The sequence below is a fragment of the Excalfactoria chinensis genome, chromosome 1, assembly GCF_039878825.1.
Source record: "Excalfactoria chinensis isolate bCotChi1 chromosome 1, bCotChi1.hap2, whole genome shotgun sequence".
NCBI lineage: Eukaryota > Metazoa > Chordata > Aves > Galliformes > Phasianidae > Excalfactoria > Excalfactoria chinensis.
In genome coordinates this window covers 33687539-33831717 of record NC_092825.1, presented here as the reverse complement: position 1 = coordinate 33831717, position 144179 = coordinate 33687539, and the positions used below count along the sequence as shown (strand labels likewise).

At 41.3% G+C, this 144179-nt stretch overlaps 2 protein-coding genes and 1 long non-coding RNA gene across 4 annotated transcripts; all 3 read right to left on the bottom strand.

Annotated features, from left to right (window-relative positions):
- Positions 1-1332: 1332 nt before the first annotated feature.
- Positions 1333-3870, bottom strand: LOC140247107 (uncharacterized). The gene is made up of 3 exons (XR_011902597.1): positions 3771-3870; positions 2541-2626; positions 1333-2215 (listed from the first exon to the last, which is right to left on the bottom strand). It is a non-coding gene; the product is annotated as an uncharacterized lncRNA (long non-coding RNA).
- A 68930-nt stretch (positions 3871-72800) lies between these two features.
- MYRFL (myelin regulatory factor like) lies at positions 72801-111220 on the bottom strand. Its single transcript, XM_072357350.1, has 25 exons — positions 111175-111220; positions 105350-105440; positions 101762-101829; positions 101409-101667; positions 99890-99981; positions 98127-98274; positions 96027-96222; positions 94856-94932; positions 93234-93344; positions 92952-93042; positions 89437-89637; positions 88924-89032; positions 88315-88424; positions 86701-86864; positions 86046-86109; positions 84865-84950; positions 84031-84102; positions 83873-83919; positions 83615-83776; positions 79842-79904; positions 77764-77851; positions 77444-77518; positions 75509-75617; positions 72985-73059; positions 72801-72887 (listed from the first exon to the last, which is right to left on the bottom strand). Exons 1-25 carry the CDS (start codon positions 111218-111220, stop codon positions 72801-72803), a joined length of 2691 nt encoding a protein of 896 aa, XP_072213451.1.
- A 2692-nt stretch (positions 111221-113912) lies between these two features.
- Positions 113913-143509, bottom strand: RAB3IP (RAB3A interacting protein). Of its 2 annotated transcripts, XM_072334349.1 has the most exons (11): positions 143378-143509; positions 136418-136693; positions 135963-136224; positions 128707-128802; positions 126099-126176; positions 125541-125744; positions 121959-122087; positions 119568-119680; positions 116398-116497; positions 116235-116304; positions 113913-114286 (listed from the first exon to the last, which is right to left on the bottom strand). In XM_072334349.1, the coding sequence occupies exons 2-11, from the start codon at positions 136666-136668 to the stop codon at positions 114204-114206; spliced, it is 1386 nt and encodes a 461-aa protein (XP_072190450.1). In that variant the 5' UTR covers positions 136669-136693; positions 143378-143509; the 3' UTR covers positions 113913-114203. The 2 variants fall into 2 exon arrangements, with proteins under 2 accessions (XP_072190450.1, XP_072190458.1); XM_072334357.1 differs by lacking the exon at positions 128707-128802.
- Between the last annotated feature and the right edge of the window lie 670 nt (positions 143510-144179).

Here is a 144179-nt window from a genome sequence, read left to right as displayed (position 1 = left end):
AAAGATGCGTTTCTCTAGATGTTTTGGTTTGAAGGCACAAAAACCCCCAAGAACCTGATGAAAATTCAGATAACACTCATGGATCAGTATGAAGAATCCAAACAGTGTTTCTAATCTCATGGCTCAGAAATGCAAAAAACAACAGCCTGAAACCCCCCAAAAAGACAAAACCCCACCCAAAAAGACAAAAGCAATGAGTCTTCAAAATACTGATGTCCTCTTTGTTCATTGTAAAATCAAATCCAACCATTTAACCCACTCTGTCACTACACTTGTACTTGACGTTTCAGGATAATCTGCTTGTGGCCCACACTGACACAAACATGATCCTCTAAACCTTCGGCACCACAAAATGCCTAAAATGCTTTTGCAAGCCTCCCTTCTAATTGAATATAAATTCTTTTAAATCTTAACATCTTTTTTAGTGAGACACATAAAATACACTTGTAAGAGAGCTGTGCTGGATGGCGCTTAAGGTGTATCTATGTATTTTTGATGTGAGTAAAATTCACCTTTTCCAGACTTATTCACCTTACACTGATGGACAATCCCCCATGTCTGTGCTTGCCTTCTCAAAGTGTTCTCTGTAGTTAACTTGGAAATAACTTGCAAAATAGGTATGAAATTGAAAACTTTAGATTGAGGTTTGATTGGCTCAGGAGAAGGATAATGGCCAACTTGTCAGATAATTTATTTGCAATGAATAATTTAGTCTTAATTATAATCAGCCAAAGTTTTAATCCCTTATATCTTTCACTAATCAACCTCACTTAGCATATGGGGAATCAAGATAAATTCACTCTTTTAATTAGAAAATCAGAAGCCTTTATCTGCTTGTTGGTTGATGATAGGTCTCATAGAAGCACACCACGGGACTGCTGATGTTTCAGGAATGCAGCCTCATACAATGTGCCTTCTTGATTGCAGGAGGTGTTTTTAATCATGCGATTTTAACTCTGCAAGTATGCCTGATGCCAGAACTACAGCACTTCTGATCGTGCTCTTTGACCTCAGCCCTCTTTCAGCTCCTGTTCAGTGGCACCATAATGTGGTTTGAAATGAGAAGGCAAAGGCTCCATGGCACCTTGCAAAGGCAGGCTGATAATTAAAAACATTTGCATGGGGCAGCAAGTGAGAGTTCCGGTTCTCAGGTGGTGAAAATCAAGAGTTGCATCTTTTTTCCAGAATATATAAATAAATTAATATAAATCTGTAAATATATATTTTGTATGAATTATATCAACATAAAAACAAAAACAAAAAACAAGGCATTTCTTAGTAAAGTGGACAATTTTAAGTGTTCCCTTGTGCTGCAGAAATCACGGTGGAAAGATCCATCAGGATGCAGCAGTCACAGAGGACCTCCTGGGAATCTTAAAGAGGAGGTTGCAAGCAGTCAGTCAGCACCCACAGCTGTTGCTGCAGGAGGAGTGCACCTCTCCACTTCTGCTGCTTGCCGTCTTGTCTGCTTGCCCCATCTGCAGCTGCAATAAGACAAGGAGCCTTTCCCTGGCTCTGAGGCCAACCAGCTCCGTACAGCCTGTGTTAACCAAATGGAATTTTCTTCTCCTACAAAGCCACAGAGCAAGCACACCTGGTGTGCATTGCAGGGACATGATGCCCCAGAGCATGCCAAGGCATTTCTCGGAGAGCACCAAGCACAATACACCTCCAATTGTAAGGGAGGTCAAGAAGGAAGTGGGTTTTGTAGATGATCTCTTTTCCCATTGGAATGGCCCTTGTAGAGTAAAGGTTTGTCTTCCCTCTTTCTCCATTTCTCTTCTTTTTCTATTCTAAATCAAGAGGAGTATGACAAAGGTCGCACTACAGCCACATACCTCTCCCCCCTAGTCTGCACAGCAACCCCCATTCCTTTTCCCAGCCCAATGAAGGCACCAGTAATACAGAACAATCCACCTGTTGTCCTAGACCCACACAGAGAGAGAAATCTTCCCTTCATTAAAACTCAGAAACCTTTATGCAAATCAGAAATACTTATTTGGGAAATGAAAACAAGCTGTACGATCTCTTGCTGTATTAGATCTTCCCCAAAAGATGTGACTTTTTTTTCAGCTGCTGTTTCTTTCGATGGACTCACCTTCTTCATTTCCAGTTGTCTTTGTAAGTGAACTGCTTCTTTTCTGTAGTATTATCTTCATATTTTAATATATTGAAAATCAAGAAGAAAGTGGCCCGTGATTTTCCAATTTTCCTCCTGTCATAGATACACAGTGTGAAATAACGCAGTGTTCGGAAATTGATTGTTATGATAATGGCACCAGTGTAGTATAAATACGACACTGGCTTTTCAATTCTTGAAAACTGACGCTGTACCTTAAGCAGCTGCCTGTTCTTATAAATAAACAGAAATGAAGAGTGCAAAGGTTTTCGAGGTCACACTGCAGAGCGGGAGCTGAACTGTCTCCACTATACTTTTGCCTCATAGTGATGATATCTGCTGCTTTCACTTTCTTAGAGGTGACTGTCAGCTCTCAGCTGGGAGACCAGAGGTGCTGGAGGTAGCGATGCTGATGACTCACCATGTGACACATTTCCTTCTGAATCACAGCTGAATCACGGTCCCTTCTGGATGCTGAGAAGCAATGGTAGAGGATGTCTCCGTCTCCTAAAACCAACAAGAAATCATTTGTTAAGAGTGAGTTTCTTCAGCACTTATTGGTTTATGTGGAGAGAAGTCAGAGAGACATCTGAATTTCTTTTCTTTTGATGGTAGCATTGCTCTTGTAATGAGCTGCATTTATTCTTCAGTCTGCGCTCAGGTTCTCATAGATCTTTGACCTTGGCAGCTCCTGTCAGGGTCCTGTGGTTGCCACCTGACCAGAAGTCCCGGTCTGGGATCCTGATCTTGTGTAGTACTTTGTGATTAAACTGCAGACATCTTCCAACCGGATGAAAACCTGGTGTGTGCTGAAGTTAATCTGAGATTTTTCAGTATCTGATAGTAATTATGTTATGTCACAGATGTTTAGATCACACCACCTTGTTCAAGAAGAAAATGTTAATTCACTGGGGGCTGTCACTTTAATTTTCATAAACAAGAAGGATCTACACAGGTTTAAGGGGGAAAAAATGATGTATGTTTAATTGATAGTGAACTAAACTTAATTAATAATGAGAAAAATATCAATATTAATATTTAGAGCCTATGAAGTCAAGCAATTAAAAATCAGTGTTATGAAAAATACTTGCCATAGTAATGCTGCACATATGATGTTCCAAAATCCAGAATGAACGGCAGCTGTAGAAAGAGGTAATGCTTTTGCTAGAACAGCTGCTAAAACCAAAGGAACTTCTGAGTGCACAGCATCCCTATTAGGTCTGACAAAGAAGTGTCAAAACCCCAAGGTTAGAAACATTTCATGTTGATATAATTTCATTAGACTGGGGCAGGAATTGTTTGTCTGAAAGTGTGTTAATTTAATTTAAATATATAATCTGATTTAATAAAAATACTATGCCTGACAACATATTTTATAGAGAGAAGAGAAATATAAGTCATGTCTCATTGTTCATGTTATTTTAATGGTAGAAATCATAGAATCACAGAATTGTTAAGGTTGGAAACACTAATAAGACCATCTAGTCCAATCACCAACTCATGCACGCAATGTCTCTAGACCATATCCCTCAGTGCCACATCTGCTCTTTTCTTGAACACCTCCAGGAACAGTGACTCCACCACCTCCCTGAGCAGCCTGTGCCAGTGCCTCACCACCCCCTCTGAGAAGAAATTTTTCCTAATATCCAACCTGAACTTCCTCTGGCACAACTGAAGGCCATGCCCCCTTGTCCTGTTGCTTTTAACTGGGAGAAAAGTACAACATCCACCTCATCACCACCTCCTTACAGGCAGCTGTAGAGAGTGATAAGGTTACCCCTGAGCCTCCTCTTCTGCAGACTGAACAATCCCAGCTCCCTCAGCTGCTCCCCATAAGACTTTTGATTCAGGCCCTTCACAGCTTGGTTGCCCTTCTCTGAACACACAATGTTAGATCTCATTGCTTATGTTGTAAAATTTAGTTTCCTTGGCATTCTTCACCTCTGTGACATCTTCATTATGAAGCTACTTTTAGAAAAGAAAACCAACTCTATTATATTTAAAATCAAAATGAGCACAAGTACCCCATCTTCACAATTTAGCAATGACATGATGATGCTCTGCCAATGCTTCTCTTTGTAAGCGAGTGTCTGACAATAATCCTCGCCCAAGCAGGTTGTGGATGCCCCATCCCTGGAGACATTCAAGGCCAGGCTGGATGTGGCTCTGAGCAGCCTGGTTGGTGACCCTGCACATAGGAGGGGGATTGGAACTCAGTGATCATTGTGGTCCTTTTCAACCCAGGCCACTCGATGATTCTAAGAAAATAAACGGTAAGAACTGCACTTTAAACTTATAACTTAGGAAATATCACAAATAAAAAGGAGCACATCAGGTTATGCAGCCTGTTAATGTGAGAGCGTTTATGCATTTTAAGGGTACATTGCATCACACTGTGTTAGAACTCTCAAACTCAGCAGACAATGGCCCAGGCATTACCCCAGAAAAGCAGACATGTTACAGCAATTGCTTTTAGTCATTCAGGTGAGGATGTTTGTTTGTACTGATGTTTCACATCCTGCATCCATGAACAGCATCCAATAGTGCTGAGATGTACCATGGATTGAATGTACTGAGGTACCAATCCCATTGAACATGTTCTACAGATGACATTTCTCCTGGTAAAGGTACCTGAGGTGAGCACCGTGGCACACCTCACACGTGCAGTCTGCGGGGATGTTGAACCCCAATTGGGGGCCACTAGTGGCAGCTGTGTGCAGCCAGCAGCACTGAGCCCTCTAGTGGCTCTCTCTGTGCTTCACCAGCCACCGGGGCAGTGCCGTGTATCCTTATATTGGGCTGGGGGACCAAACTTACGTTTTCTCCTTGTTCCATGGTGCAAGAGCAGACAGCATGGACATGGAATGTGCATCCCCGCTGCCTCAAGTCTCGCCCCTCCCAGGACCTGGGAGCAGGTGTGTTGGCTCAGAGGTGGGCTGCTGCCATCAATGCCAGCCATCTGCTGTGGGTTCTTATCAGTTCAGTTCCTGTGGGCATTCTCTTCTTCCTGTTAAAGCGCACATCTGTGCACAGCAGCATTCAGGAGGCCTCCTGCCTTTGCTCGTGGGTTTCCCTCACAGGAGGAAGCAAGCAGGGCCTGCACTGGTGAAGGAGAGGGGTGAGGCTGGAGGCACAAGCTGAGAGCAGGGCTGACTTTGGGCCCTCCAGCTTAGTTCAATGTCTGAAAACACGTAACCACTGCTTCTGGCTGCTAAGGCACATCAGCTGCCTCAGAACAACAAATTGGCCCATCCTTAATCATTAATACCCAACTGATCAGTTCCTTTTCGAGTTCTTGAAACCAGAAACACCCCCAGTGCTTTCCTCTGTGTATGTAAAACAAGCCCTGCCACTCCCCACCAGCTGGCTATACATAACCCTGCTCCCCTGCCATCAGCACTTTATAGTGGAATGTGTTACTGAGATAATTTCAGGCACGCAGGCAGCACTTAGCAGCACTTTACGTCTCTGTCTTGTCACACACACCCCTTCTGGTATCTCCTCTTGAATGCTGCAACCACAAAATAGGTGCTTGCTCTTCTAATTCCGTGCCAGTGCCACACAGACACACTCCTCAGTGTGCACACCAGGTAACCACAGCTACATGTGGCTGTTCCTGACCAGCCTACAGGTTGCAGAGCTCAGTGGCACAACCACAGTGCTGTCACAAAGACCTTTGACAAGCCCACGTTCGGGACATCAGTGAAGGTTCAGCAAAGATGGAGCAAAGCTCAGAAGTATGAAAATGGAAAATGTCATCTGTCATGTCAGATTTAAGGGTCCGCTTGCCAAGTGAGAGCACACAGCACGGCTGACTGAGCGGCAGTGTGACAACTCGCAAGGATGCAAGCAGAAAACCCCGGGTGCTGCCCTCCCTGCTTGCTACTGCCCAACCCCGCAGCTCCCAGCACACACTGAGCAGGAGGCAGCCTGCCGTGCTGGGTCCTGGGACACAATGTGCATCCATTTCTGGCCCACAGTGTTCTTCCTGATCCCAAAACAGAGGCCGACCCTCTGGAGTTCAACACTGGCATGGCACAGCTGTGGCCAAGATCTGCATGTCCTTTCTAGTTCTGCACATCGACCTGAAGGATTTTTCCCCCTATTAGAGTTTGTTAAAGCAAAGAGTACAAGCAGTTCCTGATAGTGCAGACAGTGTTTCCATCAGAAAGTATATAGCTAAGTTCCTTGCCTTCCCACAATCTTTTGCAAAGAGAAAAAGAAAGAAAACAGATCTATTTCTCTCTTCCTTTCCATTTTAACTTCCAGTTAATACAATAATACGATGAAATTTAAGAGTGGCGATGTTCCCATAGTCGTGTGGTTTACATTAATCGGTTCATCCCACAAACAAAAAGAAAACAGTTGCAAACGCTAATGCAGTGAAATAGACATGACGTACAGTGACATATTTTCCTGACAAACTAAAAGACCTTTGAAATACCTGATAAACAATTGTAGGATATTGGTGAAAGCTTCTCACACATACGCAAAAAGCACATTAATGGCAAAGAAAGAGGTGGATAAAAACATGCATACCTTCAAAACATCATTACGTTGTTTTTTCAGTTATGTTGTTAACATAACTTGTAAGCTGAAGAAATCATTTGACTAAGTCACATAACACTTAAGCAAGTTTAAAAATCCAGAGCATCAGTCAAGGGGTTTTATTTCATCATGCCTTGCTTGGCTTCAAAATGATTTTCTACTTCAGTGGACTTTGTGGAAGGAAGAGTTTTATGGTGCATATCTGTATCTTCATTTTGAATTTAACACTAAACACTGCAATTATATACTGTGATATAAATATTCATAAACTGCTGTCTCCATGGCAAAAACATTCATCTTAAAGTAAACTTCCCTAAGAACTGACTTGATAAAACTCTTGTACATCATAACTGCCTTTCAGGGGTGCCCGAAGCAGCATGTTATTGATTGACACTAATGGGATTATATTAAAACTAATACAAATTTCCTGCTGGATTTCATTGCAGAAGAAAGCGGTGGGGCAGTGACGGAGCTTGGCTGAATGAAGAGACAGGAGCACGGAATCCTACCAAACAGCCTTCAAAATCATGTAAGCAGCTGTGACTCGGTGATTTCACCTGCAAAAATCAACGCAGATGCTACACATTTATTGTCATTAATTTGACCTGCTGAACACATTATGCAAGAAACCCCTTGCTAACATTTTCTACTTTATAGATTTCTTAAACATACATTTCAGCTGATTCATAAAGACTAATGATAGTCTTTAAAAGTTTTCTAAGCACGTGATGAGTATTGCTTTCGAGGGGAAAAAAGAAGTGCAAATATTGCATCTTTACTTTAGAAGTGGCTAACTGTACAAATACGTTGGATGTAATAACCTCTAGACTGGGATGGAAGAAAACAACCCTCACAAAATACAAAAAATATAAAATTCCCTCTAAATGATGCATTCAGATCACACCACAGTACAGACAGTTCTTGCATGTTTAATGAAAATAAAAATTTCAGCAAGTTCCAGATACTGCTGGTGAATAAAATATGAGTATTTCCATCTACTCTCTACATTCATGAAGGCTATAGGCTACATGTATAGAGCACATACAGCTGGGCTGTGGTTGTAAGTCTAAGGTGACTACAGCAGAGTCACGCTTCTCCAACTCATTACATGCAGTACACAGTGTCTTGTATTGAAGATACTCATTTGAAAAGAAGTATGTTAACTGAAGTGATCTGACTGGAGAACAGCAGTACTGAATTGGTTCTCTGTATCTGTGGTCAGCTGTGTAGCAGCGGTGTAGATGTGAAGCTTTGCCACAACGAAGATAGCCTTGATACTTCCACAATGCTGTAGGGAGATGACAAGGCTGGTCACCGCAGACTTCCTTTTTTCCCCTTGTTTTCTTTTTTCTTTTTCTTTTTTCTTCTGCTGGAGAGGAACATGCTCTGTCAGAAGGCAATTGGTCAGATAAATTGACCTCCATGGGTGTTTACCTCACAGCAGGGAGTCAGCCAACTGCCTTAGATAGAACACCTAATTTTTAGGTCACTACAGCCAGGTGAAATGGATCCCACCTTCAGTTTTTCAAAGAAAGATCAACACAGTCAGGCCATTCCTAACCCTCCAAAAGCCACCTTGAATGTTAAGCTGGCTGTCTAGGATTACTTCACATGGGAAAAGGAGATGCCCAAGACCTCTATAACAATAGGGCTGAAGCACTGTCAGGGGTCTGAGTCACTCCCTGTCACCCAAGCAGCAAATGTAAACTACTGCAGGTTTCTCAGGCTGAAGAGCTAAAGCAAGAGGACATCTGCACATAGTGTTTTAGAACATATAAAACAAACACTAGGGGGTAGCCAGCAGGTCACTTGTATTTGCCAATTGAGGCAGTATTTGGCTACCTGTGGCAAGGATTTGTGAGGGCTTATCTGCATCCCCACAGCTCATTTCCCGTGGAGGTGGTTGCCTCCAGGTTTAACTCAAAATGTTTTGTTACAGACCATTTTCTACCCTGCAATCACTTAGGCCTGACCCAAATCCCATTGTATGGGAGATTGGTAATCACAGCCTGAACCTCTGATTAATCAGCTGAGACAAGTGTGGGGTCAGCTGTGGGAGCACAGGTGAGAGTGATGTAGCTGTGCTCCCGGAAGGGGTGGAGCTCGACTCCACCTCCTCTGAGACCTCATTTAAGGGCTGACTCCCACTGAGGCAGCATCTCTTGGAGATTGCTCTCCAGTGAGGGTTGCCCCAGCTTCTTCAGCCAAGGCACCACCACTGGTGAGTTTTCCTTTACTTATTCCTTCTGTACATTTGCTACCATCTGTATATTAACAACCAATACAGCCATGAAGTAAAATCTGGCAACTCTAAGTCTAGCATTTGCATTTTCTATTTGCAACATTCTCAAGTATGGCAATGTAGAGCAGGCAAAGGAGGGATCGATCTTCACGATAGCAAGAGGGTATTTAATTTACATCTCATTTATTCTCTTGCACTCGTAAAATCTCACATATTTTCCTCTTTTATTAGTACAATAGTCCAATCTTCCTTGGCTACACACTGAAATGTGGCATAAAAAACATCTCAGTAACAAAGTGCTCATTTTGAAGCCATAAAGTTCTTCTTAATTCCACAGATGAGGTCGTACTCTTCTGTACTAATCCTTTTTTATTTGGATAACTTCTCAGTTGTTGGATATTTCACATATTTATTCTAGAACTCCCATAAAAAGAGCAAAAGAAGTAGCTTCTAAAAATCTTCCACAAATTGTCATTTCAAGATTATCGTATTAGCCCAGTAGATTAGCTTGATAGATGTAATATAATGCTCTCTCATTTTAGTTAATGCTGCTTTACTAAAGGAGCTAACAAACTTAATTCTACTGAGGGCAGGATTACCTGACAGAGTAATTGAGTAATTTTGTGTACTTACAGATAGGATGAATGTTATAACTCATCAGATCAACTCATTTCTTTGCTCTATTTGCATTGCTTTGTTGGAAATTATTTATCCCTGAGTGTGCTCCAAAGGCTCGCATTGGTGTTGGGACCAAGCTATGGTGAATTCCTACTGCCCAGAGAGTTTTATCACTGGATCTGGCAGCTGAAGCTCCAGCCTCTGTCAAAACACATATTTTAACCAGACCTCTGGCTACAGGCCCCTCTGCTAATGCTCTCTGTCCCTTTGCAGATCATGGTAGAGGAGGCAAGAGGCCCTGCATGAGAAGGGCTTGCATCAGCTTGCCTAGAACACAGAAACCTCAGTCTCCCCACTTCTGAGCCTATCCATGGCCTGTGGGCAGGTTTAGATCTCAGCTGCCATCCTGAATGATGGCAGATTCCTGGGGAAGGACCAAATCTGCTTCTCAGTTTGTGCCATCTCTGCTGCGCTTCAGCACAGCTTCACAGCCCAGACATCCCAGGGTAAGTCTGGGAAGCATCACTCTACATAGATTACCTCACACTTTCTACACAGAGGTATCGCAGGCTAGAGATTGTGCTGGGGCATAAAACCCTGATCCCTCTGGGAAGCAATGGCAACTCAGTTACTGGTTGAGGAACGAGGCAATACTTGGCCCAACCTGTAGTAAAGCAGAAGCCAGCATGTGGGCCTTTGAAAAGATAAACAAACTCCAGACCTTGTCATCTCTTTAATTGTATGGTCTCTGCCAACAGCTTCAACAAACAGTTCTCATTTCTTTATTTTATTTTATGCTCATCATTACTGTGACCATGCTGTGGAGCCTCATGTATTTCAAAGGTTTTCTCTGCTAGCAGAGACTTGGGCAGCTATAGCAATGCTGCTTTGAAGAGAAAATGCCAGCAGTGAAAATCTTATGTGGCTTGCTGCTGGCTTCAGACCATCTCCACAGTGTTAAAAATCAAGAGGGAACATGAAAGAGGGAAGATTTAAGCCATAAGAAGAAACTTAATAGGAGATCAAATTACTTATCCTAAGAAAGTACTGTGTCGGAGGTCAAGCATAAGTGAAGAAGGGAATCTCATTCTCAGGGAGTTTAAACTGTTAAAGCTCTTGTAAAGAATCCATTACAAAGTCTAGTCTTCTCTGAAATGTAGTGAAAAACATGTCAAATATGAGAAAGAGCTGAAGAGCAAAATAATGGTGATAAGCTACATGGTGGCACAGCAATGCCACTGAAAAGGAGGAAAATTCTTTATTGAGAGCTAAGTCTTACAACAGCAAACCTTGCTCTGTGGTACTTTTTCCCCTGTGCATTTTAAGTCAATTTACTAAGGAGCCCAAGTTCACCCATTTTACCATGGATGGGGAGGAGAGAAATTAGAGGCAAGCCTTAGAAGTGTGATCATTAGTTCTATTCAACCAGTTTGACATCTCTACAGACTGCTTCTTATAAAAGGTGGAGGAGGCCACAGATTTCATCTGATTAATTTCTTTTGGAAGAGCCTGAGCCTGACTGGCATGACCAAGTTCACCAACAGTAACATGAGAAGAGTGTGAAATAACAAATGTATTTCACAGTTCAGCTTGGCATTCCTCACTAGGGAAATGTGTGAGACATTAGTTCTAGTCAAGTCGTTTTCACAAAAACAAGGGCTAACACATGTAATAGGAAAAATAAAAATCTAAATAAATGTTGAAATCCAATTCTGGTAGTCCATCTGTCTTAAAATAGCCTGTCCTACAATAACAATGCTGCTATGTTTATCTCACTGACAGCAGGAACATCGATCAGATTTGCAATACAACCATTTTTGAGACTAATAATTGTTCATATGCTTTGACTGCTGGCCTTTTTCAAGCAGCTTCTCTGCTCTTTAGGAATTGGATGTGCAACGTGAGTAAGTAACACTTAGGTAGTGCCTTGGAGCATTCAGCGAGGGTGTTTGTTGGATCCCTGGTACTAGACCAAAATCACACAATCTGTAAGCATGAGCCCTATATAACACACTTGCTAGGCTGGCCTTCACACTGCAGCAGCAGTGTTGGGTGCAGCTGTGCACTGTCTCTCTGTGCCACGTATAGTTTGTCAGATCTGGTATCCTTCTCCAGCCAGGGGATAGGCCTGCACCAGATCAGAGTTGCTCCTCTCCAGGCCTCAGCACTGACCCAGTGTTAATAAGAGAGGAATTCCAGACTCATTGACTTATGCAGGACAGTGGAAAGGACTCAGCCATAGTGAAACTGTTGTCTCCAATCCTGAGAGGTCCTGTCTGTCAGCCTTTGATTTGAGGTAAACATACATAACGTACTTCCTTTCCCAAATGACATTTTGCTCTTGTGAAGGCTGTTGTACTGACAACCAGCTTTGATCAGCAATAAGCTCTTTGTGAAGAGTGCAAAATACGCTGTCCTGGCAGCCTGCCCAAAGCCAGTTTTGCTGAAATTTGCCTTAGAGAGAAGATATGGAAGTCTCCGCACCCTTCATGGCAAGTCTGTGATAGAAACATTCCAGGCAAAGAGATCAAGGTCTGTTCAGGAGTAGGGCAGATGCATGGGTAGGGAGCCCCGTGCCTGGATGCAGGTGGTAGACTCTGGGACTAGACTTACAGGATCAGCTGGAGGCTGAAAAATGTGCGGTGTCTGGCACCCTATGGCAGACCCCAAAAAGATTAGGTGAGTCCTAATGACTTTTTGGATGGTCCTATGTAGATCCAAGTGCTGGACTTGATGATCTCTATGGGACCCTTCCAACTCAGGATTTTCTATGATTCTAAGTCTACAAAAGCAGAGAGTGGAGGGTTCATCTGGAAGCAGAGTTGACATACACAGAGCACTCTCTCTTTTTGTTGAATGTGTGAAAAACAAGAAGTTAATACAATTTTCATCAGCCCAGGCTATCTGCAGATCACGCATGTCAAAGAGTTCTACTTCATATTTACAATGTAAAACAAAACTAAACAGATGCTTTGTTTTTCAGGGTTTTAATCTCTAGGTTGCTGTCAGTGACTATACTGATTTTTCCTTCTGGAAGAAACCACCTCAGCTCCTGAGGGTTTGTCCTCATGAGTCTCCCTTTAAAAGAGTAAAAAGAAAGCTTTCTTTCACAATTATTTTCTTACTTTATGTGTGGAGGCTTATTGCAAGGTAATCACTGAAAACTTTATGGTACCTTTAATAAATGGAATAGTTTCTATGCCGTTATTCACGTGCATCGGTTTATTCTCTTGCAGTCTTACTTTTTGCAGGGAGTTCCCAGAATCAAAGTCCAGTAAGTACGAAAACATTATCTGATCAGCTCCACGCTAATACTGATTGAAACAGAAGTTTAATATTACAGGAAAAGAATACAGGCTTTATAGCAGAAATTACTATTTCATAATCCTGTCCAACACATTTGGCATTTTAAATGCTGGTTAACGTAACCATCATATTTTAGTTAATTCCAGTTGCTGCAAGTAACCTGATACGTCGTGGTCAGAAGCAGCTCCAAGAATAATGCAAATATTGCCAGATTCTGGAATTCCATATTAGGGGAAGGATTGTTCTGCCCTTCAGCATCAGCTGGTTTTATGCCTCTTCCTTCTAAGAGAATTCTTTCTTATCCATTCATAAAACAAGCTGTTGTGGGTTTCTGATTCACTTGTCAGTGGATCTACTCTGGATATTCTTCACTTTTTGGGAAGAATGTGAGCTTCACTTTTAATATTGCTTTGAGGGTAAAGAAAAAAAAAAGAGACAGCTGACCTCCACAAATGGCACTATTAAGTTTTATGAACTTGGCTTATTCTATAAGCAGTAAGTGAAAGAAATATTATGTGCAGCACTCAGTCAGGAACTTTTGAAGGTTGCAAAATGAAACTCTGCCAGTCAGGACATCCATAAAACAACTGGCTCAGTTGTAAAAATCAACTTCACTTTAAACCCGAGTCTGGCTTATTTAGAGATGTTAAGTTAGTGTGGATCTGTTCTCTTCTGGACTGCCAAACATAACCCACCCCAGAGAGGAAATGGCAGGAGACACTTGAAAGAAGGTGACGGGAAGTCAGCAGTGGAGACTGCAGTCCACACAAAACTCACTATATATTGACAGCGTGCCAGTCATGGAAGAGGACAGGAAGCAGAGACATCAGTTCCTGAGCTTGTAACTAACATTCAGATGTGAAAATGAGGCGCATCACCTCTCCAGCTGCATCCTGACAGCTCTTCTGCTGGGCGTGCGGACTTCTCAAGCTACCAGGGCCACCAAGGCCACGCTCCTCCCAAACACTGACAATTTCCTCCTTGGAACAAAAGGATGCTTTCCTTTCCCAAAGCTTCCTTTTGCAGAGCTCATGTTCAAAAATGACATGGAGTCAGAGAGGTGCTTCAGTGCAATTGCTTGCAAAATACTGATCTGACAAACGGGTAAACTGAGCACCAGGGTACTTCATCCATGTATTGTCTAAGTCCTATTTACCAAGTAAATAAGCAGATATTTCTGCCAGCAGTATCATCCTTTGCATGTTATCTACTTTCCATGCAAGGTTTTGGCACAAGCTGAATTTCTTTTATTTCTGTAGGCTTTTCTCTTTCCTGACAGTCAGGTTCTAGTGAAAAACACCACTTTGATGATGGTGATCTTTGATGTGATGCTGAAATCAGGCCTTGAAAGAGCACGTTTGAGGTTTTCATATCACAATCTTGTTCCCGGCTTTGCCCTCCAATATAAAATGACATGCATTTTGCCCTTTACAAATCACAAAAGTTTGTAACTTTTAATTTAGATTTATAAGAAGGGAGTAAAAAAGAATAATCCATATACCAGTCTGTTTCCAATGCCACTGGAGTGGGGAGCAACATAAAGAAAAACAAATACTAGTTTTAATTTATTGTCTCTTTTCACATGAGGCGCTGAATTTTCAATTGCTTTATTAAATATTCTGTGAATGAATTTGTTGAATGTATGAATATTCTGGAAGTGGACAGTTCAAAATATTAAAGCCTTATGTCAACAGCATAGACTCTTCTCACCTATTTTGGGATCTGGTCATCCATAAGGGACATAGACATCTTTCAGTTAGCTAATTAGTCCACTGAAATCTCTCTCTGTTGACTGGTAAGGAAATCAGGGCAAATAGATGCTTCACATAATTAGATGCTTCATTTCAGCAAGAAACTGTAGGTGCCAGCTAGCTTGAAATTATAAACCTGAGAGCAGAATTTGGCTTGCTTATGGTACTAGACCATGAGAGAGGCATCCAAATTCATTCAGCAGAAAACCTCACATTACTTAAAGTGTTAATTAAATTGCATGTCGAAGTAACATATCTTTACCACTACAAGGGAAAGGTTTCCATTATTCTATCAGTACTGGTAGGATCATTCACTAAGGCCTAAGTATAGAAAGTGTTATAGATGAGATTCATTAACAACCATAAGCAGCAAATTACACTAAAAAGCAGTGACTTTAAACTTAGTGAAACTATCAAACCACTGACTGTACCGAAATCCCGTATCTTACTGCAGCAGCAGTATGTTTGGATACAGATCAAACAGCTCTGCAAGTAACACGGTTAGAAGCTTTAATTTATAAGTCACAGCTCGCAAGAAGTCATAATTACAACCAGTCCTTATCAGCAATCTGTCCCATTCTTGCTTAAAATTAAAATAATCTTTTGTGCACCTGATTAAGTTCTGAATGAAGAACTACAGATTACTGATCTCTGTACTGCTATTGCTTCTTTTCTTGTTCTAATTTCCTTACCCTTGCTCTCGTGTGGAGATCCATAATGATCTCTTCACCTTATCTCCTGGAGTGCATTAATAAAGCCAGTAGGATCACCTTTCCTACTTGAAAAATATACAAGAATCTGACTTCCAAATTATACAAGATATGTACATAAGGTCAGTTTTGATGTAACCATGATTTGTAGACTCCTGCTAATAGAGCTATTAATTACATTCCACAACTGTACTAGTAGATCAGAGGGATTAACACATGGCAATCATGAAAATTCTTATTTTGATAAATATCATATGCATTAATTTAATTCTTCGTACATCTCAGTAGTCCACTGAAACAAGGAATTAGTGGCTTACCAAGGACTTATAAAGTAACAGCAGTGTCAAGGAGGATCTTTCCCTCCAAATTCTTGACATCTTTTCTTCTTCTTACTATTTTTCTTTGCCAAGTGTATTTTTGGTTCAAGAACAGGATTTCAAACCTTCAGCTGTGAAAACTAAAGCAGTGTTTAAGCAAGCAAAGAGGTGGCAAGACCTCAGTTGTAGATACAGCACCTGAACTGAGAATCCATGCAATTTTCTACCACATTGCTCCTTACTTGCAAGAACTCCAAAAGGAATAGGATGGCCCAAACTATATGTCCATTTACTACTTAGTCTTTCAGATGGGATTACCAGCAAGGATACAATTTTGGACCATTTTCATGATGCATCCAAATGTTCCTGGGGATTTACGATGTCAGGAGCAAAGAGTCACTTTTCAACATCATTTAATAAAGACCCAGGTGAATTTTGGCCAATTGCTTGCAGAGAGCTGAAAGATTCTGCAAGCACCAGAAATTGTCCGAGACATTGTTTGAAATATAACGAAAAGATTCCAAGTAGTTAAGCTTATGGAATGTATACTTCTGTTCCTTACTGTCTCAGTTTTAGCACAAGCTATCATTAGTGATAGTTGAGACTCCAGGCTCTGATATTCTTGTGAGAAAACTCCTCATTTTTCTACAAAACCAGCTCCCAGTCTTCTAAGTACAGTAACATTGCTATTTAGCAATAGCAGGTGCCATTGCTTCCTGGATGAGAGTGTTTTCATAGGATGTAACCAAGGCCTGGTCCTCCTTTCCTCCATAAGCATGATATAGATGAGGAGAAGTGTCAGTGAAATGAATAAACTTGCAAGGGCAGAACAGATGCCAGTCAGAGAGGAAACCAAGGCTTTGCAAAAGGGTCATTTGTAGTGCTAATTGTGACAGATGTGAACCTGAATATGGCCTCCTGTTGCCGTGCATCACCAAGCAGGCCTGGGCAGGGGCCCTGCTGCGGTGGCAGCAGATGTTTCAGTCACAACTTCACTAAGTCTTAGTCTCCTTAAAGACAACTGATCCTTAAGGAAGGAATGCTGAACTTCTTTAGAGATTATTGTTAATTTGCCAGTTCTCCCATTTTTCCCAAATTCTTCAAATCCAAAAACATTCTGTCCTGGAAAATACAGCACTTCATAATGTGGGACGGTCCCAGGGAGAGTCAAAGCTAAATTCAGAGATGTGGACAAACTTCAGGCTATTTGGAAGTAAGTGTAAGGGGCACCAGAAGGGATAATCCCTCAATTCTCCACATGGCCCCAGAAGGCTCCTTTGGCAGGGCTCCCACAGGACTGGGCAGGCTGTCTGTGGCCAGCACACGTGACGTATTAGGGAAACAATTCATCTTCATTCCAAATTATCTGCTACTAGTCATCGCGGATGTGTGCTTGGAAATTCATCCTCTCTCTTACTGGAGTGCTGGTTCGTTGTGATATAGCATATATTTCTCTGTTTGCCTTTGTTTGGGATGGGCTTTCTCCCAGTCACCATTTCCTTCTCTCCTGATTCAACATGCAAGAGTGGTAGTGAAAATTTAAACACTGCCCAAGAGGTAACTGGATAAAGTCAATTTACAATTACATAACGTCAAAAATTGTTAAAGACAACAGTGTGGTTTGTTCCTCTGTTCCACGATACGATGATACTTTGGACAGAAAGATCAACAATGCAGGAAGCCTTCGTCACAAACTAAGCCCATAAAAATCCTATGGAGTTAGAGATCAAAATAGATTTATCTCACTTGTACTATTTTCAAGTCAAAATTTAAGGTTTTGTTTCCACACATTTTCAATCCACGCCATTCCAGTTATTTCATTCTAAATACTTTTTTTGTTGTTGTTGTTCAATATCTGCAATATTTTTTATTTCTTTTTGATCTTTAAAAAATTATTAGAACTAATGCTTGATTGGAGTGAGATACTTACCTGTGTGCTAATTATTTATGTACTCGTTACCTCAGTTCAAACCATGGTTGTCAAAAATGTATCAGTCTCTGTCAAAATCAGCACGAGTCAGTAAATCCTGTGTGCAGGACACAATTAGCACAACATAACCATTAGAGCAAAGAGTCTTGCAAACATCACGGTTGGGTTGCTGGAGGTATCCAGAATACAGAGGTCCACACAATTAGAGAGTTCAGATTTTCCTCTAAAACTCTCCAAAGTATTTGTATAATTAGGCAAAGTGGCTGTAATATTAAGGAACGCCACCTGGGGAGAGATCTCTCTGAAATTACTCTTCATGCCACATGATGCCATTGTGTACACAGCGGCTTGGATTCAGCCAGCCCAAAGAACAGCTTTGTGCTAATGTCCGCCCCTATTGCCTGGTTAATTATAAAGCTAATATGGAGGAATGCAGACGTGACCATGGGGTCTGGAATGGCCCTGGGATGTATTTTACAGTTCAACTGTTAAGGGAATCAAACACTGCAGTTTTGTATTTCCCAGGCTTCTTTTCCCAGAACATACATCCTGAAAACTTCCATCTTCTCTTATCTCTAAATACTGTCTTATACTCAGGCTAAATAATGATTCTAGATTAACTGCCATTAAGCCTTGGAGCCTAACCATTCTCCCTGTGTTATTATGCAAGCATAAAACTGTGAGCCAAATTCATCTGTCCTCAGAAATTTTTATAAAATGCTTTCAGCTTTGCCAGAATGGGAAAACAGTTTGAAACATCTTAAAAACGAACACATTTACGCCGGTTTTCCTTGCATTTTTTATTGCATTTGCCAATAAACTGAAAATTCAACCTGTCGTATAACGTTTGCTGTAAGTCATTAATGAAGGAATAATCTGAGTAGATGCTAAGCATACAACTTGAGGGAGAAAAGTGAAACATTTAGAACACTGAAAGAAAGTCAGTACGCTTAGTGTTCTATTTGACTGTAGTTCAATCAAGCGGAATTATTTAGAGCAATGCTGGAGATGCCCAGATAGCTGGGTTTCAGCTGGTATGGGATTTAGCAGGAAACTCCTCTGTGCTTCTCTCCCTGCCTGAGAGATGATCACTGTAAACATCCAGAGATTATGGGTAAAATATTGTTTAAACTGAGCTGCCTTTGTAGGGCAATACAAACAACTGCACAAAGTGAGAGAGGATGTGAACAGCCAAGCATAAGGCAGCTCCTGTGTTTGAAGCCTGCAGATCATATGGTGCATGACCCAATTCACCACCCTTGGTCTCAGATCTGCTCCACTGGCACTAAAAAGTCTTTGGCTGTGTTACCATTGTTTTCTCCTGGCTGGAGTGTAAAAGGAAAGCATTTTATTGCAAGATTAAATTGGCTCCAGATGGCTAAGATGGTTTTGCAGACAAAACTCCTGTTTGGGCTCCCATCATCTCCAGTCTCAGGCAACAGGCAAATCCAGGCTGACGCAAAGCAGTACTGCAGAGCACTTTTGCTGGTCTCCTGCCCAGCACAGATGCTTGTCCCCTCTAGAGCAGATCTCTGTGGCCATTCCCCTTCTCTATTACTTCTGCCCCCACCTACCATTAGGTATCAGGAGGGGACCTTCTCCCTCCTCTTAACCCATGAATTAAATCTCTGTCAATCATCTCTTGCTAATTTTTAAGCCAACTCTTCCAATTATACTTCACTGCATGGAGGATGTTTCCCATAACTACCTCCAGAGCCACTGTGCTGTCCTGCTGTGGTCCCTTTCTTGGCCCCATCTTGTGCTGGCAATGAGAACTGGTGGCTGCCTGGTTGCAGGCATGCAGTACCCAGCTGCCTCTCAGTAGAAATATGTGCAGAGATTTTTAGAAATGCATGATTTTCCCTTGCATCTGCACCCAGATTTACAGTGCAACCAGTGCCCATGGCTCCATTCATAGTGAGGAATATCTTGCCTAAATGTACCAGCGATCAGCTCATCCCCACTGTTTCTGAAGGCAGCCAGAACACTCCCTCCCCTCTTTTGAGGTAAGCACTCCCAAGTAGTCCATCATCTTTCCTGGATAATAACTGCATCTGAATAGCGGATCACTGTGTGGGGCATGTTGATGATCTATTATTCAAATGACAGCAATACCCAAAAAAGAAAACGCTACTATTGGCTTCTGAATAACCACAGGATAGCAATCAACCTCTAGGCCCAAGGGTGGCTGCTTCCCCGGCACCACGTCTCAAAAAGAATGCCATGCTTACAACCTTTAATTAGTACTTAATAAATGGAAAAGGTGCAATTTGCACTTCTCATTTACCTCCAGGAGCAAGCTGTATTCTTCTGGCTGCCTGCCTTTGCAGACTTCAGGCCTTTCTGCTTTCCTTCTGCTGAAAGCAGCAACTGAGAGAAAATGCTATGGCATCTCTCAGCCGGGTGAGACAGTCTGGCTATTATGATTGCTAGCACTGCTCCTGCAGCAAGCTAGCAAAGCTGGTCACATGTCTTTTTTTTTTTGCATATAACACCAGACTGAATTGACTGAAGAGCTATATTTCACCAAAATGTGTGAGCAAAGGCAGTATTCTGGGATGGCGCAGGAACAGTCCCCCCACTGAAGTGATTTTCCCTTTGGCTACGTTTAAACCTATGAGAATATGATCTTTGTACAGCTCACGTGATTATTTCAGGTTGCTAAATCCTTCCAGAGAAGCATACCCTGCAGCTACAGGGAGGCAGTGCTCTGGTTGTGAGGTGGAGATTCAGGACTCAGGACTTTTAGGCTAACGTTGTTTGTCAGTCCTGCCCTTTTGGTAGCTTGAGCAGATTTCACAACATCTATGTCTCCTCTCATTGAAACAGAGGTTAAATGTACAAAACAATGGAGTTACGCACATATACATGTCCCTGCAGTTCCTCACGAACATCAAGAAAATGGATTATTTCCATCTGCTGTGTGAAGGCAGAACACGGGATGGCAGTTCCCCACTCATAGCCCCATTGTACAGTGTACACCAGTCACGGAGCAAGCGATCTTAAAAAAAACATAGTGCTTCTGCCAGCTGTAAGGTTTTCAGCTGCTCCTGTATGCCCAGCAAATGTATGAAGAGTAATGAGAGGGTTTATTATTCATGATACAGAAATGAGAAGTCACTAAATGTAATTGTGAAAGAAGGATGGAGAACAGGTTTGTAATATGAAGCATATAAAACCTTAAAAACAACACAGAAATGTTCTTTTTGTCCCAGAACACAGATCTTCTGAAAATCTGTTTCAAAACACACTTATTCTGGTGTAATAGTTTTACTTCATTCAAGAAATTAATCCACCTGCTTAGAATTCTAAGTACTGTCATACGCTCAGCCTCAGCAGTGCTCTTGAATTAACTATCATGAAGCTTTTCACTTTTGTGATTCTCCTTGTCTTACTGTGCAAGCATAAAACTGCCAGACCAACTCAGCTGACCTCGAACAACTGAGGCAGTACTGTGGATCAAGGCTGAGAAAATTGCAGCAGCAGCAGCTCTCATTGGTTTCAGCCATGCCAAGGTTTGACCCAGATGCTCTTCTCCAATACAGTGCGCTTCTGAAACTACAGAAGAACTGGATTATAGGTAGTAAAGTGTAGGTTGATGACCTTTTGCTGAGGTGCATATCTTTGCATAGTGGATTTCAGCCGACCAGCGACAGATTTGCATTTCTTAATTGCCTTATAGTTCATATATAGCCGTCGACAAAAGACTGAAAGCCGGGTGCCCTCTGGAAGGGCACTGACAGATATCCAGAGTACTGCAGGGACTGGTGCTGGGCAGTTGCAGATCCCCCCCCAGGGAAGCCTTTGAATACTGCAGAAGGTGACCGTGAACTATCCATTCTATTAACTTTGTGTTACTGCTTCCTTGTATGACATCTTCAGAAGTCAAATCGTGATTTAAGAGTTTAAATCTCTGTGGGTTTCACTCCTGAAAGTCTTAAAGCTTTTTTGGGGGGAACTGTGCACAGCTTCTTCACTGTTGTTTACAAGAATTTGGTACCTTTAATAAATATGGAAGCTGAGATTATTTGTTGTGAGCTGCCTGAGCTGATACCTACCTTTCACACACTGATGCTGATCCTTGATGTGATGTTTCCTGAACCTCAGTTCTGGCTAATGCAGATGATAGATTTTTTTTCCTGGGAACAGTTACCCTGTCACAGCCTATGAAATGTGGAAACACGGGTAACTTAAAAAGATAGAAAAAAGGGGGAAAAAATGCTAAGTTGTCTTTCAAATAGCTTAGCAGACCTCTGCAATATCCAGATGTCATATTCCGCAGTATTCCCAATGGATCCTGCTATGCCCACAGGGGCAAGTGAGTCAGCAGGGTTCCTAGGAGCCGGTGCTGGCTGAAGAATTTAGTTTTTATGTACTGTGTCTGCATGTGGGAAAGCCCTTCTGTGCTCCGGTGATCCCATACTGAGATACAATGGCTACTGCAGCAGAGGAGATGGGTCCATCTACAAAACACAACCGTCTGGCGATGACGGAAGAGAGTCCTTAATATAGACTTGCACTTCTGCTTTGATCTTTGTTTGATGGGAACGAAAGAAAAATCCAGCCCCAAGCTTCCAAACACCAACACTTAGATAAAAGAAAGAGCTTCAGGGAAGCGATAATCAATTAGCAAAATGTTTCATTATTTAAAAAAATGAATTCTCCTTCTGCTAAATTAAGCTGAATCACTAGCTCCATTTAATTTCTGTCTATTCCAGTGAAATCCATCCTTATCTTCTGACCACTCTCCTGTCCTGCAGTGGCAAGCACTCCGTGATGAGAATCTTTGCTCCAAATAATTAAGCAAATGTGAATATTTTTGGTGTTGGAGTTCTTATCCATGATTTGTATCTGTTGAATGACTTATATGGGAATGTTGATTTTGAACTCGAGGACTTTTCCTTCTTCATATAACTGAACTGATAACTTACTCTTTTTTTATTTTATTTTTATTTGATTTCACATATCCCGGGATTTTTAATGATATATTAAAGATTTTGGCTCCAGAGTTGTCTTTTAGTTAATGGACAAATCTAACAATACACGTTAGCATCATCTCAACACATTAAGCTTTCAAAAGTAATAAAGGATAAGGCTGTGGTATGAATTAAACAAATATCTGAGATATAGTTTTCAGTGTGTGCCATGATATTTATTCTAAAGAAATAACAGACCCAATTATCTACATTTTTAATGCTTCCTGTTCAAAAAAAATATTAGCGCACTAGATCAGAAAAGTAGTTACTGCTTCAGAATGTGAAAGTAATCGGGAAAGATAGATTTTAAAAGTCTTCTCGTTTACAGAAAATAACAGAAACTGTTGGTTCTCCTAAAGCTGCTTTTGGAAATTCGGCATTTCATTAAATATTCCTAGTTTTGAATGTTTAGATGCTTTATATTGGCAACATTACTTTCTCCCATATGGGATGTTTCTTACAGTAGTAACAAACAAAACAAACAGATTTCAGAACAAATCAATAAATGAAAACGAGAAGGACTTGAGTGGGCAAATGGTTGCAGCAGTAGCTCTAAATCTGGCAGATCAGCTCTCTTCCCTTCCCTTCCCTTCCCTTCCCTTCCCTTCCCTTCCCTTCCCTTCCCTTCCCTTCCCTTCCCTTCCCTTCCCTTCCCTTCCCTTCCCTTCCCTTCCCTTCCCTTCCCTTCCCTTCCCTTCCCTTCCCTTCCCTTCCCTTCCCTTCCCTTCCCTTCCCTTCCCTTCCCTTCCCTTCCCTTCCCTTCCCTTCCCTTCCCTTCCCTTCCCTTCCCTTCCTTTCCCTTCCCTTCCCTTCCCTTCCCTTCCTTTCTCTTCCTTTCCCTACAAAACCAGGGGATTTCATTAGATCCCAGAGCAGCTGAGGCTGTCCAGGCCCTCTGGGTCCATCTGCTCCACCCCCTGTCCAGCAGGGTCATTCCAGGTGGGTTCTGAAGATCTCCAGGGAGGAGACCCCAAAACCTCTCTGGGCGGCCTGTGCCAGTGCTCCTTTACCTGCACAGCACAGAAACATTGCCTGCTGCTCAGAGAGAACCTCCTGTGCTCCAATTTGTGTCTATCACCTCTATTTTCACATTAAAAGAAGTGGGGGGGGAGTGAGAGTTGGATCTGAAAATCACAGTTATGAGAAGGCATCAGGCTGTTACTTTTGTACACAACTCTCATTGCACAAGTTGGATTCAAACCTTGTCCATATCACAGTACTGGTGCATTTTGGCATCTTCAATGCACAGATCATCCCAAAGGCCCTCTGAGGGAGCTGAAGCTAACTGGTATGAGCAGGGCTCATTGCTCAGCCTTACAAGCAGAGGTGACAACATATCACCAGGATGTGTCAAGGCAGGAAAGCCCAAAGTTGACGTTGCAGCTGAGGAACGTGTAGGAGGAATTCAGCACCATCAGCCAGCCAGCACAGGCTTGCCTATGTGCCAGCATGCATGAGGGAAAACATCCGCGCGTCCACAACCGCACTGCGGCTCTCCTAGCTGGGACCAAAATAGCCTTGGTTTGGTTCATTGAGAAGCTTGCTCACGTCTGTGCACGGTAATCTGCTGGGGTTTAATGAAGTATTTTACACACTTACCTCTAGTTAATTCAGATTAATTTCCTGAGGTTATGCCTGCACATGATGTCATTTTGAAAAGGCAGCACCTGAGCATGCAGGCTGCTCCCAAAGATGCCCCAAAGCCCTGCAGCAGTGCAGGGGCTGCCTCCAGGTTCTCCCCTGCCCCGACGGGCCCATTCTTCTGCTGCACAAGAGACAGGGCTTTGATGGGAATGGGGCCGACCCACCTCAATTTGTCCTCCCACTCGCTGCAAGCCACTGACAGCCCGGCAGTGCTGCAAAACAAGTTGTTTGCCCAGGGACATCCCGGTCTCCTGCAGCTTGTAGCAGAGCTTCCATGAGATTACTTAGTTGTTGCCTTGTGAGAACCAAATGAATTCAGCATAATTAATGCATTCAGTGTGAATCCCGGTGGAAGCAATAATGATTTCCAGATTATTCATAAAGGTTGCTATTTTTCCTGACAAAAATGATGACCTAAAAATATCTGATGTATTCCTCATTACTTTAGTGAGTATAATTATATGTTTGGAAGAAACACCAATTTTCCTGTCTACTGCTTTTGACACAACAGCAATTAGTCATAAGCAAAGAAGAAAATACTTGCATTAAATAAGAAGTGGCGAGAAATGTTTCTGTATTCATAGCTGCTCCAATATTATTTGGCTACATTGCTCTGACTCATTGTGTGGGAGAAGGAATCAGAAAACATGCTCTGTAAAAATACAAACCTGTTGACAGTCGAGATGCAAAAGAACAGTATTTAACCAGGGTAGTCTCCCTAGAGGAAAAAGATGCTTCTATAGAATCCAGGTATCACATAATGTAATGAAAATAGCAATGCTGTTGTCTGGAAGCCACAGTTAGCTTCAGGATAATAAGGGCTGTCTCATATGTTTGCCTCTCCAGGTTCTAACATAATCACATCACACTACACTGTATCCTGTCACTAAGTTTGGTTGCTCTATCTATGGTTATCTAAGTAAGTATATGGAAAAAATATGCTCTTAAATGTTCTCCTTACTCATCTGCTTTATCATCTGCTTGGAAAACCAGAAGTTGTAATGAAAGCAGCCACTGACAATATTTCAGAATTAAATAAATAAAAAATAAAACAAACAAACAAAAAACCCCACAAAAAAACCCACTCCACTTCCATAGCTTTATCATACCAATTTTTACTTTCTCCTTCTTCACTCTTCCCAAGTCCTTTTCCCTCCAGATACAGCTCTTTCAGCTATTCCCTTTGCATGTGCTATCTCGCATCATTGCTTCCCAGAGATGCACTTTCATAGCATCCATCTTCATATATAATGCATGGGGGAAGGATCTACAATTTCCCTGACAATCCTTAACCACAGGGCAGGATTCTTTCCCTGGTGCCAACAGATGAGTGACACGTCTCGTCACACAGAGTAGTTCTGTCAGAGTGAGCCACATCTTTCCTTCAGCTTTTCCTAGCACCCTGGGCTCGTTGTGCTGTTATGAATTTACTGCCTGTTAAAAGTAGTTCTAATGAAGTTTTGAAGAGTAGACTCCCCAGGCCACAACCCGTAATGAAGGAGGAATGGTGGATGGCTGGGGCTGGGTGTTACGTGAAGGCCCAAACCTGTTCTGTTCCTCTGTGTGGATCCAGGGCCTTCCCACTAAGTGATGGGGCATGGCTCAGCCTAAACATGTTGCCTCACACTGTGCTAGGAGCAATCCCAAGTCTGGATGCTCCCAAACAGAACCTGTATCCAAGCATGACACATCTGAGCCCCATGCATGGGAGAACAGGTGGACATGGGCCCAGCACACACAGCTCTGCTGAAAAGAGAGGTTTGGCTCCTGTAAAAGTCAAAGGGAAGCTTATCTTTTCCACAGTATAAAAATACTTTCTAGCACAGTATATTTCTCCATTTGTTTCTTTTCCTTCTGAAGGTGGGTAGGTTCCCTCCCCCATTTCTTTATTTCTTGCTATTTCTGGTAGACTGAGGAATCTCCTTATGGTGATATTTTTATATATTGAGCACAGAAGAAAGTGTTTCCCTTTAATTACTGCTCACACTGCAGAATTTGTGTTTCCACCGTGCATTTTGTCCTACAGTTTCCAGTTGCACACAAAACCACACAATTGAAATGTGGAATAGCTTGCACTACTTGCACTTTTCTGAGTCCTGCTGCTTGCAGGAGCAATTTAAGTAGCATCTACTGCATCAGCTAGACATCTCAGTCTTATAATTTCATAGAGATAATGGGGATCATCTGTTATTAATGAAGCTTAACTCATTCACCTCATTTCTCCTTGTTCAGTTCAGTCAGCAGCAGAGCCCAAAACAACAAGCAAACGAGGATGCAGATGCTTTTTTAAAAGACTCAGCATTAGCATTGCCCCAGATCTTCAGCAGTTTGTGGCAAGATAAGCCTCCTTGAGTTGTTTCTTCAACAAAGCCCCTCTGAGGGTGTCTTTCCCCTGATATGAGGGAGGCTGGTGAGTCTCATCAGAGCTGGAGCCCAGTGGTTCTCTGGCATTACCCACAGAAACTCTCCCCTGATGGGAGCAGAGAGGCACTGTCAGGTGCTTCAGAGGCAGAATGAGGGAAAACCACTAGCATGAAAACTAGCCTCCACATCTCATCACTGGGATGAAAAGCTGAGCTTTTCAAAACTCATTTTGTTTTATTTGTTTCTGCTGGCCAAATGTTTTTCATGTTTTCAAATGGAGATGATAAATTTGATTATAGATCATGAAATGAGCATACATGAAAGTTTCCAGACTTCCCGAGCCCTTTGCTCAGTTTATAAAGTCCTTTGAAGTTAAAAGAAAAGCAAACCTCTAATTATCTTACAAAAACCCTTGTACACAAGGATCCTTGCCATTAGAGAGGAAGCTTCAGATATCATCCATTCTGTTCTGGCATTTCCATACAAAAATATGTATCTGCACACTTCAGTTCAACAAATATAATGTGAAAATCTTACACATATTGTTAATGTACACTTCAGCCTATAACGAAAGATGGCCTGGGTTCACACAATAAGGCAACACACCTAGCCCCAAACCCAGGCTGTACACTTAGAGAGCCAGAAGCGTTTGGGAGAGAGCTCTCTGAAAGCACTGCCAACAGCAGGCCTGATGCAAGAACTGCAAATCAGCTGTCAGGTGCTAAGTTCTCCGTGCTCAGGGATACCACTGACTAAACAGAGAAGAGCAATTCCTGTATTTCAGTGGGTGAATAAGTGATCTCAGTTCCATAAGCTGTCATGGCAGCAAATACTAATGTTACTTTTCACTAGTTTGAAAAATCAGGTCAGCTGTTTTAAGTCCTCCACTACCAGCACACCCACATTTGAAAACCATAGATATGAGTAAGAAGGAATGTGGACCCCATGGGTGTCATCATTTGTGCTTGAGAAGCCAGCTGTGTTTAAGAAAGCAACAGGAATGGACTGTCCTGCTGGAGGAGGACAGAGGTGGCACAGTAGGTAGACAGAGCTTCCCCATTCTCTCGTTTCTCCAGCAGCACTGAGCCACTGCCACCTCAAGCAAACGCCCAGGCACCAGGCACACAGGCAGAAGTAGAAGCTGTGAGTCCCCTGGGGCTTTCCCAGCACTGGAGCAATCCTCAGCGATGCAGAGAAACCGTGTTAAAGGCTGATTTGCGTGTCAGTCCTTCAGACTGCTACTTCAAAGCTAATGATCTGCTTCTTAGCATCTCCGAAAATATCTGTTGCTACCAAAAATAATAAAAGGAAATTGTGTGTATCCCGAGAAGCTAATGCCTGTAAAAAAGATCACACAGCAGAAAAGAGATTGCCAAGGAGAAAGACACACACATTCGGAGTTCTCAGCAGCAACTGAACTCCAGACTGACTTAAGTAATCTGTGCAATTAGCCTCAAAGGCAATGGAAAGCAGCTTCATACATTCCATGTCACGTGTCAAAATTTGGTTGTCTGAAACTGAAGTGGCTCGTAAATTGCAGCACAATGCAAGAACAAGCCAAGCAAAGGACTGTTAGTTGCGTGCCAGGAGAAATAACTTATTTAACATTTCAACATGTTCACATTGTTAACGTTTTAACAAGCAAGTTTACAAGGGCTACCATAACCAGAAGGAAAAAAGGAAATGCTTTGCATTTCCTGTCCTTGGAGCTCTTTGCCGTATCTGTGCTGCCCTAGGAAATCTCTGAATTTCCTTTGCAGCATAAGCTTCAAATCCCTTTAGCCATTAGAAGGCCAGTCTTGGTTTGATGGTGCAGAATCACAGAATCATTGAATGGCCCATAGGGGTTCTTAAAGATCATTCAGTTCCAATCCCCCTGCCATGGGCTGGTTGCCACCCACAAGAACAGGCTGCCCAGAGCTCTGTCCAGTCTGGTCTTGAACACTTCCAGGGATGGGGCATCCACAGTTTCTCTGGGCAACCTGTGCCGAGACCTCATGGCCCTCTGAGTGGCAATTTTTTTCCTATTGTCTCACCTAAATCTATCCTCCCTTACTTTAAAACTGTTTCCCCTTGTCCTATCACAATCAGATGTAAAATGTCCATTCCCCTCCTGCTCACGAGCTCCCTTTAAGTACTGGAAGGCTGCAGTGAGTTCTCCTTGGATCCTCCAGGCTGAACAATTTCAAATCCCCCAGCATTTCTTCATAGGAGTGCTCCAGCCCTCTGATCAGATCTGTGGCCCTTTTCTTGCTCCAACAGCTCCTTCTTATGCTGTCTTGGTGTGTGTATTATGTGCGATGGTATGATATTTGGGTTTTGCAGACTGTTAATGCTATAAGCACCTCTGTGCCGACAAAGAAGCAGGACATCTGATGTGCTGTGACCAACCTGATTGTCAAAAGCAAGGTGTTAGTGTGCTTGTGAGCTCAGTGCATCAGAGAACAATGTGTGTGTTCTCAGGCAGCAGTAAGAGCCTGCAGACATCTCATAGTGGGCTCTCTGCAGAGGGGGAGGTTTTGTGTTTCTAAAGCTTGTAAAACAAGAGTTCCCAGGAGGCAGCCAAGATGCCAGCAACCCCACAGAACCCGCAGTGCCTCAGCATGGGGTGCACTGCTTTGACCCAGCAGCACACAGCTGTGGGGACAGAGGTGCTACTGTGCATGGTGGTGCACAAGGGATGGCACTGAATCACCACCTGAGTTTCTACCACATTGCCTATTGGGGTTTTCTGGCACTGTGTGTGCAGACCAGTCAGCGGCTCCAGTCCTTCACACTGTGCTAGTGAGCACTGTGATGTTATGCTCGGAAAAAAAGAAACCTCTTTCTTCCAGCAGCCTTTAAAACTTTTTCCCTGGTCATCAAGACCCAATAAAAATGTTAACACCTCCTTCTAAATTCTATTTTCTCATACCTTCCTTCAGGGGTGCCGGGCTTCCCTGTTTAATATGTGTGGGATACATTTTAAGAGACTTGTGAATTATTTTGGGTAAAGCAATAGAAAGTAAACTCCTGGCTTCCAAGGAAGGTTAATGCGGCAGCAGCTCCACAAATGGGTATCCTGGAGCCCAGCCCAATCCTCTGTCCTTCCTATCTCCTTTCCATGGATGTATAAATTGTAGACAGGCAGTCGAGGTGAGGAGAGCTGTTTGAGGCTCATTTCTCTCCATGTTGCACTGCAAGGGTCTACTGCTGGTTATTAAGCATTGCCGGAAAGCAGGAGAAATGGAACATGAGACCAGAAAGCCACACTAGGGCTGCTGGAGCAGCTTTCTGAGAGGTGATACTGCTGTGGAGGATGTGCTGCTGAGTTCTAGCCTGGTGTCTGAAGGATCATTGATGTTCTCCCAGCCTACATGGTACAAAGATAGGGCACAACATGTAATTGAAAACGGAGAGAAAAGGAGGACGTTTAGAAACTAGGGAGATGGCAGGGCCAGCCTGCTCCCCTGTTGGTGAGGACTTCAGCTTTCATGTTCCCTCTGCTTTTCTCCTACTTTGGCCTTTTTGATAAGTAAGCCTCTCATGACTTGGAAGTAAAACAAAGATATCTCATCTGAACCAGGAGATTTACTTTCAAAAGACAGCTGATTGCGAGGGTGCCTGATACTGCAGCGTTGCGTGAGACAAGGTAATCAGGCCTTGGTACAAGCACATTTTTCTGCAGCATGGGTCAAAGTTGCCAGGCAGACATGCAGTGTTGATGAGGAGAACATCCATGGGCAGCATGGAGCAGCAGGAGAAAGACAGTCCTGCAGGTGGGAGCTCCATCAGCTTTGTCAGATGGCACACCTATATTCCTCAGGACTTGTTTCACTTCTGACATATTCTGGTTTTTGTTTTGAGCCTTTTTGCTCCAAAGGGATGAAATTAGAGAGCCAGTTCTTTTACAAAACTTATTCCAGCTCTGTATGAGTATGAGAACTTTTTCCTTTCTTTCCTTGGCACTGCAAAGACCTGCATAAATTTAATTACATCTATTTGCTTTGCATTAGCATATCCCTTGTCAAATCACCATGCACTGCTTCTTCATTTGAGGGTTTCTCATCTTTCAGAAATTAACATGGGAAGGATTGTACCTTGCCAAGAATAAAGGGCATTAGAGACACCTCAAAAAACGACTTTCTTACAGAAACATGTTTTTTTCCTTTGGAAAATCTTCTGATTGTTCAAGCTGAAATTGTTACTGAATTAAAGTTTGGGTGGTTTTCTTCTTAAAAACAAAACAAAACAAAACAAAACAAAAGGAAGAAAAATAGAAAAAAAGAGTATATTTTGACTCATTTTCCCCCAAATTTGTTGAAAACAATTGGCATAGTAATCCACCTAGGTACTTAGGTTACATCATTCCAAATGGGAATAAAATATCTCAAAGGCGGACATCTAAATAGCCTAATTGCCTTCTGACAGTGACACTTTACGGAATAAGCCATTCAGCCCACACAACTGTCTTCCTTGCCTTCAAGGAATATCGTTACAGCTGTCAGAGGCTACTAGGCCTGGTAGAAGCAAAGGGTTGTTTGAGGACAGAAGGGTCACTAAACAGACAGTTTTCTGTGAATATATCTGAGACATCAGGGTAGCTGCGATGTCTCATTTTTTGCCAGGTTGTTCCCAGCCTTAGAGGGACACATGATGGATGGGGTACAGAGCAGAGCAAGGCCAGAAGGAACTAGAGTAAAACACGAGGAAACGTGCAAGCTTAGCCAAAAAGTGCTTAAGTTTTCTCCTCTGGTGTTTAGATGGGAAGAGGCCTAAGGCATCACATCCATATAATGGATGTTGGGCCCTCAGATCCAAAGGGATAAAAGGTAGCAAGGCAGCATGCAGTCTAGGTAGGAACTGAGTGGACCTGACAGCACCAAGGAGAGATGAAAGAATAATACCAACCCACTGAAGGCATATTTAAAAATACAATACAGCTCTGAAAACCACAGCTAAATTATGTGTTGTTTTAGCTAATTATATATCAAGAACCTTATTCCCAGAGACAAATGGAGCCTAACTTAAATTAGCACACAGCCTGATAATTTAGAAATTTGCTACAGTGACAAAATAGCTACTCCAAAACAACACTGTGAGAATAACATCATGAACATCATTGGCTGCTTGTTAAGATTGTTAATTTGAGGAATTATGTCACAAATATCCTGTTAAGTCAGCGGTGATATAAAACAAGGCTTAGAAACTGCTGATGAGCAGATGTGACAGAGACTCGACTTTGTGTAAAAGCAGTGAATATTATATGCAGACTATAAAAAAATCAACATATTAATCAGTATGCTGTGCATTCTCCAGCACTTCATCTACTTTCAGTGAGCTTAAATTGATGTGTATACGATAGAGCTAGAGCAGATATTGACTCTAATAGTTTCAAATGAGAGGCATCATACAGCTAAATTCAATGTGGAGGTGGAATGGAGTCATTCACTTTCAGCAAGTCTGGTCCTATTACCATTTCCTTTCATTTCATTAACTTTGGCCTCCCATCCTGGAATATATTGACTTTTTTTTCAATCTATGAAGCCATGAGCACACCAAGCCCAAAAGGCCATTCCAGAGCTACTTTTCCTTCCTTTTTGACTTATTTCTGTACACCTTTGGGGACGGCAGATGGTCCAACAGTGCTTTCTGAGAATGTATGTCCAGATCTGCATGATGCACATTTTCTTAAATCCAGCCCCACTTCCTACTCAGATGATTTCTTCCAGCGCTGACCAGCACAAAATTGCTGTGGGAGTAAGTCCTTTCATTGATTACAATTTTCTTACTTCTTCATGTAAGCATCTTTGTGTTCTTCTATTACAAAAGAGAGTCAAAAGAACAAAATAATCAGTCTGTGTTTTACCCATCATAATCAATCAAGTTCTCACCACATCATTGTTTTCCCCAAAACAGACATTCCATCATTTTGCATTCTCCCCATTGAACTTAATTCTCATACATGTCTAACTTTGTTATTCTTTCTTGGATCTTTTCTGAGTTGTGCTCTTTCTTGAGATTAGAAAAAATAATGAGGAAATGAAGGATCTGGATTCGATGATCTCCATGGGTGTCTTTCAATTTGGGATATTCTATAATCCTATGAATCTAGGAAAACATTCCAGATGCATTACTTATATTTGTATACATACACAGATTCTGTTTGTATTACTCAATGTGGTAGTTTCTGTCTCTATTTAATGATTATTTAATTAGAATCAATGCATTAAGTTCACTACTGCTCTACACTAATGCCCACAAACTCGCCTTGCTCACTTCTCTCATTTTAAAGTTATTCAGAAAATGCTCTCTGCCAGCAGAAGGGTGTTATTTAGTGTAGAAAGCCTCATAAAAGAAATCAAAACATTGTGTATGTTTTGAGCATACACAATGCAAGAGCAGCTCCACAAACTAAATTAGATGAAACCTTAGTCCTAGCAGTCTCCTTCTTGCGAAAGGCTAGAGGCCCTTCCAAGGAGATGTATTCTGGCCATGAGGGGCTCTGCTCTGAGGAGATTCCAAATCCCAGGCATTAGCACAGAGCATGGAAACCCAAAGCTCGGGACAGAGAGGATGCTGAGGCAAGTAGTAAGAGAAGCAGGAAGACAAGACGGCAGTGGATGTTCCAGATGACAGGGTTGTTACCCTAATGGCACAGTGTCCTCAGGAAGTGTTCCTGCATGGGCAGCAGTCAGGAGGTTGCACTGCTGGGCCAGAGCTGCCCAGAGCAATGTGCCTTGTCATTTCTGTTTTCCTCAGCATGATCCATGGGCTCCATGCTGGGATTGCTTTGCTCTGAACCCTGCATGTGAGCAATTGTCTCTCTCTGCTGCTTGAGCTGTGTCCCATTCTTTCTTTTTTGCTTTTTACCTGTGATATCCCCTTCAAGTCTTTCAGATTCATTTTCTTTGAGGATCCAGGAACCTAACAATACCAAAAAATGAATGACCTTGCACTGAGAAGAGTTGTGAATCTCAGGAATCGTCACCAAGATGGATAGTGCAGAGGGTTCACTTTAGTTGAGTGACACAGCCCAGGGCTCTCAACGCAATTCCTACAGGCACATCACTCAAATATAGGTTTGCCAAACCAACTTTTTTGTGTAAACATCAACTTCATTACAATAATTACACTGTAAAATTCATATGCACTCACTCCATATTTGCAAATGAACTGCTTGCAGCAGAATTGTGCTTTTTTTTTCCTGAACTGCACATACACACATACTTAGTGGCCCATAAAAAGACGTGCATCAAAAAGAAGTTTAAATACCAACTGACCCAAGCATTACACACTTGGAGACAGATGCAATTTACTCAAGTGAATTCGTTTCTCCAAAGTATATTTAAGGGTAGGATGTAATTTCAAGGTCTAATGACTAATAAAGTCAACCTGCAGGCTGGAGAAACAAAAGGCACTATCCTGCTGCAGATCCCAGTTTGGACTCTCTCATACCCCGTGGGTGTTAGCGTTAAGCCTGCTCTGCTGCTAAGGGAGATTTCTGCACGCTACATTGTGTGTAACTGTTTTGTTTGTATGGATGTTTCAAAGGCTGAGTTTTTTGCTAGATTCTCCTGTCTTTTTAATGTATTTTGCTTAAAACACAAGTGAAAACAGTCATGAGGGCAAACATCCATTAAAAAGTGTGTTGTTTCCTCCACTAAAAGGCCTTGCAGCAGGAGCAGGGGTGTGTGAAGGCAGGGATCAGTTTCTGGATATCATCTCTGGTGCTGTCCTGCAGCCAGGACACTCCCCAAGTGACGCACAGTTGACTGCTCCGCCTGGAAAGGCCCCATCACTTGAATGTCTCACGGCAATAAAGCAGTTCCCTTTTTCCCAAGGGCACCATCTGGCTTCTTGTTGCCAAAACCTGGGTGCAGATCAGTTTAAAAGCTGAGTTCTGTTTTTTGTGTTCTTTTCTCTCATGAGAATGTCTCTCCTTGTTTGTGATGAAAGCTGGGAGCAGAGCAAACCATGAGACAAAAGGAAGGAGTTGTTTAATGTATTCTCTGGGAGAGAGCTGGAAGCGGACATTTCAGGCCGCTCTTAGCACAAACAATCTGCATTTTGCTAAGCCAAACTGCAGGAGCTTACAGAACCAAAGGCCAAAAAAAATCTCTTATCTTCACGCACTTGTCAGGAATGGGAACTTAGTTTATAAAGTGTGGTTCAGTTTGAATTAAGTAAAGAAAATAAAACAAAACCAGCACTTAAACACTGAGGAAAGCTGCCTTTCAGTTCTGAAGAGTAAACAAATATGAAAAGCCCAATCCCAAGACTAGAAAGAGACCTTGAGGTCTGTGGCACCTGAATCCCAAAGCCAGCTCCACTCAGCTGAACACCGCAGCACCTCCTATGCCACCAGGATGTTCCTTCTCTCATCATTCATTGCACTCATTAACGTGAAAGTGAGCAACTTCTAATCTGCACTCCAAAAAAGATGGGAATACAAATGCATGGAACAAAGAGAAAACAATGTACAAAAGAGGTAACTGGAAGCCGGTGTCTGCTTAGCATGATATAGCTGCTTCTACACTCAAAAGTAAAATGCTTCTGAGTAACAACTGCCCTGGCCATGGTGATGCTCAGCCCCAGGCTTAGTGGCAGTGGAGATCCTTTATATTCACTCTCTTCTGCCCAGCATCTGCCAGAAGTCTGTCTGATAGCATTCTTTGTAATGGATGGAGCATCTCCTTAATCTCCAGAAGATCCCATGCACAAACCAACCTCTGTTTTCCATGAAGTTTCTAGGAGCTATGGCCACGTACATACAGGAAGAAAAGCAACCCCAAACCTCTGCTGCTGAGTTTCACATTATGACATTGCACTACTAACAGTCTGTGGAGACAGTCTGATTATGCCATAAAAAATGTCGTTATAATGTTGGATTTAAAAGAAAAACCCTTAACCCTGGAAAAAAACGCATTAGAATGTCATTATTAGGTGGGACTGCCACAGCAGAAGGAGGTGGGCGTCTGTGTAATGGACCTTGCATTAGCACAGAAGGGCCTCCTGGTGAGGCCATTACGATGCGAGACAACAGTGGCTGAACAATTTCAGTGCAAATCTACCGAGATCCCACTGAGTTGCAGAAATGAAGAAGACTCTGCTGTGCAGAAGTACTTCTGCTGCTTACAAAAATAAAAATGAAAAGAAAAAAAAAAGCATATCATCTCTTCCTTTAATTCCACTCCAGAGATAGCCTGGGAAGCAGCCCTAATGCCTCTCAGAGCTCCTTCATGACAGCAAGCAGCGAGTGCTGCAGGGTGATGTGCAAGCAGGCCGCAGACTGGGCCGCAGTCTGCAAAGCACCCTGGGCATGGTACTGGCTCCTGCCCAGACTGTGTTGATAAAGAAATGTTTACCCTCTCCTCATTAAACTCTGAGCTACCTATAAACGTTCGTATATGGGAAACAACTTCCCAGCATTTGGCCTATGCCCTGTCCCCAAGTGAGGACACACACACACCTCATGGGCTTGAGGGAGCTCGGCGCTGCCCTGTGAGGATAGCCATTTGGATGGGGTGCAGAGCTCTGGGCCATGTCCCCTTTCCCTGCCCTGAGAGCCAGCTCTCATTGAAATGAAATAATATGTTTTGTTGGTGAGTGTGTGCAAGCACCTGGGCTCCAAAATTCCCATATCATTAGACAATAAGCAAATACTCTGGCCTGTTCCTTTTCCTCTCTGCCTTGCTCCCTGCAGATGCAGCAGCCTTTGTGCAGCCCTGCAGTGCTTGGGTTTGGGGCAGCAGCTGTTTTCCATTAACCCTGACAGTTTACATCTATTTAACAGAAAACCAGTAACCAAACCACTGTGGTAGCTGGCATGCAGTCTGGTAAATAATATCCACTTCATGACAAACAAACTGGAGTCTCCTTTGTTTTCTGTTCTAAGCCTGCTGCAGGCATCAGTATGATACTGTGCAAAAGTCTGGACAGGGTTGCTGAGCAGTTCACAACAACTTCTGAACCTACCCCATAGACCACAGTGGCATTTTCTCAACCATTTCATAGAATCACAGAATTGTAGAACGGCTTACATCAGAAAGGACCTTAAAGCCTATCCAGTCCCAACCACCTGCAGCAGGCAGGGCTGCCATCCACCAGGTCAGGCTGCCCAGTGCCCTATCCAGCCTGGCTTTGAATGCCTCCAGAGATGGGGCATCCTCATCTTCTCTGGGCAGCCTGTGCCAGTACTTCAGCACCCTCTGAGTAAATAATCTTCATGAAATGTAACCTAAATTTCCAAACCCCACTGACACGTTCACAGGAGAGGTCACCTTAAATCAACTGCCTACTCACCTGGGTTGCAGCCACCCTAAGCCCTGTTCCCCTGGCAGCAGCACAAGTTTAGGGGAGAGACCTTCACTTCTTGCTTTGCCTCTGTGGAAAAGAATCGCTCTGGGTTTCAGGGGTGTTTCTTGTGACCACGAACACAAACATCAGCCAAGGGAGGAATGACCTAACACCATACGAAAAGCAGGCTGTTGTTCCAGCTTTAAATATATTTATAACACTTAATGAATGGTGCAACTAAATGTGTAATTAGAGCGCAGTCAAGTAGCATAGCTTCCCAATTTAGATTTGAATACAGCCTGCAACAGCTAAATATAGGCAAGGCCTCACTGGAGGAAGAACTCCTTGCTGAGGAGGTTTGCTTGGGAGACTCAAGGCACAGCTGGCCATTTGCCAGGGCTTGTCCTCTGCTCTGGATTCATTCCCAGAGCAACCTCAGGAAACTTCCTGGCCATTCTGTGTTAAAAAAAAAAAAAAAGAAAACACCTTTTCCTATAAAAGCTCGAGACTTAAAACACCCCCCAGGGAAAAGGCTTTGGAAGCAATTGGCTCTAAAGAGCAGTGTTTGGTGGCCCAGGAGGAAAAGGACGGGATGGTGGTGAGAAATAAAACCTCCACATGCATTTCCTTGGGCCCCTTTCTTCCTGCTTACAGTAAATGAACTATTAGTGCTAAGCTGAGACAGAACGCTTGGACTTCCTCTTCAATATCTGGGTTTTTCAGTGAGGCAGGGAGCAAAGGTGCAACTTCAGCCATTCAGTTACCTAAGCCAGGTGTGGCGGACCATTGCCTGGGCCAGCTGCTCTTGGGTCCAAATGAAAATTCAGTGTTTAGAACATCTGGAGTGTAAAGCTGGCTGTGTGGACCTGAGTGCTGCATTCAGGACAAAAGTCCTGATGACTTGATGTTTTTACCACTGTTTACTCAGGAATAAAGGAGAGTGTTACCAGTGCTCTTGCTAGGTTTTAGACCTGTGCTCATTCACCAAAGAATTCCTCACCAAAGTGTGCAATAACCTGGCTAAATTGTGGTTAAACCCACAGCACCTAGGAACCTCAGTTACAGCTTCAGATCTCACCTGCAATTCTTGGCAGCATTAGCTTTTGTGGTTACTGTTAAATGTTAAGGAAAAAAAGGAGTAAATGGGAGTTACTTTCTTGCCTGTAAGAGTGCAGGTGTGGGATAGACATGATTAATACATGAAGGGGGCTTGAGATGCAAATACAGCCCTGTGTTGTAGAAGCCTGAATACCATGTGTTATACTTACTTAAAATCTTTAACTTTAAGGGTTCAGAAAATCATACTAGTCATAAATATCTCAGGGTACTTTTTTCAAAACTTGTGAGATTATTATTAACAAAATTGAATGATTGCATTTGAATTTGAAGGCTTTGATTACTCTGGAATCATATTTTGAGGGCATTCTGTGCTATTAGGAAGGTACCTGGATAGATCAATGGAAGCATGGATCACAGAGATGGAAAAGATGTCAAGGATCGTGCAATCTGCCTTTCATCCCAGTGGTGTTAACTAAACCACTCCTGCCAGATGCCAGTTTGGCCTGTTCTTAACCATCTCCAGCTGCAGAGATTCCATAAAGGCAGCTTATTCCCAAGATATTTGCAAAGATGTGACAGAAGGGCTAAAATAAGTCTGAATGGATGAAAAAGGTCAAATCTAGAAGGGACAAAAGAAACAGCAGAAGAACAGCAGGGATTAATAACCTTGCTGAGTGGGTCTTCATATCTACAAGGAGCTTCTCTGGACACCTAGACTTGGAAAACAAGAAATTACTTGAAACAAGGGAAAGCCTATGAACAGACTGAGACAGCACAATACCTAGTATAAGATTAAAACCCAGTGGCACAAAGCAGTGTGGCAATATCAGTGGCAATTGGAAGTCTGGCATATTCACATCATTCATCAGAAACTACCCAGGAAATATCCTGTCTAATCAGTTCTAAGGAGGTATCAACTTGAAGATAAATATTTCCTTTATCCTATTACTTCTGTATTCAGATTATCCATATGTTGCAAATAAAACTTTTGTTCACACATACTTAGCCTCCCTTCTTGCAAAGGTGCCTTTTCAGTTCAGGATAATTGTGCTAACCTGATGCTGCAGGTGGAAATGTGGTGCTATGGAATAGCTGCTTTCCTTGATGCCAGGCACCAATCCAGCTCTTTCTGCCAAAAATCAGTGATGGGCACTTTATTTTCTACTGCTGTGAGTAAATCTTGATGTTCAGAAAAATGCTGCTAATTGCAGATATGTTTTTCTGCATGTATGGGAGATTGGTAATCACAGCCTGAACCTCTGATTAATCAGCTGAGGCAAGTATGGGGTCAGCTGTGGGAGCACAGGTGAGAGTGATGTAGCTGTGCTCCCGGAAGGGGTGGAGCTCGACTCCATCCCCTCTGAGACCTCATTTAAGGGCTGACTCCCACTGAGGCAGCATCTCTTGGAGATTGCTCCCCAGTGAGGACTGCCCCAGCTTCTTCAGCCAAGGCACTGACACTGGTGAGTTTTCCTTTACTTATTCCTTCTGTACATTTGCTACCATCTGTATATTAACAACCAATACACTGCATTTGTGGGTTCTGTACCTCCACTGAATATTAAAGCCCACACTGGTGAATAACATCTTGGTAGCTTATTTACCGTTACTGTATTTTTACAAGCCACAAGCACTCATTCTATGAGTGCAGCAGATTTCTGCAGTTACTTAATCCATTAAGAGCTGCCAGTGGCTTGATTGCACTGCAGTCTTGTAGGTGATGATATTTCCCTTACTGCTGCATGGCACCTTGCCATGGGTTGCTCAGGCAGAGCAAGTTACTGTGAGCATGGTCACATACCCAGGTTTGCACCCCAGTGCTGCCCAGCACGTGGAATCAGGAGAGAGGTTATGGCACAACACAATGGAACCAGTGTGCAGGCCAGGGCCTTTACAGATGCAGTTGATAGAGGCAGCATGTCTGGTTTCCTCAATAGTGGGCATGCAGCTGGATCTGTGCAGAGGAGACAGTGAGGTGCTATTGGGCTGGTGTGAGGAGATGGCCAGGGTGGGCAGGGTGAGTCCTCTGAAAGGACCTCTGGGAAGGGGACACAGGGGATGTTGCATCACTTGGGAAAGAGTATCTAACCTGCACTCTGCAAAGCAAAATTGACCCCATAGGGTGGATAAGGAAATAGATGGACCAACCCTGTCACTTCTAGTCATCTTGCACATAACCTGTAACCCTCGCAGAAGAGTTTTCAGCTCTCACATTCAAAAGGATTATGGAGAATTTGTATTCCTCACAATATGTGTGGTTTTGTCCTTAGTTGTCATCTGTGGACATGGTAGATGTTTTCCCCCAGATGCCACCAGGTTATAGACTGGGAGGCCCTGGTGGGAAGTTTTCAATATTGGCTAGCATTGAGATGAATAGGAAGTCCCTCACTATGACCTTCCTTCCTCACTTTCTTTGAGGTAGGAGTCACATGTTAAAACTTTAATTTCCAGAACTGACTACACAGTCCTGAAATTTGAGCTCTAGGGAAAAAGGAATAAGCTTAACCAGAAATTGTCAAGAAGGCAGACAACTCCATTTCTCAGCAGACATAGGGAATTCACCTTCCTGCTTGTAAGCACTGATGCAGATCAGGAGTTACCTTTGTCTGTGATCCCTATCTAGATCTTGCTGCTATGTTCCCACTCCTGGTTCCCATCAACAAGCAAAACTAGCAGCAGTGGATGGTCTTGCAGAGCTCCTACAAAGGCCAAAGGCTTTTTGGTAAAGATGATTGTGTAATTTATTCCATGTTCAAATTTTAACCTCAATGCCTTCACTATAATGTTCCATATGGACTTGCCTTACATTTAATACTTAGGAAAGATTTTTTTTTTTAAGTTTGGAAAAGGAACTTAGAAAATCCAGGACTTCAGCAGCCAGGCATGAGATGAGAAGATTTGCAGTCTGTGCAGAATCTATTGCTCTTGGCCTGGCTTTTACTTCAGAAATTAGTATTAGTCTGTGAAAAGGGCTCAGCATCTCCTCCTTTTCTTTAAAGAGCAAACTTTTCTGTTCCTGCTTTAAATTGCTCCTGCACATGCTTGGCTGTCATGTCAGCTCTGCAGCTCTCAAACCAGATTCAGGTGCATAGCTGGAGTGGTCCCATGAGGGACAGCTGCATTGCACCAACTATCCAGCAGTGCTGATGAAATTCAAAGCTGGGCACTGGAAACTTTCCCTGGCCCAAGTAAGGGTAGAGAAAACTAGAGAGAAGTTAAATCAGATAAAAATTTTAATTGGAGGGGAAACATGCAGCTTCTGATGTACAGTTTAATTCTAGCAATTCATTGTTATTTTTACCTCTCAACAGGGCTTTGATCATTTTGGTGCCTGGAGATCTTTCTTTACACATCACCAGGTTGAAGCTCTGACCTTGGGGAGTTCAGGGGAGCCACCAAGCTGTGAGCTCTACGGACCATTACCAGACCTGAGGAATAGGAGGCACTTACCCCCGTGAGCAATGGGCTCTACCAGCTCCTGGTGACGAGCAGAACCTCCTGTTCCTGCAAGATGCATGGTGTCAAGGGCATCTTGAATTCTGAAGTTGAATTATGTGAGATACGTTGCAGACACACCTGACAGGAACTGATCTTGTCTGTGTGAAACCTCTGGTCTTCAAACTCACCATAGATGTTTGTTAAACCTCTAAGATGAGAAGAAACTCTGTCATTTGGATACAATTTTCTGCAGGCAATTTGCCTTTTTAGTACAGGCTCATGATGACTGCCTAACTTTGGACTTGCTGAGAGTTTGAAACGAGATGCCAAAATACCACAATCAGATGATGGCTGTTCTTGCCACACAATACAGGACCACAAATGAAAAGCAGCAAATCACCAAAATACCAGATGGGTGCTCGTCCCACCATATCCAAGCATTTCTGCAATCCATGGGAATTTGTGAACATTCTTAAAATAAGGAAAGATCCCATCCATATCTCAGGCATTAGTGGAGTTACATTCCATGGGTCACACAAAAATAACATGGCCCTGCATGTCTTAAACCAAAGTGAGATGCGCTTTTCTTCTATAATTAATACTTCTGTGTTTGCCAGCAAGACTCCAGCAGCATTGGTTCCCAATGGAAAACTCTGCATAAAATCCTAACAAACAGACCAGTTAAATTGTTATGTTTGCTGTTTTCCATCTCCAGCTTGGATACACCAGAGGATGTATCAGGCTGCACTCAGGCAGCATGCTGTTACAACATGAGAAGCATAAAAACAACACCAAATGTTTTACTCAAAGGCAGCCATTTGTACTATTCTCCTGGAGACAGACAGCTATTTTCTCATTATTTAAATAGGGCCTAAACCCTATAAGAGAAGCTGCAAGTAACTGTCTCCTTATATCTACAAAGGAGGCTTCCCTAACTGCTGGTTCTAAACAAGCTCTTATTTGACAGCCATGCCTTAATTACATCTGGGTCAGGAGGCATCAACTGACAAATTTTATTTGGAAACAATAATTGGGGAAAGAAGCAATAACCAGGCAGTGCTAATTATTTGGGATCCATTTTACACTCCCTCAAAAGCCTTTCACTGGTTAACAAAGGAATTAACATAAAAAGCATGCCCTAAGCAGTATGGGAGAGAAATAGTGCTGAAAGATTAAGCAAAATAAGAAAAATATGCAATAAGCTCTGAAATCTCAGCTAAATGCTTTGGAGTAGGGAAGTGAAGCAGTAGCTCGGAGGTTGTTTCCTTTTCCACATCTCTGGGAGACAGAGCACCAACCTAATCATCCATTTATCTTCGTCTTGGTGCAGTCGGTGCTAGTTTCTGAACTACTGATCAACAAAAGGATTATATTTCTAAAGTAGCTGATCACAAACTGCACCAAGTTTTCCAACCAATGGTTGCCATTCCCTGAAGCCACAAGATATCTGCTGAAGACAATTTTTTGGAGCTTCCAGCAGTTCAAGCAGATTCCTCAGTAAATGAGACATCAATGACTGGGCTGCAACCATGACATGTTTATGAAAGTGGAGCCAAGATGCCAGCAAGGATCAGAAGAGATGGTTATGATGGTATTACCACCTGTTCGGTTCACCTTGCTGCGTGAACCATGTTGGCCAGTCATTTCAGTGCCCAAGCTATTTCAGTGACTTGTATGACAAAATGTAAATGTAAGTAAGTTCAGACACGGAAACAAGGACTTTCAGGGAAGAGTTTCAGACTGCCAAGCATCTCACTCAGCACCTATGCTCCTCACCTCAATCCCTGCGCATACCTGCTGTGAAATGAGTGCTTCTGCCCAGCCCCCAGCTCCTATCTCTCCTTTGGCTTCAGAGACAATATGTAGTGCTGAGCAGGATGATGCCTCCTGTGTGACCTGTGGAAGAAATACACTTCCCAAAAAAGCAGCTCTGATTGCTGTGGCACCATGACTGTACCACAGGAAACAAGTGCTTCAATAGGCCATATCAAGGACAAGCCATCTGCCATCTGATACACTGCTAAAATGCCACGGCAAGCACAGTCCTGGCCCTATCCCAAGAGCAAAGCCCTTCAAATCCCAGGGTAGGAAGAGAACATATACAACAGAGATATGAGAGCTCTACCATTTCTGAGGCAGCTTATCATCAGATGTGTTTGGAGAAAGCCTTGTTTCACTGGAGGAGGTTTGTAATACCAGAGCTGAGGTGCTCTGGTATTTTGTCAGAGAGACAGACAAGACATCAGCTAATAAAAAGGAACAAGAGGTTGTTCTACTGTGCTGCAGGAATAAACAGCACGGTTTGGGTTATTGCTGGGAAATGCAGAGGGCTGGCAGCCACTCACACCAATGCCTTCCAGCCTGGAAATAGGCCAAGTTCTGTCACAGTGGTGAGTTGGTTGGGATCAGGAGTGACCACAGAGCTCTCACACTTCCAGAAGCCCAATGATCTTATGTGGCATGGGGAAGGAATAACAGGCTGATAGTCCACCAATGGTTCAAACACTTTCTAGTGTACGGATTAATCGTCGATGTCTACCCACAAACCATTCCTCTTTCTGCCACCTCCCCTGTCTGAGCAGGGCTGGCAGAGCTGGAGGTACTTACAGCAGCGCTGGCATTTGCACAACAGCAAGGCCATGAAGAACAGTTGGGGTCCTGTAGAGGGTCAGTGTCCCCTGCTCTGCATATTCAGCTGCTGATACTCTCTAGGTACAATTGCCTACATACCACCCATACGCGCACACTCAGCAGCCCACATTGTGAATATACAGTGCCTTGCAAAATCCTTCATAGAGGAGAAAAGCAGCACCTCAAACCATTAAATATCATAAAAAATAAAATCAAATAAATAAATGGTTCGCTAATTACTTGTATAGTTAGAATTATGATAAAAAATTAACCAGATAAGTCTATTTAAGATGGTAAATTACCCTGAACTGGTATTCTTATCCACTTTTCTACCAAGGTTCACGGAAGTCTGTGCTTACAGCAAGCCTCTGACAGAGGTAAAACACCTAATGCTCCTCAAGAGAGAAGAAAACTGCAGTCACCAGTGTTAGGCCAGTTCCCGACACTTTACACCCTCTTTCTCAGTTCCCAGTGTTCATTTCAAAATACTGAAGTTAATATGTTCCTAGAAAATATCAGAAGATCAACATAGAGGCTCTACAACAAACAAGTTTTTGTTCCTACATGGCTTTTCACCCCTAGGGCTACAGATCATTTAATGGAAGGATTGGTTATTTTGAAATGAAGTGTTCATTACAGTATTTTCATTGACAGTTCAGTGAAACTGTCAGCTCTTCTCTCTCTAATTGCTTTTGATCAACAAAAGAAGAACACGAGCTCTTAAAAGAAAATTATTTTGACACAGCTAGAACTGCCCCCTGTTTAAATAAGCCGATGTAGAAAAGAGCAATCAGACAATGGCAGTGAGAAGAGAAAGAAAGAAAGAAAGAAAGAAAGAAAGAAAAAGGTTATTTTCCCAAACAATCTATTGTTACTTTAGTATTTCCATAGTAAAATGGGATTACTCCAGAAGACAAATTCAGGTGTTCTTCAGCGAAGTCTGCTATAAGAATTCACATGGCTCTGCTCCTGCCTACAAAACAGGCCAACTCTTGACTGGCTGTAGTGGAGAAAGTTGTAAGCTCCTGTTGACTGAGTGAGCCTTCTCAATAGTGCCATTCAGTCATGTTAGAGTCTGACTTGGAGAGTGTGGTCAAACCTGCCACGGCATACCAGAAATTGCATTTAGGCTACAACTCCAGTCATAACACAGGTAGCAGCCATGTAATCCTAAACCACAGTGAAAAGCGTGATCTGCTAGTGCCTGCATTTAACAGATTCCTGTCAGGCACCCTGCATGAAATAACCTTGATAATTCATTAAGTATTAATATGTCACATGGAAAGCTAACTAATAATATGCTCCTTTAAAACTTAAATACAGATTCTTGCTCAATTTTAGCCCTTTTGTTTCCTCCAAAGGCTGAAATATGGAAGGGAGAGGAAAAAGAAAAAAGAATCATAGAATCACAAAGTTGGAAAGGACCTAAAGTCATCTAGTCCAACCATCCTCCCTTTACCATACCTACAGAAAACCACTAAACCATATCTCCTAGCTCCCTGTCCAGATGCTTCTTGAACACTGCCAGGGATGGCGACTCCACCGCCTCCCTGGGAGGCTATTCTAGTGCCTGACCACTCTCTGAGAGAAAAAGTTCCTTCTTAAGTCCAGTCTAAAACTGGAATTTTATATCTTAGAATCAGAATAGAAGGAAGAACTCACACATTCAAAAACAAACAAACAAACAAGAGACAAAAAGCCTCCAAACATTGAAAAACCATCAACTCATACATTCATTACATCCCAGGTTGATCTAGGCTCATGGGTCTCAGCACAGCTCAAGGAGAAGATTCAATTTAGGTCTCCCTCAACTCACCTGCCTCCTGCTCTTCTGCAGTAGTTGTTTCCTGAGCTCCAGTGCCTCCTCCCTTCTCCTCAGAATACACCATTCGCACAAATGCACTGGAAGGATCCAGCATCCACCACCAGCCCAGTCCTCCCTCCTGGCTCAGGGCTCCCTTCTCAGGGCTTGGAGCACCAGCATTGCTTCCCTCAGGGAAAGCCCCTGTGAGGAAGCAGAACTTCTACAGCAGTAATGCTGTGCTGGAAGAAGATACTACTCAACCCCAACTGGAGAAGCTAAATCTGATATATGATATCAGAAAAGAAAGTAGTAACATCTGTTGTTGAGCACATTTGGTTCAGGCAGCTGTGCCATGCTCTTTGGAAAGGAGACTGGTGTCCGGGCTATGTGTTGTTGTACTCCTTAGTCTTCACAAGAGCCATGATTTCTCAACATTTAAGATTAAAATTGATTTTGTTTGTTTTAAAAACCCAACCATTTGTAAATAGCATGCAGGGCTATTTTTTTTTTCTTTTTTAATCTCCTAGTCAAAATGGTCACACTTGGGATTTCAGGAGAATATGTGCTCAGATTTTCCAAGCACATATTCCAAGCAAATTGCTCAGACTAAAGTACCTAATTGTGGATTGAAAAACTTAAATTCTCACACACTGGTTTGAAAAATGTGGCTATGAGTATGCAGCAGCTGTGAGAAAATCAAGATAAACAGTGAATGTCCCTTAGCCAGAAAGAGCTGGTCTTGGTAGACAAAACAGAATCAGAGGAGAAAGAAGAGATCTGTGTTTAGCTGAGGTGAAGTGACCAGGTGTGAGACCAGGAGGATGGGAATATACCTTTGTCATGTTAAATCCACATGTTGTGTGAAATTCCCATCCAAATGTAACCCATTATTTCAAATAGTTGGTCCTGGGGCACACAAGTACCATTGAGGCTTAACTGCAAACTCCAGAAGAGCAGAAGGAAAGCAGGAACACCCAGCTGAGAGCCTTTCTCTGCCTCATCTAGCCCATCCATTTCACAACACATTTGAGCTGGATAAAGAATTGTTTTCATCATTCTGCAGAAAGATTGCAGTTTAGAAAATCATATCAGGCTTCACACAATCCCATCCTCTCCCTGGTCTCGAAGAATGAGGCTGCTCATGCAGATAAAGACCCACAGGTTCTGCCAGACCTTTGACACGCTGCCAGGGCACAGCCTATGACTAATCAAGTGCAAGAGCTGGAGGAGCCCATGCACCCCAAATGTGTATATCTGAATCCTTCAGTGACAGCAAGCTTCTTTTACTTTCTGATGGTTTTATTTTATCCTCCTTGATCTATAACTCCCCAAGAAACCTCCCAGCCAGATTTCTTCTAATTTCACCTTTTTGTCTCTATCTATCAGCCATTTTTACTCCAATGTTCCTAATGTAGCTTGAAATGAATGCAGCTTTTTTATTTATGTATCTGCCTCCTCGGTGATGTATGCACAGTTTGAGGAGAGAAATAATTACAGGCTGCTGCAGAAGAGCACAACAGGCTGGTGTCATTATGTCCCAGGCAAACTCCAGCTTTGTTTGCAATTCGCAGCATATGGGATTTCTTTTCAAAAGCATTTGGTCTGGATGTTGTTTCTCTAGACAACATGATAATTTAAATCAGATCAGGACGTGGGCAGTTTCAGGCTGCTCCTAAGCAAAGTACGCAGAGCCTTGTAAGGAAATCACAGGGAAAAAAACAGGCTGAGAGTGGGGCAAAGGGGATGTATCCCTGCCGCCTGCTGGACAGGACATTCCTCATCAGTGATTTCCGAGCTTAGATGGGGAGTGATTTGACTTCAGTTTTAATTAAAAGTACTCCAGATTAATACATATAAAAACAAGCAATGTAAATACAAAGTTCAGAAGAAATCCTTTGTACATTGTATTCAGAAGAAATATTCCTTTGTACAATGAGACCGCTCTTGGATGTCTATTACCAAACCACAGATAATTCTTTTTTTATTTTTATTTTTTTCCAGAAAAGCAAAAACAAAAAACTGGTGAATGTTGAATTAAGAATTAAAACTTTGCTTGAAATAATTCAGTCCTGAGGGGCTGGAATGGAGCAGTGCCAGCACTGATCCCCTAGGTACTTAGGACATCTCTGGTCTTTCTACCAAAAAAGAAGTCAGGTGGAAGCCCAGAGCAGATACATGAGGACAAAGAAGAAGAGCAGAACAACCCACAAGCTTTCAAAAAATACAATTTCTAAACAAAATGGAGTCCTATCCAGAGATGCTATGTATCTTTGCTTTAGAATCATAGAATCATAGAATCACAAGGTTGGAAAGGACCTACAAGATCATCTAGTCCAACCACCCTCCCATTACCATTGCTACCACAGTGGTAACACAATTACAGGAGTGATCAGCTTATGAAAATGAAGCATATTAATTGATTTTGAATAATATGCCATTTATATGATCTAAATAAGGCTGGTCTTTTTGTTTAACAATTTTACAAGGAAGAAGTTTTGTTAAACAAGTTCTGAGTTCCAGTCCATGTGCAAAACCAAGAACATTCAGAGCATTCTCAGGGTGAGTACTCTCTGGACAGTGAGACTTCACTGCTTCCTGGTTCAGATGCTGAGCCCCAAGCCCCTTTATAATTCCTAACAGCTTGGTGACATTAATACTTTTAACTCCTTGGGCTAACCTATGACAGTGGAGCCACCACAATGCAACTTCCAGGTTATAACATATCGCTATCAATTTTACAAATAAGCATATCAAAATAGGGAATAGAGATATTTTCATCGAAACAATTGCAATGCTTCAGCTTGGTGCCCTAGCACGAACCTGGAAGACGCTGATGTGGTACCATTCAAGTTTGTCATGATCCACAAAGTTGTGAACCAGCCAGGACAGCTGCAGGCCTACACTCCCTCCAGTGCAGAAATGCATCCTCTCTGGACCCATGGGATCTCTCTGGCTCCACGTGACCCGTGGAATCTGCTGTCACAGGAAGCCAACACTTGTCAGGCCTAGAGCAAAGCTTACTCCCCTCTTATGCCTGCAAAGTAGAAAAAAAAGGTGAAGAAATATTCCATGCTGATCAGCCACAAGCACACAAGGGCTGTCCGCCAACCCCGCTGTGCTGCCCAGGCTGATTGTCTGTACGCCCCACAGCCCCCGCACAAAGCCCCTTTGTTTCTGGAGAAGAGAGTGTTGAGTTTTGCCCACATCTCAATGCAAAACATCCTCTGCCATGTTTTGTCTCTTCTCACTTCTGAGGTAAAGGACCAGATTCTCCCAGGCTCTTATCCCAAGCTTGCTACCCAACAAATGCCCAGTAGAATGTCTGAAGAGGAAATACTGAATCATTTTGAATGCTAACCCACCCTAACTAACTCCTTACTGAAACCAGCACTCCTAGCAAACATAACTGTATTTCAGTGTGATGTCTTCAAAATGGTAATGCTGTGATGACCGTCTGACTGCTGCAATGGCTGCGTAATTGGGTGATTTAGGATGTGCAGAGTTTTTGAAACACAGTGTTTTTGTTCCTTTCAGTAAGACTGCTAACATTTTCTTTTAAGTCATTCTTTTTACATCGATGCATTCATTTTACAAAGCTTCCTCTTATTTCAGTACTAGAAGAAAATTCACTTGGGTCAATTTGCTCTCTCTATTCCCATTGTTTTTTAATAGCCCCCATCATGTCTCTACAACCATCTCTCCTTTAAATGAAAAAATCTATTATTTTTCTGTTGTTTCCTGGAGATTTTTTCTTCCTGCTATCATTAATTTTTACTGCCCAGTTCAAGCACTCTCTGCTCTGTTAAGCAGCAGGCAAACAGAACAGGGAACAGTGTTTCTGCTAAGGCGGACAGTGAATTCCTGGAGAGTGAAAATAATGGTCCCACATAATTTTTTTTCCACCCCATCCCTTATACAAACTTGTACTTAAGCTGTTATGTTTAAACCACTAAGTACATCAGCTAGAGGTTCACTGTGATCTGTCAACAGTCACATTGAGCTTTTCCCTTCTGTCCCTCCTGCAAATTAATCATGTGTCCCCTGGGGCAAACCCATCATTCAAATCGTGCCTGTCAGCAGCTCCTGGACTCCTGGCTCACCAGGGCAAGCATTGGTCCCAGCCTCCCCACCTCAGCGGGGACACAGCTGCTCAGTGCCATGCCATCCCCAGCCAAAGCCAGGCCACCCCGAGGCACGAACTGCCCTGAATGTGGTCCAGCAGCAGGAGGCCCGCTTGGGGCTTGCTCTCTTCCATCATTCAGGAAGGGCAGAAGTACTACTTCTCACCTCTGCTGCTGTGCTGTAAACCAAATGGCTTGTGCTCCCCATCACACACATGAAAACACAAGGCATTAGCTAATTGCTCTTGCTAATCTGCATGCTCCATGCTCCAAGAGGAAAGTCACTGCCAATGAATAATAAAGCACACATTTGCATATTTTCTTTTTTTTTTTTTTTTCCCTAACTGAAGCACAGCTCTGCAAGGGAACTGATTATCCCTCTCTGCTCTATGTTTGTGCAGCCACACCTCAAGTGCTGAGTGCAGTTTGGATGACACAGTGCAAGGACATAAAATATTAGAGAGCATCCAAAGGAGGATGTCTACGGTGAAGGCTCTAGAGGGCAAGGCTTATGAGGAACGTCTGAGGTCCCTGGGTGTGCTCAGCACAGAGCAGAGGAGCTGAGGGGAGGCCTTATGGCAGCTGCAGCTCCTCACAGGGAGCGGAGGGGCAGCGACAGGGCCTGAGGGAACAGCATGGAGCTGTGTCAGGGGAGGGACAGCTGGGGGTGAGGGAAAGGGGTGGAGGGCATGGAACGGGCTGCACAGGGCAGTGGGCACAGCCCTAAGCTGCTGGAGTTCAAGGAGTGTTTGGGCAACACTCTCAGACCCAGGGTTTGATTTTGCGTTGTCCTTTGTGGAGCTGGAGCTGGATTTCATTATCCTACAGGGCCCCTTCCAACTTGGGATATCATATGATTCTATGGTTTGTCTAATTTTCCCACCTGCTCTGTAGATCCCTGTTAAGAAGAACAAACAATCCCATGGCTCACCTCCTGTAGGCACTGCTCTGCCAGGTTCAAACCTGACTATCTCCTCGCTCCCTTGGTTGGCACATAAATGTGTGAAAGTTTGCTTTGCCTACTGCATGCTTCCCTTATTTGAGGCGAGGACATTGGAGGCACCAGAGCTGCTTGGCTGGGCAGGGACCCATCCTTGCATGGCTGGCAGGAATGACAAAAGCAGTGAGGAGCCCTTCCCCTTGTGAGCACCAGGAAGTGGCAGCTGTTGAGAGGCAAATATCAGGCTCAGTTAAAGCCTCCAAGTAGTGACTTTAGGCAGCATGGCTTCTGGGAGGCAAAGGAAATCTTCACAAGGAGCTTGAATCCTGCTCACCCAGCTGGGAGCAAAGCCTGAGGGAAACAAAGTCCTGATCACTGTTTTATTTACAGGACTGTCACTGAGGCAAAGCCCAGCTAAATAACGCATAGGCTTGGCATCAAGTACAGTAAAATAATAAAAATGTTCTTTGCTGGGAATTTCACATTACTGGAAGTATTTTAGTACTGAAGATTCCTCAAGCTTTGTTAGATACTCCCACAAGAAACAATTACTCTTAGTTGTGGGGCTTAGAAATTGTATTCTTCTCTCTCAAAAAGCTTCTTAGAGGGTAATGTCTAATTCATTCTGTAGTATATCTGCAGAGAGCTTGAGTACAAATAATTGTGTTTTACAGTGCTTGAGAGAATCCAGAAAGCAGCTCAATGTCAACTTTTCTACTGAGGGGATCTTGTGTTGCAGATTAAAATGCTATTAAACATACTGAAGATGCATAACTCGGTAAACTTGGAAGCTTTACTGTAAGGGTAATTTCTGTGATGACTATTTTGTCACTGATTGAAAACCACATCTGACATTTGTGTTTGAAGTGCTGAACAGGCAGTGCTGTGAGCTAAACTTCTTAATTCAGGGACACCTTATAGAGATGCAAGCACAGCATCAGTTCCTGCAGACTGCCTTGTCCCTGTGTGCTCAAACCTGGCTGGTGACTGAATAATATATAGAACAACACACATAACTAGCCTTCCTCCAGACTGTCACAGCTCTGGGTGAAAAGTTCCCGAGTCAGCAATCTTTGCCTCTAACCCGTCCACAGGAAGGCCCATTCATAATGGAAACTGAACTTGCCCCTACAGCTGTTCCACCTGCATGCAGTCAGCCCTGGGTTTGCCACATTCTTCACCAATGAAGCATATCCTTACCGTGGTCCTGGAGGGATCTGGGGCTCCACTCAGAGCCCTGCCACAGCCCTGCACCCCAGGCAGTAGCCCTGGGCACAGCCAGTGGAGCTACTCACACCGCTGGCCACCAGCCGGGCCTTCCCCACCAGCAGCACAAAGCACCTCCGAGTCTTCACAGTTTGCAGTCACATAACTAATACAAATTTACTGCTTAATTACATCCCAGTGAGAGAGCCTTTCTCTCCACAGAAAGTATTATAGATATCCGACAGGGCTAGTGCTGGAGGGAGGGCAGGGAGGGCAGTGGAAATCTATGCTCTGAGTCAGAAATTCTTGGAATGGGTTTATTTTACCCTCTTCTGTTTTAAGCAATCAATAGTTGTTTAATTAAAATTCAGCAATTGTAGTGCAAGTTTAAATACAAGGTAACAATTGTCAATTAATTAATAGCCACTTGATTCAAAGCATCTGAAGGTTGGTAACTTTGCGACTAATTTTATGTTTCGTAATTCCTGTTCTCCAATATTGTTTGCAAGAACCAATTGACACTTAATTAACCTTATGCCGTTGTCCCATTAAATCAAAACAAAAAGTACTTAGGACATTCAATTCAATCTTTTAACAACCCTGTTAAGCAAAATAGCCAAAAGCCCCAACCACATCTTCTTAATGAAATTTCTTGAAGGCACATTCTGTCCCCAACTTCTGGTAAAATGCAGATGAGTCAGATGGATCCTAAGGGGAAAGAGAAGGGCACTGTTGTCTCACGAAGCAGCTCCAGTGCAGTTTGAAGAGTTGTTGGTTGTGTGCTGGAGAGCTTGTTGCCATGATCTCTACAGAGCGGAACAACACTCTCCGCATCGGCTGTTGAAAAAAGTAAATTCCCAATGGGCCATCTTAGCTCTTACTCTATGTGCTGAAGAGCAAAACCAAACATTGCCAGCCACCAGATTCTACCTTTAAAGCTACAAATAAATAAATAAATCTGAAGTCCACTAGAGAATGGGAAGAAGAAGCCATGACCACAGCAAGGGTATCGCAGCCAAGATTGTCTCACTTACAGGACACTGTTTAATAACAAATTAAACAAATCTCTGCAACACAAAATGTAAGTAGGCAAATGTAACATAATTCAAGTTAAGGATAATAAAAGATGTTGAACCTCAGGCATGATCCCAGAACATGAGATCTGGCAGCCATCTGACCTCACATTTACATTTGTCCACTAAAGTATATGATGGAAAATTTGAGGTGGTCATGGGGACCATGACTGAGCTGCTGGTCTGGAGACAACCTGCATGGTATATTTCACTCTTCTCACTTTCACTGCGGCCTGGACAGCAGTCCCACCAGGCACATCTAGAGGATGAACAAACCGTCTGCCCACCCAGTTAAAATTTACCCCTATGCGGGCCCCTGCATAGCTGCACTACAGCTCTTCAGCATGACCCAATTTCTCTACAGGGAAACTCCTAATTTCTGCACCATGCTTCCTTCCTATGAGCCATGGTCACCGAGGTCAGAGGAGAAGGACATCACCTCCATTCAAGTGTTGGGGGTAAGCAGTTCCCATTTCATTTCAAGCTGAGGCTGACTTAGGGACAGATTTTAGCCTCAAGTCTCTGTCTGCTACTTCTTCCCATTTATCTTGACCTGGTGGGATGCAGCTAGGTTCCACGCAGGACAAAGCTGACAGTGCGCCCATGCATAAAAGACTCTGGGAATACAGAGGACCATGTACCAAGTAGTAAGCCTCATTACAGAGGTGCACATATCTTCATGGTTTCTTTCATATAAGGATATGAGGATATCTGGAGGCATTACTTTAATTGGAGAGAACAAAGTGTGCTCAAAAGGCGCACCTGAAAATAACATAATTGTGTTTTTCAAGTCATTTGATTCTCTCAGCATGAATGGCAGAGACTGGGATAGCTTTAGATTAATTGACCCAAACCTCTTCTGTGCTGTATTTTGTACATTAAGCACATATTAAGGATTAATCATCATTAGCCAAGGTTTAGGCAATACATGTGATCTAATTCTTAACAAATCTGAGTACACCTTAAATAACGATGACTTAATGAAAACATCCTTTCAAATTCTATTTATTTCCACTCATCTATAAAATAATGGAAGAAACACCTTGGTGTCTTTCTTTCAGTTTTACATTTTGGATGATATCTCAGTCCCTATTTATATTGTTATTTTTCCTTATTATATCAGGCTTATCATGCTTTGCTTAGACACATATTTGATTGTCTCTTTTTTCAAGGGTATACATATGATTACAAGTTTATTTTCACAAAGTATATGGAGTGGTTATCCCTACTAAATACCACAACAGCATTCAATCAGGAGAATTAAGCCTGTGAAAGAGATGCTAAGCCAATGTCAAAGATCTTCTAGGAAGACAGAAATTCTATGCAATAACAACATGGTTGGATTAACTTTACAACAAAAGGAAATTAGACTGGATTTCTACAGAGTCAGTTTTGTTATTCTAGCTAACAATATGATTAACATTGAATGAATGGTAAAGGCCTCATTCATGCTTCACTTAGCCCAAATTAATGTGACTGATTACCCAGTCCTTCTGCTTTGGCAGAAATTCTCACATCTCCTAGGCCTTGATTATCCAAAGCATCTCATTTTTAAGAGGACTGACCCCAGCAAGAAGGAAACAGTGGCTGAAGTCTTTGAAGCTTTTGCACTTCATTGCTCTTTCCTCACAACAACCAGCTCCAAATTCTTCCTTATGGGTGTAAAAGTCTATGGCCCCTGTTAGTGTAGAAGATCCAACCAGACTCTCTCACAGGCACATGGGTGTTATTACAGTAATGCCAGGAAGCGTTCCTTCATCAGGGTTGTTCATTTTGTCGTTAAATTATTCCCACACTCCGTGTTGCCAATTACCAGACCATCCTAGATGGATGGTAGGTCTGTGCTTGGGATTAGCTGCCTACCCTCTGAAAGGAGTTTGCCTGAATCCCCCAAGAGCTGTAAATTAAGCTGCTGAGGAGTAACCCCTTTTTGCCAAGCACCTGAGGAACCTGAGAAGACCATATGGGCTGTGAAAATGACAATATGCAAATCAAGTGCTGTTTGTGTTCACTGTGAGAAAACAGGTCGGTGCAAACTGACATCAATTTCAGCATGATGAAGGCTGCAGGAAAAATGCAAGACACGCATTTACCTTAGGAGGCAGAAGAGTAGGTAGAGGTAGATAATCCCTCACTCCTTCCACTCCCCCTGCCCCTGCTCTCTCACTGGGGCCAAAACATAACATGGAGTTCCCTGACTTTTTCTTCTCTTCATTCTCCCCTAGTTCTTCTAGGTACACTGTGGATCTGGTAGCGCTTGAAATCAACAGCCACCCCAACCAAAAGAAATATTTAGATGTATTCATGGAACTGGACTTATGCTGTAATACACCTGTTTCATTTCATGGCACATTCACAAGAAAGATGCTACATACACAGTTACACTGCACTGCCAAGGTGCTCACCAGGGTGTTGGCATGGACTGGTGGGGATCTTACTGACCACACTTCAACTTCTGTCTCTTTAGCCATCGAAGTACTGACCATGCTCTCTTAATGGTGAATGAAGCTGCCGGCACATAAAATAGCACAGTTAGCATCTTAGTTTTAATATAACTTACAAGTATGCGATATTTATTACTTGCTATAACTTACCTCAAAGTAGACGCTCTTAAATGTGGATTCAAAACACTTGATTTTTTATTATTATTATTATTCCTACAACTGCCTCTAATCTACAAAAGCACTGAGAGCACCAAATGTCTTGCTCAACCGAGGGCAAATAAGCCCTGGGCTCCATTCCTACCAGCCTTACATACCTATGCAGATAAATAAATGTCAGCGCATAATCTCTGGCAGGATCAGCAGTGCCATGTTGAGGGCAAAACAAGAGAGGTGTCTGACCCAAGCACCACCTGGGAAATGGAAGCGTATGCACTGAGTCAAACAAGCTGCAGCTTACCTGGCTGCCAGTACTGCCTGGCAGTCCCACTGGGATGGGAGCACTGGAGATACCACTTCAGAGCCAGGGAAGACACTGGTGGGAGACAAATAGAGCAGGACAGATCTCCACAGTGAAAACTGAACACAGCTATGGAAGTCCCATTGTTGTCACATTACTTCCATTCTTAAAGGCACATGAGGTGGTTGAATGCCCTGCTTAGTATCACAGAATCACAGAATTGTAGGGGTTGTAAGGGACCTCTAGGGATTATCAAGTCCAACCCCTCTGCCAAAACAGGTTCCCTACACCACATCACACAGGTAGGAGTCCAGGTGGGTCTTGAATACCTCCAGAGAAGGAGACTCCACCACCTCCCTGGGCAGCCTGTTCCAGTGCTCCGTCACCCTCACTGTAAAGAAGTTCTTGTGCACATTTGTGCGGAGCTTCCTATGCTGAAGTTTCAGCCCATTTCCCCTAGTCCCATCCCCATGCACTACTGAAAAGAGACCAGCATCGCCACTATGGCTCCCACACCTCAGGTATTTATAAACCTGGATCAAATCCCCTCTCAGCCTTCTTTTCTCAAGGCTAAACAGACCCAGTTCACTTAGTCTCTTCTCATAGGGGAGATGCTCCAGGCCCTTCACCAAAGGAGTACAAGGAGGTTTGAAGTTTGACCATAAAGCAAAGGCAGCCATTCTGTTTTCAGTAGACTTGCCCCAGAAGAGTTGCTGAAGGAAGTGGTTTAGATTGGTCATTAGTCCAATTGCTTCTAATATGTTCTAAACAATGTAAACTAGGCAAATCTTAACTGCTATGTTACTTCAGGTGGACAAAATGCAAGAGTATTCTCACAGTGAGGCTAAATATAAAATCAGTTATCACTGGCTGTAAAACACCTACACATCTTGGAGGCTTTTGATCTTTTAAATAACTTGGCTATGAGGCCATAAGGCTTAATATTAGCACGTAGTATGGACCATTTGACTTAGAAAGAGAGTTCTATTCCTGCACTGATCACTGGTTCAATCACTGGAAACCACTGTTTTGGTTTGTTTTCACCAACTTGTGTCAGAAGCACAAAAGGAATTAGTGAATGAGTTCTCTAAATTGCACACAGTCACCAGTACCAGGAGCTACTCATGAGAGTGTGGGAGTTCCCAAGAGGTCCTTCTGGCATCTGCAGTGTGTGCATCTGGCAACAGGAACTAAACCAAATTCCTCTCCCCAAGTATTCTAGAATCAACAAGAGGATGGGTACACAGGGTACACATACTAATGTCCTTCCTGACAAAGTCTACTGTAGCTTAATTTTTATTGACATCATGTAGCTTCTTTCTGCAAAAGAAAACAAGAAAGAAAGGAAAAACAAAAGGTTTCTCCAAGGAAATGCATGTAATTTTCATAGTAGAATAAGTCCTTGAGTTATGCAAAGAGCACAACTGTGCAGCTGCTAAAGCAGTGTGAGCATATTTGTCAGCCCTACAAGCTGAAAGGTTTTACATCTAGCAATGTTTATGTACATTTTAAAAGGTAAAAATATGAGTTCTTATGTCATAGTTTGTCCTTAGTAAAGAAAGAAAGAAAGAAAGAAAGAAAGAAAGAAAGAAAGAAAGAAAGAAAGAAAGAAAGAAAGAAAGAAAGACCAGAAAATGGACAAAACCCACTATTAATTCTAAAGATTCTTCATTGGAACAAATAAATGCAGTCTGAGCAAGAGATGAAATTTGATCAGAACCTGTTTGTTGTTCTATCTTTGCTGTTGTTGTTATTCTGTTAGGCAATTCACTACCGGTTAATTCATTTATAGATTTAACTATGTGCACAAAATGTTGGGTAGAGCTGAATGAATTTATGCTTTTTATAACTACCTCTTTATCCAAAACAAGGCATCATGAAACCACCAGTGTGGTGCACCACTGTTTAGAAGCTGAAGCTGGAAGTCAGTGAGATAGCTATCCACCTACCTGAAAAATAGTGCATTGTTTTTATTAGCATCTGTAGAAATGGGACAACACTAAAATGGCACTTGGACACCAAAACAGTGGACATGGAGGGATGATTTTCTAACAGAATATCAGTGAAGGATTTGAGTTTGAGAACTTAACTCATGATGAGATAAACGCTGTGCCAGAACATAGGAGAGATTGTATATAGAACTGACTTCATAACAAGACACACCTCTGCAATCACTGACATTGATCAAACATTACACATATGCACATATATATATGCATACTCCGTATGTACATACAGTAAACACCCAGGGCATTATAAGCTTTTTTTTTTCTAACCCTGTTGTGTCTCCCTGCAGGTTTTTCCATGCTGGCAGTTTCAAGGGCTGAAGCCATACAGCCAATGTCACCCTGTCAGCAAAGCTATGGGGTGGATGAGGGGCCTGAGCTCCTGCCCAGAGCCCCTTGGCAGCCCCCTCCAGGAAAAATCTGCATCTGTAGTTCCTGGCCAAGAGAGCACATAATTTGTCGGAGGGAAAACCTTGTCCTAGACTCCAAGCAAGCAAAACAAAATGCCTCCTGGCAGGATACAGATGAGGGATTTTTCACACACAGCAGATACAGGCATCAGCTTGCAGAGTCAGGGCTGATCAACTAACGAGACAAGTGCAGCTGAGAGGGAGGAGGAGGTACAGATGGACCCTGGGAGATCTTGTATAGGGAGTGGAGGGATACAGATGAAAAAATCCTCCTTTGGGAGCTGAACATACTGCTTTTGGCAAAAACATGATGAAGATTTAATTACTAGGTAAGAACAATCTGGGAATCCCTGAAGAGGAACCTCATGTTGTTCAAGACAGGAATAAAACATCATATTTATTTTTGTCAGCACATGTATAATCCAGGCTGAGGTGGAACTAATATTTGACTTAAAATTCCTTGTAGAATGAATCCTCATCTTATCCAGACAGGGATCAAATATCCACAAGCAAGTTCAGTTGGGGTATCACAAGCCAATAGGATTTCTGGTGGGACAAACATATGGAATATGTTTTGCAGAGCTCATTTCACAAACCAGACCATGCAGGAAACTTGGAAGGACTGGCAGTGGACCAAGTCTTGCAGTTTTGCTTTGGGGGATGGGGGGGGAAGGGGACATTTTGAATTCCTGGTGGGAACATTTGGCTACCACCACCAGCCAGTGCTTCTCCCCATGGCCCCGTTTCTCCCCCAAGGAAAATCCAGCATCCTGTGTTTCACATGTTCTCACAGGGGACAGAACAACAGAGAGAGGCAAGTTTGCCAGCTAAACATCTGCTTGGATAGTGTTCCCCAGCAATCACAGCACACTCAGTAGGCCCTGGGGTGAGCTCACTGAACCTGGGTCAAGTGCTACCACCAGCTGACTTCAAGCTCAGCACTGCTCGGATCTCAAGCAGTGAGCTGAAGTGCTGTCAGACATCTGTTGTAACATCTTGGGCTGATTTCCAGGCAGCGCAGAGCTGAAGAAATCAAACACAGTAGACTAAATGGCAGGAAGACAATCCCATCTTCCTTTAAACCCGTGGTTTTTTGCTTGACCCCTGCTCTTTTAACTCAAAACCAGAAATGATTCCTAATTTACAGATTGACATTGGTAAATCCGGATTCTTTCATACAGTGCATGTGAACAGCCAAAAGCTTAGTAAACTATTAGGACTAGTGGAAATTATCATGAATTATCAGCCAGCCTGTTGTCAATTCTAGCATAGTTTCTCAACTATGGGAGTGGGGAGATGATTTTTTAATCCTTTGCTTTCTTCCTTCCCTTATCCAAAGAAGCTGAAGTCAGTGTAAGGGCAGAAGACTCATCACTTCAAAAAGTTAAGAATACATGCTGGGAAGTTGATTGCAGTACATTTCCATCACTGAGTTAGGGAAGGGGGTGATTGGGAACTCTGGAAAGGCCCACCTGACTAGGAATGTAGTGCTTGTCAAAATGATTCCTCCAAAAACTGTTTTCTTCGGCATCAAAGCACAGTAAGCTTTGTAGGTCTTTGTGCTGGCAGCATTAATCATAGAATCGCTAAGGTTGGAAAAGACCTACAGTCCAACCATTAGCCTACCACCACCATGCCCACGAAACCATGGAAGTTTCACACCAGTTTTTTAAGTTAATGAGCAAATTTTTAGTCATCCTCTTATGGGCAAATTTCAAGGGCAAGTAACTGGTAGAGAGAACAAAGGGCAGTAAAACATTCGCTGGAAGTTTGGGAATTGGATATTTTCTTGTACATTCCTCAGACCTCAGGAGGGGAGCAGAAAGAAAGCTGTGGGCAGCAACTTGAGGTGCTTCTGCTGCAGGATGCACAGAATTTAGCTCTTCCTTACTGCAAGCTCCATGTCAAGAGCTTGTAGGATGTCCTTGACAGAACAGCAAATAAAACAGTAAGTGTTAGAAGGAAGGATAGAAAAGTTCTCCTTTACCAAGCTGCCGTCCCCAGCTGATTGTAACTGCAGCTGGTTCTACACAAAACCCTCCAATGCATCTGAAAGGCAGTTGGACTCCCAGCTGTGCTGCATGAGCCATCCAAATTTAGGCAAGCAGGGACAAAACTTGCAGCGACATTATTTCAGTAGAACCAAGCCCCTTGAGCCCTGCACCATTCTGTGTCCTCAGTTGAGTTCCTTCCCAGTGTAAAATTACACCGAATGGCTCTGTACACTGTTGGTTGAAATTTTCACATGGAGCTGCCTCTGCCAGCATGCAGCCTTGGCTGCTCCAGTATCCTCCCATTCCAAGTACATACCTCTGGGAGCAACACTGGTGTCATGTCAGCTCTCTTCTACAGGTCCCAGCCACCTCCTTGGGTCCCAGATGTCAGCACCAAGTTTGGTCAAGCATGTCATGGTCACCATGTCCTGACACACCAAAATGAGCCAGGATCGAGGAGGGCTTTTTGGATCTCCAGATGCACGAGGCCAGAGCTGTCTGCCACTGATGACATTAACTTCCAGGCTTGTTTAAATGCACTGAACTTATTCAGCTTTCCCAGTTTTACTCCTTCTGCTACACTCAGTCATACACACATCACAGAGAATGTCTTCACACCATTTGTAAGTGAAGGAAAGGAGAAACAAAGTCCTGCAGAAGATCAAAGAGCAAGTCAAGGGAAAGGCCAGAAAGATGCATCTCCTGACTTACCACCCAGAGCTCTATCCATCAAACCTCACCTCTCCACCAACACATTGCCGTATCTGCCCCATGCTAACAAAGCTGCACCAGTTCAGAGTTGCTGAGTGTGCAGTCAGAGCACACACAGGATTTCTATCCAAATGAGCAGTCTCTTTGTTTGCAGTGCGGCTGCTCGCATGGATAAAATAAATACATCAGACATTCCACAGACCCTGCTTTTATAAATATAAAAATCTTGCATCTCAAATTCTGTAAGAATGAAAATTTACTAAAATATAAAACATGAAAGGAGACTTTGTTGATTTGCACAGCATCTCCTCCTCTGCTCTGAATGAAATGCACAGTTATGCCCAGTGGCACCTTGGGCTAGGTCCAGTGAGACAATCTGGCCTTAAGGAGCCATTAAAATGCAGAGCAGTGGCACAGGACTAGAAAGAGGTCAGAGCCCAGAGGAATTCAATCCTATAGCCACACTGGTGATTCAGAATTTCTGACTGGAGCCAAAGTTGAAAGAGTGAAATCCTTTCCTCCCTTGGGTCAAACCTGCCAGTTTTCTAATGAGCCAGAACTTCAAAAAAATGCTGAATCATCTAAGCCATTCGCAGCCAAGGGTGCAGCATTTCTCAGGCTGGACTGGAGTGGTACCCAGGTAAGCACTTGGGGAAAATCCACAGTATAAGAAACCCTTCTGAGTTCAGCTCTCGCTGGTTTCAGATGGGGATTGTGCCCTTCAGCCCCACAGATGCTGTGGAACATCGACTCTACTACCAGCATGGGTCTTTCTTTGTAGGCTGCACACAGAGTCCCTGGCCCTTGGTGCTGGGGAATGCCAACTGCTCTCCCACCTGCTCCTCCAGTGACCACGGTGGTGCCATCCCTGGTGCTGAATCCCCGCACGGTGATGAGATGTAATAAGGGATTCTGCAGAGAAGCAGAGGGGAGGGAGAGCACTTACCTCATTTCAAATCAATCAAGAAGCAAGATTATCTGCATTCATCTGGTCAATATGAGAACACCATAGGCGGGTTTCTGTACCTTTTGGCAAGGCTTTATGAGAAGGTCGGGAAAGCAGAAGCCACTTCTACACAGCCAGAAAAACTATTAAAGGCAAATTCAGATGTTAGACGGCCTTTAACTCTGAAGAGTTTCTCTTATTCTAGCTCCTGCTTAATATTATATTTTAATTGCACACAGCTGTTAGCTGAACATCACCTTAATTGTGTGCTCTAGCACCATCTAGCTTGCATTTCAGGTAACTAAGCTCCATTATTCCCTCAAGCAGTCAAATCTTCAATCCTGTAACTTCTTTTGACCGTGTGTGCTTCGGTTTTTATGTCCTTTGACATTATAATCCAAACAGAAGCAAAACCAGCGAGTGCAGAGCAGTCTCAAAGACTGGTTAAACATTTGCTGCTGCCTGCATAAGCCATCCCCACCTCACAGCAAGCCTGTATTACTGTGCCTTTAAATAGTTTGCAACTAAAGAGCCATCAAGCAGAAGCTCATCTAGAAATCACTCAAAGTGACTGAGAATGGATAGGGCTTCCTCAGGCAGCATCCTTGTCCACATGTGGGTTCCTCTCTTCCCTGCCTGCTGTTTTGAGCCCTACCAAAGATACATCAGCACATTAAATATCTCTAATATTTACACTTCCAGTTTTGTTCACTTAAATAAGGTTTCTTTGAGGAACTCATTTAGAAAACCAGCAAATAGCAGGACAAACAAAATCAATACAAACCCTTGTTCCAAGGGATAAAGCATCATATAATAAGAAAACCAGAGTAGAGTTGTTGCTTGCTGGACAAGCAAGATTAATGGCTGGTACTGGGAGTAGGTTTATTTTGGGGGCATTAAGGAGGCACCTTTGTGCTCCATAGGAGTCTCCCTGCTGCACCCTCTGGTTCCCATCAGCTGTGACGTATGACAGCCGCAGCCCGTATGTCATTCAGCAGACAGGGAGCTGGTGCTTAGCCCTGGCCACCCAGTAACTTACTCAACATGAATGCATTCAATAATTGGCCTGACGTCACCTTGCCTGCCCAGATCCTTGAAAGAGGAGTTCATCACCAGGACAAATATCTGAAGGTATACAAACTGTGATAACAACTACCATCAACCTGTAGCACCCAGCAGTATATGCAACCAAGGTAATGACTCATATCAGTGACAGCACCTCAGTTTTACAGTGCTCACTGCAGAGATTGGGACAATATCATCCAACAGCAATCATTACTACATCTTTCTTGCATGTGAAACAACTACAGACTTTGAGTAGCTAATATGTATCCACTAAAACAGTTACAGAAGGAAAAAAAAGCCAAGTCTCCAGGTTTTCTTTGGAAGATGTAGTATCCACTCATTTACACAAATGGGCATCTCCCTGCTCATACATGCTGTGTACTTCCTGCATAAACAAGAAAGGAAATTAGAAATGTTTACTTCAGAGACATAAAGAGCTGGATGTCACTGTCCACATCTGGACCAGAGCAGTTTAGCATGATGCAACATTCAGTAGAAGCAAATTCACATCACTCCTGCTCCGTATTCACAATTTCCCTGCATTTGTCACCAAAAAAATAGGGCTTGTCTATTGAAGAGAAAGGATTAATAATCCCCAGCATGCTGAACTGTCGCATCCTCAGCATGACCATGCCTGCCTGTCTGAAAATCCTTATCAGACTCCAGATCTCTCTGACAGTCTACACAAGTTCACTGTTTGCCACTTACTGAAGTGTAGGCACAGAGCAGAGCTCTTGAATGTGTTCAGGAGATGTCCATGGGAGAACAAAGGTGAGCAGCTGCTTTGGAGGTGTTCTGAAGTTTGGAAGACGTGGTTCCTGCTCCTTGTTCTGATAGGGCCCCTGTAGGCAAGGTCAAGTATTTCAGTCTGTCGTGTTGTTTCTAGTTTAGCTTGACAGCGCATTGCCTTGTCCCCAATTCATGGACACCAGAACTGCTTGTCAGTCAAATTGGCATTAGTTTATTGACATTTTAAGCTACACCACCAACAGTGTGCTTCTCTCTATGACATTACGGTGTTCTGGCATGAGCCATCTTCATATTCTGGGCATTTCTCTCAGTTGCTAAGATTAAAGACCTCTAATTGTCTCAAAAGCTAGAAAATGCTATGACTTAGTTTGTATTTCCATTAGAAAATGATGCAGTTGCATTTTTTTAATGCTTAAGCGATGCAGCCTATTTGTATCAGGTTGGATGCTGTTCATTTCAGCTGAGGAAAGAACCCGAACACAAAAACTCAATTCTTGTTCCAACCCTTCAGTTTAAAAGCTCTGTTAATTTTTCACAAACCATCATTATCCAATCAAGTCAAGCAAGCCCAGCAAATTACTTTTGGAAATAGCCCACACTGGGAAAATGTGCTACCTGGACTAGACAGAGTGGTCTCATAAGTAGCAGCAACTGAGTGAAACGTCATTGCTCAGGGTTTTCTAGAACCCTAAACACTGTATTATTTATTGATGGAGACAGCACATCTCAAATGCTGCTCAAACTACATTTGTAAGCCATCTCATCACCAAAACTCAACAGATCAGCTCTGAGGCAAAGACAACACCACTTCACCAGAGCTTCAGGACACCAGAACCAGTAGATTAGCACTATAGATGTTCTTTGTTTTCTCTGCTGGCATAGTGGGAAGAGCTCTGCTGTGCACTGGAGGCAGAGGGTGAGGCTTGCTGACCAGCTTTCTGAATTGGCCCTGGGGTAGGTCACATCAAACCAGTGCTCATGTTGTCTCCTGCCTGAACCTGAGCAGACAGACCCTAAGGCCACAGTGCCTTCCATGGCAACTCTGCCAGCCTGAGGCAGTCTCAGCTCCTTCACTGCAAAGGATTATGTTTAGCAAAAAGGACTTGGGACAGACACTGGTTTGGGAATTGTTACCATTTTTGCGGCGCTGTAGATTTAGGAAGGGACTTACCTGGTTTGTCTTCCTGTCACCAGCTTCGGTGCTAAATTAGCTGGTGAGTTACAAAGTTGTGATGCAAAAAGCATAGCAATGGGCAAAGAAGCCTGTTCAAAATCAGTTCTATCTAGACACTAAGCAAAGCCCATCCCTTGCCCTACATTTCTGTCTAAGCTGCAATATAGCTTCACTTGTTTGTGGGAAAAACTCTGTCAGCCAAGAGCTTTAAAAATAATTTTGCTATTATGGTTAAGTCTCCAAGACTGGTATTTTTTTGTATAAGTTGATGAAAAATACAGGAAGCAGGCTCTGTAGGGACCAGTGCCTGCCCTTCACAGCATCCCCTGGCTCAGCACTGCTCCAGGACAAACCATTCTCAATAAGTGCCTGTTCCTGCCCAGAGCTTACGGTACACTCCAAAAGACAGAGAGCTTAGTATTGGGCCTGACTTAAAGCTGGTCCCCCCATTCCATGTCTGCCCACAATGCCCACCCTCGGTGTTCCTGCACCTCTCCAGCCCCAGGCATGTGTGAGAGCACGTGCCCAGGGACATGCAGCTCGCCTGCTGACAGTGCTTGGCAGAGCTGCATTATTTCACAGAGGAAACTCCATCTGTCACCATATTCTGCAACAGAACCTGACCTCACTAGCACTAAGGAAGCCCCATCAGATTAACATTTAATGATGCTTTCAGTTTCAGCCCTTGTAGTTTTTCATTTTTCAGAGGGCAGACATAGAAGAGAAAGAAAGCCATATATTATGTACAGCATGTGGGTCTTCTCGCAACCATTTCCTTAAATATGCTTGACTTGGTCAGGTTAAGATTTCTTTTCTTCTTTTTGCAGTGAAAAAAGGTCTCTGCAGACACTTTATTCCAGAAACATATCATCAGCTTCCACTTACTTATACAGACAGGTTTTTGATTTGTGTAACCACAATGCCTAACTCAGCTTAAATAAGTAGAAACAGAGGGTATGATTCTTGGTAGCTCTCAGAATAGAAGCAAAGAAGCAAAGAAACTCAGTATTCCTTTATCTCCAAGATTTGCTCCAAACTGAGGGAGATATACATGGAGCAGCAGCTGAAGGCAGCTGAACCCTCCCCAAGCACAGAAGCCCACTGAAGGCTATGCAGTGGGTCTGGTAGGACAGCCCAGACTGGCAGTTTACTCCATAGTCTTCTCTGTAGGGCCTGGCATTACTGTATCACAAGAGAAAATTTACATCTTCTCTGGCCTGACTCTGAAAGTTCAAGCCTTCATCTTAGTCAGTGTTTCAATGTAATGGTCAGAGCTGATGGTTCATCCTCATTCCAGGCAATCTAGAAACCTCTTTTCAATCCCAAAAGACTGCATATTATTGTACCTGTGGAAGGCTGTGTCTTGTGCTTCTATGGGGAATTTGCATCACTGGATTGACAGCGATTGACTGACATTTTGGTCCTGGTTGTAGTGATGACACCATGTCTCACCACCAATAATGATGGGATCCATAAAACTCTCACTTTCAGCTTCGTGTTCAGTCGTGATCAATAGATCCTGACAAACCTGCATATGGTGTTCTTTCTGTGTGTGCATTAGTGGGACCCACCTGGCATAGACTTTGTGTTATTCCAAGGTTGCCACCATTGCTTCCAATGCACTGAAACTAATATTCAGCTCCACACTGTTCCCTGGTCATAATCTGCCAGTTCACATGGATGATCTGCCTGAGACACTCTTCATTAAATGGTGTGACAGTGCTGCATGGATGTCCAGAAAGTAGTTTGTCTTTCACATCACTGTTGCCATTGCTGAAAGTCACCACACTCCACCTCATTGCACTCACATACTGTTTGGCCTCCATAAATATTCAGTAAGTGTCAATGAATGTCAGTGGGTGTCATTCTGTCCACATAGAGGAATTCAATGGCACACCTTTGCTTCATATGCACTTTCATGTCGGATGTGATCGTGTCAGATTGCCCTTCTGCTGCCATCTGTCACACAGCAACAAAATGTAATGGAACATTGCTGGGAAGATTCAACCTCCATTGTTGTACCACAATGTCTGCCTGTGATGTCATGGGCCAACATAATGAAATGGGAGGCATTACTTTCAGAGCAGTCCTTGTGGTATGAAAGTTCATTAAACGTGCATTTACAACCTATGAGAATCTGAGCTAGCATTTATGAGAAAGAGCAAACACTGACAGGAACTTACATGACTGTTGGCCCCAAAAGAGGAATAAATATAAAAGCAAAGCACATTGCAAGCTGCTGAATATTTCTGAAGGATAAGGGCAGGGATTTTGAATTTGACATGATATTTACCAAGAGACAAAGCAAAAGCAAGTAGACAAGGCAAAAGGTTGATCCTTAAAGCAAGTAGGTCACAAAAAGAAAGTGATAACTGTGAAAAGGATTGTTTGAACTCCTTCAGTCTCTGTGCTAATAGGGAGAAGCAAGACAGGAATTCAGGATGCTACAAGGGAAGTTATCAATTGAAAACTAAGATAGAGCTTAGCCAGTTTGTGCTATGTTTCAGAAAATGCCTGAGAAAGCAAAAGTCCAATTAAAACAAGAGCTGTGCAGCCATGAGGAGAAAAACAAATCAATTAACCTGCCCTACCCAGTAATCTTTTGGTTTTGGTGGTTTATAAGCGGTGCACACAAACTGTCTGTATCCAGTCGATGCCCACCAGCATCCTATTGCTGGTGACAGCAGACAAAAGCGGAGAGTGGAGGCCAGAACTGACATTTTTTCACCCAAGACCCTCCAACGTAAGAGACCAGGAACACTGAAGATGAAAACTGCAGAATTGTAAGGTTGCAATAGACTCCAAGCCAACCCAGAAAATGGGAAACAGGTCTTCAAGGTAACAAAAGTGTGAGGGATTAGTATGCATTATTATTTACACTGTGGCAGCGATCACAGGCATCCACCATCATTCTGTGCTCACTCTGTCCCTATCCTTACTCCATGTTATGCGTTGACACAGTCCCCAACAGCAATACACCATAGGAATGGAAAAGTGCAGCTCTCAGCCTGTGGAACATTCTCACTGCCTATTTATCCTTAGGAGTAGTGTTTTGGCTGAAGTATAGGTGGCATAATTACAGGATACAACCATGTTAACTACTCCTTTACCCAAAGATATTTAAATACCTCAGCAAGAATATTGGTGGTGTACATCATCCTTGAGAGAAATCAGGAAAGGATAGATTAGACTGAGTTACTGCCTCATTTTGTTAATGAGAGATAATTGAAAACACACATGCTAAAGTGATTGCCTAATCATCACTTCAAATTAGTTTAAAAAAAATCAATTCATCGTGCTCAAACAGTTATTTACAAAAATAAAACTTCAACACACAGAGCACATTCATAATGAGTTACACTCAGGAATGCCAGTTGTTTAGGATGAATCTTGTCTAGTATGGAGAAACAGTCTTTGTGCAAGGAACTTCTACAGAGCAAGGAGGGCCCAGACTGTGTCCCAGCAACCACTGGATATATTATGGCAGATAGAGCTGCTTTCCCACGGCTCAACTTCCAACCTCAGTGGTTGGACCAGGTGATCTTGTGGTCTTTTCCAACTGCAATGATTCTATGACTTACCACTGAGGAACCCCTGACACCCGGATCAGTGCTCCCCTTTACAGCAATACCCTGGCCCCTTCCATTCTCCTTTGCCCTCAATGTAAAGGCAACAAGGCATCCACATGAGGAGCTCTCAAGACTCTACCCCTCTGAAAGGCAGGATTTGGCCTACTGACAACAGAAGTCCTCAGTCAGCCCTATCCCCAATGACATTCTCTTAATCAAGGTTTTCACCGAGGACACATGTCAGCCAAATATATAATGAATTATTTGTAAGTAATTTAATCTGAAGAGCTTTGTTCCAAACTCATGTAAGGCTCTCTGTATATAACAAAGCATTCGGGACATGACTTACTTTAGGAATCAGCAATATGCTTTGGGCAGAAATCTTGATTTGTAAATATTGCATTCTGCTCCAACAGATTTCCTTTCTGACAGACCATGACCACTCCATAATTCTAGGGCAGAACCATGAAGATTAATAAAAAGCAGAAAGAGGATTTTAATCAACACAGCCAGCTGGTCTGTGGTTTAGATTATGTTGTGGAAGGGAAAGTGTAACACTGAGATTGAATGAAAAATGCAAAGCAGTGATTACCCCGCAGAGTATCTCTGCAAGCTAAATTAACATTAAACTCAAATTTGCAAATCCTGTGTTTATATTACTGTGTGTAGGCAATTGCAATATATTTAACATCAAGTAGAAATTAAAACATCCGCCTTGAAAATAATGAGTTTTGCTTTAAATCCTGTTCATAAGAGTCAATTTCCCTTCTACCCCTTGCTAAGAAGATGACCTATTTTAAATCTCATTGATTACAATTATTGTAAAGCTCCCTGTTTGGAAGGAGTAATGCAAGATGTCCAGGAAGCAGCTAGTGAATGGAGAGGAGAGGGAGCCCACTGAAAGCCCACAAGCAGAGGGATGAAGGCTTCCCCAGCTCGGAGCAACCAGGGAAACCCAATGACAGCAGCTTGTTATGGAGATGAACCAGAGAGCTGCCAGGTTGCTCCTCGCCAGCAGACATAAGCTGCTGCCAGCTGCTGAGAGGAGAAGAGGAAAATGCTGGCTGGATCCGAGCCAGGTGGCAACAAAAGGCGCACGCACCATACCCACATCGCCAGGCTGCACCGGCCACCCGGCCTGCATCAGCACCATAGCAACCAATGTTAAAATTGGGTCAGGATTGCCAGTGTGAAACTGGTTATTTTGAATATAGGGCTTGTACTTGCACTGAAAATGTTCACTCAAGTGCAGTCTTGACAGAAAACACGCTATCTGGAGAAGATGGAGTGAGGATAAGAGACTCTACGAGGTGGTCAGGATGCCTCATGCTACAAGTGCAGCAATGCTTTCATCCTTTAACCAATACTGGACTTGTGCAAAGACATACTGGGACTAACCAAAGTGCCTAAACACCTCTCTTACTGTGCTTGAACCTCCCCTGCACCCAGGATGTGGTCCAGAGACAGCTCAGGGCAGCCTATATATCTGCCTAAGCCCTCCCCTGAAGGCAGCACCCACAGGGCCCACACGACATCACCCATGCATGCAATCACTGCAATTAGTTTAAAATACTGCAACTGGTTTCTAAATTATGATTATTTTTCTATGTATCTGGGATCTAGTTCCTATATACAGTGATTACTTCTAAGGTTCTGTAGCACTAAGTTCAACACTGAGAGCAAGAGTAAATGTGATACAAACCTAGTTTCAATTTCCAGTTGGACTGTCTCAGGTTCCAATGGATTTTGTAAGCTAAGAAGTGAATGATTCCTGAATGAGCAACTTCTCACTCTGCAGGTAGAACTTAAGCTGCTAACGATTCTTAATGCAAATATGTTTCTGATTTCAGAAAGCAAGCTACAGTAGTGCTGAAAAAATACAGATAGGGAGGACTTTTACTTCAGCCCTGTTCTGTGCTGGACTCTAAACTCAGTTTTCAGGTTGCTGGGTTCTCACAGTAGGTTCACATCATCTGATCAGCGCAACAGGAGTACTCTCCTCACTGCTCACCAGACCTCACCCAAATGAAAGAGAGCATTATTTTACGAGACCTAAGCTGCAGGCAGAGAGCAGAATGATCAGCATACAGCTTCAGCTCCGGTTGTGCCTGAAGGCAAAACAGTTTTATTGCCCTTTCCAGATGGAGACTTACACCCCAGAATCACTCACTTCGCTCTTCTACCTCTTTGTTTGTTTGTTTGTTTGTTTCCATAGAGTAAACACACAGGATTTCCCATCTATAGCCTCTTAGCTCACCAGGCTTTCAGGTGACCTCAGTCCTCATTTAAAATGCCACTGCTAGATTAAGCTGACTGAAAATCAGGCTATGCAGTTTGCAATAAAATCAAGTAAAAATATGAATTGTTGTATCATATACTTGGTATGAACAACACGGTCTGAAACACAGCTCAGATTGTACCAGACTGCCCTGTTCAGATCTGGCTCCGCCTCTTGCAGCTTACAGACCCGAGTCACTCAGGCTGGAGTTTGCTTTGCCTCAGCTCCACCCCTCCCCCAAGTTAGCAGAAAATGTTTCAGGGATGTCTGAAGTTCTCTGTAATTCAGCCACATCGTGCTAAAAAAAACCAGGAGGCTTCTTGTTCCAGGTAGAGCGTATGTAAAACATTCCTAACTCATTAATGACAACATTTGTTTCAAATTACATTGTAACGCCCACTATTAACAGCTGTTGCAGCTTCGTCATTGAGAAACAGAAATGGCAGAGAAACAAGACTCTGGAGTGCTCTAGAACCAACGTTTTTCATTTGGAAAAATCAGTCTGTGTTTTCTTTTGAAATGCACACAGCATCATCTTTCATATGAGACTGCGTGATGTTTCTTAGGAATTGCCGTCAAGTATGGACCATAAAAAGCTACAGGCACAAAGCAGTGATGCTTTTGGATCTGGAGATTCAAAGTACAACAGAACACGCAATCTCCTTTGTACACACTTCCCAGGCTAAAAAATACCACCAACAGAAACACATAAATCTAAAAAAAAAATCATTAAGATCATTCTGAAAGGAAATCCAGAAACAGTGATAAAGGAAATACCAAACGAAGCCACAGAAACAAATTAAACTCTCTCTGCCGTTCCATTGTCAGGCAAGAAATATGCAATTAAGATGCATTGGTGTTTACAAAGACTCTTATTCAGAGATTAATTTTTCTTCCTAATGTTTCCTTTCCACTGCTAAATAAAGAATCTCATGCGGAGCAAGGTTGCCCACATGTCAACTATTACATTATAAATCTTAGAAAGCCTACAGTCACCATTATATTTACTTTCCCTTCTCCACACAAAATGAATGGTTGTTCTAGGCATGCCCCACAACACTACGCGTACTGTTTTTGGTCATTCCATCTGTGCTCCTTTTGTCTGAACAAATAACGTGAAACTGCATTCCACTTTCTCCCATGCAAGTGTCTATCTACATCCATCTTGGAAAGCTGTGCAGGCAAGTCATTATTCTTCTCAAGTACTTCTCTTCTTTCATCACACTAGCACAAATCACAGCCACCAAGAAAATTAGGAGTAAGCAGTTCATTTTTCCTGTACATTTTTAAAGAAAAGGTACCTGAAACGCATCTCGTCCAAACAACAGCAGCTTTGTTAAGTCACACAGCTGTAAAGGTAATGATAGCCTACTTTCTGAGAGGGAAATATTTACACACAGTGGAACCAAACTGCTGTTACTCAATTTACAGCACTTAATTTGGAGGACATTTACACGGTGCTTCACTTCTCCCTGGAAGTTTTGTTAGGTTCTGATACAAACAAAAGGCAGCAGGTAATAAGAGAACTTAGATTGCTGCAGTACAGAAGCACGTCTTCTAACTACAAGTAATATTTTACTATCTTACCATCTTCTGAAGGCTGACGTATATCCCAGTTCAGCAGAGCTCCTACCCATTTGTTTTTGTCTGCTGTATGTATACTATCTTGAAACTGCACTATTGGGGTTGTTTGTTTACACACCATGTACTCCATTGCCTCATGACCTCTTAGAAACAGTTCCTGGAAACGCAGAGCTACAGATGTTGTCAAATATTTTATTTTATTTAAAAGCAAAACAAACAAGAAAATGGCATACAACTCAGTAAAATGCTTATAAAAATCCAGGGCCATACATGAGTCTTTCTTTCGTATCAAGAACTTCATTATTTCTTTCCAAAGTACAGAGCGATCGGCAACATTTTAGTTACACTTCCGATAAAAATAGAAGTAGTAATCAGTAAAAAACACTCCAGCATAATAAGGATCTGTCGAGCAGCTTACAAAACCCTGCAGAAGAAAAATAAAGGAGATTCATATGGGATACTCTTCTTTCAGCTCCAATGATAATTGTCGCTTGTTGCATTCCCATTTGAAAAAGGCTTACCGGTGCGGCTACGCGGAAATAGTATGCGCTGTCATACAGCCTGGCAACTGGGAGAGTCCAAATATGCCGACGTCCCTAGATGGTAAGTGAGAGAGAGAGATTAGATAACCTGATTTCACATGAAATTGCTGAGGATAGGCTCTGGAAACATTTCATTGATGAATGCAGTGCAAAATAATTACGATAACAAGACTCGATGGCCGCAGGCAGAGTATTTAAAGACAAAGTGCTGACTTTAAACCTTGCAAATCCGGGTTTCCTCTGATCAGCTCTGCATAGGATCTGACAGACATCTGGCTCCCAGCAGCTCTCAGCTGGCTCTGAGTAACTGTATAACTCTAGTTTTACAAGCAAATCCCACAGCAAATAGGGATTGTCCCCAATGTGCCATGTGGCCCAAAAGCTTTGAAGCATAACAGCAGCAAATGGCAATTCTGCTGATTTTGAAGCAGCCTCAGAAGGCTGTGAAAATTCCTACACATATTCTAAGGATAGGAGCGGCACTTTTACTCAGTGCTTCAAAAAAGGCTGAAGGGAGGATTTCACTTTTCTTTTGATTCCAGTGTCCTGCCAAGTATAACTGAAATAACAGATTTTGTATCTGAATTTTTTATGCTACATAGAATAAAATTCAATCTTCACCTCTTGTTGACCTAGTGATCCATTTAGGTATGCCCGTGATAACTCATTTCCTTGGTTTCAAATGTCTCCTTCATCTTTCCCTTCTTTCTGACACATTCTCTCATGTTGAAGATGGTGTGTTCACACGATAAGACTTATATATATATTGCACGGAATCTAAATGATTGCCATCCTGCCCTTTGGTAAAGAATAAGCCTTCCAGTCCTTAGAAAAATCCTCTTGACAAAAATTATCCAACCAGGCAGCACTTCCATTCTGAGTTGCATCAAACTTAATGCACACTGCTGCTGGAGGCTAGTTAGCTTTAGTCTTTTGATGTAGATTTCAGGTTGACACAGAAAATCTCTTTGACCACTTTTGGCAGTAAGCTGCAAGGATACTTCTGCATGGAAAAACTCTCAGGGACTGACTTAATTTCAAGGACTATTAGAATTACAACTGACAGATCAAAACTTGGACAACTTATTTACTTCAGTCTGGTAGGTTGCAGCAGTTGCTTCTGTAACTTTTTGTTGAGACATTTGAAAAGTTTATCAGAAAGTCAACATAAGGACAGACATATCCCAAATGCTCTGAATTGTCAAAGTGCAAAAAGAGTAATTTAAAACTAATTAAGAACTTATTGTGAATGGCACCATGAATCAGAAATCTAAAAACTATCTTCACAGATGTTTCTTCTACTACATTTAGAATAAGTGTTACTCTCCTTGCTTCAGCCTTTCCCACTGTTTTAGCCAGGATAAATATTTCCAAGCTATGGTGGACAAAACTGAGGAACTGGTCGCATGGAAGAGTCCTACACCTCCAGAGAACTGGAAGGGAATTTAAGGTCTTCATTAATTTACTGGAAACAATCAAAAGTTTGCAAGATCATCTCTCCTGGGAAAAGTTAAGATGTTTTAACTTATATTCCCATAATTCAAGAAAATGACAGAAAACTTTTCTTGCTTTTACACTGAATAATTTTCCCTAGAGAGGTTTGCTGGCAAACTCCTGTTTGCATGGAATGAAGAGAAATATTACCATTGCTTTCAGTGAATTCAAAGCTTAGAAACTGTACTTCACTACTCATAAGATGATAATGGAAAAGTACAGAAGATGAGAGGTTAGATGACTCTGTCTCCTAAGACCCTGGGTGAAAAGTATTCCTATTTCTGAACTATCTCTGGAGTTAAGATGAGTTATAGCAGTGAGCTAGGCTGGCATATACTCTCAAACTGTAGAGTCTCACTAGACAGACTTTTATGAATTTCAGCAGAAAACTGATACCTACTGAAAGACTTCATACTCGTTATCTATTATAACCATGCCAAATTTAGCCAGGACTGGTAGACTCAAAGCACCATCATGATTTCTAATACCTTAACCAAGATCTGCGTTGATCATACATGAATTTAATGAATCAGGTTCTAAAGGTCATCTTGACTAGCTGAGATCTTCATGGTTTATCACCTCATTCATTCCTAACAACCAGTAATGCATAAGACTACTGAGTAAAATTAAGTGTTATAACAACTCTTATCCACTTTCCACATCTCCTTCTACTCCAGAAGGCATCCACACAATGTTGCTTGAAACAAGGGATCATGACATCTTATGAATGAGAAACTCCAATGCTTCTATGAAAAACAAGTGGAGCTGATAGAAGGGAACAGCATTCTGGAGGGCAAGAGAAGATATGAAAGCTAATAAAATATTTAAGCACTGTAGGATTTCAATAGTCAAAACCAACAGAAAACTGAACACTTTTTTTCTACAGGAAGCTCAGTTTTTTATTCAGTATGGCACAGTATCTTCATGAAAGAGATGAAAAAACAAGCATGTGGTGGGCAGCGTGTAAAGCTGATTCCTATAAGCCAGAGTATTGTTTAAAGAATATTACCTGTGTGGTTTCTTGGAAATTCTTCCCACTGTTTCGGCTTGAAGAATAATGGGAGCAGTAATTTCCAAATGTGATTTTGCAGAGAAATATAATTAATGGTTCTGTGGTGCTTCAAGAAAGAGAAAAACAAGGATCCATCTCATTGCTCTTAAACAGAGGAATCCTGAATATAATACAATATAATCACAGGTAAAAAATTCAAAGAATTGAATTCTGGAGAAATAAAGCAAAGGATCTTACTTCACTGGTTCATTCAAAGGAACCTGAGCCACCAACCTCTAAACTTATCCCACTCCCTCCTACGAAGGGGGGAGGCTTTGTATTTGGAAACCTGGGTGGTCTTTGCAGCTGTTAAGATAGGTTTAGAAATGTACACTTAACTTTCTCAAACCTCAAGCACATTCATACCAGAAGTTATCATGTATGACTTTTTTGTACAAATTAATTGTTATGACATGCCTGAATTGCATGGCTTATGCCATCCACAGGCATCGCAAACCCATGTCAAAGAGTGCTCTGGCACCTAAACACAACAGCAAACAAACATTAAAAAAGCCATAAAACAGATATCTATATAAATAACTTCAATTTGTCCCTGAACACACACAAATATATCATGAAAAGAAGTAAGTCTCCTTGTCTGGGTATACAGCATTAAACAGTATTTCATTCATAATTCTTCAAGAGCAAAGACTCTGTTGCCATATCTTCTCCAAACTATCCCTAAAGGTTGAACAACACTTCCTATCTTACCAGATGCCTCCAGAACAAAGATACTCTGGAGATCCAAAGGAATTCAGATATGGCAATGGCTAGCAGCAGAATAAAAGCAGACGTGGGCATCAAGAAGTTAGCATGAACATTTACAGTTTTTGCAGAGGGGAGCAATGAATTCATGTATGACGCACCCTCTGTCCTAGAGGAACTGTTGGTAGCATGTGTTAGTTTCATTTGATTTTTTCTCTGTGGGCATAAAAGTTTCCCAAATTTGTAGGTACACACAGTTATCTTACAGCACTGAGACACAGCAGTGATCTAGTAAACCAGTCTTCTTTGGTTTTTATTGGTTGTATGTTGTTCGGTTTGTAGCTATTTTTAGTGAAGGTATATATTGGAAAAACTCATCCCCCAAATCAAAAACCAATATCCAAAATAAATTCAGCAACTGTTTCACTAAAACTCTGAGGATTGTGTATTAATCCCTACATGGGAACATTGTGTTATTAGTTTATAATGACATACATTCAACAAACAGATTTTCAGTTGTATGAAACAAGCAGTTGCTTCAGGACTACCACTGTATTCCAAAATCAAAAGGCTGGGCCTAGAGGCCATACATAACTTCATAGAGTACTATCTTGAAGACAAGGGAATTATGAAGTGTCACCAAGCAGTCTTTGGCAGCTGTTCTAGCTATTGATGACCTTTATCAGAGATGATCCCCAAAAGAAAGGATTTGTTATTACTGGGAGAACACAATGGAGCCAGATTTTTGTTTGAAGTGAAAATAACTGCTTAGAGGTAAGTCTGCTACTTCTTCCTGCTGTAAATCGTGATGTTACATGTTGCCAAAGATTCCTGCACAAGAACTTCCCTTTGCAGGGACACAAACAGGCCAAAAAGACAGACTTAGTTCCAAAGACCCTTCATGTTTAGGAAAGGTGTTCACATGATTACTAGATTCAACCTGAAGATTACTGGATTTTAATACCTACACTGATGAGTGAAATTGTCCTTAAACTGAGATTGGCACTGGGTCTGTGTTGCAGCAAAGGATCAGCCCAAGAGTTTACAAGTAGTATTTGCCTGTATGTGAACCCAATTCTCTGAATATGGACAAATTAGTGCCACAATAGAAATAATGCAAGAATTACTGTCAAAAACAAGCTACTATTTCATAATATCATCGTGTATTTTATCCTTAGTTATACTTACTTGATTTCCAGTGAGATTTCTACATTTATGGGTGTGTACTTGCTAATGGGAATAATACAGCTGTAATTTCCAGACCTGAAAAAGGTGGCATTAGTGCACACAGGATTTCAAAATGGATGGTATATTTGAAAAACAAACAAACAAACAAACAAAAAAAACCCCATGAAAATAATATTTAAATTTGAAAAATTACTTAAAGGTAGGAAAAAATGCATGGATACAAGAGGAAAATATAGTGAGAAGGAGACAGACAGACTGCCATGCCACCTTAATGGCATTCTATTCCCATACAATGAAGCATAATTAAATCATTTACTTACCTGCACTGTAGATTTTTACTACAGTAACGACTGTCAATTAGTTGCTGTGTTTCCAAAATCTGTATAGATCTGATTGTTGTATCAGTCCCTGAAGATACAAAATAAATAAATAAATAAATGTTTTCTTCTTTTGTTTTGTTTCCCAAAATCTTAGATAAAACCATAATCAAACTGCAGTTAATGCAGCAGCAGCTATTCCCTTGCATGCAACTGCAGGAGTTGCTAGAGGTCTAAATCAGCTTTCGGTAAAAAGACTTTGGTTGATTGCCTTCTTTCTACAGTTACAGGGGAGAAAAAAAATGCTTGTCATATTCTCCAGGTAAGTAATACTGTAATACTTTCTTTTGAGCAGACAATGAAGGCTATTTTGATGACAGTCCAAGTAGGATAGAAACAGGGTGCGCTGATTTCAGCTGGGATAGAGTGAATTTTCTTTCTTGTAGATCATAGAATTGCAGAATCAGAATTGTTTGAGTTGGAAGGGACCTTCAGAGGTCATCTAGTTCAACTCCCCTGCAATGAGCAGGGACACCCACAACTAGATCAGGCTTCTCAGAGACTGGTCCAGCCTGACCTTGAGCCACCCTTTAGATACTGAAAGGTCACTCTCAGGTCTCTTGGAGCCTTCTATTCTCCAGGTTGAACAGCCCCAGCTCTCTGGGGGGGTGTTCCATGCAGTGGATCATTTTTGTGGCCCTCCTTTGGACATGCTCCAACACATCCACATCTCTCCAGTACTGAGGACTCCACATCCGGACACAGTACTCCAGGTGAGGTCTCACCAGTGCAGACTAGAGAGGGAAAGGATCACTTCCCTCGATCTGCTGCCCATGCTTCTTTTGATGCAGCCCAGGATGCAGATTGCTTTCTGGACTGTGAGGGCACATTCCTGGCAATGTGATATTATGGTGTGATGCTTTGGATTTAGAATGAGAATTATTTAGAATGAGAATAATATTGATAATTCACTGACGTTTTAGTTGATGCTGAGCAGTGTTTACACAGAGACAAGGACATTTCAGCTTTTCCTGGTACACTGTCAGCAAGGATGCTACAGAGGAGTACAATGAGTTGGGAGGGGACAGAACCAGGGCAGCTGACCCAAAGGGATATTCCATACCATGTGGCATCATGCTGAATGAGAAAACTGGCAGAAGTTGGCTAGGAGGGCTGCTTCTGCTCAGATATTGGCTGGGCACTGGTCAGTGGATGGTGAGCAACTACTTTGTACATCACTTGTTTTGTATATTCTATAATTACAATTATCATCATCTTCCTTTCCTTTTCTGTCCTATTCAGCTCTCTCTATCTCAACCCACAAGTTTCACCTTTTTTTTTTTGTTTCCCTCCCCCATCCCACTTGGGGCAACTGAACACACAGCTGCACAGTGCTGAGCTGAAGCTGGGTTCAACAACAACAGTCCTTTCACTGCTCCATGTTGGAAATAGGAAGAACTAAAAACAGCACTGGCAGGACTGATAACTTCATAATACCTACATCCTAAATTTGGCATAAGATAACAGTTCAAGAAATGGGAATATGGAATAAAAACCTCTACCAAAAAAGAATCACATTCTGAAATTAGCTCAACATCTTATGTGTAAACAGATGTATATAAATTGAGTTTACGCATATGCATGTATATGTAATATTTTTTCTGGGCAACACAGAATGCAGTTAGATGTTTAGATCCTGGTAATAGAAAACACTAGTTTCTAGAGGGAAAAGAGACCTCCAAAGCGCAGCTGGTGCACTAATTACCAGGAAAGATAAGGAAAGTAACTGATTATCGGAGTGATTTTGCTCCTAACCAGGATGGACCAAGTAGTAGATCTCATTGAAGAAGGCAGCCAGAATGTCTACAAAAATCTATTGAAGATGCGAGAATTGCAATAAGAAAATTAAAGTCAACCGCAGATATTTAACAGATTCCTAAGCTCTAATTTCCTACAGTGACCAGTAATAATTTGAACGTCTCCATATTCCAGCAGTAAAATTCCAACCCGAAAGGCCACCTTTCAAATTTGTACAATTACGCATTTGAACAGGTTTTGTTTTTTTTTAGAAGAGGACTTACAGTCAGTTCCAAGATCAGGTCTCCCGTCAGTATTTCCTCCAAGTATCACGTCACATTTGTTTCCTGTAAGAGGAGTATTTACAAACATCCTCCAAGTTAGCCTTGCATATTATAACAGCAAAATATGGATACAACTCCACAAGACATTTTTGTTAATTATCGCTCAGATAAAGGCATTCATAAGCAACAGGAGAAACCTTTAAAATGCAAACCACCTCCATTAAGAAGAAGACATCTACAGACAAAAGATGTCTGTAAGTGACAAGAAACAGACCTCTGAAATTCTGCAGGATATCTCAGACATTAAAAAAAAAAAAAAATAGCCTAACAAAAAATATTTCATCCCACGCTGAGAATATCACCAATAATTATAATAAAAAGACAAAGTGGAAGGTAACATCCAGGCAGGCACTTCAGCACAAATCTGGGCATAAAGCAACTCTTCCTCATTAATGACAAAATGTGGAAGTAGGCATCTGCCATGCAAAGGTAGGCTGGAGGAATAACTCAGCTTTCTGAATTTGAGATGTAAGGTGCTGAGGACTGACCCAAGACAAAGTGCTTCAAACACAGAGGGATGAGTCATTTAACTAAAGAAACTAACACAGATCTCTAACAATATCAACACCACAGTCACTGTTTGCCACCTCTGTAATTTCTGAACTAGGCTGGGAAATTTCAGTTGTTGAATTTTTCTTTTATCTCTATTAATTTTCTCAGCACTCAGTACTTATCCAGAAAAGTGAACTTTAAAGTATCGTTTGAATAACCATTGTAAGTACAATCTGAGGAGAGCAAAAAGCCTTTCAGGTCCATGGAAGATGGTTTAAATCTGTTCTTGTGCTTTTATGCTAATTGCCAGCCAACTCTCTGTCCAGAGAAATGTCACCAATAAATTGGCACTCAGGAATGCTGATCTTGACTAAAAAAGGAATCTTGCATTAATAGAATACTGAAATACTCCATTTCCATGTTTTCCAAAGGAAACATTCTGATTTAGAGCGACTGTTTAGAACACAAGTCCCTATTTCACTACATAAAAAATATGCTTTCAAAAATTAAGGGTCAAAATGCATCATTTCCACAAGACTGAAACAAGACAGCTGCATTGACCTTACTCTTTGCTTATTTATTCCAGATTTTGGCTTTTGTTTTACTTCATTACTGGGAAATAACCAGAGATTTCCAGCATTTTTCTGTTTTGCTATAAACCAGTGATACTGCTGCTAGTTATTCTTTGCATCCATTTTCTATTTACTTGATCCTCATACAGATCTGCCAGTTTCACCAACCTAGATGGTAAGTGCTACATTTAGAAGTCATCTACTGTCTGGTGTGTTAGCAGCGTACTGAGTGTTCCCTCATGTTTTGCATTTTCATTAACTGAAAACCATTCCATAGGAAAACCTATTGGTAAAGGCAATAGATTATTCATCGAAAGAAAGATGTTTTCCCCATGGGTATAATACTTAGGCTATGCAAGTGCTGGCAGGAATACTTATTACATATTCTGAATTACTAAACATTTAATATTGTGATTTCTTGTCTGGCAGATTGTGGAAGAAGGCAATAAGTGGGTATCAGAAAACTGTATAAAACTAGGAAGAAAACAGATTTTCATAGCTGAGATTTCTACAATTTAAACTGAGTCAATTACCAGTGTCTGTAGAGTTCAGTAAATGGTGATATGCTTCTGCTCTACCCTCTGCAGTAAATCAGATGTCTTTCTCAAAGATCCATGTGGGGAGGGAAGTTCTACTTTTATTCACTAACAACTACAAAAGTATAGGCATGACCAGAACGAAATGATAACAGCCTCACTCTCCAGACAAGATTCACATAAACTTATCAAAGAGTATTCATACTTCCCACTTCCACCAAAGTCAACAGAAGTTGGAAAGTCTAAATACTGCAGAGAATCCAGTTTTTACAACAAATCAAGTATGAGGGAACAATGCCATATTGAGGTAGACTACACAAAGATGTCCTGGATTTTTGCTTACTAAATTTTATCTTGCTTACAAATGCTTTCCTTTCTAGCACTCCTAACATCTGCCTTCTCAACAAGTTTGGGAAGTTGGAAAGTAGGATCTGCAATGGGCGTGCCCAATAGTAGTCTTCACCCTCAGAATTCAGGTGTTGTATGGTGGAACAATAAAAGGTCTGATGAACATGCACTCCTAAGTTAGCTCGCAATTCAAATCATTTTAGCTTTCCATGAATCAGAGCAATCAGTTGATTACAAAACATTCGCTTTTTGTCTTGGTTATTCCCCGTATTTAACGCTCAGCTTTTTCTTCTTTTTTGATTTTGCTTTTCATTTATTTTGGCTACAGCTACATTAAGCAGCTTGTTGGTTTTCCTTCTGTTTAGATTTCATATTGACATTCTTCTGTCTGGGGATAAATTCAGCTTCATTAAACTTGGGCAGCTCTGAAATCTTCCAGTAGCTTGTGTACTGTGTTGATTTTTCACTCTTGGATCTACACTTAATGCTATTTGGAGCATAAGACCTTGAGAATGTAATGCTTTGTGTTTATTCTTATCTTCTCTTTCCACCTAATATCAAAAGCAGCCAGCTGGGGATAGAAAGTTTTCATATTTCATTTTCATCTGTCTACAGTTCCCTCATTTGTAAATGAGATTAACGTCTTTTTAATTAATCAACACTCTTTCAGGCTTCAGACTAATACAAATCACTTAGATATATGACCTCTTGAAAGCATTGTACTGAACTATATCTGCCACGGGGCTTACTGGGACATTAATCACAAGAATAGCAGGGACCACTAACATGCAGCTTGTCTGCAGACAACAGCACTTTGCAGTATAAAAAATGGCCACTGAGTGAACCTCACTGATGCAGTTCATGAGGCAAGAGTTTCACAGCAAGTGGCAATGCCTGTCCTTGTAGAAATTTGTGCTTCAGAGGCTGAACTGTGTCTGTCCCCAGTTTCACCTCAACTCATCAGCTGTGGTTGATGCAAGAATTTTTGCAAGACCAGGAAAGGAGAAGTGTGAATACTGAGTTTAGTAAGACTAACACTTTTCTTCACATTGGTAATGTGAAGAAGGCCTGCAACTGAGGAATACAGACTACAACTGGCACATAACTTTATGTACAAACTCTTTCTTATAAATGTCTTAAAAGTTGTAAGCAATACACCTACTCGTATATTACACACATAATATCTGGCAGACAATATCTGAAGGTGAATTCATTCCAGTAAAAGTAATTTATTTCATAGAGCTCTGCCCTCAAATAATATTCCTCTGCTCGAAATCACTGCCTGAATGATCAGTTATAACTGGAAGTTTTATGTTTTCTGGCAGTTGAATTTCTGTTTCTGCCCACAGAACAGATGCAATATGACCACAGTGTGACACTATTAATTGCTTTGGGTTTTGTTTTAAAACTGTACATTCACCCTTCACTATGCTCAATGAGTTCCTGGCCAACTATAGCCAAAGGTTAATTAAAGGGATTAGTGACTTTCTGGTTCACATCAAATCATTTACTGCCAATGGCCAAGAAGAACAGTGACATCTGACAAAACATTTTAGGACCCAGATCTCTTGAAGGTAACCAGGCCAGAGATTTCAAGAAATACTGACAGCAGTGATTATTAGTTCTATCATCAGTTTTGAAACTCTCTGGAGTAGGTCCTATCTCAGATAGCTAACTACTTCCAAACATTCCTGCTTCTTCCCTCACACTCTTCCTATAAACTGTATTGAAATAGCAAGTAACAGAAATTCACATTTCAACTTACCCATCTCCTCTGGTTTGGTCTTCTCATAACTTCGATATTTGACTACTGCTTGATGAATTGGACAACAATAAACTTTGTCACAAGGCAAAAGATCACAGAAGTTCACTTCAGGAATCCTGCTGATGGTTTGCGTGCTCTGAGAAATTGTGCTTTCCTGCAGTGCTAAAGAAAATATGACATAATTCTCACCAGTGCTACGTGTCTATTGGAATTTACAACAGCCTGTTATTTGAGTGCAGACTGGCAAAGATACAGTACCTGCCGTAGTGGTAGAGGGAAAGGGTACAACAGAACTTGAGGTATTGCTGATGGAGAGAAAGAAAAACAATTCATTAAGAAATGGTCTTCATAGCTGTGGACCAAAACAGATCGGTCCACAGTCCAATATTAATTCTAATACTTGTTCAGCCACTTGCCTGGAAACAAAATGTTTCTCGAGATGTTTGTCATGGATGCTAAGCAAATAAAGGGTGGATATTGTCAAGGCACTGTAAAAAGAGAATTTCTCTGTAAATTCACATCAAACTTCTAAGCAACACAGTGTTCATAATATCTTGATAACACCTTGCCCAAATGCAGTAATGTAAGAGTTATCTAGCCAATTTCTTCCCCTTTAGGGAGGGGAAAATCTCATTGAATTAAGTATTTTTTAAATGAAGCACTTGTGTACAGATAAATTCAACACAAAACATGGTCAGTTTTCCACTGCAAATAGAATCCAAACATCAGTTCAAGATACATGGAGAGATAGTGAGCCACAGCTTTGGAACCAGAAACGGAAAATGGCAATGTATGTCAACGTGCCAAGTAAAATTGTTAAATTTTCAGAAGTTAAATTTTCAGAGTGATAGAACTGCCCATTACAATGGGATGAGTAGCTTAATTTCACACAACAGAATCACTCTGTACATCAGAAGTTGTACTTAGACAGAGAACAATTGCATAAAATACACAGAGCGTCATGAGTCTGGCTTTGGACCTGTAGCATGAGCCACTGAGATGCATTCAAGGTGCACCACGCATTTTTACATGGACAGTGATTAGTTGTATGAGTGCCACACATAGACCTTACTTTCCTAAAACAACTTCAACCTTGTCATATTACCAGGTATGTTCACTATTAATTTTAATATATTGTATCCTTTAAGTAGGAAGACCGATAGAACAAAAAAATGACATTTTTTCTTTCTGATGAAACCATTAGAAAGGGGAAGGGAGAAACAAGGCAACTGTTGATAATTAGTTGTTACCATAGTGCCATAACAGCAACCAAAGCTAATATAGTCACCCGGAAAATCTTCCTGGAGCAAGACTCTTTCCTCTTCGATATACAGACCTAGAAAGAACATGCTTGGTCAGGTAAAGAAATAAATACTGCACTAGTCTGACTTAAAGTTAATTTCTTTTCCTTTCAGAGGGACCATATGCACCATTCTTAAATGGTGGCCTACTTCTAAAGCAAATCACCTGAGCAATGACAGGCTCTCTAAAAGCATGAATGTGCTGCACACACTCCTGGGGACACAGAAAGAAAGAATGGATATAAATGAGAGCTCCTTCTCTTTTCCTGCTGCCATTTTTCACGTTCCTCAAGAATTTAAAAATTAAACTCTGTGAGCAAAAGCCACATCTAAAAGTTGAGCAGCTTTCAGTGTGTGTTTAGACCTCATTAAACCAGGGCTGGTGTAAATGCAGAGGAAAGGTACTTTTCAAGTAAATAGAATGATTTTAGGTCATGGAGTATTTGATTGTTCTTATAGATCTATGAACATTCAACCTATTATTTTCTCTCACTCTTTGGCAGTGTCAAAAGCAAGACAGGTAAATGTGCACTGAATCACCTTAAAAAAGGACCTAGCATCATAGGAAGACTGTCGTGAAAAAGATCAACATATATTCCCTAACTCATTCAGTCCCTATTAAAACAGCTCTCTTCATTCTATCTCAGGACTGGCAGCTTACAATCATGTAGCAATAGGAAAGACATCCTATTGCTTCAGGTTGTCTTTATCACCTGAAAGATAGTATTAACTAGTACAAACAGGAGATGCAAACAAGCCACAGAGAAAGACTCAACCAAGAAACTAAGCTGAGAAAGAATGATCGCTGTACGTACTTCCAAACTGCAACTGAATCATTTGCATCTAAGGCTGAACTGCATCATGTAAGTTCATCAACCAGCTCAGCAGTTCTCTCCTGATGGTTTCTTCCTGCATACCAATATGGACCTGCCCCATACACACAATGCATATGCAAGAAGTAAAAGTGTCTCATACATTTTTTCTATCTTAGTATAGGAAGCTTTTTTGCTTCTAGTAATTCTAGCTAAGGGATTTTATTATATTTTTAGAAGCACAAAAACTTTTATCCATATTTCAGCACATACAAAAACTCTCTTGTCGGCATCTTTCACATACTTAGTTTCACTCACCTTGCTGGATTTTAGCTGGACTGATTTTCTTGATGTCAAGAGACTAGTGGCTCGACTATACCTGCTGTAAGAGACAAAACCTCTTTGACATTCAAATACTTCAGTAGGCAGTAAATGAAAAATGTGACATTTTTGACTGGGGTGTTAAGGCTGCTTGCTCTGCAATTGCAACATGTAAAAAGAGAAAGGCAGAAAAATCATCAGAATCATTTTCAAGAACAAAAGCTTCCAGTTAACTCATTCAGATGTGTGTTAGTAGATGCTATGTTGGATTTCAAAGAAAAGTGGTTTAGAAATAAGAAATGATCATCGCTTTCACCGGAGCAGTACTGAAGATATTTTATTGCAGAAGAGGCTCTGCCGACCTCTCTCAGCACCAATTTCCAAGTCGCAGGGCTGCAACTGGACAGACTCTATCTTTGATTTACACAACTGAAGCAAGTACAGAAATGACTGCAATTTAACTGCCGTTTCACACATTAATTGCATCAGTGATTTAAAACATACAAGAGTTTTGCAATTTTTTTGTCCAGCTTTATTGCTTGAAAAGAGCTGAACTCAACTGTCAAGCAGAAGCAGTTTTCATTTCTTCCACAGAGACTATCGTGTTCATTTCTGTGACAACCATCACAGAGAACACCCCAGACTGAGGTACCTGACTGTGCTCCTTTCACTGACTGTTGACTTTAAACTGCTTAACCGTTTCAGCCTGGCCAGTTTTCTGTTCCACTGTTCCAATTCTTCTATTCTGACTTCAAGGTTGTTGGTTAGTTTGCAAAGCTGTTTTACTGCACCTACGTTTTCCATGAAGATCTGATCCTGAGAAGCAAAATAGGCGAAATAATGACAAAAGTAGGTACAGAACATTCATCAATTAGATGCAACAACAAGCAGTAATGCATGCAGAATTCACCTATGGAAGGACACACTGAATATTCAAAATACAAACACAATTTAAGCCATTGTAACTGGGAGGTCACTTTGACTACAAAACCCATTTGCTAGATTGAAAAATTGCTTGGGCTCAATTTGCAGTAAATTGAAAACGAAAAACTTGAAACTAAAGGGTTTTCTAGACCAAGGATTTAAACAGTGTTTTGAATTCATACAGTGCTGAATTTTAAACACTAAAGCTGTCAAAGCAAGACTTTGCTATTTGATTTGTAGTGTTGCAGCTGAGCATTGGTTTCAGAACCCCACCAACAGAACGTTTATCCAACCATTTACCTACAGGACAGACAAGCTGGGATCTTTCCAAATATAATATCAATTATACAGAAGCAGTAAGACAGGGAAAGATCCAAACCAGAAGGTTAAGCTGCGATGGCCAGATACTGCCTTCCCCTCTTCTGGATGCCATCTTAAACAATGCTATTACTGGCAGTTAATGTTTCTAACTGTCCCAGTTAGATGGAGCTCTTTCTCAGTCTACCCCCCCTTACATCAAGGTCACAGAACTGAATATTCACATGTTCTGCCATAGCTGTTAGGACTAAGAAGATAAAGCAAAGATGGCACTGCAGTAATTTACCCAGCCTTGTTGAAACAGCAGCAAATCATAGAATCATAGAATGGCTTGGATTGGAAGAGATCCGAAAGACCATCTAGTTCCAATGCCTTCCTGAGGACAGGGCTGATACCCACTAGATCAGGTGGATCAGGGCCCCATCCAACCTGGCCTTGAACAGCCCCAAGGATGGGGCAACCACTTATCTGGGCAACCTATGCTATTGCCTCACCATCCTCTGGGTAAAGAAATTCCACATACCTAACAGAAATCTCCCCTCTCTTAGTTTAAAATTATTTCCCTTCATTCTATCACTATCAAACCATGTAAAACGTCTAATTCTAGTTCTTTCCTGTTAGGATCTATAAATCAGCTAGGAAGGCTGCAAATTTTCTAATCATCTTTTCACTGCTCTCTCCAGAAAGTCCTTTTCCACACCTGCTCTGGAGTCCAACCCTTTGGATCAATGCTATGAAATCACTATCCACTTTTTTCCAGTGAATTTAAAGTTTTTTGTATTTTCTCTGCTACTGTATGATGATTTATTATTATAATGATGTTTTAATGCATGTAAATACTTCCTGTTTTTAAAAGAATCAAACATTTACTAACACCTGATGCTTCCATTTTTCTCAATAACGTGCCACAAACTGGCTTTGTGCAGACTGACCTCTTTGTATAAAGCATTGCACGTATTCACAGCATCACGCATGAAAGGAACAGTCTAAAAACACATCCCCACTTTGTTGTTGGAGACCGTACCTTGTCAACCATGAGGAAGTTTTCTATTTTTTCGCCATCATTAAAAGCGACGTCTCCAGCTTCTCTAACAGCCTGAGGTAAAAGCTCCTTCACTTCCTGCGCTATTATTCCTGTTCATAAGATAACAGAAACTAAAGTCAGGAAGTGCAGTGACACACCACTGATCATGACTGTGTGTTTAAATTGAGTTGTCCATCCTGAAAGCTACAAATAGGGTCAAACATATTCTAGAATGTTTCTATGGTAGGAAAATCCATGATTTCACTTTATTATTATTATTATTATTCTATTCTACAGAAAACAAACAGAAACCTTCAAAATTCCCTTCCTGTTTCTCTGCCGTAAGAATAAGATTGTTTCTGATTTTGCACTTCACTGTTGTTACACCTCTGGAAAAATTACCACCTGTCTTTAATCATTGAAATAGCAGTTGGAAGAACACCAGAAATGCTTGATTTCAGCACTTCTATCTCACAAGAAAAACACAGAAAAGTAAGCAACTGCAGCACTCCAAAAATGAGGATGAAATAGAAGAATTTGAAAAGACATTAGGGCACAATGACCAACAGTGGATGTAAATGAAAACTGGTAACAGAACTGACTGAATACCTGTTTCGTGAGTATTTTCTATTCCCATAACAGATGCAAATTCAGGCTTGTAGTCATACTCCACCAGTCTCATTTGTGTTATTCTTCTTAACTGCTCATTTGTATCGACCTAGTTGGACAAACACCAAGATTAATGCGTTGAAGCACCAAGAATAGTAGTGGCCTCTAGGACTTCACTGACATAGCAACAAGCCGGATATGGTCATTGGTCCAATCTCAGCATCAAACAATATGAACAGTGTTCCCACTCCACATTAGCAGAGTGCTATTTGTATTTGTATTGCCAGCTATCCTTCAGTCAAAAAAATGACATTTACAGACACCCCCAACTTCTACGGTCAGCCTCCCAAAGGCCACTGGTCGTGGCTCTACAGAGCACAGTGACATACTGCATCTCCTTAGGGCAGAATTTCAGCACACTCAAGTTCAAGGCACTGCTTCACATATCAGAACAATATCCATAAACATGCTATGGTGCAAACACAAAAGCCCTGAATACTCCACAGCCCTCACCTCCCGGATATTCTCTTTTGCTCGGCTGTCAGATGGATGCATGACTCTGCCCATAACTTTTGCATTTCCACAGACAACCAGTGCTTCGTCTGGTGCATCTGTGTTAATTCCTACTCGACCGTGACAGACTACTGTCTCTGGAACATGTCCTCGCTGCCACAACACATCACTGTCATTCTCAAACTGCCCTGGGTTAGATGCCTGCAGGAAAAAAAGAAAAAAAAGGTATTTAAAAATACAATATAGCATAGACATAGTATTGCTGTACTCCATTGCTTTGAAATAACTAACCTTTAATGTCTAAATTGTATTCATGAGGGTTTTTCAACACATCAACATAAAAAACAAAGTGGAGTCAGTTTTAAGTAACTATTCCTGCTCATACAGCACTGTCCTCATTGCTTTGTCCCCCGAGTTCTGTTTTATTACCACAGTAAGCTAAATTATCAACATTTAAAGCTCTTCAAATTTTAACACAGCGTAGCCTTCATGATTTCACAAACATATTCAGCACATACTGAGAGCCAGTGCTGAATAGATCAGAGGTGATCTTGTTTGAATTCATGGGACCCGTTCTCATAGAACAGATGCTCCAAACCATAAATGAAAAGTACCAAAAACCAGCAGCCCAGGAGATGTTTCTCACTGTGGACATTTTCACAGTAAAATACACAAATGCACAAAAAAGATCACTAAATCAAATGTCTTTTGACATTTAGAGCAATGTCTTACTAATATGTCTCAAAAGTAAAATGGAATGGAGAGATATTTTTTAATTATTTGTTGTTTGGGTTGGTAGAAAACAAGGCTTAATGAAATAGGCTGGAACAAAATTGCTTTCCAAGAGAAGTTTCCACAAGTTACAGCTACCAAATGAATTCTGCTTTCATTCAGAAACTGAACTACTAAAGTGTAAATTACATTCAGACCGTGTTTGTTAGGCTCTACAGACCTGCGGTCTATAAGTAGCAGTTCCTGGAGAGGACACCATCTGGAAATGCAAATCATGACAACTATCCAGTTAACCAATTGTCATTTTCAGTGAGGGATACGAAAGTAAATGCTCTCAAAGATCCTCTAAAATACTCCATAATGTTCAAAAGGAATTCACATTAGAAATTTCATGTCTTTAGAAATTAGAAATTTCATGAACCGGTGTCTTTCAAAGAACACACACACACACACAGAAATAGGTATAATTAGAAAAATCATTTGCTTTCCGTAATTAATTTTGTTGATTTATTTATTCCTTTTATTTTTTAACGTTGAATTCACTCTTTTAAATTTGAGCCTGACTAGGGGATGACTGTGGCAAGAAATTCGGGTGTATTTAAAGAAGCCCCAGTTTTTCACAAGCCTTTGACATCTACAATGCACTGTTTTGTGTGCACTTATCACTGTTTGCCTCAATTAGAGCATGACCTGATACGCCTGATAACCACTATTCAGATGGTAGTTTAGTTACGTTATGTTATGTTCCAGGGTACAAAGGGACAGAACAGGAACCACTTTCTGCAGCAGTGCATTTATAGAGCTTTCCTCCATTAAGGGAACCACCGTCTAGCTCAGGAGCCACAGAGTCACTCCAGAAGCCCCTTCCCACTCCAACAGATGCAAGAGCTCTTGGTCTTACAAGACTCAAAGACAAAACTCAAAGCCTATTACTAGCATTGTATTACTAGCATAAGCAAAACCCCAGAAATGCTCCATGAACACAACAAGAAGTTCCACGATGGGTCCAAACCAAAAGGTTTTCTGGATAGCATTATTCTGATGGTACTCATATTCCTTTCCTCGCCCTTAGGACTACGTTTTTGCCTCAGTCAAGGCCCTAAAATTAATCTCCACAGTAAAATTAAATACACTTCAAGATAGTGCCCAGATCAGATGTGAAATTTAACCTACAAATCACAGTTAAAAAACGAGTGAGAACTGAAAGGTTATGGCAGTCCTCACCTTCCCCCTGCAGCTCCATTGTACTCACCCAGGCTCTTCATTGTTACCACTCAACTCACCTAATCTTAACTGTAGCTAAATCTACATATTGCCCAGATCTGACACAGAACACCACCTTTGGATAACATGAAAAATGGGCTAGGACTGAAAGCTTTTGGCAGACCTCACCTTCTCTTTTCAGGCCCTTTTCAGCCCAACTAATAGTGGAGCTCTGGACATTTTCTCTCAACAAAACCTAAGCCTAAACCTAAAGCTAACTCTAGTCCCACTCCTAGGAAGCACCTAGGTGCAACATAAACCTCCACCTAAGACTTGCAAGGAAAACAGGCTAGAAATGAAATCTGTGGGAAACCTGTACCAATCTTTCACAGCACCAGTAGAATCCAACTCAGAGTGGGGGCTCTGGGCATCCTCTTTGAACAAACTGTAACACAAACCAGAGAAAGTGCCCTGGTCCAATGAAGAATCCTATTAATGGCTCAGACAGAAAAAGAGACAGGACCGGAGGGTTTTTCGGCCTTCACCTTATCTTTGCTTTTCATTTTCAGCCCAAATCACCCTGAGGATCTAGGCTTTCTCCCTTTACAAATCCTAACCATAACACTAGTGACTAGGTCCAACACAGACCTACACCAACACAGAAAAGGGGCTGGAACTGAAAGCATTTGGAAGCCCTTACCTTCCCTTTGCAGTGTCATTAAAACCCCATTCACAATGGAGCTCTGTGCTTTCTCTCTCAACAAACCCTAGCCCAAACCCTAGATGGGGCCCAGATCCAACACAGACTCCCATGTACAACTCCCATGAAAAAGGGGCCAAGAATAAATGTTTTAGAAGCCCTAACCTTTTGTTTGCAGGGTTACACTAACACTTAGTAAACACTAAGGTATTCTAGAGCTCCGTGGTACCTCAGTTTTCAAACTTTAACCCCATCTTTAGTCAGTGCTCAGGAACAACACAGACCCCTCAGATATGGCTCACACAAAAGAAAAAAGACCTGAAAGTAGTCCATGTATTCAGTTATATCCCTTTATTTCTCTCTCGAACACCCAACTGGAACCTTAATCCAAAATGCTGAGAGAAGCTAAGTGCCTGCATGGCTTCTAGATTCCTTGCACAGCCCATCCATAGTTCCTGTTACATTATACCTATGACTTTTTGATCTTTTCCAAGCCTCAACGAAGGCTAGGGCTGAAGATTAAAAGGGTAGTTTTTTCAATCCCCTTATCCATATGAAAGTAAAAAACGATGAGAGATGAATTTTCCCTGTTACTGTTTTGAAACGCATCACAACAACCAACTTAGGAGCTCGTACACACAGGAAAGTGCCAGCAACAGGTCTTAATATTTAAGAGTCACTTGCCCTTCTTTGCTTGCCCTACTTCTAACATTTCAAAATCCTGGTAATTATAAGATAGCAATGTATTCATATCATATGCAACTGATATTTTTTTTCTCATTATCTTTTATTCAGTGGTAATTTCTTTATGCCCAAGGATCCCTCCCAACAATCTTCTGTCAAAATAGTAAATGTGAAAGCAATAGAAGTTTCTACCTACCCTTACAATGATCTTTTCAGAGATATTTGCAGATAGCAAGTAGAATTGGTCCTGAGAGACGGCATACAGTCCAACCACCAGCATGAAGTATCTAATTTGAAATTGATTTAATGGAGAAAATATTGTCACTTTGCCTGCCTTAAAGCAGATACCCAGTATCAAACAGTTTGAAAGCAATGAACCACAAGATTTGGCAACACGGAGATGCACAAAGTTCAGTTCCATTGTAGAGTGGATGTTCTTTCCACTTCCCGCACACTGCCCTATCAGCTACAACAATACCTTTGGTCAGGATTAGGTTTCCCCTTTTTTCTCATGTTATTTGCTGTTGTTTCACTGAAATGCAGTCTTCCCAATGTCACTTTGGTTATCTGATCCCCCGTCAGATCAACTCTAAAACAGGAAAAGAAACAAGATCAGGGAAATAAGCGTTTGGAGACCTACCTGGCTCTACCCAGATTTCTTCAAACTCATTAAATCAGTCTTAGGAGAAACTGACAAATGAAAAAAACAACAGAGGAACTCCAGTAAAAATGCAGCAAGCCTGCTTTTGTGAAAGTGCTTTAAAATCACAATGATTATACCAAATAAACAGAGAAAGGACAGAGAGGGAGAAAATGCTCTTATTAGTAAGAATCGTTGTTTCTTGGTCTATTTGTACATAATCTTGAACATAATAAAACCACAAGAAAAACTCTTTTACAGAAAGGGCTGTTTAGCACTGTAATAGGCTCCCCAGGGAGATGGCTGAGTCACCATCCCTGGATGTGTTTAAAAATCGTTTGGATGTGGTGCTCAGAGATATGATTTAGCAGAGGGTTGTTAGTTAGGGTAGTATGGTTGGGTTGCGGTTGGACTTCATGATCTTTGAGGTCTTTTCCAACCTGGATAATTCTATGATTCTATATGATGAGAATCTATTGCCTGATAAGGGCATCATTTCTTACTATTGGATTTGAATTTACACATCAAAATAAAATAAATAAAATAAATTAAAAAAATAAATTTTACTACTTGACTTTGTTTCATCTGCATCTGATTTGTGCGTTTGAAAGCATAAAATGTACACGCATGCCTCAAATGCACTGCAGCACCACTCTTGTAAGTGATAAATAATGACATTAAAGAGTTTGTATGGGGGAAAAGAAACAGGCCACCTTCCATCTTTTCAGCTGCTATGGGTGAAAACTGCACCATCATCACTCATGAAACAACTGACACGCACCCAGATGCATCACTTTTCAGAATGTAAAAAGAATGATAATGTTACCGCAGTTATGCAAAAATCCAGTATTCTGTCCCAATTCAAAATTCAGTTTTGCAGACTGCATATTGCAGCCTTTGTCACAGTGTCGTCCTGTCAAATTTGACACTGGCTTATCTGTTTTTTTGGCTTTACGGCTTATTCAATTATTTATAAAGAACAGATCAGCTCCAACAGGAGACACACCACAAAATAAATAGTGATTCTGCCACTAAGATGCATAAGAATGGCAGACAGTTCCCAGGAGAAGCTGCACGCATGTTTCTAGCAGAACCGCTCCCCCTTAAAAGCACTGCAAACACACCTCATCCTTGTGTAGCCTCATGTCCATGTAGCACAGGAACAGGAGAACTACTTACATTTCTTAAGATAGGAAATGCATTCACCACTCAGCTTTGTGCCACAAAACAGTGCTGCTGGCTGAGTACAAATACTTTGGATGGATATATTTAATACATTTGTAAAGCTGCCAATTTTCTTCCTTAGTGAAAAAATACCAGGTATATATCTGCAATTCTATCTGCTCACCCAGAACGAAATGGAATGAAGATCAGAAGACTGTTTTAGAGATACTGTGAGTTTCCGAGAAAGAAATGTGTCAAACTGAAATAAAATGGAATAAATTTCTCAGAATTCTTACCTAACAGGATTGAAAGTCTTTTTGCTTCGATCTGACTGAGATTGCTCAATTGCAATTGTTTGATTTGGAGCTTCCATCTACAAAAACAAACAAACAAACAAACAAACAAAAATGACAATAATATTAAACATGAAATTTGTAATATTAATCAGTAGGAAACTGTGCCCAAAACAGCACAGTCTCTCTCATTTCACATCGAACTGCAGAGAAGGTAACGTGGGAATTGACACCTGCTCAGATGACAGCTGATCAGTGCTCTGTTCCAGGTAGTCTACACAACCTAACTTGAAAAAATTAAAACAAAGTAGGAAAAAATCACCTATTAATTTGCGAAAGAAAAATTGCTTTCTGAATCTTGCTTGCTTCTATCCCAAACCATAGGTGTAAATATTTAACACGAGGACTGAGCTATGTTTGGCAGCCCACTAAGTTACTTTAATGTAAATGTCTGAGTCTTTCTTGGATGGTGCCAGTCAGCACTTTGCTTCATATGAGAACACACAACATAACATTCAATAATTTCTTCTGCATTAATACCTTAGAACATACTAATCAAAGCAGGTACAGGATTTTTTTTAATCACTAAATTTTGAAAGGAAGTGAAAAATTGGTAAAATCTGTTAGAAAGAAGAAAATGTCACACTAATTCTCTCTATATAAGACCGTGGACCCATAGTGGCTGGGAACATTTTGGTTCTTAGGATGAAAAACTGGCAAGAAGAAACATGGGCACTGCATTGTTTTTTACATGTGAATTGTTCAGGGGAAAAAAAAATGAAAAATAAAAAATAAAGATTTGATTCATCTTCTTTGATTTTTGAGCTTTTCTTTTAACACTTCAATTTGGCCAGTGGATAAACTGGCCACCTACACACCAACTGGAAACATTACACCACCCACAGAGGGAAGAAAATTCCAGACAGTGAGAGGGATGTGACTGAAACCACGAGTAAGACAAACGTTATACCTTTCAGTATGTATCAAGCACAAGCACCCACAAAACATCACTCCCATAACATTCCACACAGAAGTCATTAGAAAATTGATGAGTTGTCTTTTATCAGTTCTTGGTCAAACATGTTTACAAAAAGGATTCGTTTATCAATCTTACTCTATGGATAATCGTGTATTAACATTAAAAGCAGTGCACAAAAAGAGGATAAATACTTGCCCTTATTCCAAAAGCTTTCAAGTAAAACTTTTCTATTGGTTTCACCCCCAGCTGAGTTTTGACATATTTTGGATGACCAGTGATTCTAATATGGACTGTGATTTGGAAATGATTCTTCTTCTGGCACACAAAGGCATCATCTGTTGCTGAAAAATTAAATCCTTTGTCTGTGACGATGTGATATCCTATGGCAGGTCTACAAAAACATGAAAGGATAGCAATTTTAAGTATAGGCATGTTTGTATCTTTAGTCCCTACTTTTTGCATGGGTTAAAAATTCATCTGCTTTTATGAACAAATCGGGAGTAGAAATACATCACTCAGTCACCAGTTCTACAGTTGTTTTCTTCTTAGCTTCTTCAAGGTGTAAGAATGAAAATGCATGTAAATGTACTGTAATTCTCATCCGACACATTAAATGTTTGGAAAGCAGACGTGGGGAGCTTACATAACCTTCACTTATAAATCTGAAGATGCTATGAAGGAAAACTGTTCACCTACAAGCACAACAAAACATTTTAGTTTATTCAAGTATTCATTACAACATTTCTATAAGCCACAGAGTTGAACTACTGCTGCAGACAGCAATGTGCTAATGAGAGAACAAGATTCCCTGTTCTGTTCCTCACTTTCCATACCAAGTTCCTCTGTAGCCTTTACTCAAATTAACAGGAAAGTTATAGAAACTGACCCTCTGGGCTGACCACTATAAAACTCATTTATAATGCTGTAACATCCTACCTCAACTAAGAAAACTCCATTCCATTTATTCTAAAGGACCAATCCATCACCCAAGGAGGAGTACTCTGTCCTTATGATTAACAGCAGACAAGGGAAGATATTGACAGATCTTTCTAAAACAGTCAGTGAATTCACCATCTCAACAATGCTTCCAGTTCTCTGATTTAAGTGATGGATAATTCTGAAATAATAGAACTACATGACAACACTTACTTACATGGGCATTGTCCTTTCTTGCTAATAAAAGTTGGATAATCACTATCTCTTGTCTAATGCTACTGTGAAACTCATTGCTACAACTACTGACGATGGCTTTTCAGAACTCATCTATTTCTTTGCCTGTTGGCAGAGTCAAACCGTACAGACTTTCCAGGAAATGCACAAACTTTGTTATCTTTTTATAAATGATGAATAAGTCCCTTCCAAACAATCACAGGTTACCTGACACAAGGAAAGAAAAGTTCTTTAAAACTGTTTCAAAACAACATAGCCATATTGTTGCTAATTTCCGTTCTTGTTTGGAAGCAAAAACTGTGCACTGTGCCATAAATTGCAGCACATCTCAGAACAACAGCTCTACCACTGATCTCACCTACGTGAAATAGTGATTTCTTCTGCTAATAGTATCTTAATTGCCATTAATTGTAATCACATGTGTTTTTGGATTATTTTTTTAAAGATAAACAACACATTGTGTTATTTCTGTTGATACAAGCTACCAAGAAAGGTGAGTCTGGAATTTCAGTTTTAAGTCTCCAGAAATTAAAATATACAAGAGGGCAGGCAGCAGGTGAGAAGTCTCCCACCATCATTTCAGAGATCTATTGTAGCCACCAGTCGTATGTATAACAATTAGAGCCCATCCAGATGGACAATTCATATCCCAACAACATCTGAAGCACTGGGAGGTTTCTTACAGTTCTGCTTTATACAGGAATATTCTTAGTTCTTGACTGAACGTTTTACCTACGTGTCTGTAGCCAGAAGACTTCAGTTATGTGAGCCCAGAAGTAAAACAGGTATTTTCTACTTCCACTTCTTTAATGCTTCGGGCCATTACACGCAATATGCTCAGTAAGTATATTCAATAACACGCTTGACAAAATAAATAAATCTAACAGCTATTCAGGTTAAACTCATTTTTCTTTTCCTCTGAAGGGAAATCAGAAAACCTAACATGAATTTCAAGCAGCGCTTGAAGTTGAGCTTATCTGATACATCCAAAAACTCACATCCCACAACTGCTACACCTCCTTCTCCACTCTTATATTCAGGAAGAACAAGGGATGACAAATGTGGCATTTATTCACATACAGTGCCAGAAAAAAAGAAAGGAAAAACTTTTTTCCAAGTGCTTACAGCTTTTCATAATTAGAGTTCAGTAAGCTGTTCCACTGAGAAGTTTGATATAGTTGCCATGTCAGAGCTTGGCAGCATTTTTCCAAAGCTGCATTCTGTCCATCACTGTCATAGTCTTGCACTTCAGCAGCACAGTCCTTGAGAATTGCTATAGAGAGACAGAAATCCCGCATTAATATTTTTATATAATTACATACGTAAAGCACAAATTATTCCAAATATATTTAAATCTTAAAACTTCCTTCACAGCTATTCCAATAGACCTTGTCCCAGAAAATACATTTTTCTGCTTGCCTAATTTGCAAAATATTACACAAGTAGCATTTCCTATTTTTATTATCTCCCAAAGGATGCTAAGTTCCTTTGGAACTGGGGGAGGGGAGGAACCAGCCCCAAATGGAGAGCTAAGTAAGTAGATCTGTAAGAAGCTGTGCAAGAAACAAAGTGGGACAAAGAAGTTCAGTGTAAGTATAAGAAGCAAAAGAAATAAAGACATTTCCTATTCTCTCCACTACAAGTTTAAACTGAATATATTCATTGCAATACATTCTTAGCTCCAGAGGTAGAGAGACAGTTTCCACTGTGGTTACCTGGTTAATGCTTTTTGGGTACATATGACAGTATTATGAGGCAAACAGTGTCAGCTGTAATTCCTATAGGTGTTTTACCTTTCATGCTGACAGAGGAAAATGCAGTAAGGGAGACAGATAAATGGGGTGCAGTAAGGATGGGAGAGAATATGTCAGTAGGCAGATAAACAAAGATATTTCTATGGCCTGCAGCAGCACAGTGAGACAGAGCTCACCTTGACCAGAACAATTTCAGACCCAAGCTTCACTTGTAAATCCCCATTTCTGACACACAAAAGGGGGTGAACACATTAAAAAGTTTAGAAATAAAAATAAAAGTAAAATAAATAAAAGTAAATACATTCATACTTAATTTCTAGAAGATTCCCATGTCTTTTTTTTTTTTTTCTTTTTTTCCAATGGTTGCATTCTTTTTCCCACTATGTGTGGATCTGTGAGATTTAATTATCACAGCCTCCTAAAGATAGCATATTTAAAGCTGTGTCTTTGAAGTATTAAAACCAGCAATAACAATTTTAGATACAGCGGTGCCTGCTCTGGAACTGCCTCTTTTCTCCTTCCAGCAGTGGCAGACTTAGAGAGCTAGTCACAGTCAAGTAACACCGATCAAACAAAAAGAGGCACCAATGGCAAACTACCCAAGTAAACCCACCTGCTGCTCATTAATAAAAAATCTAAAAGACTTAAGCTTAGAAATAACTAAATCTAAAGAAATAATATGCGACTCTCGCATTCTCCATGAGGCTTAAAGTTCCTCAGGCAAACTGCAGAAAATGTATGGAGCTGATAAATTAGATCAAAAAGAGAAACTATGATCTGTTTTGCTCACACACCAGATTAATTCCCTATTGGACTGACCCACATTTCTTTGCCCATTCTATTTAGCATGTCAGCAGAGTATGGTATCATCTGCAGGCTCACATGTGGAGAAGGGCACAATGTTTGGAGGGCAGGCAGTCAGAGAGAATAGGCTTCTAATATTTCACCTCTCTTTGCCAAACTTAAGTAGGTCCTTATTTTCAAAAACACTGAAAAGATGAACAGCTCCAAAGCTGGTAGTAGTAAATGGATTGTTAGTATCTCTACCATTTCAGAGCCACTGGGACATACGCTCTTTGAACGCTCCAGCCTGCAGTATAAAATATCAAATTGTGTTTTCAAGGAGTTGCTTACCTTGGCTGGAGCTGTTACACCAGACCTGAGGATCAGTGCTATCTCCCAGTAACTGTGAGAGCTTCCTTTTTGTGCCTGATGCTGCGGAAGTGCTTTTAAAAAACACATTAAATTACTCATTCCAGTCTAAACACAGTTATTAGAGTCACATTATAAGCGAACACCCCACTACCGCAATCTAATCGTACCGTCACCCTGATTTTGATTTGCTGGGACGAGGAGATTGCTTATGGCTTTTAAAACCTGAATTACTCATTTTTCCTTCTAAAAGATAAATGAATATATTTTTACATATCATGGTAATGGAGAACTTAATCTCTTGTAAAGGTTTACAGGGCGCAATCTGCAAAATCACAATATCCACATTAACAACATAGCGTTTTCTTGAATGATTTTACTCCACTGAGTGGGAGCTCATTTTTCTTATAGAGAAAACAAAATACTGTCAGCTGTTATTAAACCAGTCTGTTAATAAAGACGTCTCAAGGGAAGACTGGTTGAATGTAATTTCTCAGAAAGTGAGATTTCAATGTTTTTTTCCCTTTCTATGAAGGGGAAACCTTATTTCAAAACACTGATATTATAAAATGGAATCTGGGTCACTCCTTGTGGCAAAAAACAAGCCAGTCTCCAGGTCTCAGGCAGTCCTAATAGGCACGGATGTTTAGGTTTCTCCATAAGTATAAGAAAAGCCTGCTTGACGCACTCTTATTCTTTCTCTGGATTTGTTCAAAAATTCAACACTAGGTTGAGAAGTATTTTGTATCTTAAGTTCCAATAATGAAAACACTTCCTTCAAAAATGACCGTGACTAAGTGGAATCTTCTACTGCAAAGGAAACAGTTAAAATATAACCAGCTTCACCAAGGGACCGAGGCCCAGCTTCCTTTTTTCACATCACCAACATAACATGCAACTGACTTCCATGCAGAGGAGGAGAAGGAGAATCAACAGCCCCAAGACTAACAATGATGAATTCCTATGATCTCCCAGCAACTGCACAGGTCCCACTCTGGCACACATTGGTCAATTCATTCTTAGTAGGTATCATGGTTGTACGTCTGCACTACCCAATGTATTTTACACAGCCAAGCGTCCAGAACACACTAGTAGATGAACATGGCAGATGGTATATGAATACCACTGCACTTGCTTACACAGATGTGATGTTCTTTTCCTTGCATGCCATGTGTCAGAATACTTCCAAGACCCTTATGTTTAAGTCCCTGCAATAAGCACTGCAAAACCCCTAACTGTTTTTATAATCCAGTTACCAGCTACCTGTGAATTCTTCCTTAGCCTTGCATCGTTCTTAAAACTGAAATGCATTCTAGGCATTTTAATCCCAATTTTAATCGAGGTGTTTAAAGAACCCTCAACCGTAAGTTTCTCAAACACATCTAAACACTGCCATCCTGTGGAAAATTCTGCACCCACAGGGATGTTACACTAGGTTGTCACATCTTCTACCAGCTCCATTTTTTTGTACTGTGCCTCATTCCCTGTATAAAGCCTTTACCTAGAGATCTGAGACACGTTTGGCTGAAAGTATGAATAATTAAAACCCAAAGAGCTGGAGGATGTAGAGTTATTCCACGGAGTCACAGCATTATCTCTCTTCATACAGCAGCCCTGCGGAGTGCTGCAAGGATGTCCGCTGCTGTTGGGATCAGGAGAAGTCTCCAGGAACCTGTAGGGAAGCTTGCTGGGTGCCACAGCTGATGGACAAGGGAACGGAGACTGCTGCCCACTTGGCCAGGTAGCATCGCCCCACGTGGCTGCAAGCAAACAGACAAGACAGTAAATCGTAAGAAAAATTGAGCTGGAGACCTTCTTTACCAGCTTGGGGGAGCCAGAACTCACGTCACCTACTCTTGAGCTGTGGTGGAGAATATGCTTCTGACCCAGAGTCTGGTGGAGAGTCTGGCAACTGCCTTTGCCTAGGAATGAAAAACAGATTTACATTTTCACTGAGAGAAGACATAGAGAACAGATCTCTCCTCCTCAAGGAAATAAGGCAAAGCTAAAAGCAGCTGGAGAGGGACCACAAGGCTACTTAGAATGGCTTTCAGGATACATTGCTTACCAAGGTTGCAGCCCCTTCTCACAGATCAACAATAACCTCCTCTTGCAGGGACACCCCATCGCCACCAATTCTTGACCAAACATCCCTCCAAGGCAGGGGACTCACACCCCGCTTCCCTCCCATAAGCTGCTCTTCAGTTACTTCTGGGCACACCAGAACACACGGGCTCACAACAGCTCCATTCTCTCTAGACTACATTTTAAAGATATTTAGCACCTTTCTCAGCAAACAGTGGATAACGGCTTAAGAGACTGGTTTGGGCACAGCACCCGCAGACACCATCAGGGGTCAGCAGGTCACACTGCAGCACCAAAAGGCAGGCCAAGGGAGGAGGGAAGCAGTGAGAAGCACATTGGTCCTATTTGAAGCAAGAATTCCTTATGAATTCACCAGAAGGGTCCAGAAGCTCAATGTGGGATTTCCCTAGATTGCAAGCTACTTTCCTTCTTCATAACCCTACATAAATTTACTAGTTCCATTGGAAAACACTGAGGGGGACCAATACCTTCTATGTCTAAATGGTGAAAGAATTAAAAGTAAAGACAACTAACAGGTCAGTCCCAGCAGCTCCTCAAAGCAAAGATTAATTTGAAAAGAAAAAAAAAGGCACAAAAAAACCCTGGCTACCATTGCTGATTAGTTGCATATAACACTCGGGTTATCAGCTGGCAGAATCTTGCCACGTACACTTGAAGGAGGAATAAATTTCAAGGTGTACTGGAAAGGGTTTAAGTGTTTGGGCAGCAGGAGCTGCAGGCTGCATGAAGAGAGGCAGCCATGAGCTGCCCAGTGCTAATCCCAGCTGACTGCAGGTAGTCCTGAGTGGTTCCAGGCAGTCCCAGTGCTCACAAAGTGCAGCAGACCATGCAGCACCACATGCAGCACCGCCGCCCAGCAGCTCCCATGTCACACCTGCAGGACAGCACTGCACCACATCCAGGCAGAGCTGGGCTGCCATCTGTGTACGGTGACATGAGCAGAGGTTCATTTCCCACTTTGTGGTACATGAATAAGGAAGCAGGAGCACAGGAGGAACCCTCACACCCCTCTGTGAGGAAAGGTCTCAGCTCCTTCAGCTGCTGGTGGTCAGCAGCAGGGGCCGTGGGCAGTAAGGTGCTCTAACCAGAACCAAGCACTGGCAGCTTGACAGGGGAATCCTGACTGGGGACTCAGATATTCCACATGATCCACAGCAGCCTCTGTGCCAAACCCCATGGATAAGCAGGAGAGATTTCTGTTTTAGCAGCCCTGCTGGGAGAGGTCACCGAGAAAGCGAAGCAGCTAAGTGTGCTCTTGCCTAGACTGATGTTTATTTAAAGTGTTTGCTGCTTTTTTGTTATCCAAACAGATACATCTATGAAAAAAAACCAACAACCTGGCTCAGTCTAAAGAACTTCAGGAATGCTGTTCCATACATGAACAAGCTTGTCCATGGTATTTTACTGTGCAGCTTCCTTTTGATTTACAGGTGGAAACGGAATGCTTCCTTGTCTGCAGCTGGTATGAGGAGCTTTGCTCTGTTTATGGCTCAACAGATACCCAAGAGCTCAGCCCCACTCTCACGCTTGAGGTTTGAAAGATGTTTCTCGATTATTTATTCTTTGGCACATTTATTTGATTACACTGTGATACCCCCCATAGAATTTGCTGTAGTATATACTCTGTTTTACTTTTGCTCTCCTGGAGTTTCTCCTGTCAGACAGCATGAAGGATTACTTCCTTAGAGAGGACTGTGGAACCAGACTGTGATTTAAGCTAGGGCGAATCCCTCCTGAGTTGCCCACAGCACAGCAGCAAGGTGTTCCCACACAACACAGCAAAACCAGTTCTTCCGTGCTGAAAGTGGGAGCAGCCTAAGTCACCAGCAGACTGCTACAGAGGCTGGACTGCTGGCTTCAGTCAGATGAGGGCACAGGTCTGTCTCATCTCATAATTCTTTTAAGTTTTTCAGCTCTTCACAATCGTGTTTTCAAAGCAGTTTAAGGGAGAGAAAACCCTATGCCACCTTGCTGCTGTTTGAGCACAAGGAAGAAGTGCTTTACAATAAGGGTGACAGAGCACTGAACAGGCTGCCCAGAGAGGCTGTGGAGTCTCCTCCTTCAGACATAATCAAGACCTGGCTGGACACTTTCCTGTGCAACCTCCTATAGGGAACCTGCTTTAGCATGGAGCTGGACTGGATCATCTCCAGAGGTCCCTTCCAACCCCTGCAATTCTATGATTCAGTGAAAGGACATAATAAAGTGATCCTCAATCGCATCAGGAATGATGGAGGTTCAGAAATCGGCTCTTAACCCTTTCAAGCATACTTATGAGCTATAGGTTCCAACACTGCCTTGGAGCAGATTATTTGCTTGCACATGCACATAGACAGAAGCACTGCAACTGCAATATCTATGTAACGTACCTAAGCTGAGTGACAGTAGATATTTACATCTATGCAACTGCTACATGCTTGTGTGTATGAAAGCAACAAAATCTCATTTGAAAGTTATTGTGAAGGAGTTTGATAATCTGTTTAATACACATTTAGACACTTGAAGATCAAATACTATGAGTATCTACAAACAGCAGACTCTTCCATTTTTACTTTACGACTATGGCCAGAGAAAGAATCAAGTCATTATTCATGATTTAGAGTAGGTAGAAGCCTATTTAGGCGACTGTGAGTCAATACATACAATAGCAAGTGTGTCTACAGTGAGAAAACCTGCAGGCTGCTTAGTTGCCCTATAAAAACATCCACTGCTGCTTTGCTCTTGGCAAACATCAGCACATTTGTAACGTTTTGAATCTAACCACAGTCATATGACAGTTGTCTAGATGAACAGTTTGGGTCTGAAGTCTTTGATAGATCTGTGTTGCACAACCTTCCACCCTTAACCATGACCCCTTATATTATGTAGCCTTTGTAACTCTGAAAACAAGTCTCAGAAAAGATTAATGGTGAACTTCTCTGCTCTGAAGGGAGCATTAGGATAAAAGCAGTAGCCCTGTTTCCCTTAGACTGGGAGGTTTGCATTAGTATCTCAATTTATTATACATTAATCTCATTTACATCATTTATTCTGCATATAAACACTAAACTAGCACTTAGTTACATTAAAAAATAACAGCTTTGCATTTAATGCCATAATTAGCATAACAGTTGTGAATTGTCCCAGACTTCATTACCATCCGTTCTGTTGAACTGCAAAATAACACAGTTCCATTACTATCTGCAATTTATATTTCCAGCTTTCACACAGTTTCAAGTATGGAAATAAGCACTCCACAATCCTATTGAACCTAAGAGATTTCAGGTCTGACTGCTGCTTTCAGATTTTAACCAGGGCACCACCAAAAACAATGTAATTTGTTGCTATAGTACTTACAAGGTTCCAAACTCTAAGTCACTGCTGAGGAATTCTTCCAACATACTTGTATCCACCATGGGGTTCTCCAAGGCTCTGTGAACATCTTGCCCTGCAACCAAAGATGTCACTCTTGGAATCCGTCTTTTTGACATTCGTACACAGTTGTCAGTACTTCAGACTAAGGAATGCTGCCCATTATCTCACACAAAGGAAAATAAGATCAATCCTGTCCTACCACAGGTGAGCATCTCATGCGTTACAGATAAGTCACATTTCTATTTGGAAGTATGGGCATATTCACTGAGGGAGAAAAGATGACAGGAAATGCAGGGTTAAAGAGAGAAGGTGAAGATGACAGCACCAGAAAAACACCAGTTTGTGCCGGTCATGAAGGCCTCACAGAATTACCACAGCAGGAGGAGGGGCTCCTGGTTTGCAACTACAAAACTAAGGTTTTGAAGATAACTTCATACTCCTTTATGTTGGGATCGAAACAGGCGACCAAAACAAAGTCTGATGTTTCACAGAGACCCACTTCCCTGCACTGGTACTACAAGCGAGTTTCTGAAACAGTTTTAGAAACCATTATCCCAAGCTTTAATTAAGAAAGCATAAATAAAGCTTTTGAAGTACTAAAGGAATTGGAGGCTTCCAATTATTTTCCTAGGGGGAAAAAGAAATAAGTCCAATAATGTGCTAGATGTCTTACTGAACAGGAAGGTTCAGTACTTTGTCCTTTGCTGCTTGGTTACTGAAGGCTATAAACAGATTTGATGATTGCAAAGTCTGTGGAATTCACGAGTTCTTCTGTAGAAAGGCAAGCAAGTCAGCCGGAACTCTCCTTCAGAAAAAGAAACAAAAGCAAACAAAACTGCTGCACAGGCTCACCACCTTTCCAGCAAGCCTTCTATAAATATAGGAGTGGCCAGTCAGAAAGAAAGATAAGGAAGTTCAAGTTACTGCTCTCTACAGTCATCTACCGGAGCCGGCCAACTCCATTCCATTGCTGCACAGGACAGAGTGGTGCAGCTTGAGAGCTGCAGGGCTCAGCCCAGAGCAGCTGACACCAGCTACTTCCCCTTCACCCTGCTGCTACCTGGGACACAAGGTGCATAGCAGAAGTTGTACTGTTTCTTCTGTATTCTGCTATTGTCTCTGTCCAGTCTTGAAATGGTGGTAAGCTTCACTGTCTGCAAAAATGGCTTGAAAATACACAAGGCTCTGGCTTTCTTCAGCAACCTTCCTCAAACATGAATGCCTGCTCAAGGCACCTGGCCCTCATGCATAGTTAAAAAATCGTTGCAATTAATGTGTTTTTACCTGCACCACAGAAGCAAGAATTGTTTATTTTGACCAAGGTAGGAAACAAGCTTTTCTGGCCATAAAAGGACAGGGCCTTCAATATGGGCATCCCACAGCTGAGAGAGTAGGCCTCTTGCAGTGCAATGGCAACAACAGCAGTACACCTCAATCCCTCTTAATCTCTCCACTGTGCATAGCAGTTAAATAGGCAGAAGGAGAAGAATGGAAAAAAGAGGTAAATCTATGCTGGGAGAAGAAGGAAGCACACCAGCAAGCAGACAGACTGCCACTAATGAAAGTTTCATGGTACCAACCCACTGAATAAACAAACTACATTTGGCTGCACTGCAGAGCATAGCTCTAATAATGTTTCTTTCTAAATGTACTTCCTTTCCTGTACTTGCATTGGCATCTGTCTCAGCAGAGGAGGAGCTGTTGGATCACGTGAAAACTTATTCAAAATATATCCATCTCACAGACCTTGATCATAGTAAGCACCTGAAAGTTACAGGCTTTGGGATAAAATACATTGATATTTTGACTGAGAATTTGTTTGCTGCTCTTTCTGCACCCTGGTAGCATGCAAGCCAGCTACCCAAAGTCACTACGAGGGCAGAGAACCACACGTGTGTGCATGGAAAAGGGGACCCGCAGTGTCAGCAGCCTTTATCAGCATGCTTGGGGATCTCTGCTCCCAGTCCACACTCCACACTACAACATGCCCTGGGCGAGTGCTGTCACTGCAGAGAATTGCCAGAGACCCAGTTAAATAAACAGTATTGTAAGCTGTCATCTGTGAGGAGCAAGGGAAGATGAAGGAGCAAGGCTGTGTTGTGACACAGCTTTCATACACAGCTGCACACAAAACAGCCTGCAGTCATAGGCAACACAGGATCATATTTTGCCAATTTCTCTATCAAACCAGTATTCTGTTGCTCTTCCCTTTGAAGTCCAAAGCCTCTTTTCTACATTGGCTTCCATTTCCCTGCCCATTCTCCCCTAGCCTTTCCCTGTTTCCAGCCACAAGCACCACAGTATGCTGATCACTGTCCTACTTCATCTCTTTTCGGCAACCTCCAACCACCAAGTTCCAGTAATCTGGCTCCTGAGCTCCACTTTACGTGCTCCTGAAGCCAGCAGCCCCAGGCTCAATCCCTGAGTCACCTGCCTCATTAATTCTCCCAGCACTTCCCTGTAGAAGCCTTATGTGCAGCTGCATTGAAACCAGTTGCCTTCTTTCCAGTAACATCTAATGCAAAGTGAAGGATAGGGGGGGATGGTACTTATGGTGTCTTCCTCAGAGTAGACATCTCAGAGCAAGTCAAACACACTCATGAATGTGGTTGAAACCACAGCCACCACTTTTAAGAGGAGCCAGCAAATAACCAAGCTATTTGTGCTGTTTGTGTAAATAAATTCAGTTCACAACCAATAAAACATCCTCTCAAACAATTAGTATTGACTAAAACTGAGTACTAAATTGATCATTACATGTCATTAAAAGAGCTATGCCAGGAAGTTCCTAGCCAAGTCCAGCTATTTGTAGTAAGATTTCTATCCCTGTATACAGGGAACAATCCTTAAATAAAGCTGGAGATATAAAAAATGACACATAAAACACATTCAGTGCTAATTATTACCTGTTTTATGGAGGACAAAATTATCAGGTTTGCTACAAACTCTTGCAAATTGAAGGAAACATTTTCTTAAGAATTAACAACTAATCTTCATCTGAAGATACTTCACCTCTAAAACGCTTTGAGCCACTATTGAAGCTCAGTGGGAAGTCAAGCAGAACTTCACCAACTTACACTGAGGTTAGTCTTACACAAAGGGCTAATTAATAGTTCCTTAAATTCTTTCACATGAAAGGACTCCGGGTATTGCTCACTATTTAAGTTGTGCAACATAGTCCTACTCACTTTGACTGGAACAGACTAGAGTCATTGATAGAAGCTGCTCATCCATCAGAGCCAAGGACAGAGAGCGCAGGCACATGGCAGCAATAAGTAGGGAAGGATTTAATTCAAAACAGCTTCTACCTGGCAAAACTACAACCTGTGGGGACATAGCACAGACCGCAGGTATTCAGACGTGGGAGAAACTATAGCACTCCAAAAGGTAAGGAGTGAACTTGTGTCAAGAAAGACAGATTTCCCCCAAAATATCAGCCTTTTCCAGACAAACAGTAATCTCACCGTGAGTACACAATTCCTCTTTAATTCCTGTTTTTAACCTCTCATCTTTAAAATAGTATAAGTGGCCTTTGCTTTTTTCATGTTTAAAGTCACACTTATTCTGTGGCTTCATTCATTTGCCAAGAGCACCAAACTATACTCAGTGTTATCCAGGCAGGACAAGGACTATAAAGGGAGGGTGTGATTCCACAACCAAGAAACGTCTTCAGATAGCAAAGGGCACTGAGGCCAAACACACACATCTCAGACACCAAGAATACCTTCCAGCAATAAAAAAAAAGGCTAAATTTAACAGTGTAATTAGTTTGGCCTTCACTGAGTGTCTCAGCCTACTGATAGCGTCAGCAGTAAGAGATTGCTCTGCTATGGAGGGGATGGCACTCTCCTTGGCAAATAGGGAGTTATGGAGTCGAGAATCTAAACATTTTAATAAGTATTAATTTTAACAGAAACAATAGAAGAGTTTTAGGTCAAAACTGAAGTATCCAGTGTGAAAGGAATGAAATGAGGCAGAAAACAACAGGCATACCAGAAGAGAAAAGCCTTTTACTTCAATAAGAAAAAGCCAGGGTCAAGTCCCAGTCAGAGTCATATCTAATCTGTCTACTGAATACTGAAAGTAGGTATTGGTAGGAAAACAGCTATTTCATTATGTCCTTTTTCTCGAGAACTCCAGACTGTCCTCTCTCAATATCATAAAGGCAAGTTGATTATACAAATGACTGTCAAAACAAACACACAAGCCAAACCACCAGCTGCAGTGCTAAGCAGGTTCAGTGGAGCTAAGCCCTGCTTCAAAAGAATGCAAATCATGCTTCAAATCAGGCCCTTCCCATATACTAGAGTGGCACAGCAGAACTGAATGTTTAGGAAAGGACCACAACCTTCCAAGGTATTTCATCTTTCCTTTTACTTGATGAAATTGACAGAGCTTCTCCTTCTCTCCCCTCCCTATGCAGATGTTCTACCCAACAACCTTCTGCAGTTAAATCAGTCTTTCTAGAATTAAGGTTATAAATTACACTTAAAGAGCTCATACAGCTAAAACCCCTATCACACCTCCTACCAAAGTATTGATGTCAACATGACCCAGTCCACGCTCCCCAGAAAAACCTGTTTCCCAAGTCAGGTTTTCAGGCGTTTTAGGTAATTCATGTCCAATGCAATTTAGAGTATTTAACAGCTGTGCAATACTGCACTTGATAAAAACAAACACCTTGCTGAAAGCAAAGCCAGGAAAGTCTACTGACTTGTGATCGCTGTGGCTTAAAGTAAATTTAGGAAACATCAAGATTGTAAAATATAGAAGAAAACACATTTGTCTGCTAGCAGCCAGAAGCTGTGGGTCGTTGATTTCAGTTTCTTGGCTTAAAAACAATTCAGCGGGGACTGCAAGCAAAACTTTAATTTCCACATCTGAAATTTGAGGTCCAAAGTTGGAACTGCTGCCACCTTTCAGTTAGACCACAAGGGCCAGCCAAAATAATAGTAGTAGTAATAATAATGTTTCACCTATTTAGCATAATGGGAATTAAATGCAGATGAAGAAACAGTGCCCAGGTTAGCTGATCCCGAAAAGTAGCTTTTCTAGATAATACCAGAATCACATGAAGAACGCTTGGACAAGTAATAGAATGAAAAAGAATACAGAAAGAGAAACTTGGAATTGCAATGTTAACATGGCAAAAAATGTCAAGGTGAACACTGCAGCAAGGAAAGAAAGATTTAGAACGTGAAAAAATGCATCACCCTTTTAACGGTCATTTTTAATTACATTATGGCAAGGTCTGAGCAAAGCACTTTGATCAAGGAGTCTAGTAGAGATTGTTTGTGGTAGCAGAAAGAGAAAAGACTTGTCTGAGTGGGAAACGTCTCAGGGGAAAAGGCAGGACAGATCCCAGCCTAAGACAAAAAAACCCGGCAATTATAATCACATACAGGAGTGGAAAGAACAACCCAACAGGATGAGCTGCAGCAAGGAGGGAGCTCCCCAACCTCATGAAGGTCAGTGGGACTTCAGAAGCAAGAAGTTACCAGGTGCCCTCACCCCCTTCCCCATTTTCCTCCCAGCAGTCATCAGCACTGTCCCTCCGTGGGCTCAGCCAGAGCCACCTTCTTCCTTTTGCTGCTCTCCCTAAAGGAAGAATGCACTGCAGTGCATCTCTACCACTGGTACTGTTTCATTACAGGATCACATTACATGATTGCTTTGTGTAAATAGAGCTTATGTTTGGGGGGGGCTTCTGTCTTCCTCCTTTCTTCTTCAATTCATCTCAAACAACCGGTGTACTTTTGCTGCCACAATAGATTGCTGAGACTCTTAAAACTAAGCTAAGCTCTTACCTTCGAAGAACTGCTGTAAGGCTTCATTTTCTCCCACCACATCCATGATGAGCCACTGGAGGTCCTTTACTTTCCTGCTGCCAGCAGCGTCCTGCAGAGGAAACACGCCGTCCCCTCCCAGGCGATCAGGAACATGCGAAGGAGCACATCGTGCTTCCAGCAGAGCTTTCGGCTGACTTCATCCCAGCTGCTCCTGTTCCTTCATACCAGCATCAGGAAAATACTTCAACCCTGCTATACATAAAGAATTTGGAACGACGTCTGAGGCAAGATGAAGGCGATGTGCTTTCCTCAGTTCAGTGCGCTCAATGCTCTTGTTTGAGGAACCTTTGGTCCCAATACTGATCACAATTACACATGCGCAAAAAATGCGGCAATAAAAATTACTTATCTTGTCTCTGTACTTTCACATGGGTGATGCAATTACAACTCCTGGTGAAAGACCAACAGCTCCACTGGCTGCAGGAGCAGCTTCGCCATATGCACTACATCCCACCTGAGTGGCTGAGCACCAGGCTAACCCAATGGCTTTAAAAACAGTTTCATCTTTCAGAGAAGATTATGGAGAAGAATTACATTATTGTAAGGAATTTAAACTACAGATTAGTCTGTCAGTCCCAGGCAAGCCTATGGGAAAGCTGAAAATTCAACTAAGGTGCTCAAGGCTAACAGCAGGACTCGTTTCCCTCCATCCCAGTTGGTCTTTGCACACTGGAGTTTGCCTCTGTTCTGTCAGCTATAACAAACAGGAGAAAAATAGTCAGACACTTTGAGTGGAGATCTGTAAGTGGCCTTTGGTTAAGAACAGAAGATCTGATGGAGTCAAGGAATGTGGAAGGCGACCATTCTCTAAAGCAGCTGCATTCACCAGACATGTAAACACCATGCGGTTGTTACCAGTCCCAGACACTCACAGCATCATGGGTTTCTCATGATGGGAGGTTCATATTAAAAAACAACAAAAGGGAATAATTTTGGGAAAGGGACTTACAGACAGAAGCAAGCCCAGTATTTACAAGACATCAATGTAATCAAGCCGAACAGCCATTATCACTTGTGGTACATCTTTGTAGTTCTAATACATGAAGATAGTCTCTGCATAATAAACTTTAGATACCTTTTGTCTTGACTCTATTACATAGGAAAAATAAAATCTCTCCTTTAATGAGCAACACTTGTAAAGGATTACTAAGTCAGAACAGCAGCAGCTATGAGCTATAATTTAACTACTGTTAGCTAATCCCGGAAACAGTTTGCTTTCATTATGTTAACCACAGATTAACAATCCTTCAGGAAGCACTTATGAGCCTAACATAACAGCAATAAATACAGTTTGTTTTCTTAGACAGAGTAAAACCAGACTTCCTTAGCTCAACTGAAATAAGAAATAACACCTTCCTCGAGCGGCTGCAGTGAGAACTCTTCCGTGTTTCTGCAGCAGAAACTTTATCTGCCACTGCCTTATCAGTACCTGTGATTGATAAATGGCTGTCACAGTCAGGACTCCAGTGTTTTTTCCAGGTCTTTTACACAGCAAATCTCCCTGTATCGGGTTAACGTGGTAAGGTTTTGGTAACTGGGGCCTGCAGAGGGGAGCTCTGTGAGAAGAGCTCTGGCCGCAGTGGGGCTGTTGGAGCAGCCTGAGCTGCTCTGATCAAATCACAGCGCCCATTCTCCTGCTCTGCTCAGGGAGAAAGCAAAAAAGGTGGATGAGAGGAAGGTGGGTTTAGTTTGCTTTTAGTTCTCATTGCTTTACTCTGTTTGAGTATGCAAAAAAATCACATTAACCTCCCTTATGTCAATTTTGTTTTGCTCACTAGGGTAACTGGTGAGCTATGTCCATGCTCACATCTCAACTCATGAGCTTTTCTCCATTCTATTTCCTCCCCACATCCTTCTGAGAAGGGGGAACAAGACCAACACAGTGCTGCTGAGCCAGTGTGAAACCACCACAATACCATACACACACATCTGTGTTCCACATAATATCCTACTGAATTTTCTGCCTTCAGCTTACACTATTAACTGGGGAAAAAGGAGTAGCACCTGAACAAAGGACATATACTCCTTAAAAAGCCACGATCCCTTTTTAGGCTGTCTTTGGAGCAAGCTGTGCGTGTGAAAAAGCCACTAACATTACCTGTAAACTAAAATCAACATGTTAAAAAAATAAAAAATAAAAAAAAAATCATGTAATGGATATTTTGCAGATGTAAGGAGAGCTGTGGGAAATGGGTGTATAAAACAATGGAAACAAAATTGCAAAAGAAAAGTAGAAAGATTCATATAAAGGCATTAAAGCCAGAAAGAAAGAAGGTTTTTAGTAGTCACAGAGGGCTCAGGTAGATTTCTAACCAAAGAAAGACCCAAAGAGTGTTCAAGGTTATCTTATTGTTCCTTGATGTCTGAAAAGCACTCCTCTTTAAAGAGAAAGCCAGATTTATTATGCTGTTGACAGCATAAATGTTTGCCGTATGCAGTTCTCTTGTATCACTTGGAAATGAAAAATACAGGAATGCAGCATTTAAAAGAATATCAAGAACTTCTAATTGTTAACTGGATTGGCACACACACACACACACACACACACACACAGATGATGCATACACGCATCTTAACACTACACCATGTCAGGCATTCATTCCCTCACCACAAAACCATCTTGGTTTCCAGTCTGAAATTGCTTAGCTTCTCAGGCAGGTTCATATCACTCTGCTTCACAAAGAACAGACAAGAGATGCTGCTTCAGACCAACGTTTATTTAATCAGAAGTCTTGTTTGTAAATGTAAACTACAATCACTAATACACCTGCAAGTGCTTACCACATTTGTTCAACTAGGTATTATATGGACACATATACAGCATAGGTCAGTTTAAAACAATCACAGTACTTCTTAGTGCAATCTGCCAAAGGAGAAAGATCTTGGACCCACTTTGTGGAAATAAATATCAAGTGACAAAAAAGATTCAGCAAATTTAGAGTTGTGTATCTTACATGAAGTTCATGCATGCCCAAGAGTAAAAAGATTTAGAGTTCTTCCTTGTAATAGCCAAGTTTTGCTAGTGACATCTCTCTTCTCAGCTGCATCACTTCCCAGAACATCTGATCCACTGAAAAAGACAGAAATACCACTGGATGCAATGAATTCAGCTGTGCGAGCTCTTGGTGCTTGGTTTTGGGGGAAAAAAATAGTTTGAAAATTCTAGAAGAAGGTCATAGTAAAAGACACTAGGTTTTAATTTATTCTTTTAAATGCTGATGTTTTTATCTAACCTGGGAAAAGAAATGCATCAGTGCTTTCAGTTTCAATTAATTACAGTTTCTGAATTGAACTGTTCTGCTTATTGACTCATTTTCTGTATAAAAGACTGCAAAGAGAACGTAGAATTTGTCAGATAAGTAAAAATTGAAGGCCCCTCAGTTTTATTCTTTTACCTAGGCAGAAAATTTTAGCTAAATTAATTGTTTAAACATTATCAAATCATTATGATTTTTTCTTATAGAGCGATAATAGCAAATGAAGAACAACCTCAATTCTGACACACAGTCTGCTTTTCAAATTCAGAATTAAGTAACACAGATGAGCAGTGTTTGCACAACCATCTTTTATATGGACTTACTGAAACCAAATCGCACACACACTAAAGCAAATTTCCGATTTACTGCCAAGATAAGAGTCTAAATAGGCAGCTGGTGGATATGCTGTTCTGACAGGAACAAAGCAACCAGGTAACTGGGGAGGAAGAATAGCAACAGAAGTAAAATCACCTTTCCCTTCTGCTGAGGGGGGAAAAAATCGTGCCATACACTAGCTAATACATTCGTACAGAGAGCCCTCATCAAAAAAGCTTGCAATGTCACAATGAAGATTAAATGCTTGATTTTCAGCTGTTTTCAAATAAAATTACAGTCTGGTTTAATGATTTAGGGTTGTTTTTTGTTTGTTTGATTTTTAATCAGTTCTACCCGCACAACCATCTGACAAAGAAGGGTTGCCTGACTTTTCAGTGCATGAAGCGAGGAAAGATGTGTCTATGCATTAAGAATTGCCCAGGTCAAACCAACATAAGATTTTTTGGGGTCTGTAACAAATGTAGAATTTTTCTTTATTAAAATGTCATTGCTGGTTATTCCATGCGTTAGAATAAAAAAATAATAATAAAATAGAACTTGCTTTGTTGTTGTTAAAGTCTGAAAACAACGGGACTGGAAGGCTAAGATGATGTGGAAAGATCACAAGCAGTGAGTGTGACGGAGCACTGGGACAGGCTGCCCAGGGAGGTGGTGGATTCTCCTTCTCTGGAGATATTCAAGACCCACCTGGACTCCAAGCTGTGCAACGTGGTGTAGGGAACCTGCTTTGGCAGGGGGGTTGGACTCGATGATCTCTAGAGGTTCCTTCCAACCCCTACAATTCTGTGATTCTGTGATTTCCATACTTTGCCATACTTTATTTTAAACGCTTTGTAGAAAATAATCATAACTCCTCTCATCACAGAATTTGTCTTGAATTTTCATATGAAGGTTTTTGATTTTTTTTAAGATGGACAGAAAAGCACTGTTTCTTTATTATTTTACTGAAAATTCACCAAAATCCCACCAATCACAGCAGTGACTATCATCTGCAAATTTTAGGTACATTCACTATAGATGTATTTTCTTCACATCCCCCACAAAGACAGGCTGAGGGAGCTGGCCTGGAGAAGGGAAGGCCATGGGGTGACCTCACTACAGCCTTCCAGTACCTAAAGGAGGCCTACAGATAGGAGGGGAGTCAACTCTTTACAAGAGTAGTTATTGGCAAGACAAAGGGATATGGTTTGAAGTTGAGGGAGGGAAGACTTCGGTTGGATATCAGGGGTAAGTTCCTTACAGAGAGAGTGGTGAGGTGCTGGCACAGGCTGCCCAGAGAGGTTGTGGATGCCCCATCCCTGGAGCCAGGTTGGATGGGGCCCTGGGCAGCCTGTGACAGTGGGGCTGGAGCTTCACGATCCCTGAGGTCCCTTCCAACCCAAGCATTCCATGATTCATATACCCAAAATGCAATTTGTTACTCACCATCTTGCTGCTTCAGCAGTCCTTGCTGGATGTATCGGATATACGTAAAGAAGTTGCACACAGAAGTTATCTAAACCCACATAAAATAATGGTGGTTAATATCATTTTGCATGATGGTAGAAAAAAGCACTACTTAAAATGAAATTGTGGTAAATTTGCTTACCCTGTACCGACAAAAAGGAGAAATGTAATAGTAACTGCTTGAATCTCCTAATTTGATTCTATGCTTGCATGACTTGCTTTGTCCGCTCAGAGCACATTTCCTATAAAACATGAAGTTTGCATAATTTAATAAACAATCTGACATTAATATCTCACACTCTAAACATACGCAGGTGTTAATGTAATTACTTCCTATCTGCATAGGTACTCAAGTCTCTGCCTTAATAACTGAAGCTTACAAAATGATGTCATCAACTACTCTAGCTTGACCAGGACAAATTTTGCTCCAACATTAGCACATCATACTATATTCCCATTTTTATATCTTTTATCAGCATTGGTCAGGCGCTTTCACATTCATGGCTTCACGTGTGACAAGTCTGGAACAGCAGGAATTCTTTAACTCTTTATATGTGGAACAAGCGTTGTTTGAATGATCAGCTGATCCTGACATTTAAAATGATTTTTTTTTAATTTCCCTGTTGTTGCATACCAAGAAAAAAAAAAAAAAACAAGCCCCAAAGAATAACAGTCAGCGCACAAAGCCTCTGTCAGATGCATTCTATGATCAGCTTTGTATTTATGCCCAAACTGAAATCACATTTTTACATTCAGAGTACAAAAGAACTTGAGGTGAAGGAAAACAGGTTGCCTGTAATAACTATTTCCATTACCATTACAGAAAGTGATGGCAAAATAATTACATTTACTTTTTCCTGGCGTACTGCAAATAATACTGCTCACGTATGATAATACATGAACAAAGAAAGGTCAGTAGTCAGAAATTCTTCAATTCCAAATAACTCTTCCAGTATTCTTTAGAAAAACAGTTTTACATCTCTCTTGAAGAGGAAGCTGCTATTAATACTGTCATAATAAATGTAAACACAGCAGGAATTTGATTTGGAATTTCTATATCACAGCATCCCAGATGAACTGGCTTGTCAGGTATCTGCTGTTCCACTGACTTGAAAAGCTTCTGGATTTCCTCCCATCTCTATCTCACAAAATTAGGGAGTCTTAAGAAGCAGCCACCTTTCAAAAGTGAAAGAAAAATTACTAAGCTCACACAGTCTCAATAGCGGCCTACAAGCCCCTTTAATAGTCTGCAGCTGGTCCACAGAACCATGCAAGACAGAAGAAAACTGAAGAGTGTACATGATTTTCCACAGTAATTTATGAGGACTGACATTGATCCAAGAAATTCTATAGTAGCTGAAGCAGGCTGATCACAAATGCAGCCAAGCCTTTGTGAGCAAATAGATTTTTAGTGCCAAGAAAAAAAGCCCTCTTTCTTCTTCCAGCAATAGATTTACCTTCTATACGGTGCGTTGCATCACACCAGGTTAAATGCTGGAATGACAGCTACTACTAATGACTCGGTTCTGCACTGTACAGCACACATGCTGCTTAGTGCTTTGTTCCCCATGGGGACAATTACTTGAATCCTGTGGGGAAACCCAGCTGTATTTCATTACCACACACCACCACTGGCACTACTCAGTATCTTTTGTATGTCAGGAACCTTTCTTTACTACATCACAGCTCCCTGACCTCCACTCCTTGTTTTGTTGTAGGGTTATTACCCACTAGTTTATGCATCCGTTCTTCCCGTCCCCCAGGCAACTGGGCAATAACATTATTCCTTTAGGAGCATTATTCCAGTTACTGTTATTATTTATTTATGCTGCTTGTCTGTATTATGTTACCTATTAAAGGACATGGTTTCAATAAAAACAGTGATTTTCACCACATAAAAACAGAAAATGCAAAGCCGCTATTCTGATTAAGTGAAAAGTGAAACAGCTGCTTCCCATCCAGTGCCAGTAATATTTAAGGCAAAGTACACTTGCTGTCAAATTAAGCTTACATACTGCATATTCCTTACCTATTACTTAACCACAAGCAATCATACAGAAGTTTTTGTCACCTCATGACAATTGTAAAAGAGAGGAAAGAGTAAATCTTGACATTCAACATACCTAATGTAACTAAATTACAGTTTCGGCAGAGACACCTCAAAATGTTAATTCCTACCCAGCCAACTACTGAAGGATTACATTATTGGAGAATGCAATACAGCTTCTTTAGAGAGAAAGCAAAAACTTCTTTTGACATGTTAAATGTATGTTCTCTGCCACTCAAAACTGATGAGGAAAAATGAGAATTGAAAAACAGCAGCAATGAAGAAAAAAAAAAACTGAAGTTGATCCTGATGTTCACATTCTGGTTCAAATTTTCTATCAGAAAACTGAGCTCTAACAAAAAAAAAAAAAAAATATTACAGAGAAATATTAACTCTGCTAAACATCTTTTAGACAAGAAGTCAAGACTTCCTATAGATGATCTTGTAGGTCCTTTCCAACCTTGTGATTCTATAGGTTTGGAAGGCCCAGGATTGTGATTACTGGCCTTACTTGCTTAACCATGACATACTCTAAAGCACACTACAAATTCCTTCCTCTTCACATTCAGAGCACCAGTGCCTCAGGCAAGTCTCTCTCACTTTACCTTAACACCTACATCAGTATCTAATGCAAGTCTTGCTTCAGATTCCTCTAGGACCATTCCAAACTTTCTAAAGCAATCATCTTGCCATTCAACCACATTTCCTTCTTTACTCACCCTCAAACTCACCCTCACCTTTACTCCCTCTTCACTACATTCCTTCTGCTCACATTCAGAGGGTTTACTTTACATACCTCCTCGCAAATACTTCAGCTGCCTTTGTGAGTATGCTTTGTACATCTTAGGTTTCTTATCCCACAAATAACTCTAGCTGTCTGATGTTGATCCCACACGACTTCTATACCTTTTTCACGATGCTTTCCAAGTGACAGCCCCTAGTTCAGAAATCTGCTTTAAGAGTCAGACTGATCTTCTCCAAGGAAGAGAATGCTACTTTTGCAAACAATGCATCATAAGCAGCTCTCCCAAAAAGGGAATCATCTTAAATAAGGTTAATATAAGACAAACCTTTAACATTTGCATTATTAGTTGCTTACTTCCCTCATAAAATATTGCAACAGTCCTGAAGTCTGATATTAAAATAAATGTTTACAAGTGTAACGTGTACAAATTTCAATGAGGTGATCAGTTGATAACTGGGATTGAGAATACAGTTATCTCAAATGAGTCCAGATTTCCCCTCTGTCTGTTAGCTTAACATACTTTGGTCCCCCACATTCAACTGCAGAAGCTTTCACAAATCGAACAGGTTGCAAGCCGACAGGTTCAATGCTCAGAGTGTTGTTTTCGACAGCTTCCAGAACAGCTGAGGCCAACTGCAAGAGAAATGTAGAAAGCAGTTAAAAACAGCTCCATGTGATCCACTGCCTCAAAGCAGCAACACATTTCTGTCTCTCTTAAGTTAGGAACACTGAAGAAGTCAACTAACAAAACACAAATTCAATTACAAATAAGATTTTGCTTGCTTCATACAGAAGAATTCCTAGGCTTCAGTTTAAATTCTGCCCTCCAAATAACCCTCTCCCACCCCTCAGGCAAGATGACTGCCTCTACAGCAAGGAATGTATGGTTAGCATGCTAAGTATATATTCAGTTAATCCTCATACACCCGAGCAGCACACACATTTGCACAGTGCTTTTACCAGATACTGGACATGGATCAAACTTTATGTATTTAAAAACTGCTCTCATTTTATTGTGTTCTACAGGAAAAGAAATATATATATATATATATACACACACATACATACATACAGATATATATATATACATACATATATATATATACACATATATATACACACACCAGCAGGCAACTTCTGTAACTTGTAAAACAAAGTAAATATTCACCTATTTCTCAGGCAAAAATTACTTTAGAAAGACATTCAAACATGTAAGATTGAACAACATATAAAAGAGACAACAGGTTACTGTAACTTCAGAACACTGGTATTGTTAAAATATCACCTTCATAAAGAAAGTGTAACTTCCCTCAGGCTTTTTTTATGTTAATTCTTTATAAACACACTAGAAATACGCTCATTTTGCTTGACTGAACTCAACAGTAGCCCAAGATTAGTGTTTAAGTATGGACAAGTAGTAGTCATTACTTGATTTAAAATAAGGTGCTATATATTTTATTTGTTTAATAATTCTTTGTCCACGTTCCTTTGCTACTGAGTAATAGAAAAATATTTCTACTGTACTTTCAGCATTTCAAAATTAAAATCTTGCTACAAAAGTGCTTCACACAATTCTTCCCAATACTATGCACTAAAAGCAAAGCAGAAAGCTACACACATACACAAGAGGCTACAAAGAGCTGAAGTATTACTTCAACCATCAACTGCATTTTCAATTATTCAAAAACATAATACGTGTCACTTATTAACTACATTGCAGTCTATTGATATTCAAAGGAAAGCACATCACTGTGCACAGCATTTGCACACCTTGACTCATACAGCTGACCTGTGCTAGAAGCCTTACTCTCTCCTTAGAGGAAATATAAATAAAGTAACCGTACTGCCACTGAAGTGAAAGAAAACAAAACCAAGTTGCTGGGAAAGACAACAGGATGGCCTACTTACACACAGTGCAGAAGTAATTCGAATTCCCATAGTAAGTGAGCTAACACCTTAGTAGGAGAGTTTCATACAATGCTCTACACCAATCACAATGAACTACCATACAATTAACTACAAGATCTCTCATGCTTATTGCCAGCAGGTAACAGCAAGTGAAGAACATGGGAAAAGTGTACACACTGTGTAAAAATAAGAGACAAATTTGAGGAAAATATACCACTTTTCATATTTGATTTACTTAATTTAAGTGGGGAAAAAAATTCAAGTCTGAGAGCTTTAAAATTTGTTACTTTTAATCAAGATGCGCAATCTTGATCTCCCCTTCCCCCAGAGACAGATACTGCAACTATAGCCAACAAATGCTGCTTAAGAACAAAGACCAGGTACTGAAGCTGCAGCTGGAACCAGTTCCATAGTATTCCCAGCATGAGTGCAACACCATTACTTCCTCTGCACCAGGAAAGGAAGACGAAATGGAAAATCACACAAAGAAAAAAGCCGCATTGTTTGTTTTATCTGAAACCACATTTCCAAACTGTCCATGAATTACTTCAAATCCTAAAGTATAATTCTTGCAACACAAAACTCTCTTCAAGAAGACACCTGTTCTGATTAATCAGAGAAAATAGGTCCAAAAAAATAGGTATGTTGGTCTGTACTGCTTCCTGAATAAACACGGGACAGTGACAGGACACCGTTTCTACTATATGGGACCTCTGACTTAGGGGAAAACCCATCACTCCTTCCTACACTTACCCTGATAGGCAGTATTAACACAGAAAGAGGTAGACAGCCTCCACCTAAGAAAGTCACATCTAAAATAGGAAATGGAAAAGAAAAATCGACCACTTCAATACTCCAGACCAAACTTGGGTATTTCACTGTAAACTTTCATACTCCAGTGAAACAAAAATGTTTGAACTTCATACGTAAATTAAGATAGTCTACTGGTTCCATGTAACATATTTAAATAAAAAGCATCAGTGACAACACTTAGAGTACACACCTCACTTTTTGAGAAGGTTAAACATGGAAAAATATCTTCCCGATAGATTTTGTCCAAGAATGGGCATGTTCTGTCCATAGTAGGTTCATCCTTCCATGATCTGAATTCATTGTACAAAGACAGGTCAGCCTAAAACACACAAAGAGTCACAGATTTTAAATACTGCAATTATCACACTAGCATTGACCATCTACAGGTATCCACAGGTAAACAATGATCATTAAAACTCAGTTTTCTACCACGCTGTGAAAGAATACTATATTAAAGCCCAGCAACAAACACTTTCTCCAATTCACTTTCCCAAGATGCGTGGTACCACCTTGATTTACCCAAATTGGCTTTGAGATTGTTGACACAGACTTCAGCACCTTTTCCCTCCAACTGGCTGTTAAATCCTATTCTTGTACTGTAATAGGTTTGTATTCCCAAAACCAAAACCTAGAAGTTACATGAAGGGAAAGGCACTGCAGGCCAAACACAGGCCAGGAAGGTTAGAGGCATCAAAGATACCACACAACAAAAGGAAGGAAATGTCATGTAGAAAAAGTGCCTCTAGAAATGGCAGACAGTCATGAAGAATAAAGAAAAAAACACTAAATGCGCAGCCAAAGCACAGAAGACAAACAAAAAGGTTACTAAGGTGGAAAAATGAGAAGCAGATCCTAATGCTGCTCCCTCTGCGGGCTTCTTAGGTTGCTGCTCCATTCCAGAGTACAAAGAGAGACAAAGAGAATGCAAAAAGAGCAAACAAGAATGAAAAGCAGTATTTCAGAAGAGAACATTTTCAAGAAAACACTAGACACCATCAACAAATACTGCTTTCATAATATGTATCTCCATAAAGCCAACGTGAAAGTCTTGGAATATCAAAAGCAACTAATACAGATGGGAGCGTGAAAAAGTGAACATGTATGCTAGGAGCTGAAACTGGTTTTTAATCCATTTTAAAAGAGCAAGACACTGCTTTGAACCAGCCTCTTTCAGTCTTTTATTCTTTACCGCCCTTTCTCTGAGCTCCCAGCACTTAACCATTCTTTTACGTTTCAGGAAGGTTTTTTTTTAATGTTTTTTTCCCCCTCCCCCCTCCCTCCTTGAAAAAGAACCTACAAAAATTAGACAGGCAAATTTGTTTTCCATTACAGCTACTTGTCTTGCACTCAGGTACAATCAGGAACAACCATCTTAATTAAACTAGTCCATAACTGTTCTGGTTGCTAAGCCACCAACCTCACTGCACAAATGAAACTCAATAGGTGTAACTTGCTCCCTGAATGAACATTTCCTATACCTTAAAACACACCTCGGTTAGGCTTTAAAATAAATACAACCAGGAGACATCAGCAGGAAAAAAAAAGTGCTATTTTAGAACTATACAGCAGAAATCAAGTGCTAATGCATTTCTTAGTAACTACTGATTATTTTCTACATCTAACAAAACTTCACCCAAATATACAATTTATAAAAAAAGCTGCCTTGAAAAAACTGCTCAGTAACCATAGCTTCATGCTCCTTCTTTCCAACCTACAGTGTGCTATGTGCATATCTGCACTCTGTCTTTACTTGCACTTCCACTAGATCCAAGTTTTGATTACCTGCAACAGAGAAACACTTCAGCTTTTGGAAAAATAACAAACAAATTGACGCATTTAGCATTTACATTGGGTATAGATGTTCAGTTATCTAAATCCTGTTCATGAATTCCGAATTAGTTAGACACATCCACTTATCCTTGAAGTTACTCGTGCATAATAGGAACTATCTGTCTGGGATGTTGGTACTGTTGGAATGGAGTTCCTGCACTTTATCCTTTACATTGACCACTTTCTCTCCATGGGAAGTCGAAACAAAACCAGATTTTTCCCTATTCATGCTCGTGGCCCAACATTTAAAAACTTTATTTGGTCAAAACCTCAATGTGATGCTTACAAAGTAGTTAGATTCCATACCAGTTCTCCCCTTTTGTTATATCTTTCTGAAGAGCAACAAGATCAATTTTAATAAGAAAAATATCCAGAAGACCATTGAAAGTAAGTAAGCAGGATTTTGGGTTGTTGGATTTTATTTTGTCACTGGAAACATAACTATGCCTTCTTCTCTAGATCTTTAATGAAAAGACAGATGGTATAAATGCACTTAATAATGACTGACAAAACAAAGTATAAAAATGACCATTGTGAATCATATTATAGACCTAGTTAGCTCATCACTCTCTCTAATGACCTGCAGTGACTGAGGGCTGCCTGCAGAATAGCACAGAAGAAATATAGCAATGTGCATTCCTTATATATCCTCCCAACTTCTAGCAATTTGTAATTAAAGAAGCTTCCTGATCCAGAAATCATGTATGCTTGTATGTACCTCAATGGGCTTTTCTGTTGCAACTTTGCATAATTTTCAACACTGTTTTCTGTCCTGTTGTCACTTTGTGACAATCAGTTATTAGACTTAGTTATATACTGACTAAAAATGATTTTCCTTCTAGTTTCCAGAGTGTTCTCATTACAGGAAATAATTACTACTTGTTCACCATTCATCTTCCCCATGTCACTTGCGATCGTATACATTTTTGTCCTGCTTTCAGAAAGTCTCAACATAAAGAGTTCTAGTCTCCCCTACAGAGAAAGACTAATACAGCTTTGATCACCCATCACATCTATTTGCATTTTTTACTGTTTTATTTCAGAGATGGAAGTACAGCTGTGTGCAGAACAGGATGCATATATTTACTCCATGTTTATAAAGCAGCATCATTCTTTTTTCATTCATTCCTTTCCTAACGAGTCCTAAGGGTTTGTGGATCTTTGACCATCACTAAGCACTGACACAGTACCTCAAGAGAATAATCCACAAGCACACTACATTTTTTCCTTCATCATGTAGCCTACTCTAAGTCAAAAAACTGCATACACTTGCTAGAGCTGCATTTTATTTTCCAGAGACATCATTTCTCATTTATTTATTTTGAAGTTCACCTGCAGTTCCACTACTCATTCACCACCAGGACATTCAGCCTCATCACAACTCTCAGATTACTTTCACCAAGCTGCTGCCTCAGTATTTCCTCATTCTTAATGGCATGAGAAGATAAACCCAAGGCCCCCGAAGGACTCCAGTGCTAACTCTCTCCTATTTTCTAACAATCTACCATTGATTCAGTTTTTCTCCACCCTCTTTCATCCACTACTGGCTTATGAAAATGACTCTTCCTCTTTTCCTGTGGCAGCTGGTGATGAATTTGGCAAAAAAATAAAAAATAATTTAAAAAAAAGACACTAGAATTTGCCATTCAGTTATACCACTGAGTTTTGCTACTACTTTTCCCTTCTTTGCTTTTAAATTCCTACATTAGCATTAGTAATTCCAGTATTTCAACTTTTATCTCATCCTGCCTTAAAGATTTAACTGTAAATACAACCAAAAAATCAACACCTAGTGGTACATAAGAAAAACTCTTTTATTAATGGAAAATATCTCTACAGCAGTCACTACTAGAAGATTTAGTATATACTAGATTGAATGCGAGAAAAAACAAATCAATTAAATTGGCTCATCAGCAACAGAAGACAATCCTCGTACTTTTACCTCTTTGCAGTCTTTTACAATTGGCTGCATCATAGTAAGGTCCTGATGACTTCCACCCATAGCACTACTTGTACTCTTGTTTCTTGCATGACCTTTCTTAAAAGGAGTTTTTCCTCCAGACTGAAACTCCTTAGTTGGAGATGTCGGAGAAGTAGACAGTACCAGTGTTTTCAATGCTGCTACTTCAGCCTGAAGGACATCAATCTTGAAAATAAAAATATAAAGTCATTAACAAAAATATCATACCCATAGGATGATATTAAATCATTTAATGACATTTCCAGTAACCTCTGTTCAAATCAAGACTTCATTTTCCAACAGTTCTAACACAGAGATCTCTTAATTACTGCAGTAGTAACTCGTTTCTTGCACACCTTCCTAGTTATCTAATGTGATGCTGAAACAGACTGCATCCACTGGTGTTAGCTAAGAATGCATCAAGGCAACACAGAACAAGTCAGTTTATATTTTGATAACATACACACCTTTCCATCATTCCCATTTCAGCTGTAGGACCACATAAAAAGACAAAACAAGCAAGTTGGAAAAAAAGCTCACCTTTCCCTGTGCTTCTCTTAACTGTTTTTCTGCTGCAGCTTGTTTGACATTGGCTTCTTTAACCATTTTGTGTGCTTCCTGTAAAAAATGTTAAGCTGGAGTAAATATCCCACACCAATTTACAAGTTTAAAAAAATAAAAAACTAACGAGTTGCACCATACTTTTGCTTCACTGAAATTACTTTACATAACTGTGCAACAAGCTGCTGAATCTAAATAGTTACAAACCAAAAAATAGCTGCAAATCTATCATCTGAATCCCTCCCTGCACCAGCAAGTTCTTTCTCCTCTGTCCAGAGCCCAGATACAGAAATTCAATAACTCCACCCACTCGCAGCCAGCCCCCTCCCCCCCCCAACAAAAACAATACCTGTCATGAATGCCAGCCTCTGGTCACACTTCAGCAGCTGACCATTGAAGTTCCTTGACCCCCAGGAGAAAGACTCAACCAGTAACAACAAAAGCAATAAGGGCACAGTAACACATTCAGAAGAATTTCTCTTTCCTTCTAGCCAGAATAACCAGTTTTACTCAAATGCATGAAGAAACTGGTCAAACAGCTCCAGCCTGAAGTGTCACCATTAATAAAAATGCAAAGCAAAGGATTAAAAATAACTTATGGATTAATAAACATTTCTTAAGAGAAAACGCACTAGAAACCAATCTGAGTAAATGAGCAGGACTAAGCTGATAACAAAGCATAAAAGAACTGGGATTTTTTTCAATTTATTATTTTTTTCTTTTTCCAAACATCATTTTATATCAGACTTTTAAGCCTTTTGTCTGGGTAACTTATTTGTTTGGGCTCTCATCCAGCAATTTGCACCCAGGATCCAATTTCTGTTCTTGTTTGTTGCCTACTGAAGGCACCAAAAAAAAAAAAAAGAAAAAGGAAAGATCAGGGCCACCAACAAAATTACCAGAGGTAGGACCCTTCTTATATCTGTAAAGCGCCTAGCACATATCTGGACACTATATAAATAAAACAAAAACTTCATACGTAGTGATACTAAATGATCTGGCTGCCATTGGCAGACAACACAGCTGTGTAGTATGGATCTGTAAAAATTCTCTCAAGTAACATACACATGCAGGAATGAGAACATACACATTCATACAATGTGTACAAATACATTTAACATTGACCATGCAGTTTCTGTTTAGTGATGTATCTTGGAAAGCAAAGCATGGAAAAATGTGGGAAAATGTAACATATACAACCAGCTGTGTAAAACAAGTCTTCATCCTCAACTGAGATGCATTATCAGCTCCACTATACTTCGGCAGCATCTTACACGTTCACTGAAATTAGTGGGATTCAGAATAGAATGTGAATCCAAGGACTGTAGATATCCCACTGTAAAAGTGAAGAAACTTCAGCACTGTGTTTTACTAGAGACTCTTGGTGAAATCATACCACAAGAGAGAATTTAAGTGACATGCCCACAACAGCTGGGAGTTCTGAATAATTAAAACTCATTAAATAACCATTACTAATGTGTTATATTTCACATGTAGCTTTCACAAATTAACTGTTTTAAGTTAAATGGATAACATAATTTTTATTCTTCCGCAGTTAAAAAGACTGCCCAGCACTTTTGTCCCCCCAGTATACACAGATATTTATGCTAAAAAAAATAGCCTTCCAGTGTTCCATTTATGCTGGTTAATATTTATAACGCTTAATATTTTTAGTAGCTTTGCACTACAGGGATGATGAAATAAATTGCTCTGCCAATCCACAGAGCAGTTTGCAATTCCATTTATGAATGCCAATACTTCCCAGGTTTTGACAGCACTTTTGTAGCATTACAACATCAACAATACTGTTTCTAAATGATGATGTTTTATCTCGATGCATATGCTGAAAACCAAGACCTTCAATTTGGTAAGCAGAAAGTATAACTCATTTATGAAATCTATGCCAACAGGTATGCCTCCATACATCCCATGAGAAAATAATAACTAATCTTGTTTCAAGTGTGGATTGAAGATTTTGGTTTGTTTAATGCAAGTTCACAGTCTTTGCTGGCATCACTGCCATTTTCTCAAAAAGATAAGATCCCACTTAAAGTTCAAGGCTTTTTGGCTTTTCACTTTGCAACCAGGTGCCATCCCGGTGCACTACTCAGTTCGTCTTCAAACTTGTGGGTGTAACATGCTGCCAGACCCAAAACTCAAAAGCTGAAAGCATGGTTAAGTTCTACACTCTGTTCTACCCTCCATTAATCCAGAACTATGCTATTTTGTATTTAATCACCATGACAACCCCAAATTTAGCTCTTATCTAAATAGCGTCGTTGTCAGACACAAGCTGCATCAAAATAGTCATGCCAAAAAATAAGCCTAAATGCTTTCAAGCTTTCTGATATATTTTCCTTATTTTCTTCATTTTGTGCCAAGGCAAACTGACAAGCTCAACAAAGTCTCTCACCTGATTGAAAAGTCTACTACTTGCTCTTAAGTTCTCTACCACCACACCCAGGTCTTTAGAATAGAAATCCCTTTATAAGCTTATTGCAGAAAAATTGCATGAAAAACACTGATTCTATATAAAACATCTGGCTCAGCTTCCTTTAAGTATATCACATCGAAGACTCCAACAAACCTCAAACAGACTAGCTGTAAGTTCTTCCAATTCCTGTCCAAGTTGATCTCGCACTTTAGAAAGCCTTTCACATTCTTCATCTTTTAACTTCAGCTCCTATGGAAAATTAAAAGTTATTTATTCTGACTTAGAGAAGCAATTTGGCCTCTTAAAGCTAACACCGAAGAGAATGAGGGGAAAAAAGGATAAAAAATAAAACAACGAGGAAAATAAAACCTTTGCTAATCAAAGCCTTTCAGCATATTCATCTTAAAACTAGAAGCAGTTAAATTAATGTTAAATTAATGCTGTATGTACAAAGCTATTTTTTCCTGCTATACAGCAACATCTATAGCATCTCTAACCTCAACACCAGCATTTCTAAAATTCTAAGAAAAAAATGAAAAAGCAGCTTTCCTTTTCCTGAAAGTATAAAAGACTTAAAGATAGGCCAGAATATCAGTTCTAGTTACCTATTCCTTAACAGACAGTTAATACATAAGTACTTGATTTTATTGGGTGTGGAGTTCGTTTTGGGGGGGGATTGGGGGGGGATTGGGGGGGTTCTGTTCTGGTTTTTATTGAGCTTTTTGTTTGTTTGTTTTATTTTTCAAAATACCCTCATCTGAAGATGATTCCCAGATCCCTTACAATCTTAAAACATGATGGAAGTATCAACTCCCTTGTAGGTCTCCTTGTAACTAACACAATTACAAAGTCACGCTGTAATTATATCCTTATTCTCATTGATACAGATTCATAAATCAAATGGAAGTAGCTTATGAAATTCAAGCTATGTTATTTGTCCCTGATATCACTTGAATGAAAAGGGCCTGACCATGTATCACTTTCAAAGTAAGATCTTCGCACAGATTTGGCAGCATAAGGGTTACACATGCCCAATCTTATCTGTATTTTCCTAAGACTGAGGGAAAAGGGGGGTATTTTTGTAGAGGAGTACAAAAAGCTGGACAAGTTTGGAAGAGTTCCCCTTTTTCACCCATTAAACACTGAAAGCTGTAGCAGGAAAGAGAAGGACAGGGAAATAAATAAATAAACAAACAAACCACAAGGGAAAGAAAAGCAGAAAGCACCCAATTCTGACCTTTCAAGCATTCCTTTCGCCCACAACTCCTCTCCCATCCCCAGTCCCCATCTAGACCTTTCCCCTCCTTTCTCCTGCCTATCTTGCTACTACTACAATCCCATCACACCCAAGACATAGATCCAAGTATTTGATCCACATTAGAGTTTTCAAATACAGTCAGCAATAGTTTGCTTCCAAGACTGCAGAAACAATTAAAGAATACACCTGACTTCAGTAGAAACTGGCCTGCGAGAGGTTTCTAAGGTATAAAAAGGCATAAACTTCAGCTTTTGTATTTTCCTGGGAGACATTTCTCCCAAAGTTATCATGACTGAGTAATGTGTACGCAATAATGTAGGAAACTAAATCTTGCCTTGTAACAGGTTCTTGATTTCTGCAGTGAAACTGGTAACAATTTTCCTCTGGGATGAAGATCCTCCTGTCAAAACTTGAGCTTCTAAATTTGACAAGCATTTGGGAACTGTTCAAGACCCATGTAATATAAAATACATTATTTATTCCCTTTATTTATTTTCACCTTTGGACACTGTGAAATTTTATTCCAGTTTGCTATTCTGATTTTTTTTTGCTTTCCACACACAGTCTTTTAGCTGTTATAAAAAAGCACCACTAAAATGCTGGGGGGGAGGATCAAATTTCTCCAATATTTCTCACATAAGGTACAGTTGCTAATAGAGAAATGAAAGATTCCGATGCAAAATGCTTATAGGTCAAGTTTCTCATGTTCCTATAAATACAGCAAATACATCAATACTTTTTAGCTCTTTGGTTTATTTCACTGATCTATTAGGAATACACTACGTACATCTTAAACACAGAAGTACTACAAGACAATGTAGAAGAAGATTGGAATAAGATTCCGGTCAAGACTTGTCAAACTCATGTAGGCAGAACTACCCTTGCTCTGTCACTATCAGTATTTTAGCTGAGACTGTTTCAGCTTTGCTTGTAACTGGCAAGATTAGTGGGAGGCTTAGATTAAAATTTAGGCAGACAAGTAAAGCTACTTAATGAAAGCAAAAAGGAGACAACAGCATGCAGCCTATTGCACTTAACATCTTTGCTACATTTCTCAAATATGGGGCAAATTCCTGCCACATCATTCAGGAGGAGCATAATATAGCACCTTATTTTGTCAAATAAGTTTAATAGCTCAGGCTGATGTGTGTTTTTTTTATGCAGGGAAGAAATAAAGAGAGCTCAAATCAAAAGGTACTGGATCCATTGCTACCACTTGTGCCTTAAAGTCACTGCTGAACACTTCCCAGCCATACAGAACACAGACAAACACGTGCACTAAGTTTATCATCATTCTGCAGTCCTTCCATCGTTGCTGTTCTGAAAATGTAACTACATGAAAAAAAAAAAAAAAAAAAAAAAAGGGGGGGGGCTATTATAAAGCAGAATACAGAAGTAAGAAAAAAACACCTTAAATTTATATATATATTTATATTTTTTAAATATATATATATTCCTATATCAAATATTATTTCTTATTTCACTTTGACCTTCACGGTCAGAATGCAGGTTGGTTCTCCAGAAAGAAGCAATAAGAAACGCAAATTACTGCTTCAGAACAAGTAACGTTTTGAATTCTAGAAAGAAACAGCCTGGATCTAGTTCAGCAATTTAAGCAAGTCACCACTAGATGCAGAAGGTCAAGAAGACAGCAAAACATTTCTATAGACATCACCTAAAATTAGCTGCTTAATACTGCTGAAGCAGCCAAGAGGTTAAGCTGAACTCTGGGATGCATTAGCCTCAGCACAGTTGAAAGTGGTGATTCTCTATATATTCAGTGTTTGTGTGGCCTCCCTTGGAGTACTATGCACAGTTCCTAGCTCCGTGATTCAAAAAGAGGTGCTGATAGTCAAATGCATCCAGAGGAAGATGAAAAAGGTTTATAGGCCAGAAGGCACATAGCAAGAGGAGCAGCTGAGAACACTGGGTTTGGTAAGTTCAGGGAAAAGGAGGCTGAGAGGTAGTTACATTGCTCCTGGCAGCTTCCTAAGGAACAGTGGAGAGAGGGAGGCACCCAGCTTCTCCTTGGTAACCAGTGACAAGATATGCAGCACTGGCTTAAGCTGCATCAAAGAGGCTCCTGCTAGATATGAGGAACAGCATTTTACCAATAAGAGGATAGTCAGACACTGAAACAGGCTTTCTGGAGTTGCTTTGTGCCCCAGTACCTGTCTGTAGCATTCAAATAACACTCTTTAATGATATGCTTTTAACAGTAGGTCAGTTGAAAAGTAGTCTGCCAGTCAGGCTCCACCCTTACAGGGTCCCTTCCAACTGAAACAGTTATGTCTGCAGAGATACAAGGACTTCACAGGCTCCTGAATTATTTGGTCCTATGCTGCTAGTGAAGATGCTTCTTTTGCTTGCATGTTGACTTCCACTTGGCCCAGAAAAAATGTTACCTGCAGCATGACGCTACACCAGGTTAAGACAGAGGTATGGAAACAAGCCTTTCAACACATAAAGACAGCAATGAAGAGCTACAACTCATCTTTAGCAGTCAAAAGCTAGTAGTCTTTTAAAGTGTTTTAATAAAGCTTGAAAACACTCTTCGGTGGAGTTCTGGGATGTTATTCTAGAGCCCTCTCATTTTTATTCTGAGTTTACGAGCAAATGATAGCAGAAATTTGAGAACGCAAGATGTTTTCCTACCATGCTACGAGAGTTCCTTGGTAGTTATTGTGAATATACTTAGTCATTAACCCATGCAGAGCTTTCAAAATAACACTTTTGTCTACGAAAAAAATAAAGAGATTTAGCCACCAGCATTAGTCCACTCAGAAACACTATAATAACAGCAGTCATGGCTGCACTGGATTCTTTGACAACAAGGGTGGAAAAGTCTACTTCAAACCCTGTAATACGTAAGATCTGAAGACAAAACTGAGTACTTTAGTTTGATCTTATGACAGGAAGAATGCATACAGAAACTAAAACATCTAGAACAAAATCCAGATGAGTACCATGGTCAAAAAAGATATGTACTGTTACTATTTCATGAGAGTCACTTTATCAATGCAAGAAAACCTCTCAGTTTCACTCTTAGTATGGAGATATTAGGAAATATCAATAATGCAGATTTCTGCTATAGAAGTCATAAATGGCTCTACTTGCTGCCAACAAGCCTACAGACCTCATTCTAAAGACAGTGAGAAGCATGGAATTCATTCTCAGGGTATGATATTTACAGTCATCAGCTGTGGTAGATTGCTCTTCCCTCAGCAAGAAGGACCAAACTAGTCGTAAGAGCTGGAGATTTCAATGTTCCAAGAGAAAACAACATCAAAACCTAAGTTTGTCTCTGCAGTTATGGATGGCATCATTATGCTGCTGGTCAGTGATGAATTTCATGGCTAAGTCACACAGAAATTGAAGGAAGACGTGACCATGAGCTGCCACAGCTCAAAAACTACAAGCAAGCAATCTGAAGCACAGGCAATGAACTGGTTACTTCATACAAAAGACAAACAGGTGTCCCGTTGCACAGGCTCTACTAAACCTGCAAGTCAAGAAATTCTGTAATGCCAAATACCACCACTTTTCTTTCAATGTTATCTAAAGGTGGTTTATTTACTTTCAATAACCACGGCATTTCAACTCAGTCGTAGCTGAAAAAGAAAAATAAGGAAACGTACAGAGACTTGAGGAGATGCACTCCCAGGCATTGAATCATTACATATATTTTAACACCTCAGTTTTCCTGATGCTATTTTGAAAAGAGGGGCAAAACACACAGAAAGGTTCAGGTCATTTAAAGTGGGCTCTTCAGCTCCATTTGATAGAGTGCAACCAGAACGTAAACCTACACTGGAAAAAGAAAAAAAAAAAAAGTGAAGGCCTGAACAGGCTCAGCAAAGGGTGAAAAATCTACCAAGTTTTAATGACTAAAAACTATGTTCAGGTCAAAGTGCACCCAACCTTACTCACTGTTACTGCAAAACGCTGCCCTGCTGTTACCCTGGCTTGACCTTTCTCACAGTCTTATGATATGATTCAGTCCTGCAGCTTATCTAGATTGACACAGAATATAAGGGATATACACACAGCACATTTTTAAAAACAAAAAACCAAAACAAAAAACAACAGGGATGAAGGAAAAAAGCTGCATTTGAAGAAGCAGAGACATTAAAAAAGAATTCAGATAATGGATTCCTAAGCTTCAAAATTCCTACTTCACTTCTAGTTCTCTTTCCATTCACAACTTCAACTAATTCAGATCCATCTGTCTTTAATACATGGTACAACTGCACACATGCTTTGGGTAAAAAAAGAGTTTGGAAGGAATGAAATACCTAAGATTGCAAATTGGTGCTCACTTTATTAATTCCTAGAAAGTCTATATGCTTTCCAGTATGAATGATTTCATTAAAATCAAGTATGAATTGCCATTCCTGTTTTTTTCACTGCTCCTGACAAAGCGCATAAACCTGAGGGAAACAAGAGTCTTAAAGAGACTTTAAAAGCAAAATGTAAAAAAATAAATAAAAGAAAAAGAAAGATATAAGCACTACATATTAATTATATCTCTGCAGACGTTTAAACTGAGTGCTCTCTGTCAAAGCTGAATGTATATTCAAAGACTGCGTGACACTGAATAACGCAGGGGGACACAGCCCTGCATGAATAGCCATGACTTTTGGGAAAAAGCAATCAGACACAAAATTAAGAGTACAAAAAAACAGTTCTTATTACACACTGCAAGAACATACTGTGAAAGGAATAGGGTTTGTCATCGTGTAGTCTGTGAAGACTCCTATGTTACTGAAGTTTATGTAGACAAGCAAACGTTATCCATCTAGAGGAATATTGTAAGAATCAATGTAAGGTGCTGAGAATTAACAAGACATCAACATTTTCAAGTTTGAGTCAAATCTTTTTTTCCACTATTATTATTTTTAAGAACATCCAAACTGTTTGAAACTACTTAAATTTTTCATTCATTTTCTTTTATGGTCTCAATAGCTTTAATGCTGCTTTACAGTGAGTAAACGTTTTCAGATAACTCAAAGGTAACAGTAACAGATGTGAGTTGCTGATTTTAAGTACATTAGTTATAATTTTGTACACTGTCAGGAGCTGGAATACCTTTTCTAAAGTTTAAACTTCAGTTGGATCTTACTTTCTAAGGTTCCAAGATTAACTTCTCGGTTTATATATTCACATGCAAGGTCCTCAAATTTAGCTTAGGTTAATGTTTCCTTTCTGTGGTCAAATACTGAACACACCTTGGCAAAGGAAGCAACTATTCAGTGACAAAACAACCAACAGAAGCAGCAATATCAAAATCCCTATTTAAGATTCGCACTGACAAGGGCAAAAGCAACTATGACAGAAACGATGACTACATTCAACAGAAAGAGGCAGCAAGCAGAGAGGAAAAGTTCAAACACAAGGAAAGATGAGCTTAAATCTAACCAGGAATGAAATAATGTAGAGGAGAGGACACAAGACAAAAACAGCACAAAGTCTACTAGGAAGTTTAAGCACAGAAGGATGTTGGAATGGTAAATAATGAGTTTGCATTTATATAGCTCCATCCATCCAAACAAGACAAAGCGCTTTACAAATATTAACAAATTGAGTCACAGTGCCCTCAGAGGTGCCCACATTCAGTCTGAAGTGCAGTGTCACAGTACTCTAAAGAACCTCAGTGACATCTTTATTGCTTTTTTCCTAAGAAAGCATTCCCCTCTGATACCTCAGAAGCATACATGTTCTAAAATACTCCTAGAGTCCACAACACAAGCTACATTTTTACCCCACAAGAGAAAGAAGATTTGAGAGGTATATCATCAACATTATAAATGGTTAAAAACTAACAACGAGATGACAAAATAATTACTCTTATTCTCAACTGTCAGAATGAAGGGCTGGCCTAAATTGTAAGAAAAAAAAATGTTTAACCAGAAATGAAGCAAAAGCTTGACATGTTATATAGCAGCAGCACTAGGGGAAAAAAAATGAAAAAACACTGTCAGGGAATAAATCTCAGACATCAGCACTGCAGACATTCAGAAATGTTTCCAACAATTACACTGTAATAATTCTAGTATAAATGAGTGCTCAGACAGCACCTTCTGGCCCACCTATCACATTCTACCACGTTGAAGAGACAAAAAGCAGGAGGAGACAAGACAACAAGCCTTACCCTCTGAGCTTTTGCAAGTTCTTCTTTTAATCTTTCATAGCCCTTTTCTCTTACTTCCAGTACAGATGGGCTCCGTAAGTGAGATAAACTGTCTGTACTCAAACCAAAAATATCTTCGTTTCCTTCAGCAACATCTGCTACTGTAGCACCCTGCAAACACTCTTTCTCTGCATTATTGCTCTCCTTTCTGGAATTATTGTGATTGAGTGACCCACCCTGGGGTCCAGAGGTAGAACAAAGTACTGCGTCGGTAACATTGATGCTGCAAAGAAAGGGATAGGGTTTTTTTAATTTATAATATAAATTAAAAGTATTTTAGAAACAGCAGTAGTAGTGCTGGATGCACTGCTATAGACACAATTTAATATTAGACACCATATTAAAATTCTATCTTTAGTAAAGCAAGTAGTCCTACAAACAACAAAAATACCAGTAAAGAGATGCACAAGGCTTACCTGACACCTGATACTTCCCCACAGTTCAGCTGTCTGGGAGATGAATAAACAGGTTGTGTGGGAAGGTCAGAAACATTCAATGCATTGGGCTGGATTGGTGTGGAGGACACAACAGAAGGATGTGGTCGGTAAATAACACTGGGTGAGGTAGTTTGTTCCTGAGTTCCTGGCTCATTTACTCCAAGAAGATCTGGTGTAGTGGGCGAAGCGAGGTTCACTTCATGAAAGCCTTCCAAGGGATCACTGGCCATAATAAATGCCTCATCATATGAAGCCCTAAACACAATAGTCACATCATGAGAATGCCAACTGGAAATAGTTATATCTTCATAGATATCATTCTATTACTTGTTACAGTCATTTGAATTTTATAAAGCTAGATAAATGTGATCGGAATAGTTCATGTTGGAATGGAAACAAGTATCAACTTCAACATCCACGATTTTTTTCTTCATATTGGACCGTGCATTCAGAAGATCTAAGAACAAATTCCAAGTCTAAAAAATCAATACAGTCTAAGACTGTGTTGTATCAAAACACACGTTATATTCAAGAATGAAAACCAGCAAGAAAAGAAAAAAAAAAAAAAACAAAAAACTAGAGTTCCCACTTTCAATCTCAGTGAAACAAATATTCATAGAATCATAGAATGGCCTGGGTTGAAAAGGAGCACAATGATCATCCAGTTTCAACCCCCCCGTTACATGCAGGGCTGCCAACCACCAGCCAGGCTGCCCAGAGCCACATCCAGCCTGGCCTTACTGCCTTCAGGGATGGGGCATCCACAACCTCCTTGGGCAACCTGTTCCTGCGTGTAATATTCTAGTGACAGAAGTCAATATACCTTTAAATACATTATAGTCCGTAACAGTTTTGGTTAATTTCTGTCTAACCTTGTAACACTTAATTGGAGTGACAGAGCTAGTCAATAAGACTTCTCCTGAAGCATGATGATGTGTGCTGAATACCTAACATAATTAAAGGATGACTGTGTATTTAATAAGTATCACATAAAATATGAGCTCGCTGCACATAATACACATAAAAGTGTACAATTAATTGGTAATTTGGACAATTTAACACTTTTCTTTTTAATTTCATTCTTTTCATAACAATATGGTACAACACAAATTACACAAGCTCCAAAGAAGCTCCTATTTTCCTCACAGTTGATCAGACCTCATAAAATCTCTGCATGATTCAAAACTATAAACTGGCAGTTTTATGAGGATAAAATTAAGGCTTCACAAGGGTACCTAACCTGAAAGAGAACTGTAGCACCATCTAACTGACAGAATCCGTTTTGTTTTAGAGCAAATCTGTTTCACTCTTCCAGTTTAAAAGTGCAGGTAAGGAACAGACTAGAAACATGAGGATGATAACCACAAAAGAGATGTCATCTACTTATTGCTGCAACATATTTCCAGATCATTATCTGTTTCATAAAGCAAAGGAAATGCCATGAATGGAATCTTCAAGTTAGTATTCACACCAGTTCTTTAGTTAGATCAAGGTGTTCTGATCACCTTGAACTCAAAGAACTCTGCTCAGAACTTGTACTGAGTGAATACACAGCCATGTTAAACAAGTTGCTTTGCCTCATATGAGGTATATTTGGAGCAAAAGTTAGAAATTAATTTTTTACAGACAGCAAGAATAAGTCCCCTACAGTGTTGTTGTCTTAATTACTCCCCCCAAAACCAACACTTGATAAGAAACTGCCAAACAAGCACAGAGAGGACCCTACATAAATGAAAAGGGACACATAGTGGCTGGCAACTCTGCCCACAGCAGGGGCTGGCACTGGATCATCTTTAAGGTCCCTTACAACCCAAACCATTCTGTGATTCCATTTTCCATTCTACACGGGAATCTGTTTTACTTTGATCAACAGAAGCCACACGAATATCATTTATAAAGAAAACTGTCACAATTTTGTGGTAGGGAGCTTTTCTAACATCGCAAACAAGAACAGCTTACTTTTGAGCTCCATTCAAGTAAGCTTTACAAATATTCTTGTTTGCTTTCTCTACAGCTCTCCTTAGCTATTAGAAACATTGATTATATGCTCTGTGTGACGACAAAACCTGTTGAGCCAACAGATTAAAGTAAAGGGACTGCCAAAGTGAAGGGACATTTCTTCAAGGTTAAATGTCAAAAACATTTTCAGGTCAACAGTAAAACAATTCCATGTTGGCATTCAGTATTTAATAAGCTAAACATTGCTATCTTGGAAAGAACTGAAGTGCCAGAAATTGTCCTTTAAAACTCATTGATGAAGCTGAAAATTTCCATATCCTGAGTCTCAAAGTCAGGCTCACATCTACAGGAACACATCTGCTTTCACCGCTGCCACCAGCCTCTTTTTCCACTACCAAATACACCATACCCAATACTATTACACCAATTACAAGCACCACTAATGTCTCTTCCCATTTCCAGCTCCCTTGGATTCCAGCCTTCACAATTAGCACAAGATCAGGAAGACACGGGCTTCTGCACAGCAATGCTGGAAGGCTGTCTGTGCACTTTGCCTACAGCACCTAGGAAACTATACCAAAAACCAGCTAGCAGAATCAAAGATAGAGAACGCAGATGAAAGCAAAATGGGAACAACTACTCTTTTACTTCTTCCCTTCTGGTGACTCGTTTCCATTTCAAGTGTTTCCATTTCTGCTCCACTGAAAACAGCACAACTCAATGCCCAGCAGCAGCGCCCCAGCAGTGCTAAAGCACAGCCCTTCAGTTAGGTTCTCCACTGACCATCAGATGGGCACTGCCAGGCATGTCATCTGTTGAACACTTTCCATTCGCAACTTTTTTCCTCCCCATGCTACTTCTCACTTTGTAGGGAGAGACAGAAGCGAGGCAAACCACCTGTATCAGAAGTAGCCTGTGTCAAACAGCTCCATTCCCAGACCAGCCACTGCCTGAATGCTTTTGCCAGCATGCCTGCTGAACATGTTATGCATGGACAAAACCAAACCTACATGCACAAAGCTTAGTGGTCCTAGAGAAAAAAAGTCTGCGTTTGGCAAAGAGCTCTACAAAGTAATGGTTAGCACCATCACCACCACTTACTAAATGTCAGCGTTATTAAGTACGGGTTTGGTTCAAGCTTTGTGGGTTTTCCCATTACTGACAAACACATAGCCTTGCTGTGAAGGCATATAATGACGTGCACAGCAAGCAGGGGCGTTCACCAGGAGCTGTGCTGACAGCGTGTAAAAAGCCAGTGTTGACACAGTGCTCTATCTCACTGCTACTGCGAACAACAGCCGATATCCCGACACATTTCAGGGCAGCACATTTATCAAACAAACAAAATCATGAATACCCTTCGTACTTTTTTTGTTAGATTAATATATAGTGAAAGGTTAGAATAGCATTTGTGTCTACCCAATGTAACCATTTTTGTTTTAGGTGACAGTATGCAAGCCAGATGACGTACAAAAATCAAGTAATTGCCATAAACCAGTATGAAAGAACAGCATAAGTTAATTTCCTTATATTATTACCTGAAAATAATGCAAATTTGGCGTACACTGTCACATCTTTGCCCCTTCTTCCTACCTCTCTGCTGCCCCACATCACTTCCCAAAGGAACCACACACAAACCTGCTGTTTTATCTAAGATTTATTAAAAGCGATTACAAAGAAACCAGTTAAACAACAGTTCAACATGTTCTTATCATTTCTAACAGGAACCAAGAGCTGTGAACGCTGCGAACAGCCAAATTAAAATGCTTCATCTAGCTTTCAGAAGGGGTCAGCTCCTGGTCCAAGTCAGAGCAGTTAACACCACAGAGCAGTAACTTATCACAGAGGAAAGTTTTCTTCAGTACTTTTGTTTAAGTCTGCCTGCTGCAGGCTCTGGAGTTTCTCTTTTAGGGTCTGCTTAAAGCTGTCATTTCAGTCTGTTGGTATTTGAAAGCAAACTCCTAATTGCTGGAAAAGCCATTTGCTGGTAGCATTGCTCTCCAACATTTTATACGTCAAACAGCTCATTTTTGAGCTTTAATAGTCAAGAGCACAACAGAACTGTTACCTGCTCAAGGAAACAGGAGGGGAAAAAAACAAGCATAAGGAGTCACTGATGACAAGAAAATTCTAGTTGGCATTTACCAAAAAATGTGCATATTACCTGTAGTGTTTTAATATTTAGAAAGGCCTTCTGTGTGGGGATAATGAAATCTCAAAGGCCCCATTTATTAGACTCTGGAGCCTGCTTCCATTGGGAGGGGAAGCAGGACAGACAAGTAGGTTTTCTGTACCGGTTCCTCAGGACTGGCATTTGCCCACCATAAGGCCTGCATTCTTCTCAGTGGGTTCTGAAATGTCTGGCATTTATACAGCCTGGAATGTGAGATGCTTTAAGCCCTAAAGAACTCAATGGGGAATTACAGTAGTGGACTAACAAACACATACCTGTTAAAGAAGCAGTCCGATTACTGCAACTCCATATCCAGCACTGTTTGTAAGGCTCACATGAACATAAATTTAAGGCTCAGATCAGCAAATCAACACATTATATGAGATGTTCATCAGACGCGGGCACTCAATAGAGAGGTCTGGTGATTTTTTTTCCCCCCAGGACTAAACTGTTTTCTATTTCTGCCTAGCCACGAGAACCAAACAGATTTAAACATGGTTACCCATGCCAGCTCACTGCACTGACAGCTCCAGATTTGACACTGGAATTTTCTTCAGTTTGCCATAATCATAAAAGCGAGAATTTTTTGCAGAACTTTTCACTCAGGGAAACAATTTGCAACAAGTTACTTGGAGGGCAGGAAGATACAAGAGAAACTACTGACTCTTCCATTGTTGTTACTGCTTTTCATAGAATCATAGAATGGCCTGGGTTGAAAAGGACCACAATGATCATCCAGTTTCAACCCCACTGCTATGTGCAGGGTCACCAACCACCAGAACAGTCTGCCCAGAGCCACATCCAGCCTGGCCTTGAATGCCTCCAGGGATGGGGCATCCACAGCCTCCTTGGGCAACCTGTTCCAGTGCATCACCACCCTCTGTGTGAAAAACTTCCTCCTAATATCTAACTTAAACCTCCCCTGTCTCAGTTTGAAACCATTCCCCCTTGTCCTAGCACTATCCACTCACATAAACAGCCATCAAACAGCTTTCATTTGTGAGTGATACTAGATGATATATTTACCAGCAGACAATAAAGAAACAGGCAAGTCTGCAGAATTCAAGACCTAGAAAAAAGGAAAAAGAAAAGAAAGAACCGCTTGAATGTGATGCTTTTCTATCGCATCCCCTTGTTTGGTGATATCACGCTATTACTCAGTCTTCTTCCATTCTTTAGTCTGCTAGCCAACCAACCACCATTTCACACAGTTTTGAAGAAGTATGTAGGACTATTTAGTAGCGAGATCACATAAAGTTAAAAAGAACTTATGTTTTGCTGAGCTGCTGATTGAAAAAAAGAATACTTTTTAAATGACTGTTGGGATATCTCCAACTAGAAGAAGTTGGGTGCAGACAGCAAGTGTTGCCCCTCTTACTGGAGGCAAGAAGTAGCACACAAGATTCAGAGAGACACATTTATAAAGCCCCTGTGAAACTTACAAATAAATAAGGCTTAGAGTCTGATGCACAATATACCTCTTACTCCAGAGAAAGATCAGCATTCTGTGAGGTAGAATCCCTCAGAACTTACTGTAGACATTCACAGTACAGCGTTCAGCTGACAAAGCCTCTCTAGACGCAGTGATGTGCCCGCAGATAGTATTCCCTTTCCAGACGTTGCTCTGAAGGCACAGCATGGTTCTGCCTTACCTCGGGAGGAGCCCGGCAGCACAGCTCAGCTTGGCTCTGGGTCACACCGCCACAGTGACATAACTCGTGCTAAGACTTTGGCTAAAGATAAACTCATCTCCAGTTAGCACTGGAAATATTTAATTAGTAAAAGCGTTGAAGTACATTAAAGCTTTCTAGACGTGTGTGCATCTAGCCTGAACCAGGTGATCGATAGGAGCCCTTCCAACCCAAGCCATTCTATCATTTCATATTACTAACCTTAACTACAGAGTCTAACACAACTTCTGGTCCGTTTACCGCAGACAACGCTCCGTGAGCCTTATTAAAAGAAAAACAAACACCTCAAGTACACGTTTATTCCCTGGGAAATCCCATCGAGCAGGACGAAGATCGTGGCATTTTCCACGCATTCCGCCCGGCGCTGACAAAGCGCTGCAGCCCGCCGTGCCCCCGTCCTGCAGAGCACCCCGAGCCGCACCAGCTCCGGTGCCTCCGCCGCAGCTGGGGGTGCGCACGTCTTTGTTATTTATTAAAAGCATAACGAGAGCGGTGAATTATTGATGGCTCTTCGCTGGCCGGCTCGCTCGGTAACACGAACCAAGGGCAGCGGATCGGCTGCGAGGCAGAGGCACGGCAGGCCCGGCCCGAGCCCCCTCGCCGAGCAGCTCTGACAACAACAATAACATTACTACAGCAGCGGGCTTTGCCCTGCGTGTCACTGAGGAACGCAAACACTGAACAGATGGCAGCCGCCGATGCAGCCTCCTAGACCGAACGACCCCACATCTGCCTGAGAAGAAGAGCCGGCGATGGCACGGCCGGTCGGAACGCCGCCCCGACCGCCCGAGGGCAGCGCTGCGCCCCCCAGTAGCGCCCACAGGTGAGCGGCGCCCGGCGCGACCCCGGACACGGCGCAAGACGGAGCCGCCTCTCCGCGCCCCGCTCCGCAACGCCGGGCGACGAAGGAACAGACCTCCGGCGGCCGTCCCGCCGCAGCCGCGGCTCAGCGACGAGGAACTGACCCGAGAGCCTCTCGCTCGGCTTCCCTCCACGCCACGCAACAAACTCAGCGCTCGCCCCCCGCCACACATCCCCTGCCCCCCACGTCCCACGGGGTCCCGCTCCCGGCTCCGCCCGCTTGGCGCCCCGGCGGCACTGCCCCGCGCTCCGTACCTGCGCCCCGCCAGCCCCAACGGCCGCCGCCGCACCGCGTCTCTCGGTCAACCTGGGGGGCGGGCGCTGGGCCGCAGTCGCGCATGCGCCCCGCCGCCGCCCCGCCCGCTGGGAGGGGAGCAGGTGCGCGCCCTCCGCTGGGCTGGGGTTGGCTTCCTGATGGTGGCGGCGGCCTCCAGGGGGGAGATCCCATCAAATGAGAGGCACCGCCCTCACACCCCCATAGCCGAGCGCGCTGAACACGGTTTAGTATCGCGCTGAGAGGATTGGTGCAAATAGTGGCGAGCGCTTCGTGAGGAGATGGCCCTGCAACTTATCCATCGGCGTCTCTGTGCTCCTCATCTGGAGGATGCCTGGCTGAGGCACTGCTCTGTTCAAGGCTGCTCAAGGACAGGGCTACTAAAGCCTGAATGCTTTTTTACTGTGACAAATGTAGGGAAATTGACCCTGCCATAATGCCTCCTATTTATTTCCATACATACTGCAACCAGTGCAAAGAGTACGATAACACTATTTGGTAAAGCAGTTTCTCAGCTGCAAAACACTATTTTTGAGCAGTCACCACCATTAGCCGTTCATTTTCAACACTGAGGAACAAGAGCCTGCATGCCATCCACTGCCTCACCGTCCTCACATCCACTCTTTGGTCTCCATAAGCATTCAGCAAGCATCGATGAATGTCAGTGGGTGCCATTTTCCCCACACGGAGGAATTCAAGGACACACCTTTGCTCAGTCTGCACTTCCATGTCAGGTGCCATTCTGTTAGACTGCCCCTCTGCTGCCATCTATCACACGGCAAC

Excerpts from the sequence above, each read along its gene's own strand:
- MYRFL (XM_072357350.1), bottom strand. The coding sequence starts at position 111,220 with ATGGATGTGGTGGGAGAAAATGAAGCCTTACAGCAGTTCTTCGAAG. Across the intron at positions 99,982-101,408 it reads AACGTGTCTCAGATCTCTAG|CACTTCCGCAGCATCAGGCA; the intron begins GTAAAGGCTTTA and ends GTTTTTTAAAAG. Across the intron at positions 83,777-83,872 it reads TCCCTCTACCACTACGGCAG|CACTGCAGGAAAGCACAATT; the intron begins GTACTGTATCTT and ends TATTTTCTTTAG.
- RAB3IP (XM_072334349.1), bottom strand. The coding sequence starts at position 136,668 with ATGGCCAGTGATCCCTTGGAAGGCTTTCATGAAGTGAACCTCGCTTCG. Across the intron at positions 122,088-125,540 it reads TTGTAAAAGACTGCAAAGAG|GCTGACCTGTCTTTGTACAA; the intron begins GTAAAAGTACGA and ends TGTGTGTTTTAG. Across the intron at positions 116,305-116,397 it reads CTCCTTTTTGTCGGTACAGG|ATAACTTCTGTGTGCAACTT; the intron begins GTAAGCAAATTT and ends ATGTGGGTTTAG.